General features: G+C 37.3%; 2 protein-coding genes across 4 annotated transcripts; one reads left to right on the top strand and one right to left on the bottom strand.

Annotated features, from left to right (window-relative positions):
- Positions 1–37,827: 37,827 nt before the first annotated feature.
- LOC100012925 (uricase-like) lies at positions 37,828–88,310 on the bottom strand. The gene is made up of 8 exons (XM_007480611.2): positions 88,155–88,310; positions 74,351–74,569; positions 71,076–71,192; positions 70,669–70,747; positions 46,376–46,562; positions 44,833–44,956; positions 43,859–43,942; positions 37,828–38,648 (listed from the first exon to the last, which is right to left on the bottom strand). The coding sequence occupies exons 1-8, from the start codon at positions 88,179–88,181 to the stop codon at positions 38,574–38,576; spliced, it is 912 nt and encodes a 303-aa protein (XP_007480673.1). The 5' UTR covers positions 88,182–88,310; the 3' UTR covers positions 37,828–38,573.
- Positions 88,311–89,085: 775 nt separating this feature from the next.
- DNASE2B (deoxyribonuclease 2 beta) lies at positions 89,086–110,212 on the top strand. 3 transcript variants are annotated; one of them, XM_001367221.4, is made up of 6 exons: positions 89,086–89,420; positions 94,295–94,472; positions 101,918–101,999; positions 104,011–104,172; positions 107,221–107,418; positions 108,600–110,212. In XM_001367221.4, the coding sequence occupies exons 1-6, from the start codon at positions 89,308–89,310 to the stop codon at positions 108,932–108,934; spliced, it is 1,068 nt and encodes a 355-aa protein (XP_001367258.1). In that variant the 5' UTR covers positions 89,086–89,307; the 3' UTR covers positions 108,935–110,212. The 3 variants fall into 3 exon arrangements, with proteins under 3 accessions (XP_001367258.1, XP_056671396.1, XP_007480676.1); XM_056815418.1 differs by lacking the exons at positions 89,086–89,420; positions 101,918–101,999 and having other exon boundaries at positions 94,338–94,472; XM_007480614.2 differs by lacking the exons at positions 89,086–89,420; positions 101,918–101,999; positions 104,011–104,172 and having other exon boundaries at positions 94,345–94,472.
- The last annotated feature ends 14,786 nt before the right edge of the window (positions 110,213–124,998 follow it).

The following is a 124,998-nucleotide window of genomic DNA, read 5'->3' as shown; positions in this document are numbered from 1 at the left end:
GAAGTAATGGCATTTTCTGCATAGGGTCGCTTTTAAATAGGTTCTGTTGTTTGGAAGAAAATGTTTTTACTTTATGGTTTATATTTATAATAACTTGTGTTTTGAAGAACTCTGCAGACAGCTATAAAAAAAGACTTTCTCTGCACAGAATTTTTGTTAATATATATTCTCCTATGATGTTGTGGCTCCCCCCCCCCATTGTCTGATGCTTTCCTTATTTAATTTCTGGTTTGAAAACTTGCTTTTAAGAGCTTGAAATAAATGAGCTTGCTACTCATCTCTGTCCCAAGAGACATTTGTTCAATCTGCTTATACCAATGCCATGTTGAATTGGTTCCCTTTGATCCTAATAAAGTATTGCTTTAGTTCATTCCCAGTGAATTTTTGCCCTTTCTGCTTTGTTGCTTGTTCATTTGGATTAACACGTAATTGTCTTCTAGAGACATTTACTAATGGTCAGGTTCTGATGACCAGTGCCAAATAAAGTACGGATAGAGGGGAATTAATTCAATTTACTTCAACTTGGGTATTTATTAAGCACATATACTTGGTACCAGGCACTGGTACATTGCTAGGGATATAGATACAAAAAAGGAAGAGTCTCTGTCCTCAAGGAGTTTACATACATGAGATACAGCAGGGACATTGATTAATCAATACAAACTATGGAAAAAATTTCATCAGGGAAGTTAAAAAGTGGAAGAATCCCAAAGCCCTTGTTTGAGAGATGACTCTTAAACTGAACTTTAAGCTTGGAATCCTTAGCTCCCAAGAAGTAGAGTAAGGAAAATGTATTACAGACATTGGGCTAAATTGTGCTAGGGTAAAAAAGTAGGAGTTAAATGTTGAATGGAGAACAGCAGGTAGACCACTGGAAGGCTATTAGTGTGAAATTCATTTTAAAAGATAGGCTGAAGTCAGTTTGTGAAAGACTTCAGATGGCTAAATATGTTTAAATTAATCCAGATGACCAAGTGGAAATGTCAAGTCCAAACAAAAGTCCTTTGGGATCTAAATCATCTAATGTCACTAAATACTAAATCCCTCCCAGGATATTTAAGGTCATCATCGATACCTTTCGTTTTCCTTAAGTTATCAATCTGTAGCAGTATTTTGACCAGGAAACATGGTGGCTGCAGGTTAGGAGTTACACCGTAAGCCATTTAACAAAGGAGATCAGTGATATCTGTCTTTGTGCTGTCATTCAAAAGTCATCCTTTAGATGTAGAATGGTGCAGTGAATTTGGAGCCATGAGGTTCAAATTCCAAGTTTGCCACTTGTCACAGGGCTGACCTTGGGATCATTTACCTCTCTGGGTCTTGGTTTCTCATCTTTAAAATGAAAGGGATTGAACTAAGATGAATATAAAGGTCCCTTCCAGCTCTGTCTTTCTGAGCCTATGATTAATTAGGATTTATTGAATAACTTCTATGTGCAAGGGTTCTCAAGAAAGGTGTATGCAGAAAGTGCTTGATTCCTTTCCCTAAAAAACACACAGTACAGTTGAAGAACTAAGACTAAACAAACAAACAAAAAAAAAACCTTTTTGAGTGATGTAGACAAGAACTGGAAGGGGACTCAATGGCCACAAAGTCCTTCATGCACCTAAAAAAGAAACCTCTTTAAAATATACCCATCTACACTTTACCTGAAGGCCTCCAATGAGAAGGAACCCATCTCCTTGCCTGGTAGCTCATCTCTAGTGAGGAAGCTTCTGCTGATGACAAGATGAAAGAGTTCTTTTTTTGCAGCTTCTATCCATTGCCCTTCTCCCCTCTGTAGCCACAGAGAACACCCCTAATCCTTCTAAAATTCCAAAAAAAAGCAGAGATCAGTTTGGACTAGAGTGACCAAAGAAGGTTTCATTGAGGAGGTTCTGTAATAAAGAGGGTCTAACTTTGAGGAAATAACCTCTCCAAAATAGTTTTCCATCAGCAAAAATGAAAATCATCCTGATCCCTCCTCTGATTCACCAGGGATGTTATGCGATCCAAAGAATGATTACTTGAGATCTGCTCTAATGTATCATATTTTTGGTGGTCATTCTGTTATCCAGCCATTGTACTTCCTTACCACAGTAGTTGTTGATATTGTTCAAAGGTAGTTCTACCCCATACTCACATTCAATTCCTTTGAAACTCCCAAAGTATTAGTTTAGTTTAGTGAGTCCAAACCAATCAATTGCAAGCCAAAAAGTATTGATTAAGGGATTATTATGCTCAAGGAGAAAGGCAAGATAGAGAATTAGCCTTGAAGTCAAGAATATGGGTGTCTGACACACACCAGTTCTAGGGTCTCAGGGAAAGACCTTTGAACTGTCAGGATCTGTCTAAGATGATGCCAGTCAATCAATAAACAGTATTAAATGACAGGTACTGTGCTACATACAGGGATGACCAAGAAAGGCAAAAAGACAATTCCTGCTCCCAGACAGTTCATTGGGGAAAACAACATGCATAGTAATATAAATATATAAATTTATAAATATAATATATATAAATATAATATATATAAATATATAAATATAATAATATATATAAAATATAATATATATAAATATAAATATAAATAAAATAGTAATGGATAAATAAGCTATATACAGGATACACAGGAAATAATCAACAAAGAAAAGTATGAGAATTAAGAAATGTTGGGAAAGGATTCCTATGGAATGAGACTTGGAAGAAACCAAGGAAGACCAGAGGAGGAAACGAGAAGGGTCAATAGTCCACTGTGATGTTTCAATGAGTTATTGATCTGCATTGATGGAAAGAGTTGCCAAGAGTTTCCTTCCAGGGTGAAATTCTCTGGAATATTGCTTTTTCCCTCCATATCATAAACAGCTCTGAAGCTACAAAGATAATTTTCTTAAAGTTCTTTCCCTCAAGGAACTTACAGTCTGTTGTGTAGTTAACTGAAACCCAAAAGCCATTCTGGATGCACTGGAAATGCTGTGCGTGATGTGAAATGAAGGAACAGCATTTTGGACTGACTGATTTAAAAGAAAACAGAAAAGAGATTATATAACTTCTCTGGTCTCATGAAGCCTTTCTAGCAGTCTCTTTTCTAATCAAGGCAAAAAAAACCCAAAAACCTCAGAGACAGAAGGTAGGTCCCTAAGACGTTGAAGAATGACCCACTACAGGCAGGCTCTGCAGACTCCAGGGAGCCATCAGGATGCCACATTGGACAATAATTAAAAGCCATCTTCCCTGTGACTTTACCGGGGGAAAAACACCGTGATCAGAACAGGCCACGGAGGATGGCTGATGTTTGAAATGTGTCCCATGTGGCCCCTGTAACCAGACAGCTGCAGAAATTGGCAAAGTCTGATTTCTTTTTCAACTCACGTGGAACTTTCAATAAATTTATGAAGCCTGAAGCCTGGCTGTGCACCTTGAAGAAATGAAGCCCTAAAAGGAAAGAGAGCAATGATGGAAGCAAGTTGGACATGGACTTTTGCCAAAATGTCTTCTGTGGAGAGGACTCAGTGAGGAGCCTCTTAATATTAGCGATATCTTGCAAAATGATGCAGCAAGAAAGAGGTGGTGTGGTCTACTGGAGGCATGGAAGAACTTGGCTTTAAGGAGGACCTGGGTTTGAACTCTGCCTTAAGGCATCTATTGGCTGTGTGATATGGGAAAGCACTTCACCTTCATGTTCTTATTTTTAAAAATGGGAAAAATAATTTGGTTATTTTGGGAATCCAATGAGATCAGATTTTTAAAATGTTTGGCAAATATGAAAGCAATATGTAAATATGAGTATCAGAGAAGGACCTTTTATTACATGAAAATTAGACATTATGTGATAGATATAATATAGACATTTCATGATAGGTATAATATAGACATATGATAGATATAATAAAGATATATGGTACATATTATATAGACATGATAGGTATAACATAGACATTATATGATAGATATAATATAGATGTTATATGATCGATATAATATAGATATAGGATAGATATAATATGGATATTATGATAAATATAATACAGATATTATATATTATATAGACATATGACAGGTATAATATAGACATATGATATATGATAGATATATGATAGGTATTATAGACAATATATGATAGGTATAATATAGAAATTATATGATAGATATAATATAGATATAGAATATATAATGTAGACATTATGATAAATATGATACAGATATTATATGATACATATTATATAGACATATGATTAGGTATAATATAGACATTATATGATAGATATTATATAATAGATATAGACATCATATGATAGATATAATATAGATATAGGATAGATATAATGTGGGTATTATGATAAATATAGTACAGATATATGATATATATTATATAGATATATGATGGATATAATATAGACATTATATGATAGATATAATATAGATAGATGATGGATATTATATGATAGGTATTATAAATATGATAGGTATAATATAGATGTTATATGGTAGATATATGATAGATGTTATACAATAGGTATAATATAGACATCATATTATAAATATAATATAGATATAAGATAGTTATGATATGGATATTATGATAAATATAATACAGATATTATATTATATATTATATAGACAGATGACAGGTATAATATAGACATATGATATATGATAGATATATGATAGGTATTATAGACAATATATGATAGGTATAATATAGAAATTATATGATAGATATAATATAGATATAGAATATATAATGTAGACATTATGATAAATATGATACAGATATTATATGATACATATTATATAGACATATGATTAGGTATAATATAGACATTATATGATAGATATTATATAATAGATATAGACATCATATGATAGATATAATATAGATATAGGATAGATATAATGTGGGTATTATGATAAATATAGTACAGATATATGATATATATTATATAGATATGTGATGGATATAATATAGACATTATATGATAGATATAATATAGATAGATGATGGATATTATATGATAGGTATTATAAATATGATAGGTATAATATAGATGTTATATGGTAGATATATGATAGATGTTATACAATAGGTATAATATAGACATCATATTATAAATATAATATAGATATAAGATAGTTATGATATGGATATTATGATAAATATAATACAGATATTATATTATATATTATATAGACAGATGACAGGTATAATATAGACATATGATAGATATATGATAGATATTATATGATAGGTATTATAGACAATATATGATAGGTATAATATAGAAATTATATGATAGATATAATATAGATATAGAATATATAATGTAGACATTATGATAAATATGATACAGATATTATATGATACATATTATATAGACATATGATTAGGTATAATATAGACATTATATGATAGATATTATATAATAGATATAGACATCATATGATAGATATAATATAGATATAGGATAGATATAATGTGGGTATTATGATAAATATAGTACAGATATATGATAGATATAATATAGATAGATGATGGATATTATATGATAGGTATTATAAATATGATAGGTATAATATAGATGTTATATGGTAGATATATGATAGATGTTATACAATAGGTATAATATAGACATCATATGATAAATATAATATAGATATAAGATAGTTATGATATGGATATTATGATAAATATAATACAGATATATGATAGATATTATATAGACATATGATATGTATAATATAGATATTATATGATAGATATAATATAGATATAGAATATATATTATATAGACATTATGATAAATATGATACAGATATTATATGATACATATTTAGACATGACAGATATAATATAGACATTATATGATAGTTATAATATAGCCATTATATGATATTATATCATAGCTATAATATAGACATCATATAATGGATATAATATAAATATATGATAGATATTACATGATAGGTATAATAGACATCATATGATAGATATATGATAGATATTATGTGATAGGTATAATATAAACAATAAAGTTAGAATCTGGCATAAAGATGAAGTCGCAGCTGTTAGGGAAACAAAAACTTAGATTTTTAGATTAGAATATAGAGTAAATTGGAGCACTAGATGCCTAATGAGCAAGATGGATTTAAATAATGATTGCCTAATTTGGTATAGGTTTCTGGCTTCTCTTCTCATTGGTCATCCTTAGTGAGTCAAGGTCCTTTTTATTTTGTTCTTCTTGCGCTGTTCCAGTGTATGCCATCAGGGATATAAAGCAGAATTAGGTTTCTCAATACCTTTGAAGAAACTTAATTTGCCAAAGTCCTGAGGACTTTGGAGGGTCAGACAAAGAATAGTTATTGGTGATTCATCATCAACATTAAAGGGAATGTACCAAATGGTGATCTGTAGAGGTCAATACCTGGCCCAGAACTATTTGGTATTTTTAATCATGAGTTGTATTGTAATAATAATAATAATGATACGAAGAACAACAACAATAAGGCACTCCATGAACAACATCCACATGACCTCAACAAACAATACATCAATAAAGAAGGGATGGTAGAACAAATATCTGAGTCAGAAAGATTTGTTTTTAGATATGGAGGGTTTATGATGGCAATTGAAAATCAGGTCATTCCACCAGAAATTACAAATGAATTCTACTTGGAGAGCTAGGACATAGGGATCAATGCAGGTTATATAATGAAGTGGTAGAAAAACTGTACAAAAGGTCATTCCAAGTTGCCTCAGCTAGCCAGGTACCCAGGAAGACAAAACTGAAGGGCTAGAATTAGATAACAGAAGTTCCCTCTTCTTAATATAATGGCTATATAATTCAACAAACATAACCTACTAATTCAAATCTTCAAACATTCTTGAAATATCCTTACTGTGTGTTGCCTTAGAGTCATTCACCATCTGTGGACCTGACTTAATTTCCTCATCTGTAAAATGAGGAACTGGATTAAAACATGAAGGTCCCTTCCAGCTCTGTATCTCTCATCCTGTGGTCAAGAAGAATTCATCAAACATCACCTATATGCTTAGGATTTTCTAATTAAAAAATGCTGAGAGACAGTGAGGCATGATGACCTGAAGAGCTAGCCTTGAAATCAAGAAGACTTCAAGTTCGAATCCCACTTCTGAAATAGAGTGACATTGGACAAGTCACTTTATTTCCCTAAAGGCTCTAAACTGCTCTTTAAGTCTCCATGTTGCCTATCTGCTTTGGTTGGGAGCTTTTTCTCACGCTGTATCTATGAAATGACAAGTTTGACCACTGAGCATCATGACATTTCTATGGACACATCTATGTCATTCATATGTCATTCACATGCCATTCTAATTCATATGACATGTCTAACTCCCCAAGGAGAACATTCAAACCATAAAAATTTAAGAACAAATTCTTTAAAAAGCATTTATTAGCTACTTATTCCCTACTTGTGATAAATCTTCTTGCCAAGCTCTCCTATAGGCATTGCATTAAGTACTGGGGATGCAAATATGAAAGCAAAGGCTCTCCTTACCCTTACAGACCTTAATGACACACACAAGAGAATGATGGCCAGAGAGGGATACTTTGGTTTGGAAAGTTCCTGGAATGGTAAGTGAAAATAAGGGGAATAGATTTTCAAGAAACAATGGCGGAGCCGATTGATCATAATTACAGAACTAGAGGTGGACTGGTGAGGGGAAACTCCAAGTGGGTGAGAAGGTGGTCAGAGACTGAAGCTTGACTGGGATCTGCTTGAAATATGAACAAAGTGGGACAATCATTCATTAATCAGGACAGAAGGAGGTGAAGGGCAAAAGATCAGAAAAATACAAAAGTTAAATCTTCATTGCATAAGTGATATCATTGTGCAGAATATACTCTCTAAACTATACAGAATGAAAAGACTTTTGGCAGGAGACCTTTCATGTCCTCCTAGTGCTAGCATTGTCACTGCCACTGTTTGTATAAATCTTCCCTTTAGACTGGACACTCCTTGAGGTCTACTGTTTTCACTTTATCTTTGTATCCTTGGTACTTAATTAGCACAGTGCGGGTCATGGAATAAGTGCCTAAATGTTTGTTGTTTGGTTGACTGAAGTGATTAAAACAACATGGAAACAGGATGAAGTATTTACATGTCCTCTCTGTCATCCTATGTGTTACTAGAATTGTTCCAAATTTACTTTTGATAAATCTATAGATGAGTTTCTATCTTAATATTCTTATTCAAGTACAAGAAATAAAAAACAAAAAAAATGTTCTTAATGTTCCTCTGATACAAGTAATGCTTCCCTTTGATTAAAAATACCTTTTATCACAAAAAAGATATTAACTATTTTTCCACCTGTATAAAGAGTCTAAAGAACCCTAAATATGCAAAAATAATAGCAAGATAGCCACGTCCCAGGACTGAGCTGGGTTTCTATACTTATAATGGATTAAAGATGATTGGAGAACCGAAATCAAAGAGTTAATCATTTGACATCAAAATGGCAAGAAGTCTCTAATGAAGGATGCAGGGATCTGTACTTGCCTCAGTGGTCTTTAGAATTTTTATCACTGTATCTTGTATAAATGATATAGATGGCATGCTCATCAAATTTGTAGATGACACAAATCTGGAAGAGATGGCTAACACAGTGGAAAATAATCAAGATCTCAAATGATCTTAATGGGTTAGTTTGGAACATATGGTTAAATTGAATAAGATGAAATTCATTTGGGATAAATGTAAGTCCTGCATTTGGGTACCAAAATTAAAAAAAAATAAGCTTCACCAGAACAAGATGGGAGACATGGTTATATGAGGAACAGGGATGGTAGTATTTTCAGTTTGCCTGAAAAAGATCTGGGAGTCATAGGGGACTGTATGCTACGTGGCACACACAAAAAAAATGCAACACTGCCATGCCTGAAATTAAGAAGGCACATCTTCTTGGTTCGAATCCAACCTCAGATACTTACTAGCTATGTAAACCTGAGTAAGTCACTTAATCTTGTTTGCCTCAGTTCTTTTTTAAAATGAACTAGAGAAAGGAATGACAAACTATTATAGTATTTCCTACAAGAAAACCCCAAAAAGTGTCATAAAGAGTTGGGCATGACTGAAATGACTCAACAACAAAGCTCAATTTGGGTCAGCATTGTGATATGACTGCCAGAAAATTAATGTGCTTTGGAGCTACATTAAAGGACATATTGCAATATGATCACACCACTTTACTCTGCCCTACTCAGATCTGGAAGATTGTGTTAAGTATTGAGAGCCACAGTTTAGCCTCGATAAGCCAGAGAGTATCCAGAGGAAGGCATCCAGGATGGTGAGAAAAGTCATATAAGGATCAGTTGAAGGCACAAATAATGTTTAGCTTGGAGGAGACTCAGGAGAGTTACAATCACTGTCTTAAAATATTTGAAGAACTGTCATGTGGAAGAGAAATTATTCTGTTTGGCTCAAGAAAGCAGAACCAGGAGCAATGGGAATAATCTACAGAGGGAACATTTAGACTTGATTTCAGGAAAATCTTCCTAATAAATTAGAAATGTCTCAAAGTTATACTAACTCAAGAAGTGATGGGTTTTTCCTCATGTGAGGTCGTGAAGCAGAAATTGGATAACCCCTTGCTGAGTATGTTATAGGGGGGATGCCCTTCATGGGTAGGTTGAATAGATGGTCTCAAAAATTCTGAGATTCTGCAATTATTATTATTTTTATTTCATTGAATCTTTCTTCAGGAATATCAACATGTCACGAGGATTTGCTAAATGCAAATTTCTTAACATATGTCAAAGAAATATAGAGACAAAGCTTCAAAATTGAGTCAGGAAGTGACATTGAACCAGTGGATAATGGTAATATCTCTACATGCCTTGGTCTCCTCTGTGCAAGAAACACTAAGAGAAGGTTGTGTCTGAATACATCAAGACGTGTGAATATCGTGAAATCAAACCTGAATGGGAAGAATACGGTTTAAAGCAATTAACACCTACACAATTCTAGATTAAATGTATGCCTAATGAGCTATAAAACAAACTATAACAAATTTAGAAAGTATCCTAACAAAAGCCTTTGTAACATTAACAAAACAAAACTTATTACATTAAGACAGCTAAAGAAAGATTATACTTTGTCACCACAAAGGAGGAGGAAGATTTATAGACAGTGTTAGACTATGTCTTAAAAACTTTCAGAAATACTTTCAGAATAAGCATACATTATCCCTTCATTAACTAATAGTTAAGGTTAATAATAGCTAAATGCTCTTAGATTTGTACAACAGACTAAGTGAAATAGCTAAGATCCAAGGATAGAATCAAAAGGCCCTTTATGAGAGATATATGTGAGAAATTGACTCATATAATTTTAATACAGAAGAATCAAACAAAACCGGAAGGATTCAGATTTGTAGGAAATCACGATCTAATTATTGACATAAGAAATTACAGAAGAGTTATCTTTAAGAACCCAGGAGTCAGTGATCAAAGTAGATTGGGCAAAGAAGGGGTAAAAACCATGCAAAACATCATACTGTAGGCTGTAAAAAAAAAGTCACCAGCTGAATACCTAGTACCATGATATGGTACCTAGACTTTTGTATCAGATGTTTACCATATTTCTTGGACTGACATGACAAATTCCTGTGCTATGAATAAAGACTTCAAAATATCCTAGAACAGCGGTATCAAACTCAAAAAGAAATAGTTTATATTAAGGATTCTTGTGAACAATATATATTTCCCAATTTTAAATTGTTATTACTTATGTTTTATTGTATGTTTATTTTATTAAATATTTTCCAATTGCATTTTGGTCTGGCTCCAGCAGTAGAAATGTTGCCCACGGGCCATAAGATTTGACATCTCTGTCTTAGAGAAATCAACTAATAAACTCTACTCCTATTAGATTACTATCACAGTCAAATTATTGCCTGTAATAACCTGAATATAGCATTTATCCATTGAAACTTGAGAAAAATGTTTCTAATAGATGTCACTATTCTAAATACTTGTAATCTCTGAGATAATGAAGAATAAAAAGTCTTCAGAATTTAGACCTGGTGAAAGAGATCAAATTCATTTGGGAACAGGATGAAGAATATACTATGCTTGTTGTCCATATGTAACTGGAGTTATATAAAAGATGCCTTTGGTGAACTTAAAGAGGATGAACTTACGTCCTAATGTTTTTAGTTAGTCAATAAGTATATATTCAGTTCTTGTACTGTGATAAATCCTGAGGTCAAAAAAGAATGACAAAATAGTTCCTTGCCTCAAGAATCTCACTTACCGATGGAGGAGAGAGCATGAGAATAACTATAAGATCTATCTCTTTCTACCTTATTTTTCTCCTTACCTTTCTCTGGCTATCTGTCTTGATATAGAGATCCATAGATTTGTCTGTACTGATCTAAATCTATATAGAGTTAGCTAGTTACATGGAGGGATCTTGTATATGGTTATTTTCATGCTATGTATAAATCAAGATCTATCTACCTCTATCTATCTATCTGTATCTATCTATCTATTCATCTCTCCATCCATCTATCCATCCATCCATCCATCTATCTATCCATCTATATCTATCTATTCATCCATTCATCCATCTATCTATCTATCTATCCATCTATATCAGCGGTTCTCAACCTCTCAGTTTGTAGCAATGAGAATACATAATGCATATCAGGTATTTACATTCTGAATCATAACTGTAGCAAAATTACAGTTTTGAAGTAGCCACCAAAATAATTTTTTGTTTTGGTGTCACTGCAACATGAGGAACTATACTGTGGGGCCACAGCATTAGAAAGGCTGAGAACCACTGATCTATATCTATCTATCTATCTATCTATCTATCTATCTATCTATCTATCTATCTATCCATCCATCCATCTATCTGTCTGTCCATATTTGTCTGTCTTGTCTGCCAATCTTCCTATCTATCTGTCTATATAGAAAATACATGAAAGAGAACTTTAAAAGAAAAGGCATTAGCAGTTGGGAGGAGCAGGAAAGGTAAGGAGAGTCTTGAAGGAAGCCTGGGAAAATAAGAAGCAAAGGTGAGGAAGTAGAAGTTCAGGGATATTGGATAGCCACTACAAAGATAAAGAGATGAGAGACAGTGTCATGCATAAAGAGCTGCAAGTAGCTCCATGGAGCTAGATTGTAGAGCATATGAAAAAGAAAAGAAAAGGAATAAGCATTTATATAGGACCTGAAATGTGCCTGGCACTGTGCTAAGTGCTTTTTACAAATATTGATGCTCACAACAGCCCTAGATGTAGATCTATTTCCCCTATTTTACAGATGAAGAAAAGGAGGCAGAGGTTAGTGATTTGCCCAGGGACATACAATTAGGAAGTATCTGAGACTAGATTTGAACTCAAGTTTTCCTGACTAGATTCAGCACTCTATGCACTGCCTCTATGGAAGTGAATAAACAGATGTCACAGTTGATCCTTGCAGTAATATAAAAATACCATAGGGGAATGACATGGTGAAACCAATACTTTAGAAAAATGAATTTGGCAACTGAGGAGATAGATTAGGCATCTAGATCTCTCTGTTTCTCTCAATTTTCTCAACTATAAATTGGGGGTAATAATAATACCTACAGCCTAGAATTGCAAAGATCAGTGATATATATATATATATATATATATATAATAAAAACTCTTACCTTCCATCTTGGAATCAATACTGTGTATTGGATCTAAGGCAGAAGAGTGGTAAGGGCTAGGCAATGGGAGTCAAGTGACTTGCCCAGGGTCACACAGCTGGGAACTGTCTGAGGCCAAATTTGAACCTAGGACCTCCCATCTCTAAGCATGGCTCTCAATCCACTAAGCTACCCAGCTGCCCCTCAGTGAGATATTTTTTAAAACATTTAACACAGCACCTGGCACACAGTAGGAACTTTATAAATTCAGCCTTAGACATTTACTAGCTATGTGACCCTGAGCAAGTCACTCAACCTCTGTTTGACTCAGTTTCCTCCCAAGGTTGTTTGTTGTGAAGATCAAATGAGATAACTTTAAAGCACTGAGCACAATATAGAAGTTTTTATAAGAAGATATTTTTTATCTTTTTTTATCTTTTATCTTTTTATAAGAAGATACATTAATCATATAGGACTATATGATTAATAGTTAGGTATTGTTAATTACTGTTATCTGAAAAAAAATTGGAATTTCCCAGACAGTAAAATGGAAATCTGGAAGGCGATACTTGGAGGCAAAGATAATGAGTTCTGTTTTGGATAGGTTCAGTTTCAGATGATTCTGGGTCATTCAAATCAAGATATCCAAATGGGACTATAGCTCAGGGGAGAAACTAGGATTCAGTATATAGTGGTCATTCAGAATGAGGGATCCAGGAAAATTCAAAGTCCCCAAAACTCAAAGAGGAAACAATATCCAAGAGAAGGAGGTGAACAATTGTGGTAAATAATGCAGAGGTCAAGAGGGATGAGAATTGATAAAAGGCCAGTATAGTTGGCATTTCAGAGATCACTGGTAACTTTGGAAGCCATATTGGAAAGGGTCTAGAAGAGGACAGTTAACTTGAGTTTATTTAGCTATAAAATGAGTGATTTGCTAAGCATAACATTAAATATAAGAATAATGGCAGGAGAGTGACCTTCCAGAACAGAGTCTCTCTAAACTGTATAAAAGAAATATAAATGATGATGATAATAGTAATAATAACACCAATCTGTCATGATGCCTTTTGGAAGGAATTAAAATCCTAAGAATAAGAGTAAATAAATATTATAATTTAAAATAATATTTTTATAGAGAGCTTCAAGGTTTATAAGGTGGTTTATATATTATTTTATTTGATTAATTCATGAACAAATAAAAACAAAAAAATAAAATTATTAAGCATTTACTATGTGCTAAACCTCAAAGACAAAAACATAAAAGAAAAAGAATTCATATTCTAATGGAAGAGACTATACATATAGGGGAGAGTTGCCTAAGAAGGGACACTTTGGTCCAGAAAGTTATAGGCATAATGAGGGGGCCAAAAAGAAAGCAGAGGCAGCTGTAACTCAATATTTAAGGGTTCTGGACCTGGGGTCAGGAAGACTCGAGCTCAAATCTGGCCTTGTGTGACCTTGGGAAAATTGCTTAACTTTTGATCTTCTGACAAAAGGATCCACTGGGTCCCCTAGAGAAGGAAATAACAAATCACTCTAGTATCCCTGTCAAAAATACTCCATGGATACATTCCATAGGGTCACAAAGAGTAGGACACTATTAAACAACTGAAGAACAATGTAGAGAAACAAATCGACAAACTTCATCCAGAAACAATGGCAGAGTTGATTTGATGATGGATTATGTTCCCAGAACTGGAGAGTGGATAGGATTGTAGGCAGGAGGAAAGATAATTGACACAATTGACATCCCAACACTTTCATTCACTTAGAAGAGTCAAATATGTTACCCACCTGAGCCACAGATTACCCAACAATAAACATAAAGGAATTCCAATAGAATATTGACTTAGTATCATTTCTCTCTGAGCTCCATTAAATATAAAGGTGAGAAAATAATAATAATAATAATAATAATGACATTTAAATCATACTTAAATTTGGCAAAGCATTTTATACACATTGTTTCATGATAATTAGTTAGGTAGCATAGTGGAACAAAATGATAACTTAGCTAGGAATCAGATCTGATGCCCTGGCTGTTCCAATCACTAGTTATGTGACTTTGGGCAAAGCTAGCTAGATTTCTGTTTTCTCTGCTGTAAAATGAAAATGACTAGTTAATAATGCTTTTTCCTATATAATCCCCAAACTGCCTTCCTGGCTCCTGAAATGAATTGTTCTTCTCAGCCCATTCCACCAAGAGAAGTCTTTATGTGCCATGAAGGCAGTGGAAGCAGGCTCTGTGGAGCTCTTACAGTTTGGTCAGACATCAAAGACACCAAGGTCATCCACTGCATCCCAAGCCATCACCGGTCATCCCGTTTTGTCTTGCTGTTGGATTTCTATTACTTTGGAAGAGAGAATGAGGCTGTGGACTTTGTGCAACTGGGCCTCACTTAAATCCAGTTCAAGTACAAGTAAAAATATCATCTTCATGCTGTCATTAGTCCTCTTTGAAAACAAAGAATAAACAACAATAACTCATGAAAGAAATATATCCATGTCTTTCATATCTATCTTGTATGTACATAGTTGAGTGTGTGTGTGTGTGTATATATATATATATATATATATATATATATATATATATATATGTTCAATTATTTCTCAAGTTGAGTCCAACTGATTCTCCATGATATAATTTGGGGACTTGTTGGCAAAGACACTGGCATGGTTTGCCATCTCCTGCTCCACCTCATTTTATAGATGAGGAACTAAGGAGAACGAAAGTATCAGTAGCCAGATTTAAACTTGGGAAGACTGATTCCAGATCCATCACTCTGTCCAATGAGCCACCTAACTGCCTGTGTGCATATGTATGTACATATAAATGTGTACATATAAACTATTTAACATACATATATATGAGGTTACCTCTAAATTAATTTTGTGTAGGTATATATATATATATATAACATAATACAAATATATTCAGATATGTATGTCTATATGTCTGTATGTGTTACACACACATCCAAATTAAATATAATCTCAAATGGAAGTCTTTGTTACTAGATGTTTGGCTCCATTGTGGAGGGTAGAATTTGAGCCCAATTTTAAATGGAAGCCAGAAACCAGAGACAAAGAGGAAGATCATTCTAGGAATGGGAGGATAGCCAGCAATGAAGCACCAAGTCAAAAAATATGAAGTTTCCCGTTCAAGAAAGAGAAAGAAGGCCAGTGTTGTCCCATCACAGAGTATATGGAGGAGAGTAAAGCTCTAATATTTTATAATTATGAACTTAACTTCTCCCAGAGCCAATTTCTTTGGTTCAGCAGTACCTCTCTGTAGGAGACACATCATTTCTGTTTCTGAACAGAATTAAGAGGGAAGAAGAGAAGGTGGGAACACACAATATGCCCATTCATGAAGCACCAGTTAGTGTCCCCCCTGTAGATTTTTAGGTGATTAAATATCCCAGGTTCTCTTTCTGGATTAATTTAACCTTCCTGGATGTACCAGAAGTTGAAAAATAATTTAGGAACTGCTGAGGCAGAGTAGAAATCAGGGGAAGTTTCCTTTCTGTCTTTGTATCCAGAGCACCTAGCATGGTACCTCACTCAGAATATAAGCTTAGTCAGTTCTTGCTGAACTGAATGGAAATGAAATTAATTGAAATGTACTTAATAACTACAATTATCTTGGATTGTGCTGATTCTTGGAATCCTCAGAAACTTGCCAAACCCAATAGGAAAAAGCTATAGTTGTACCCAGTAGGGGCAAGGAAAAATATACATTTACATGGTTCCTATTATGGATTGGGCATTGTGCTAAGCTCTTTGAAATTATTATCTTATTTGGTCCTCTCAACAACCCAGAAAGGTAGATGCTGTTATTATCCCCATTTCCCAGTTGAGGAAACTGAGGCAAAGAGAGGTTAAGTGATTTCTCCAGGGCTACATGAGAGTGTCTGAGGATGCATTTGAACACCACTCTTCTCAGGAATCTATCCCCTATACCACCTAGTTGCTTCTGAATAGTGAAAAGACTAACCAAGAGTAAGAGAAGGCGAAAAAAAGGAAATATTTGGCTATCCCATGGGTGAGAAGCCATGCCAAGATCTCATGAACTCTTCTGGAAAAGTCAGAAAAAGCTGAGAATGCCAAATCATCTTCAGATGGAGTAAGTGATAGATGCTCGTTCACAGCAGGAACCCTGGTTGTTCAAGCAAAGCTATCCCTTGCCCTCTACCTGTGTAATCAATCAATCACTTTATTAAGCACCTACTGTGTGTTAGACTCTGCTATTACAAAGACAAAAGAAGAAATAACTCCTTTGACATAGCTGGCATCCTATTGGAGGCCAGGGGACAACACATGAATACAGACAAAACAAAGTGATGTCTACCTATGAGGTTTGAGGAGGGAGAGAAGGACTCTAGAAGCTGCAAGTCAGTCAGTTACCATTTATTAAGTGCCAACTATGTTCCTAAGGGCTATGGGGTAGCTAGGTGGAACAGTGGATAAACAGCAGTAAGTCTGGAGTCAGGAAGACCAGAGCTTAAATCCCACTTCAGACACTCATTATTTATATGACCCTGGTCAAGTCACTTAGACCTCTTTACCTCAGTTTCCTCATCTGCAAAATGAGAAGAAGAAGGAAATGGCAAACCACTCTAGTATTTTTGCTAAGAAAACTCCAAATGAGTCACAAAAAATCTGACACAACTGAAAGCACTGAACAACAACAGCAATTTTCCAAGCACCAGGTTAAGGATTGAGCATGTAAAGAATGGCCAACCCCCACTACCCCCACCCAAATAAAACAAAACAAAATAAAACATCATTACCTTCAAGAATTTCACAGTCCAATGCAATGGGGCAGACAACATGCAAATAACTCTATACAAGCAAACTATTTGGGGACAAATCAGAGGTAATCCTAGAGAGAAGAGACAGGAATAATCTTCCTGCTAAAGGTGAGACTTTAGTGAGACTTAAAGAAAGCTAGGGAAGGCAGAAGGCAGAAATGAGAAGGGAAGGAATTCTAGGCATAGGGACAGCCAATGAAAATGCAATCTGGAGATGGAATGTCCCCTGTGAAGAATAGCAAGGAGGCTGGTGTCGGTGAATAGCAAAATATGTGGAGCCTGGAAAGTCAAGAAGGAGTCAAGTTAGGAAGGACTTTAACAACCAAAAAGAGGATTTTATATTTGACCTAAGAGGTAATATGGAGTCGTTGGAGTTTATTAAATAGGGGATAATAGGGTGATATCTGCATTTTAGGTAAGATCTATTGGGTAGCTGAGTGCAGCCACCAGGAATGAAGAGAGACTTGAGACACAAGGATCAGGAAAAAAGCTTCATGTGTGTGCTGCTGGGGTAGAATTTTGAAGAAAACAAGGAATTCTAAGAGACAAATATAAGGAGTAAGTGCATTCTGGGCATGGGGAACTCACAATGCAAAGCTGAGTTGAGAAAAAGAGTAGCCCAAAGTCTTGTCTGGTTTGGCTATTGGATAAAATGTGTGATGGGGAATAAAGTATGATAAATCAAGTCTCTCTCCACTCCAGCCTATCTCACTCAACTGCCAAAGTGATCTTAAAATGTAGGTCTGACCAGGTTATGCATTAAATTCCAGTTGGGCAAAAGGTGGATACCAAATGTGGATGAGTAGCCTTGAAAAGGGCTCAGCAAGCCCTCCTACCAGAGGTGCTAGTCCTCTCTGAACACCCCCTACACCCCTTTTCATATGGTAGGTATTGAATAAATGCTTGCTGACTTGATAAGGAAAGGAAGGCGGGCGCTCTGCTGTGAAGGGTCTTTAAAGCAAAATGGAGGAACTTAGGTTTTCTTCTAGAGGAGAAAAAGAGCCACTGGAATGTTTTTCTAGTTCCAGAGAAGATGAGGTAAGTAAATAAAGGAACCCAGGGTCCATAGTACTTAATCAATTGACTTCCAAGCCATTTGTTTTTCATTGAACATGGCTGTTGGATTTTGCTCAGAGCCCTAAGGAGAGATGGGAGACCAGGGCTTTTGAAGGTGCTGAAAACCCTTGTAGTCTTTTAGCAGCAGAGAAATAATAGAGCTTTGTTAGCAAACAGAATTAGTTAAAATAGGAAGCTACCAGATGGCCCTTTCCCTCTGCCCTGGCAGCCATATACTTTACATCCCCCCCCCCCCCATTTCAAGTTGATTTAGGGCACACTGTGTGTCATTTGCCAGAGGTATGGTTTGCGCTGCTCCCAGGGTCAACAGTTCCTAGCTATGTCTCTGAGCTTGCTTCTGATAAGATATGGAGGAATTAGAACTATATGGTCCTAAAAATGGCCCAAGTACCACCCAGGGTATATCCTTGGTCACTGGGGTGAAAGGTCTTAAGCTTTCTGGAAAATGAGACAAATCCATGAAGAAGCTCCTGCTCAAGGCTATTCAGTTCATTGTCATTATCCATGTGGAAGCATTCAAGTTAAATGTCTTCCCTCAGAGTTAATGGTAGCAAATTCATTCAGCAAATTGCATTTCATTTCCTTTTGGGAAAGCTTGCATTCTCTCTTAATATACTGGGAAATATGTAATTTGAAAATGCTTTTCCGCAACTGTTCTAATTATAAACAGATTGTGCGGCAGACCCTGTGAAACTCAGCAGGCAACCAGCAGTGCCTGCCTTTAGGAGAGCGCGTGAAGCACCCAATCCCATCTATCCTGGGAGACTGTAGGCAGAGTCTGACACCCAAAGGCCAAATGTTTGTTCCCCTTTTCAAACCCAACCAAGTCTGGGTATCAGTTAGTAACAGTGTGCCAAGTCCTCTACCAGTCACACTGACTCCTGAGGGGAAACGTATTACTAAAATAAAATATTTAAACCTTTCAGGCACCTTCTGCAGAAGAATCATTGAGTAGGAGAGTTGTATTTTATTCAGGACAAGGAAGGATGACTGCTTCAGTCAATCAATTAATCAACACATGTTTATCGAGAGTAATTCCTATGCACCAGACCCTGGGCAACACCTGGGATACAAGTAAAAAGAATGAAAATTTCAACTTGCAAGTAGCTGATAATCTATTGTGTGAGAAAACGGAGACATCTGAGTATATACAGAATAAATATAAAGAGAACAAATTCAGATAAATACGAAGTAGGTAAATGCAAGGTGGGTTGAGAGCCAGGGTCCTGGCAGCCAGGATCAAGAAAGGTTTCAAGAAGAAAATGGCCTTTAAGCTGCATTTTGAAGGAAGAAATTCTGTAAGAAGAAGGTGAAATGGGAGATCATTCCAGGCATGGGAGACAGCCAATGGAAAGGTACAAAGATGGGAGAGATGGAGCATGTAAAGAACAGAAAGACAGTTTGTCTACTTTCTAGAGTAGAGGGAGTAACATGTAACAAAGTCAGAAAGAGAGGTTTTGGGCAAGACTTTAAATTTTAAATAAAGAAATTTATACTTAATCTTAAAGAAGGAACTTTTAACCTAGGGTCTTACAGAAGCATATTTTGATAATTGTATTTCAATATACAATATTTAAAATTGGCTTCCTTATAATCTTGTATATTTTATTTTGTGCATTTAAAAACATTATTCTGAGGCACTATAAGTTTCACCATACAGCCCAAAAGGAGTCCATGAAACAAACAAGCAAAAAGGTTAAGAGTCTTTGTCCTGGAAGAAATAGAAGAACAGAATATTTTTCTTTCTTTCTTTCTTTCTTTCTTTCTTTCTTTCTTTCTTTCTTTCTTTCTTTCTTTCTTTCTTTCTTTCTTTCTTTCTTTCTTCCTTCCTTCCTTCCTTCCTTCCTTCCTTCCTTCCTTCCTTCCTTCCTTTCTTTCTTTCTTTCTTTCTTTCTTTCTTTCTTTCTTTCTTTCTTTCTTTCTTTCTTTCTTTCTTTCTTTCTTTCTTTCTTTCTTCCTTCCTTTCTTCCTTTCTTCCTCCCTCCCTTCCTTTCTTCCTTCCTTCCTTTCTTTCTTTCTTTCTTTCTTTCTTTCTTTCTTTCTTTCTTCTTTCTTTCTTTCTTTCTTTCTTTCTTTCTTTCTTTCTTTCTTTCTTTCTTTCTTTCTTTCTTTCTTTCTTTCTTTCTTTCTTTCTTTCTTTCTTATTTTGGCACCAGTGTGTATGGCAAACTGGAGCAAAGAGGTATGAGGCAAAGATATGAATTGTGAAAGCATTGCAATAATCTGTATAAGAAGGGATGAAGGCTTGACATAAGGTAGTAGTTCTGTGAGTAGAGAGAACAAGGGTTCATGTGTGAGAGATCCATGTGGAAGTGGCAAGATTTGATAACTGATTGAATATGTGGGGTGAGCAAGAGCAAGAATTCAAAAACAATGATATGGAGCCTTGGAGACTGGAAGGATGGTGGTGCCTTTGATAGGAAAAAGAAAAGGAGTTTGGGATAGGAATGGATTTGGGAGGGGGGGAGAGGTAATGAATTCTATTTTGTATGTTTTGCATCTGAAATGAAATGCCTAATAGGCAATTGGTGACAGGGACTGAAACTCAAGGGAGAGACTGAAACTGGATAGATAGATCTGGGAATCAGCTGCATAAAGATAATAATTAAACCTATGGGAACTAATGATATCATCAGAGAGAGTGCAGAAAGAACAGTAGGGTCCTTCCTAAGACAGAACCTTGGAGAGCACTCACAACTACTGGGTAGTATACATGACTGATTAACAAGCAACTAAAACTGAGAAGGAGCAGTTTTTCAAGTAAGAGGAGAAACAGGAGAAAATAGTGTCACAAAAACCCAGAGGAAAACTCTTGTCCAAGAGGAAAGGGTGATCATTAGTGTCAAATTTAGTAGAGAAGGCAGAATATATAGGACTGAAAAAAAGTCATCACATTAAGCAATGAAGAGATCACTGGAAACTGGAAAGAACTGTTTCCAAGGAAAGATAAAGCCAGAAGTCAAACTGAGGAATAAGTGAGATGAAATGAGAGAGGAAATAGGAACAGAGAGTGTAAACAGCTTTTTCTAGGAGTTTGAGAAAGGAAGGAGATGTGTAAGGTGAATAAGTTGTTAGAGTCTAGTATTTTTAATTTTTTAATTGTTTTTGAAGAGTGGAAAAGACTAAGCTATATTTTAAAGGTAGAAATGAAGAGACCAATAGGTAGGGAGAGACTGAAAATTTGAGAAGGGGGGGAGGGTTGATTAAGGTTGTAATCGGCTATATAATACAGGTGTGGATATAATCAAATGAATGGGTAGAGGGGTTGGCCTTGGCAAGAACAAAGGTCACTTCATAAGAGATAGGAGTGAAGGAAGAGAGGAGAGGAGATAATGCTAAAGGGTCTTGAGGGTGAGAGAAGGAGAGAAGCAGAAATTCACACTCAGTAAAGTAAGAGGTGAGGAACATGAAGGAACAGGGAGCTGTGGAAGGCTTGAGGAAAGCAGAAGGTTTGGAAATTTGTTGTAGGAAGTAAAATCAATTAAAGAGGAGTAAATAGATTGCCTTAATGCAGTGAGGGTCTAGTTGAAGCTGGTAAGCTTCAATTTAGAATCTCCCCATTCAACAAAGTTGTAAAACTTCCTCTTTTTCAGTTCAACAGCATATGAGTAGGAAGAGAGGAGGTGGATGGTGGGAATGGTCTAGGGTTATCAATATCCAGAGTATGTCAGTTATAATGAGGTTATCTTTTGAAGGAATGGATTGGAATAGATGGCCACTGAGATACCTTCCAACTTGAATTTCTGATTTTAGGATTTGATTCAGTGTGTAAATGTGGTGGCCTGGACCCCCTATTTCACTGCACCCCTTTATGAGCGGATTTACTTTCCCTATCAAGTTTTGCTGAAGACCATCATGTCACCAATACTAACCATGAAGATGTAGGAATCTGAATGACAAGGTACATATTGGCAATGATGATGATGATAGTAATAATAATCGCAACAAGATCTGGAAGTAAAAATATCGAAGAGAAAGAGTTCATTCAGTTGGGGACATGAAGGCTAACAGGGCATTTTTGCTATAATTGTGTCAATATCTATTAACCAAGTATTATCAAGCAGAATGTGCCAAGTGTTTTTGTCAGATGCTGGAGAGACAAAGGCATAAATGAAATAGTCTCTGATCTCAGAGGGCTTACATTTTATCAGAGGAGGCAACAAACATATATTATATTAACAAAAAACAAAATAAATACTACTTATTCATGAGAGAGGGCACAAGCACTGGGGGATGGCTCAAGCATCAAGCACTTATTAATCACCTACTTTGTGTCAAGAACTATTTTGTTAGAAAAACAAATGAAAAAGTGAAACAGTCCCCATCCTTGAGGAATTTAAAATCTAGTTTATACCAATAAATCTCAATGAGCTGCTGTTATCTCAAGGATATAGGGATACATATATATAATATGTATAAAATCTTAGAAGGTTTCCTGAGGCTCAGAGGGGTTGAGCGAGTGACAAATTTTATTGTTGTTCAATCATGTCTGAGTCTTCATAATCCCATTTGGGATTTTCTTGACAGATACCAGAGTGGTTTGCCATTTCCTCATCCAGCTCATTATAGAGATAAGGAAATTGAGGCAAGTACAGTTAAGTGACTTTGCCTGGGACACACAGCTGGTAAGTATCTGAGGCAAGATTTGAGCTCTGGTCTTCTGACTCCACACCTAGCACACTCTATCTACTGTGTCTCCTAGCTGTCCTGATTAACAAATAAATACTCCATCAATTATGCCACTTTGCCTATTAACAAATTATCAGTGTGGATTTGTTTTCATAATCATAAATCATAATATTTAATTATATCATAACTATATCATAAATATATAATAATATCATAAAATCATAATAAATCATAAATAATCATTTAAAACTTTTCTTTGTATATTTACTGTTTCTGTTGATAATTATTAAGTTTTGAATATTTTTAAACTAGTAAATATAAATATGGAATACTGGTAATAAGTGGGAAAGAAATACCATGATACAGTGGAGAGAGCCTACCTAGGAATCAAGGAGATTTGGTGATTCTGAACGAGTTACTTATCCTTCCAGCACCCATAGTTCAGTTACCTTCTCCTTTTGTCCCTGGGCTTCCCTTTCTCCCATTGGTGAATTCCTCATGAAAACTCCATTTTGAGAAAGGGCTGTGTTTCATTCTGTAGGATTCATACCATTTCCTACCCCCCTCTTCTGTGTTGTCTTCACCAATTAGAAATACAAGCTCCTTGAAAACAGGAACTGTATTTCTTTTTATTTATATTTGTATCGGCAAGGCTTAGTACAGTGCCTGGCACCTAATAAGGGCTTAATGAATGCTTATTGACATGATGACTTGGATCCTCACAGTGCCCCCAGAAAACTCTCCACCACTATAAATTGCAGATTAGATAAAGTTCATTGCATGGAGTTCCCTACACCAGAGAAATCACAGAGCTGACCAAAATATATTTATAAATACTCTGATCCTGGATGACTTTTTTTTAGCTAATATCAAATTACTTCACCTGTTTTGGATCACCACAATGAAGTAAAAGTGGAAAGGCAGCAGATGTTATCTTCCCTTCACTCCATCAATTAAGTGAAAAACATAAGCTCAAAGGGTTGTCACATCATAACCCAGGCCACAGAAGGGCCTTGTTTGCACTTCAAATGTGTCTTCCACCCCACTTGCCTTTCTAGATCAGTCAAAATGCTAAGGAAGAACACCATCTAAATGGGAAATGATGGAAGTCGAGGGGCTCTAGAAAGCAACTTAGATAAATGTAATCCTAACCAATGGCTGAATCTAAACCAAAAAATTGATGTTTCTGTTTACCAGGGAAAAAAATGTACTTAACAGAGCCCCTTTGTGAATTGTAGCACAGTTACTCATTATTTGACTTCCCTTCTATCTGGGACCAAGTATGCCTCGTATCTAATCCTCTATTCTTAGACAGTTGGACAATTCTACAAACTATACACATGCAAATAAATTAAAACCTTGTCTTTTCAAGTTCCTGGGAAATACAAAAGGTTATGATCAGTCAAGGAAAATGTGTTTAGTCAAATATATCTGGGTTTTTATTGGCCCCAAAGCCCCTGAAAAAATTGGTTTAAGAAACTTGTTGTGTTCCAATGCATCTCGTCTGCGTTCCCTATTAAGGCTCAATGACATTCAAAATGATTTGTGTGGCTACTGGTCCCTTCTCTCTGGTCCCTTTGTGAGTTTGGTGGACACAGGTCAGAAACAAACAATGAAAAATGAAAATAAAAGACGAATGCAATTTCATCCACCAAATTGGGCCAATTGAGTGGAAGCCTGGTTGTTTTAATAATATAGTCAGCTCTCAACTTGCCACTTCGTTATTTATACAGACTGAATTGTGAATGACAGGTTGGCTTCCCAAGAGACCCAGCCCCCCACATTCTCAAAAGCTCCTGTCCAACCACCAGCTATTGTCCGCCTCTAGAATGCAGGTGCATTTTAAGAGTAGCTTAATCCAGGCAGACAGAGTAGGACAGCTCTTCAAGGAAAAGGGAGTGTATTTCATTTCAAAGCCAATTACAGCCAGTGTGGTGGGAAGGGTCTTGGGATGCAATTTGATGAGAGTTACATTATAAGCCAAGCTTCACCACAACTTGTGTGGCCTTGGGCAACACGCTTCACTGGTGATGTTCTGGTGAACATTCATTTTGGTGTATGGATTAGACTAGAGAGCCTCCGAGGCTCCTTTCAACTCTCAGCTTTTGTACTCAATAAGTATTTCTTTATTTGTGGCATTGAAATCCCCAGGTAAGTCCTTCCCTCTCTTCCTGTCCTCCATTACAGAAGGCATTCTTTATATCCTAGGTGGACTATGCTAAGCATTGAGTACAAAAGATGAAATGATCCTTACTCTCACAGAGCTTGTAATCTAAGGGGGAGTCAAGTGCCTACAAAAGCATGTAAGCATAAAGTGAATAATAAATGCATCAATTCATCTACAAGTAAATACATAGATGGGGCAGCCAGGTGACTCAGTAAATAGAGTACCAGACATAGAGTCAGAAAGACTTATCTTTCTTAATTCAAATCAGACACTTACTGGCTGTGTGACCCAGAACAAGTCACTTTACCCTGTTTGCTTCAGTTTCCTCATCTGTGAAATGAGTTGGACAAGGAAATGACAAACCATTCCTGTATTTGCCAAGAAAATTCCAAATGGAGTCATGAAGAGTCAGGGATGACTGAAGGGCAATGATATACATATTCAAAGTCATTAAGGCAGTTTGAGAGGAAGGGCTCCAAGATCTGGAGGGATCAGAGGGAGAGGATTTATTCAGAAAATATCCCTTCATCTTTCTTAGGGGGAGAGGGATTCTATGAGGTGGAATTAAGGAAGGAGAACATTCCAGGTGTGGGGGACAACCAGTGAAAAGGAGATGGAATGTTTTGAAGGAAGAATAGAGACAAGGCAAATTTGGCTGTATTGCAGAGATTGGGAAAGGAACAATGTCCAATGAGGCTAGAATTGGGCCAGCTTGTGTAGGGATTTAAAAGCTAAACAGAGTAGTTTATAGTTTATTCTAGAATAAATAAGAAGTCACTATATTGATAGAATAAGGGAGTCATATGGTCAGATCTGCAGCTAAGGAACATTATTTTGACAGCAATGCATAAAATGGACTGGAGATGGGAGAGGCTTGAGACCAAAGGACCAGTTAAAGAAACTTGCAATAATCTAAACTAGAGAGAGGGATTTACCCAAGGTGAAAGTTCTATGAGTAGAGAAAAGGGATTAGATATTTCAAGGATAAAAATAGTAAAAGAAAAATGAGGAAGTTGAACTAGATGATTTATATGATGACCTCTTCTAGTTCTAACAGTCTCTGGATTTTAGATTATCCAAGATTTGGGATTATCTCTACCATGTCTCCCCTCCTAGAGCTCAGATAATTGGAAGCAATCACATTTTCCATTATGTGTTGCCTTAGAGTACCTTAGTAGCCTGGTGTCTGGTTCTATTTTGCTCTTGGCTATGGAGTGATCTGGAATCTTCCTTCAGGTGTTAAGTTTTGCTTATTAAAGAAGCAAGTGGTATAAATCCAAAAAGGAAGGGGAGAGTAGAAAAGAGAGTAAGTCCTCCAAACATAACCATTTTGGGGCACATAGAAAGGAACTGTGCATGGGTGGAAACCAAGATAGCCTAAAGATTTAAAATGTTGTTAATTGAAAAAAGGCCTCTTCTTTTAATTGTTCAAATGCCTGCGGTTGGTTGACTTAGAGATATTAAGGGGTTACCAGTTGGATAGCTCTTTATTGAACAATCAATTCAGCAGACATTTATAGACTACTTCCATGGGGCAAAGCACTGTGATGGCCTTGGAAAGGTCTAGAGAGGTGACAAAAACACAATCCACACCCTGCAGGAGTTTTCAATTCAGTAAGGGATATAAGCCAAAGGTACACATGTCTATGGCTTACATACACAATAAAACAGAATATTGACAGTGTACAAGGTATACAAAGAAAATGTTAAGAGGATTCACAGGAGGGAAGGATCATTTCTGGCTAAGAGGAATGATAAAGGTCCATGAATGAGGCTGTATTGGAACTGTGTTGTATTTGAAGGATGTTGCAGATTTCAATGAGATTTTTGGAATACAATGTGATCTTTGAGGAAAAAGTGTAAAACCTAGAATTGAGAAGCCAAAAAGCAAGCCAACAAATGTTTAGTAAGTGTTGGGTATGTACAAAGCACTGTGCTAAATACTAAGCATCCAAAGAAAGGCAAAAATGGTCCCTCCTCTCAAGAAATTCACAATCTTAGGAGGAGAATGAATATCATATGGAAATAATGTACAAAGAAGATATAGACAAGATGAACTGGAAATATTCTCAGAGGGAAAGCATTAGCATTAAGAGGGATCAGGAAAGATCTAATTTTAAATCTCAGGGCCATCATTTATAAGCTGTAGGACTAAATAAGGCAATTTATTTAATTTATCTTTGTGCCTTAGTTTTCTCATCTCTAAAATGAGAATCATATTCCTGTAGTACCTAGAGTCATTGCTTATTATGAGGTCAAATGAGATAATGTGTCTACAATACATTACATACCAAGATCCAAGATAATTTTGAAGAATTTATGATGAAAAATGTTGTCGGCCTCTAGAGAAAGAACTGCTGGAGACTGAATGCAGATCCAAGTACCACTTTTTTACTTTACTTTTTTTTTGTATTTATCTTATTTTCTTTTGCAACATAGCTAATATGGAAATATGTTTTGCATGACTGCCTTTACATAAATTATATCAAGTTACTTGTTTCCTCAAGGAGGGGGAAGGACAGGGAAGGAGGCAGGAAACTCAAAAATTTTTAAATGAATGTTTAAAATTGTTATTATTTATAATTGGGGAAAAATAAAAGATAAAACATAAAGTATATTATGAACCTTAAAATACCCTATAATTTTCCATTATCTCATTCTTATTTTTGTAAGGTTCAGATAGAAATAATCCCAGGACAAGTAACTATCCTGCTATTATTCCCTCATATTCAGTGATCTCTGATCAATTTACTCTGTCTATATCTTGACATAATTGTTTGCAAGTTGACCCTCCCATTTGAAAGGAAGCTCCTTGAGGGCAGGGACGGGAGTTTTGCCTTTCTTTGTATCCTTAGTACTTATAAAGTGGCTGGCACATAGCAATTAGTAAATGTTTGTTAACTATTGCATAAGGTGATAAAATAATTGTATTCAAGAATTAAACAAAAATAGTAGGATATAGTCTCATCACCTATAGCCATCCTTAATATGATGGTAGACCCTCATTCTAGTCCTTTGTGGTTAGATATCTGTTCTTAGGTCTTTATATTTTGAATACTTTATGTTCCATGTTGCTTGGAGATAACTATGAATTTTTGGCATAGTGGCATCTGTTAAAAAGATACTCTTCCTAATTTCCAATGTTGTTGTTCTGCTGCTGCTGTTGTTCCAGGGGTAAAAATATGGAAGAAGGCTTTCCCAGGCATAGGGTATCATTTAAGCAAAGATGTGGGATAGAAAAAGCAAGAGATATGTGCAGTAACAGTGAGAAGAACAGTTGGACCAGAATATAGGACATGCCAAAGGAAGTATCAGAACATGAGCCTGGAATGGTTGCTGAGATTGGGAAGACCCTTAAATGTAAAGCTAAGGAATTTAGGCTTCATTCATTAGATAAAAAGGAGCTAGTGAAGATTTTTGAGGTGAATAGAATGAGCAAACCAGCGTGTTTGGGAGGTTAATTTGGTAGCATGCAGAGTTTAGATTAGAGTAAAAAGAGTCTGAAAGCTGGAATACTGGTCAGAGAGTGTTGAAATGGCCTACATGAGAGATAATAAAGCATGGTGGTAGTTGGAATGGAAAGGAGAGAGGATGTGAGAGATATTTTGGAGTTAGGATTGATGATACAAATATTCAACCAATGAATGTTTAGTGCGTTACTCACTTCTGTTGAAGAACGAAAAAGAAGAAATGAGTTTAAAATGTATTGAGATTAGATTTAAAGAATGGTGGGTGTTTTGGTTTGTTTTGACCCTTCCCCCCCCAAGAGATTTAAACAAAAGACATTTCTTGAATAAAACAGAAAGTTTCCAACAAATGAAAATATATATCCATTATTGCTCACAACCTGGCAGGGAAAAAACCTGCCAGACAATGATACAAGCCCCATAACCAAGCAATGATGAGTCTTCAGACATTTTGGAGATTTGTCCATCTACTCACTATCCATCTGTCCATCTACTACCAGCTTGTTACAGAGCTTGTCATGGCTTTTGGAGGCAAAGCTCAGCTAAAGGTGAAGTTGAAGACAAGAGAATGAATTACTGAGTGGGGAGAGGAATTTTCCTCCCTGGAGGTCTTTAAAAAGAAAATTAAATCTCAGCACAGTGTAATGGTAAGTCTGCTGAGAATAGAGGTTAGAGGAATTTGCTTTAAATCCTAGCTCTGCAATTTACCTTCTTTGTGACCTTGAGGAAGTCATTTACGCTTCTTTTGGCCTCAGTTCCCCTTATAAAATGCAAGCTCTTCTACCCATACCGGTTAGTGCCTTTCCTCCCAAAGAGTCTTGTATTTAATGACTTTGTATACACATATATGCATGTTTACCTATATGTACACATAAATAATATATAACTACAAACTTCATATTCATGCTATATGTATTTTATGAGTTTTTTTTGCCAAATTACAAAGTAAGGCTCATTTCTGTAAGACTTATTTAATTCTTTGTATTTGTATCCCCAGAGCCCATCCAGCATAGTTTGTGACACATAGTAGGTATTTATAGATACTCTGATCATAGTAGGTATTTATAGATACTCTGATGCATAGTAGGTATTTATAATAGATACTGGCACATAGTAAGTATTTATGGATACTCTGATGCATAGTAGGTTTTTGTAATACATACAGGCACATAGTAGGTATTTATAGATACTAATGCATAGTAGGTGCTTATAATAGATACTGACACATAGATATTTATAGATATTGTGGCACATAGTAAGTATTTATGGATACTTTGGTGCATAGTAAGTGTTTCTAAATACTCTGACACATAGAAAGTGTTTATAGATACCTGTTGATTAAAAATTGGATTGAATGATGGTCAGAATTGTTTCATTTCTTTCTTCGTATCTTGAATGCTTGGCATAAGTATTTAATATGTACTTGTTAATTGATAGATCAGTAAAAGCAGTCCATTTTGATTTGATTTACTTCTGAGGTCTCTTCTAGATGACCTTATGATCAAACATGTTTTGTGTTCCTGCCTAAAGACAAAACAAAGGACCTTTTCAACATCCTTTCTTCTTTTTGCAGGGTCCTAGTTCTGCAGCTAGGTAGTGCAGTAGATAGAGTGCTCTCATCTTCCTGGGTTCAAATGTGACTTCAGGCACTTGCGAGCTATGTGACCCTGCATAAATCATCTAAAGCTTTTTGCTTCTATTTCCTCATCTGTAAAATGAGCTAGAGAGGGAAACAGCAAACCACTCTAGTAATTTTGCCAAGAAAGCTCCAAATGGGATCATGTAGAGTTATACAGGACTGAAAGAATTGAATAACAAAGTTCTAAACATATAATAAGGTATTAGACTATACTGTGTGTGGATCGTCCTTTATCCCTCAGGGTTCATGATAATTGAATGATGTCTACCAATTAGAGGTTACCTTTATCAATAGGAGAGCTGCTGTCACCCCCAAATGAATTTAGTTGGAGGCGGAGTCAAGATGGCGGTTTAGCAAGCAGCAGAAGTTCAGACCTTAGAAAACCCTTCCTTACCAATCTCAAACTGAATGCTCCTAGGGCACCGAAATTCAAACTGAACAACAGGACAGAGGTGGGGAACCCTCCTTCTGGACTCAAATCAAAAGGTATGCCCCCCCAAAAGCCAGAATCCGAGAATACTCAGGTCTAAGGGGAAGGCAGAGGGATGGTCCCAGGACTCCTCCCCCCCAACCCAGAGGGCTGAGCCCCCAGCAGCAGCGGGAACCTCTGAGCAGGCAAAGGTGCTGGTTTGGAGGGTCTACCTTGTGAGCAGCAGGGCGCCGGGCTCAGAGTATCCAGCGTGGACAGCGGGGAGGAAGCCAGGGAGAGACTGGGCCGTGGCTGGGTCCCTCCATCTGGCTCCAGTTTCACCGTTGCCTCGGGGCACATCCAGACCAATCCAGTTGAACATAATCCCATCAGAACTCCTCAGAGCTAAGGGAGGCGAGCAAAGGCACCGGGGAACCTTATGGGCAGCAGAGATGCAGCTGGAGAGAACTGGAAAGAGCCTGGGCATCCCAGCCTTCCAGGAGTCTTCTGCCTGGCCGCAGAGCACATACAGCCCAACCCAGTTATACTTAATTCAATCAAAAGCCTCCAGAGGACAGGGAAGCTAGCATTCCTCCCCTAGAGACTATACTAAGAGATCTGACAAAGCTCCAAAAGGGGAGACTGACAGCTCCAAAACCAAAACAAAATGAGAGGAGCAAGAGCACAGACAAATACGGGGAGCAAAGAAGGGGTAAACTCGACCAAATGAATTTAATTGAACTTGACAAGTATTTCATTGTCTACTCTTTCCAGAGCATTGTGCTATTTGATAGGCCATATAGAAAGTATGAATTAGACCCAGTTCCTGTCCTTCTGGTGCTTACAGCCTAGCAGAGGGTAGATCACATAAAATAATAACTATAATCCAACAAATAACATAAGTATATTAAAGCAGTCTAAAGTGTTTTGTAAATTCTGTTGGAGGAAATATTGTAATCAATGGAAGGTCAAAGAAAAGTTTCTTGGAGGAAGAAGGGTTGGCACTTGGATTGGGCTCCTTAAAATTGAAGCAAGAGCATAGGAAAAATAGGAACTAATAGGGTTTATAGAGAGCATTGATAGTTCGGGCTAGTGGAAGTGTGGCAGAGAGTTCTCTGGAAAGGGAAGATGACATCAGATTGGAAAAGTCTTGAACACCAAACAAATGAGTTTGAACTTTACTCAAATTCCAACATACTTCCCATTCCATCCAGCTGTCTTCCTTAGCTATCTTATAATCTTCTCTGTTTTCTGCTCTCCTTTCCCCTAACTAGGACCATATCTTCAGACCTGCCTGCCAGTTTCCCGGGCTCATGGGGTGGTTAGAAATAGACCTACTCAGAGCTGGAACTTGTACTTGAGAAGATCTATCTTGACTGGTGAATGACTGAGAGACAACTCAGCTAGCCCATCATAAGTCCTTGGGAAAATCACATCAAGCATGGAATGACCTCAAAGACCTTCTAATTCAACCCCATTGATTTTATAGATGAAGAAACTGGTCCAGGAGGCATGATAGATAGGACTTGAACACATGTCTTCTGATTTCTGTTCCAGTATGCTTTCTATTCTGCTTTCCCTATTGGCTCCAGTTTCCACATCTTTAACTAGAGGATGTTAGATTAGATGATCTCTAAGGGTCCTCCCTACTCTAAAATCTATGACCCTGGAGCAGCTAGATTGCCAGGCCTGGAAGCGGGAGATCTTGAGTTCAAATCCAGTTTAAGACACTTCCTAACTGTGTGACTCTGGGAAAAACACTTAACCCCAATTCCCTAGCCCTTACTGGTCCTCCTTCTTAGAATCTCTACTAAATATTGATTCTAAGACAGATGGTAAGGGCTTTAAAAAAATCTATGATCCTGTGATCCTGGTGCTAATCATTTTCATTGTAAAGATTGGATGGAACCTAGGGTTTACACAGAGGAAGTGGTGAGAATAAGAGAGTAGTAGAACTGTTTATGGCTATCTGCAGCTGAGATGAAACAGAAAGAAGCCCTTAGACAACAGAACCACAAAGAGATTAGGGTTGCAATAAGGCAATTTTGAAAGGGTCAAGGAACCCAGTGGAAGTTGAGGGAAATGATGAAATTCATTTGTTTGAAAGGAGGCCTGATGATTCTCCAGGGGCATTATTATGGGAGCAGATGCAGCAATGGCTTCCTAAAAGAGAGTGCAAAGAGAAAGTCTTGTCAGAGAGCAGCTGTGAACTCTCCCCATGGCTCAGAATCCTAAGGAAAAAAAAAACTGGGAAAATAGAGGGGGTCGGAGGAAAGTTCACATCCCTTCAATTAAGACACATGGGGAGGTGGGGTAGGAGCCAGTATTGTTTCAAGACTGAGCCAGCAAATCCTGGCAAAGAAACTGGAAAAAAAATGTCCTAAAACAGGGGCAAAGAATTGACTCTAGAAAGACAAAGAAGCTAAACATTTTCTTTTTCTTATAGAAAGGTTTGTTCATATCTTTTGTTATCTCAACACCTCCCTACTGTTCTTTAATAATAATAGCTAGTGTTTATAGACTGCTTAAAGATTTATAAAGCCCTTTACAAATATTATTGCATCGGATCCTCACAACAATCCTTAGGAGGCAGGTGCTATTATTATCCCCATTTAACAGATGAAAATGAAGCAGACAGAGGTTTGGTAACTTGCTCAGGGACATCCTGTTAGCTATCAAATATCTGAGGCTGGATTCTAATTAAGGTCTTCCTGACTCTGCATCCAGCACTCAATCCACTGTGCCACCCAATTGCCAATGTAACTGACTCTAAGCTTGATCATTATATTTACAGAGTTGTGTTTGTGTTTTATGTTTTGCTTTCTATGTACATTTTAGTCACTTGTATGTATTGGAGTTCCAGCTCCTTATTTCAGTTTGTATCAGTTTATAAATCTTCCCATGTTTCTCTTTTCTTAATTTTCTCATTTCTTATAATACATTAATATTCCATTACATTCTATATCATAACTGACTTTTTAACTCTTCTCTAACTGATGGAGTCGTACTTCATTTTCAGTCCTTTGCTATCCCCCCAAAAGGGATGGCTATAACATTTTGGAAAATATGGAATGTTTCTGTCTATGATCTATTTCCTTGTGTTACATGCCCAGCAATGGGTTCTCTGGGTCCAAGTATATGGATACTTTAGTCATTGCTTTTTAAATGATTCCAACTTCCTTTCCAGAATGGTCAATTAAATTCAATGCTCCAGCAACAATGCATTACTGGTCCTGTCATTCCTCTGTCCCACCAAAACCATTTCCAACTTTGATCATATTTATCAATTTACTTATTGTGAAATAAAAAAAACCCCTCAAATCTCTCTTTTATTGCATTTCTCTTATGATGAGTAATTCAGAAAAATCCTTCATATGGTTGTTTATGGGTTGCAATCCTTCTTTAAGAACTCTTCACATCCTATGACTACTTATGGAAATTATTTTTTTAGGGGGGAAAAGGATGACAAAAAGAAGCTTAGAGAATTTCGAAGAACTGGGTCAATTCTTGGCCAAACCCTAGCTACTGAAATCAGGTGTATTAGGTCATACTCTTCACTTCTCTTTTGGGGCCCATGCCAGCCATTGGCTAAGAATCAAATTATACTACAGGATCTTATTAGTAAAGAAATAGGGTGCTCATAAATTGAAGAACAGATGAATAAATAATTTTTATGAAATTAAAATATTTTTAAATATTGGTAAGAGATGATAAATATGAAGAATTTGGAGAAACTTAGAAGACTTCTGTGAGCTAACAGCAAATTAACAGAGTAGGAAAGTGATTTATAGAATGACAGTAATGTCAAGGGAAATAACTTTGAAAGCCTTCAAAACATGATAATTCTTTTTCTCTCCCTCCTCTTTCTCCTCTTTTTATTCCTCCTCTTCTTCCTTCTCCTTCCATTCCTCTTCTTTCTCTTCCTCTTCCTCCTTTTCTTCCTCCTCCTTTGCTTTTTTATCTTCTTCCTCCTTTTCCTTCTCCTCCTCCTCCTTCTCTTCCTTCTCCTCCTATTATTTTTCCCTTCCCCCCCACTCCTCTTTCTCATTCCCTTCATCTTCCTCCATGATGACATTAGAAAACCAGTGATGAAGCTTACCTGCCTCACTTCTCTAGGCAGAGATGGACTATATGCATAGAACAAGACAGAGTTCATGTGGTCAATGCCTGGATTTGTTTTGCTTGGCTATACTCATTTGTTTTAAAGGACTTCTGTGTGGGCAGTAAAAAGGTAGAGTTGGGAGGGAGGGAGGGAGAAAGGGAGGGAGTGGGAAGTAATAGACATGTGAAAAAAAAGAAAAAATATATCAATAAACCATCTTAAAGTATAGAAGGAAACAAAAAGATGTCCTTAAGTGAATATGAACAAAGCAACTTTGAGATTAGTATGTTAAATTTAATATACACTCTTAAAAACACTGTACAAAAAGGGGTGGAGGAAAAGGAAAATGATTTAAAAATTTAAAAAAATGAAGAATCAACCAATCCTTTTGGAAAATCCCACTTTGGGGTGTTAGGAAAGAAAGAACCAGTTTGAAAGGACTAAAGGTGGGGGCAGGGAGCTCCCTTGCTCAACAAAGGTAATTTTCCCTGTTTCTTCTTGATCTAGATGCCGAAGCGTTTCTACAGCAGCCCCTACATGGGATCAGCTTACAGATTGATTATAATTGATTATAATTTTTTGCCCATCTGCCAGTGCAATGCTGCCACCACTGGTGTGATAGGAACAGGTGAAACATGAAACCTGTTTTTCAGCACATGATTTAAACCCTAACTGGGAAAAAATCAAAACAACAACAACAACAACAACAACAACAACAACAACAACAACAAAGCCCAAATTCAACTCCATCTATGAAATGGGAAAAATGGAACACATCCTTTGGAAATTTCATAGACCATAGGACAAGCTGCTGTTACACATGAGATAACAAATCAATTAGCTAATTGGAAACCAATTGCAATTATTTTTTTAGAGCTCAAGAGAACCAGAATGATGCATGTCAAAAATGGGGCAATAGATTCTGGTCTAGTTAGTCTATCATATACTTGTTTGTTTTTTTTTTGGGGGGGGGGGATAAATATAAAGGATTCCTGCAAACTTACAAGAATTTTGGACCTAGGTTCAATTCTGCCAGCTCTTCCAATAACTGTCTTAGTGCTGTTAGGTAAGTCATTTAAACTCAGCTTTCTCCTCTGTCAAATGAAGGAGTTAGATTAGATGATCTTTAAAGATCCTTCTAGATCTAAATTCATAATCTTAGTACTAGTGAAATACAGATGATAGAGGTTATAAGTATGGATTCATTTATAAGAAACCAGTTATACTAGTCAAAATTTAACTCACAGAGAATTGGAATTAGGCTCTTAGATGCCATCTAACCCACCTTGTATCTGAATAAGGACCCTAGCTACAACATCTCAGAGAAGTTGGCATTCAACTTCAGCTTGAAGACTTTTTGAAATTGTAAACTAACTGCCTCTTGAGTCAGGCCATTCCACTCTCAGACAGCTTGAATTGCTAATTTTTTCCTTCTATTGCATTTCAATCTGTCTCTGCAATTTTTTACCCATTGTTTTCTCCATCCCACATATCCATTGGGTGCTTGCTTTGGTAACACATATACCAAATGTTTATATGGGTTATTTGTGCCTGACCTCTGGTAGGACCTTCTGAGCTCACATTGGTCTGATCAACCATAGTTGGACCTAGTATATATTGATCCCAACATGGTGATGTAATTTTGGTCCTCTTCAAGTACAAAGGACAACCACCACTACCAGTTCTGCTCTCTGGTGCTAAACAGAGTCTAATCCTTCTTAGAAGTCTGTTAGATAGCACAATGGATAAAGTCCAGGACTTGGAGTTCAAATCCAATCTCAGGTGCTTACTGATAAGATAATTCTGAGCAAGTCCCTTAATCTCTCTCAGCCTCAGTTTCCTCACATTCAAAATGGCAATAATAAATAGTACTTGCCGCATGGGGTTATTGTGAGGATGCAGTGAGTTAACATTTGTAAAAGGCTTTATAAACCTTAAAGTACTATGTAAATGCTAATAATAAAACATTATTATTATCATCCCCTAGGATATTCTTTTAAATACTCAAAGTCAGTTATTATATCCCACTTTCAAGTCATTCAAACATTTGAGTTGAATGAAGTGACAAAACTAGTAATAAATGAAATGGAGCTGAGTATGTGAATGAATGAAAAGGCATTAATAAAGGCTTCTAAGTGTCAAGGAGTGTGCTAAACACTAGGGATTCAGATACAAAAATGAGACAGCCATAGGATCAGAGATTTAGAGCTGGAAGGAACCTTTCTTAGAGCTCAGAGCATCCAGCTCTCTTTATTTTTGCAAGCGAAGAAAGAAAATGAAGAGAGGTTGAGAAACAAGCTATCAGCTCCCATCTTCCTGGCTTCCAGGTCCAGTATTCCATCAGCATCATCAGGCAGTGTCTCAAAGCAATTCTTTCTCTTAAGGATGGAGACAGTATATACAGGGCAATGGTTATCCTTAGTAAATTGATTCCATATAATGCTGAATTTCACTTTAAAATTATCTTCCCCCTTTGTATAATATCCCTTTTTCAAGAAGATTTTGGCCAAGACAGGCTCCTTTTTCTTGCTGCTAGATAAGGGAGTTGCCATTCTCATTTCGTAAAATTTCCCTGGAGTCTTACCTCCTTAAAATAAAGTTTGGTGATAGCCTCTGTTCCTTGGGTATAAGGACATGTGGGGCTAGAAAGGGGTGGTATTTGGGGCAAGGAATGAAGGAGCCATGAAGTTTTCTGGAATCAAACAGGGAAATTCACCATCAAGCACATCACATAATTTCCTGAACAAAGAAAGATTCTTTAAGCAATTTATTATGACACACTTCTCACAATTCATTTTCTACAATGACAAGAATAATATAGAAACTATAGTCATTTGTGCTCCTTGGTCATTAAAAAGACAAGAACAAAACCCCCAATAGGTCTCGAAATAATCAGTGTTTATTAAGTATGGCTCTTTTGTACATAGTGATTCAATGATTAAAAGAGAAACAATCTGACTATTCCCTCCTGACCCTTTATGTGATCATCATTATTTATAGAGTGCAAAAAATTAAAACCCAACATATTGTCAAGGCATAGAATCACAAATATGTCATTAAAATAGGCATATGAGCTCCCAGGACTCCATGGACTCCATTGTGCTTACAGATTTGCAGTATTCAGATACTAATTGAAGTTACCCTGGTAATGAATTTTTGCTGCGATTCTATCATTAAATTATCTGCATCATCCATAAGAGGAATTCACAATCACATGCGCAAAACATTATTAGATATTTTCCTCCCCAACCCAGAGCCTAATTAATTGATTTTTGCATCTTTATAATTTATTATTAGTTTTTAATGATTTGATTTGAATGCTCTAGGAATCTGGGAAAGCACAAGCTGACCCAAAGGGAAAGTTGATCTATGGTTAATTATCATTGCTTTCCTAGAACATTCTGTTTTTGTTAAGCATGTCACAGCCACTGATGAGTTCATCCATAGAACATCTCAGTGAGGTAGGTCCAGTACAGAAATGATTGAATCAGGAAATAAAATACACCCTATAAATTAACCTGGCACTTAGCAAGCAGGGATAGCTTTTTACTGTGACACCCAATACTGCTACCACAATCTGACATCTCTTCGGCAGAAGGATGGCTTTTGATGACTGGCAAAAATGAATTACAACTTTGAAGACAGCTTCCTTTTGACCGTGCCAGTAATTTTGCCATATGGGTTGTCAGTAGGGAGCAGAACCTATGGATAGAACCAACATTAGCTTGAAGGAAATAGACATTTAGCCATCCAGTTGTGTATTATTAATTCATGTCATACAGTAATAAAACACATGTATATAAATTATATGTTTAAAAAATTAACATGTATGCATATAGTGTGCCCCTAATTATATGTGCATGTATATACATATATAAATATATATATATATATACATATATATATGGCATTGTGGGTGGGAATGAGATATTCCAAATAAACTAATTTTCTATGTACTTCAAGCTGACTTCCCTCACTCTGCTCCCTTTAGCACAATTTAAAAATATATATATTTTAACATTTAATAAACATTTCCCCCAAATTACATAGAATCATAGATCTAGAGCTAGAAGGAACTTCAGGGACCAACCCCTTTAGTTTACTTTTGAGGAAACTGAAGCCCTCACTTGGCTAAGTGATTTGGTCAAGATTGTGTAGCCACTAAGCATCAGAGGAAGGATTTGAACTCAGATCTTTCCACTGTGCCACAATTCCTCATCCCTGGTTTAAAAAACAAAATATTCTATATATATATATACCTTTTTAAAAAATTTTCCCACCTCCCTCTTATGACAAAGAAAAACAATTTAATAAAAACATCTGAGTCAGAAACCTTGTGTGACAGCCTCTCCACTATTCTGTTCTAATAGTCCCCCGGTTCTTTGATAGGAGAGAGAAGATATGTTTTATTATCTCTTTTCCAGGACGTTCACTGGTTTTTCCATTACTTGAAGTTTAACTTCCTTTTTTAAGTTTCTCTGTCTTTCACAGAGAGTAATTCAGTGCCATGGTGGGCTCAGTTTGGCAGAGCTGGAGATTTCATGAAAGAGAAGAATATGCAATAAACCTGAAGAGAGAGGGAAGCCTGGAACCACACTGCTGAGGGCTTTTCAATCAAGGAGTTTGTATTTTTTCTTAGAGGGAAAAGGGAGCCAAGACAGCTTCTTGAGCTTGGGGTCAGCACCTGCTTTAATGATCTTCCCTTGGAGGCGTGGGTGGAGAGTGGAGTTGGTTATTGAATTCACTGAGGTGACTATTCCCTCCATGATTGCACCCAATTTTCAGCTTCTCATTCTAAGGTAAGGTAAGGTTTAAAAAATTGCCTAGAAAATACCCCCGACACACTTGAAGATTTCTATTCGGGCTTTTGTTACTGTTATTGTTATTTTAGTCATTTCCCCCCATCTGACTCTTTGTAACTCTATTTTAGGGCTTTCTTGGCAAAGATACTGTTTGCCATTTTCTTCTCCAGTTCATTTTATAAATGAGCCAACTGAAGCAAAAAGGGATAAATGACTTGCCCAGGGTCATAGCTAGGAAGCCTCTGAGGCTGGATTTGAACTTGGCTCTTCCTGATTGCTGGCCCAGAACTCTATCTATTGTGTCACCTAGCTTCCCATTTGTACTTTTAATTTGATCCAAATCAATCAGTCAAGATTAAGCCAGGCACCTTGCTAAATCCTGAGGATAAAAAAAAAAAGGCAAAAGACAATCCCTGTCCCCAAAGAGCTCACCATCTAATGGTGTTTATCAAGCCTGTCTTCTGTGTGTAAGACCTTGGGGATACAAAGTCAAAAATTAAACAGCCTCAGCCCTAACAATCTATCACATTTTAAATTCTGCGAGTATCAGTACAGTCTTCACATCACCCATCTGGTATCTTGAAGATAATTTAACATTTTATTAAAGACTTAAGGCCATCATTATGATAATTAGCATACTTTATCACAAAGAATGACACTCTCAAGGGTTGCTTGCCCCTGCGCTAAAGACTCCAGAGGGCTACGCTTTTGGAATTCTGTTTTTTAAGATTTTTTTCCCATTTTCCTCAGAATCAGCTGCCAATGCAGAGAACCTTCTCCTTCTTCTAAGTCTCTGCTTCTGACCAAATGTGAGCAGAAAACCCAGATAACTGAGTTTGTTACAAAAGCCTCCAAAGTAAGAATGACTAGATCCTGACACACTAGTATGAAGAGCATGGACTTGTTGCCCTGTTTTGACACTGCTGGGGACCCATTTTGCTCTGCTGCAGAGAATGAAGTTGGAAGATGAGGGACCTCTGGATAAATGAGAGGTTACAGGAAGTGAGATATTTGCAGAACCCCACATGTGGGGCTATTTCACTTTCCATTCCTCATCTTGTCCCTTTTGCTTTTTCTTTTCAGAATCACCCTCTCCCTTCCTCTTTTCATCTCCCTCATTTGCTGTGCTCTCCTCAGCTCTAGAGTCAAAGTGGAAAAGCCCAGTAGAAGAGACAAAACCACCAGAGAGGGCAGAGAATCAGCTTCATTTGGGTCACAGAGAAAAGTGCCATGGATTCGAATCTGGTTCAGTGAACTGAAAGGCTCCATCCTAAGGAACGCCGGGCATTGATGGAAGTGCCAAGTGTTGGGAATTTAGGCCATTGAATCGAATCCCCTTCCTTTGCAGATGAGGGAACTGAGAGTTAGAATGTTGAAATTCCTCACTCAAAGTTACCCAGATATTTAGAGACAAATCTTGGACTAAGAACTTGGGTCTTCTGCCTCTCAGTGTTCTTTCAACTCTATAGCACAGCCAAAGGGATGGAGGGTGAAGGGAGGTATGCTTCATCTATATTATTAGAGATATCTATATTAGATTACCAACATAGCTCTTTGGGAACTCATAGGTGGTGCAAAGTTTGGTACTTTTCATGACAGATTATTGTAGGATTGATATATGATGCTCTTGGAGCTCTCCCCTACTGTGGACCTCCCAGAATGGGAATCATGAGGATGTAAACAGGTCTACTTGGCCCACCTTTTAGAAGCCATTACTAGTCTGGGCTCTTAAGAGTCTAGATAGTCTCATTTACTTCTCTTGGTAAATATTTAGCTATTTTCCTCTTGAGTGACACCTTCTACATGAGACCTTTTCTGATTCCTACAGCTGTCAGTGTCTTTTCCCAGCAGATTATCTTCTATTTATTTTGTATATAACCTGAATATGTTTATATGTGGTGAAACTGTGGTTAGAATGAGGGATTTGGAGTCAGGAAGCACCAAATTTTGAACTAGAAACTAGATACATATCAGTTTTATGATCCTCGGTAAGACATTTGACTTCTCACCTTAGTTTCCCCATCTGTAAAATGGGGATAATAGAAGTACCTACCTGTCAGATCTATTGTGAAGATTAAATGATAGATGTTAATATCATTAATTAATTAATAATGTTAATATTAAGTGGGTATAAAAACTGTAAATCTAAAGTACTTTATAGATGCTAGTTATTATGATATAGTTTTTTTTTCCTCTGATAAAATATAAGCTCTTTGAGGGACAAGGACCATTTCCTTTTTGTTTTTGTATCCTCCATAGCCTACCACAGTGCCTGGCACATAGTAGAGGCTAAATAAAAGTTTATTGACTCATCAATTGATACTACCTTACTTTTTAGCCCTGGGTTCCATGAAAGGGACCTGGAAGGGAAAATGACATTCATGTACACTGTAGACCAGCTTCCCTCTTTGGTCCCAGAGCCCCACTCATATTCTAGACTAGGCACTGGGCTTTTTTATGCTACTTGAGTAAATGTTTTTGCTTTGAGCTATTTTGTCCTCTGACTGATTGTGAAAGCTAAGCACACTGGAGGGGGCTCATGGGCTATATTTTTAGGAAGGTGGGCACACAAAGTTTTTATCCTAAGATGGCCATCCTTTGGGGACCTGTTCTGTGAGCTGGCAGATAAAGGGGAGACTAATTCTCAGGAAGAGAGAATATGGATAAATGGGTACATATACAAAGGAGACCATGGTACTCACATGCCTGAAGCTTGTACCCTAGAGAGTCAAAGTGTAGCATTTAAGCAGGTTTCCAATGTTTGATCAAAAGTATGTGTGCTTCCAGGCCATTGTGGGCGCTGGATTCAATTAGCGGAGTAGAGTCTGGACTCAGATCTCAGTTCTGCCACTAACTTGTTAGGCTACTTTGGACAAATTGTTTAACCTCCATAAGCTTCAGTTTGTTAACTTCTCAAATGAGGGCTTTGAAGGGTCCCTTTTTACTTTAAATCCTAGAAATCTAGGGAACTTCAAAACATACTTTAGCCTAAATAGGCATAAGTATAAATGTATAATATATATATATACATATATATATATTATACATAGACACAAATAAGAGGCAACATGGCATAGAGTAGTGTTGGCCAGCCTTAAAGGAAACCAGACTTGAGTTCAAGTCCTAATTGGGATATACATTGAATGTGTGACCAGAGTTAAGTAACTTCTCAGTACTTGAGACAACTCTCTTAAAACTCTAAGTTACAGATGAGTTTCCAGTTTGTTTTGGTAGAGGGATTTCCTACACAAGGAACTTCCCTACATGCATAAAGTTAATAGTTCAATCCAAAAAAAGTGCATACAAGTACATATATGTATAAATAACATGCAATTAATCAAACCTATCACATTAATAGAAAAAATCCAAAGTTTAAAATCCATCCCAAAAATTAGGATGAGAACAATTTAAAAACCATGCTGCCAATGAAATGCTGATGATAAGAAACTGCTGATAGATTTACATGATCAGAAGTGCCTTTCCCCTTTTGGTATCCTCCTCCCACCATTCCGGTATTTTAGCAACAGGGAATAACTGCTCATAATTGCAGTGCCATTAAAAATTGCAGATAAGCTATTTAATTTTTTTCTTCTTCAAAATAAAAATGAAAACAAACAAGAAACCTTCTCACAGTTTAGTTTTCTAAAACTAGATATCTTGATTAGAAGGGAGTTTCTTCATCCTGTCTATAATTTTACTTAGAAACTAGAATCTCCTTTTATCCCTCTGAAAACCTTCCTTGCTACTAGACTTGTTGCTTCATAATCTTTGGCTGGTAGAGGAAGAATAATGCATTGACATGAGGGAATGTAACACTTCTCAGGAAAGTCTCCCTGAGAGCTTTGTACTTTGAACACTTTCTGTTCTCTTTGTCCCTCTCCATCTCTATCTCCACCTTTCCTTAGCACTGATTCATCTGTCCACTCCTGGACTATCCAATCCTTGAGGTCTTGGAGTGCCCTGAGTGTGAAATTTTTAATTAGCTGTCAGCTAGGAAGACTCAAGACCTGCTAAGATGGTAGACACCTCTCTGCTCTGAAAAATTTGAGGCTGGAAATATAACTGACTATTGAGAGTGGCCACATGCTGGGTATTTCAAAGTTCTCTTACCTCGTCTTTATTGATCAGCCCCATTTTGGACATGTCGATGGTGAAGTAATGGATATTGGGGAGGCTGATTTCCATATCTTCTATCTGAAATCAATTCCATAATACAGATCATGAAGTGTGATTGTTTTGAACCTCCATCCATCCACCCACTTTTCACCCCTAAATTTCCCCTCTCTATTACTTCTAGTATTTATAAAGTCTTCTCTTCCTCTCATTCTTCCTCTTTGCTTGCTCCCATCTTATATTATCCAAGTCAGCCCTCTTCAGCTTTTTCTATCAGTCTATACTAAACATATTCAGTTCTTTTCTTCAGTTCAGTTTCTTCATAAGTACTCAGCCAGCCCTTCTTGTCAACCACCCTTTGCCCATAGCCTCCTTGTTCTTCTCTATACCCCTCTTCACATCTTTCGGTTCATTACAAGCATAGATATGTTCAGGGGTGTTCTATTATAGGCCAATGAGAACAAATTGTTCAATTTTTGGCATGAGAATTTACATCTCAGAAATAGGCAAATGCTACATATCGGTGTTTGGTTGGTTGTCTAGACTTAAGAGAGTGATCAAGAAAATATTAATAATGCAGATTATACTGAAAAGTATGTCCTTGGTGCATACTTTTTTTTTCTCCCAGAGAGCTAGTGGTGAAATATTTATCAGATTATCCTTGGATCCACTCCCAGATCATGATGTAGTGTCACAGAAGAGCTATGGGTCACAGTTTCTCTAAATCAATATCAAACGAAAAAGACCCAGAGTTTTCCACAAGAGTTAAGAATGATGGCATTGACCCATATTGCCAACTTGAGTTATTGCCACTGTTGCTTTTTTTAATTTGCTGCACAAAATTATTAAACCATGTTTTTATTCTAGTATTCCATTTCCAGTTTTGTTTTCAAGAGCTTCCTTAAGATAAAAGGATCCTCTGCGAATTCTATCAACCTAAACTCTCCAAAGAGTTTAATAAAGAAACATACCTCTGGAATCTGGCTCAGGGAGAGCACTTGAATGTCATAGAGGGTCTTCTGAACTGAAGGGGAATATTCTCCTTTGTCAAATGGCCCAGCAAATTTCTCCAGGATAATACTCCGAACACCATTCCTTAAATATAGTAGGGGAAAATAATAGATTCGAGAGATAGCAATGCTGTGACCTTTTTTTAAAATTAAGATTTCATTAATAATGCCACTTCCTTTTAGTATGACTTCACCTGTCCCCTCTTGCCCTTCTCCACTCCCCACCCAACTCCACCAGGGATCCAAAAATCATGTGTGCTTATGCTTCTCATTTCCCCATGCAGTAAAGGCAAACAATACTTCTAGTCTGATAGATGATCAAATATGAGTCACTGGAAAGAAAGAACTTTTAAGAATATTAGAACATTCTGATATTTGGTTTTGCTTCAAAATCTCATTAGCACTACCTCTGCACATCTCTTCTCCAAATACCCGCTCCCCAGTGCACATGTACACACACACACACACACACACACACACACACACACACACACACACACACCTTCCTTAGGGCCCCTGACATCAATCTACCAGGCAACTTTTGGCACCAATATGATACAGACTCTTCCTCTCCCTCATCCTTGTCAGGTGTTTAAAGAAAATAGGAAAAAGGCATTTGAGAACTTTGATCCTCCCATCCCTTACTTTGGTTTGTCCCCAAATTGATAACAAAACTATTTTCTACTTGCAATGACTGATTTCCAATGCAGACTTTGGTTTCCTTGAAAACCACAACAAACTGAAAAGCTAGTATACTTGCAAGGTACCATTCATAAACATATATATGGGTATGTGTGTATGCATATGTATGTATATATACATACACACATACGTATTTGATATACATTAAAAAAAGAATGAAGATAGATATTGGTCATGGCATGGAATCATAGAGCAGGATTCAGTAGTGGACAGAACACTTCTGGGACATTGAGTTCAGCTCTGGATGATGACTTTTTAAATTTAAAGTTTAATTTAAAAACCTTATCTTCTGTCTTTGAATTGATACTCGTAGTAGTTCTAAGGCAGATGAGTGGTAAAGGCTAGGCAATTGGGCCTAAATGACTTGCTCAGGGTCACACAGCTAGGAAGTAACTGAGGCCATATTTGAATCCAGGACCTCCCATCTCTAGACCTAGATCTCAATCCACTCAGCTACCCATCTGCCCTAGATGATGATATTGGAAAAGGCATTCCTTAATAAAGGAGCAACTGGGTGGCACAGTGAATAAAATGCCAGGCTGAAGTCAAGAAGGCTCATCTTCCCTGAGAAAGTTGCTTACCCCTTTTGCCTCAGTTTCCTCATTTGTAAAATGAGCTGGAGAAAGAAATAGCAAACCATTCCTGTGTCTTTGCCAAGAAAATCCCAAATAGGGTCACAAAGAATCAGACATGACTGAAACAACTGAACAACATACTTATGAATGTGGGGTTGGACTATTGGACCTTCTGGTGCTATGAACAACCTAGAGCAGGGGGTCACTGCATGCTACTATTTCCTCACCATACTGTTTGGAAGTTCACATTCCGGAACTGGTTGTAACGCCATTTGCAGTAAACCTGGGTTGCAAAGCACCGATCCTTCACTTCAGGAAGGGTTGTGAACTGGTCCTTGATAAAGCCTTCAAATCCAGACTGTGTTGTTTTCAAAACCTTCATGTCTTTGATTCCAGCGTGAACAGTTGGCGGTCCTGTTCAAGGGAAAATAAGTAGAGAGGAGAAATTATACCAGTAAAAGCCTGAGCACTACCTTGATCCCAGTGGAGAAGAAAAGTAGAAATTCTGGGGGTGTTGTGATTTTTACAAAACAACACAGCTTTCTCCCTAAACACTACTTTCTCCTAGACCCATCACATTGTGCATCTCCCAGGAGGCTTTGAAGTTCTTAAATTCAAAAACTCAGTAAAACTTTTCCAAAGAAAATGTTTCCTCTTCTATGAACTTGCTTTTTATCAGCTCCAGTATGTACAATGTATTTCTCACTCTTTCAAGACTCTAACTACCCCAATCTAGGACTCTGTAGAATGAAGACAGGGAAGAAAAAATGAGTTTAAGCCACCTGTTTTAGCTCCCTGAAATGTATATACTCTTGTTCCTCCAAGTTGCCATAGCCAAAAGCAGGCATTCTTTATGGTCATTAGCTTTCTGCATCTTTAATGAAAAGTCTGAGGCTGGAGAAGTAGCCTTGCAAAGTGGATCAGGAGTCAACACTGGAATCAGGAAGACCTGGTTTCAAATCCCTCTTTTGACAAAGTCTGGCTATTTGACTCTGGGTAAGTCTCTGAAACCTTCAGGATCTACACAACTGTCTAAAATGATTAATTGTAGAGCAGAGGCTAAGCTACATCGGAAGAAGGGCTTGGGGGAAGGCTGGGGTTCCATACTGGCAATTCCCTAAACCAGTGGAATCTAAAGGTTTGGAAAAAACAAAAGAAACCTCCAACTCAAGGGCATCTAACATGTCTCCTATTGTCCTTGTGACTCCTTGTATTATAATGCTGGATGCTCAATATTAAGGGCTGACTATTAAGATCATTCCTTCAATAAGTATTTATTAAGGATCTACTAAGTCTCAGGCATTGTGCTGGAAGCGAAGGACACAAAACCATACAGAATCTGGCTGATTAAGCATGTGTATTGCATTTCAGACAAAGCAACCCACTTATCACCTGTTCATTTTTGTTTGGAGCAAGGCTTGCCCTCAAAAAGCTTACATTCTACTGAGATAAGTAGGGGGAAATGATACAAATGCTGAAAAGCAAATGCAAAATACATACCAAAGTAAGTCACCAACAATCAGGATGTCAGGAAAAGTACTGTGTAAGGGGTGCCACTTTGTACTGACTGTCCTTTATGAAAGGATGCTCTCCACCTCTTGGAATCCCTGGCTTCCTTCAAGAGTTGGCTCAAGCATCACCTTCTCCATGAAGGTTTGCTCAGTCTCCTAGTTGCAAAAGCTTTCCATCTTCCTGTGTTACCTTAGAGCTTCGTTGTATGTGTCTATATAGGTAGATGTGGCTTCCTCGTTAGAAAGTAAGTTCTTTGAGGGGAGGGACTATTTCCCTTTGGAAATTGTATCTCCAGAGGCTAATACAGTGTCTAGAAAACAATAGGCACTAAAGAGATGCTTGTTGATTGATGGAACTAAGCCTAGAAAGAAGCACAGGAATTCTAAGAGGCAGAGATAAGGAAAGACTGGCAGAGTGCACAGGAGATAGACTGCATAAGGTCAGGGAGGTGAGATAATAGGATGTCATGAAAAAAAAGCACATAGACCAATTTTAAACGTAGCATGTAGGATGTAGATAGATGGATATAGGTATAACCATCTATATCTATATATTATATATCTATATCTATCTATCTATATCTATATCTATCTTTCTATCTATCTATCTACATATATATAGCTAAAGTAATATTTAATCAGCTTGAAAAGATAGAATGAAGCCAGATCCTAGAGACCTTTCAATAGCATATAAAGGTATCTTATCCTAGAGACATTGAAGGTATATATATACCAACTTCCTATAACCTTTTTTTAAATTATTTTTTTATTTTTGTTTTATTTTCAGATCTGCCTTCTTTCCCTCTCACATCCTCTCACCTCCCAGTTTTAAGAAAGCAAGATAGATGACTGCTTAGAAGGAGCAAAAGTCTTGATTTCTGTGAAAACCCTTCCACACCAATCAAAAACAAAGTGCTTTGAGGGGATAGAAAACCAAATACAACAATAAGACAGAGTGGAGGGGACCCTCCTACATGATTCAACTTAAAAGGTACACAGAGAAGGCTGAATTCTCAGGTTTAAGGAAAAGGAAGAAAGACAGTCCCAGGAACCCTCCCCCAACTACTGTGCTGAATCTCCCACAGTCCCTGGAATCTCAGGGTGAGGGCTCCAGCCAAAGGGAGAGCCTTGCTGCCACAGATGTGCCAGGCTGAAGTCTCTAACTCCAGTCAGCAGGGAGGCAGCTTGAGGAGAGGCACCAAGGGGAGGGCAGCCACCACTCTCAATCCTGGGCCTCTGCTTCTTAAGGTTTTGGTCTCAGGGCATATCCAGCTCCGCAGATCAGTTCTTCCCTGGCTTAATTTAGTCTATTAATAGGGCAGATAAGAAGCCTTCAGAGGGCAGGGAAATTCAATTTCCAACACCCCTCCCCCACTTACTGCACTGAGAGCCTCCATAAGAATCCTATTGACTGAGATCCCAGGGTGAAGGCTGGAACAGCAACAGAATACCTTGATAACAGGGAAGGAAGCACAGCTCCTTACAGTCTCCACAATTTCACCTACATTTTTAGATTCTGCTGCCAGCTGGGAAAGACCTGACCTCAGGGCTTATTAATACTTCATTAGCCTAAACTAGTCAATCAGTAAAGCAGAGAAGCCCCTTCAAGGACAGAATAGCCCAAATCCACAGAATTAGCAAATAATTGGAGGAGAAAGATTATAGCCAATGACAGGGGAAAAGAAAGAAAAAAATATGAGTAAACAACAGAAAAAGAAAAAAAGAAATTACAATCAACAGCTTCTATCCAGGGAATGAACAAAAAGCAAACAGAACAGAGGAAGACCAAGGAATACAAAGCAAAACCACAGAAATTCCAGCAATTGGACTCAGGCTTTGGAAGAATTCAAAACACAATTAAAAAAACAATTAAGAGAGGCTGAAGATAATTAGGAAAAAAACTTAAAAAGAAAAATAAGTCATCTGGAAGCAGAGGCACGTGAACTAAAACAAAGAAACAGTGTCTTAAAAGCCAGAATTGACCAACTTGAAAATGAGGCAAAGAAAATGAAAGATGACCTATAAAGAAAAACAGACCAGAAGGAAAAGGATGACCAAAAATCCAGGAATGAAATTCAGTCTTTAAAAATTAGAATCCAACAACTAGAAGCAAATGACTTTATAAGACAGAAAGAGTTTATAAAACAAAATCAAAAGAATGAAAAAATTGAGGAAAATAGGAAACACCTCACTGATAAAACTAAGGACATGGAAAATAGATCCAGAAGAGACAATTTAAGAATTATTGGACTACCGGAAAATCATGACAAAAGAAAAAGCCTGGACATCATTCTATAGGAAAAAATCCAAGAAAACTGCTCTGACATTCTTCAACAAGAGGATAAAGTGGAGATCAAAGGAATCAATAGATCAACTCATGTATTTAATCCCCAATTGACAATGCCCAGGAATATTACAACCAAATTCAAGAACTAACAGACCAAGGAAAAGATACTATAAACTGCTAAGAATAAACCATTCAGATATCATGGAACCATAGTTAGGATAACAGAGGACCTGGCTGCATCCACACTTTAGGACCAGAAGTCATGGAATATGGTATCCCAGAAAGCAAAGGAACTGAGTCTACAACTAGGAATCAACTACCCAGCAAAACTGACTATATTCTTGCAGGGGAAAGTATGGCCATTTAATAAAATAGAAGAATTCCAAGCATTCATAAAGAAAAGACCTGACTTAAACAGAAAATCTGATGCCCAAACACAGAACTAAAGAGTATCACCAAAAGGTAATTAATAAAGGGAAACAAACAAACAAATACACAAAGAAAAAACTTTTTAAGTGACCCAATAAGTTCAAATGATTTGTATTCCTATAAGAAAATATTATATTGGTAACTCTCAAAAATTGTTATTATCATCAGGGTAGCTAGAAGAAGTATACTTAGAAGGAACAGTGACAAACTCTAGAGGATGAAATGTCCAAAGATATATATGTGTGTGTGTGTGTGTGTGTGTGTGTGTGTGTGTGTGTATACACATATATAATATAAATATATGAACTAGGGGTAAAAAAGAGGATAATACTAAGAGAAATGGGAAAAGAAATAAAATGGGGTAGTTTTATATTTCATAAAGAAGTGCATGGGGGGAGGGGGAAGAGAAAACCAATACAACGGAAGGATTAAAGAGGTTGGAGAGAGTCTCCAAGAAAATTGTAATCATTACAATGAGAAGGCTCAGAAAGGTTCTGACCAAATTCAGTCATCATCATCATCAACAACATCAACAACATCAACAACAATATCATCAAATATAACGACAACAACAACATCATCAACATCATCACCTACATCTACATCAACATTATCATCATCAATGGCATCAACGTCATCAACATCTAATTATCCATCTTTTCCTGACCCAGGAAAGATTTTTGCTGTATGGTCTAACCTAATAGCATATTATACAGAATAGTGAATGAAAGCCAAAAGATCTAAACTCTAGGCTTGAGTGCCACTATGTGTCCTTTGGGTATAAAAAGAAAGTCTTCTTTTTCCTGGTCTCAGTTTCTTCATTCATATATGAGTGGAGTTAACCTGGACTCTGCATTAAGTTAATCAATTAAATCAAAGAATAAACCAGGTGTAAACAAGAAAAAAAAGAAAAAACTTTTGAATTCCAAATTCTCTCCCTCTTTCTCACCATCCTTCTTTCATTCCTTTCCATCTCAACCCATCTCCTAGATGTTTCCTTCTCATTGTTTCTTATAGTAAAATAGTAAAACCAGTGTTTTTAAGATATGTTCAAAGGCAATTTACTTACAGACTGGCTACATAGTTAATTAGTTTCCTTTACTGGCCTTATTTACCTCATCTTTAAAGGAACTGATACTCATTAGTCTTTTTGAGTACAAATCTTCTAAGATTTCATAAATCCTCAAAAATAATACAAAAAGATATATTAGTAAAGACCAGTACTAGTGGAGTACAAATGTCTCCATATATCTTACTTTTTTTTTTTAAACCTTTACCTTCCGTCTTGGAGTCAATACTGTGTATTGGCTCCAAGGCAGAAGAGTGGTAAGGGCTAGGCAATGGGGGTCAAGTGACTTGTGTAAACCTCAAAATTCCTTAGACTTATAAATGTTGGAAATTTCACCATTGGGATATTTCATACTTGGAAAATTTCCTACTGATAGTCTATTGGAATGTGAACCCCCTTGGCATGGGAGGGTCCTCCTCCTCCCTTATTAAGATTACTTTAGGACAGAAACCCTTTGCTGAACAATGGAAAGGACTTTGACCTATGCTTGAGCATAGAACAGGAATTTCTTTGAGTCTTGATTGATTTTAGAATTGATACAATGGAGATACTCCACCCTATTCAGTCCTAATAGGATTGAGTAAGGGCTGCAGCCTAGATCAAAATTTAATTATTCCAATCTCTACCATACTCAAGTTAACAGGATTTAGAAAGGGCTGGAACAAAGGAGTAAAGATTTAATCATTTGAAAAATATGACCTTCAACAGACATGTGCAAAAGCCAGAAACCTCTGGGCGGTCCTGGGTTAAGCGAGAGCCTCCATTGACAAGGAAATTGATGAAGAGTGATTGGTAGATGTGAGGACTGAGGGGAGGCAACTTGGATGGTGTCCTTAAAGATAGGAGGGTCTGGAGACTCGGGGGAGAGGATTGAGTTTTTGGTCGGTGTGGTTCCTGGGCTCTGGGAAGCTTGCTCGGAAGGAAGCTGAAGGTGGGGGCCTCTGAGACTGTTTCTCCATTTTGGACACGTGAGTAATAGGGACTGATCTCTTTTCTTTGCCCCAGCTATCTAAGGGCTTGGGCCTTTTGGCCCAGCCTAAACAGAAGGGGTATTTAAGCCCTATTCCCTTCTCTCCCCTTTCTCTCTCTCTCTATATCTCTAATTCCTTTCTTACTCCTATTGTAATTAAACTCCAAAAAAAGCTGACGGCTGACTTGAGTTTTTCATTTAGGAATTACATAGCTGATTCCTTGGCGACCTTAAATTAATATATATCAGTCTTTTAAAGTGATTCCCTTGTAACACTTGCCCAGGGTCACACAGCTGGGAAGTGTCTGAGGCCAGATTTGAACCTAGGACCTCCCGTCTCTAAGCCTAGCTCTCAATCCATTGAGCTACCCAGCTGCTCCCCATATATCTTACTTTTTTGAGATTAGTATTTAAAAATGGTAATATACCTAGTCACCGAAGTGTTTTTTCATTATTTTTATAATTTATATGCAATTTAATTCAACAAATAGTTATAGAGTATTTCCTTTGTTCAAAGTCATGTCATATCAATGATGTTACTATCACTGGAAAGAAGAGAAATCTAATTTCTTTCTGTGCCCCATAGAAATAAAAAGGAAAGAAAGAAAGAAAGAAAGAAAGAAAGAAAGAAAGAAAGAAAGAAAGAAAGAAAGAAAGAAAGAAAGAAAGAAAGAAAGAAAGAAAGAAAGAAAGAAAGAAAGAAAGAAAGAAAGAAGGAAAGAAGGAAAGAAGGAAAGAAGGAAAGAAGGAAAGAAGGAAAGAAAGAAGGAAAGAAGGAAAGAAAGAAAGGAAAGAAAGGAAGGAAGGAAGGAAGGAAGGAAGGAAGGAAGGAAGGAAGGAAGGAAGGAAGGAAGGAAGGAAGGAAGGAAGGAAGGAAAATAAAACCCATTTATAAGCACATATAGTCAAGAAAAACAAATTCCTGAATTGGTTATATTAAAAAAAAAACATACCACTTTATGTTTCATTCCATCCTCTGAGTCCATCACTTTTTTTAAATCCTGTATAGTGTTTTTTAAAACTCTTACCTTCCTTCTTAGAATCAACACTGTGTGTTTATTCCAAGGAAGAAGGGGGGTAAAGGGTTAGACAATGTCACTTGCCCAGGGTCACACAGCTAGGAATTATCTGAGACGTAATTTGAACCCAGGACCTCCCATCTCTAGGCATGGCTCTAAATCTGCTAAGCCACCTCGCTGTCCCCATGCAGAGTCAATCAAGTGATTCCAATGTAGGTAAATGGAAAGACAACTGCAGTAGAAATCAGAAGACATGGATTTTGAAATTATTAGGTGTCCTGGGTTTGGGAGAGTTACTGAAAATTCTTTAAACAGGGAAGTGACATTGTCACACTCAGGTTTTAGGGCTACTCAAATGGGGGAGTGGAGCCAAGATGGCGACATGACAGAAAGTACTATCAAATGACCTCTTATGAATATAACTTCACCTAAAGGATCTTTACTATATTCCCACCTTCACTCAGTGCCCACGAGTCTCATTCACTCTTAATTCTGTCTCTCGAAAAAGCCTAGCTGGCCCAGGCAACTTTGATTCTTGGAAATAAGCCACGTATTTCCAAATTGCTATTGGGATTCCAGAAGGAAGTAATTCAAAAAGTGGCTCTCTTCAGGTTAAGTAGGTCCTTGACTAAATTCCCTCCATAGGCAAAGGTGACTGGATTGGGTTACAGAATGAAGGGTTCCATCACTTTAGCTCCATTGAATGATAAGTAGTCTTTTCTGAAGACCATCAGCAAACATTTACTTAAGTACTCACTAGGTGCAAAACATAAAAAGCTCGTGGACCCTGACTAAATTCTAGCTCCAGATTTTAATAGCATAGTGATTTATACTCCCTACACAGTTTTAATTGAAGTGGTTCAATAGACATTGCTCTGCACTCAGAAGTAGCTGAATTTAAGTAAAAGTGGAATAATTACTATTTCATATTCCTCTCTGTTATATCCTATGGAGAACAATGACCAGGAAAATGTTGGTTCATTAAATATGTATTAGTATCTGTAGTGTTCAGTGTAGTGTTCTGGTCTAAACGAGTCTGGAAAAATAATTTTTTAATCCCAAATATCAATTGCAATCCACAATTAAGAGGATAAAGCTGTCAAGGAACACACGGCTCTGTCCTGGGCCCCTTCAGGTTCAACCTTTTTTATCAGTTGCTTGGATGAAGGCAAAGTCACCATGTTCATCAAATTTGTAGGCAACACAATTCTCAAAGCAATAACTAAGACACTGAGTTCAAGTACCAGGATGAATCAATATTTCCATGGGCTGCAAGGATTATGCCATCATTTAAAGTGAAATTACTAAAATTATGTCAATTTATTCACTTAGATTTAAAATTTTAAGTGTAGCATGGCAGACTAAGAGACTTATGGCCAGATAAGAAATCATTTAATAAAATATTTTAAGAAGGAAAAGCTTGGAAAGACTTAAGATCTTGGATGCACTCATTGACCAATAATGATTCCAGGAGACCAGCAATGAAAAATGTTATCTATCTCCTGACAGAGAGATCATGAACTCAGAGAGCAGAAAGAAATATATATTTTTAGTCATGGTCAATGTAGGTATTTCTTTTACTCAATTACAGATAGCTGTTATAAGTGCTTTTTTTCTTTGTTTCTCTAATGGAAGGTAGGGAGGTAGGAAGGAAAGAAAATAAATACTTGGTTGAAAAAAAGTGAATTTTTTAAAATACAGAAAGACCTTAGGATTTTAGCAGATTGCAAATTCAATGTGTGTCAATAGGGTCATGCTGTGATTTCAAAAAAATTGAGGTGATTTTAGATCATGTTACTAGAGGAAACATCTGGAACAAAGTGGGGAAAATAGTCTTGCTCTACTCTGTCCTGGTGAGACAAGATCTGGAGGTTACTTCTAGGTTTCACACTTTAGGAAAATATCCTAATAATCTGAGTTATCCCAAAATGGTTCCCTTTGCAAGTAGTGCGTTCCCTCTCAGTATATCTTCAAATAAATGCTAGAAAGCTATTTGACTATTATGTTGAAGTGACGATTCCTTTTGGGGGGTGAATTTGATTTACTGGCTGCTCATGTCTCTTCTAACTTCAATATTCTGTGATTCTGTAACTCCATGAAGAGCACTGGTGAGCTAGAGTTATGGCCAAAGGAGGGTTGCTGGGATGGTTGAAGGACTTCAAACCATATCATACAAGTCTTGGTTTCAGGGACTAGGAATATTTATCCTTGGGGAGGAAGGAAATGATGCTACCTCTAAATAGTTGACGCTTTGTCCTGTGGAAGGCAGATTGAAATAGTTTTTCTTAGACCTAGAAGGCAGAACTAGGATGGAATTTGAGATGAGAAGAAAAGAATAGTACCATCTGCCAATATCTTATTTATAACAGAATATACAGTATTCCATAATTCCTTAGAAAGGAATCTTATAAACACTATTGTAACTAATTATCCTTGTCATTAATTGCTTCTATACAACAACTCAATCAGCTTATTCTCTCTAAATGATACCAAGAACCTCTACATAGAAGTCCATCAAGGGAGCTTTTCTCTCACCTGAATTCCACTCTTTCCTTAACTCAGTATGAATTAGGCTAATTCTCACCCAGTAAATGATCTTTGATCTATCTATCCCTACCAGAATATTTCATAAGTTCCCCCTGCCTTGGAAGATCTTCACTAGAATGGTTTAATATATAGTCTTTAAAAATACCCCACTCCCTGCTATTTTTACCCTCTTCAGGGGTGCTAAATGTGGTAGCAATTATATTCCTCATGGCAAGGCTTTTTTATGGCTCAGGGAAAGCTTTGTGCTTTGTGACACCTGATGTACAGGTAAGGAAATGGGTTTGTTTTCTATTAATTCTCCATTCCTTTCCCTAAGAGAACTAAAGGGTAGAGTATATGGTTCTTTGGGAAAGAAATTGCAATCTGGTAGGTTAATGAGTGTGTAGGAGGAATGCTAAAAGCTAAGGAAAATTATGTTGCAGGAAAACTGAAGTACTAAAAATTCTTTCTCCTCTTCCCTTTCCTCCCTTTTTGCCCCATGCATTACTCCACAGTCACTGAGGGAAACCCGAAAAGCTGATTAAGTGGTTTCATGGAAATGTAACCCAGAAAAGGACAGTCTTTTTTGGGGGGTGAGTTGCTTCTTGTTTGCATAAATTTGAATATTCTTTGAGTGTGTGAAGCATAATATTTTCATTGGTGGATCTGCAGACTAAAAATGCTCCAACTCAGCCATTGTGCAGAGAATTGGGTTCCTGCCAATAGAGAAGATAAAATAAACTCCCTGATTTTATCTGGAGTTCTTAATGTTCCCCAAGACAAGTTAAAACACATACACACACATACATGCATGCACGCATGCACACATGTGCTTTTTTTCCATAGGAAGATGAGAGTGCCAGTTATGAGGGCTCATCTGCCAAAAATGTGGTAATAGTTAATTGTCTCTGGGAACATAAGCCATTTCTTACTGTGCAAAACTGAAGCCAAAATACATTCAAAAACACAACTACTTTCTCCATTTTCATAATGTATCAGTAAAGGGAAGGCTCCAAAAGAACTGAGGAAGACAAGTACCCTCAAGTGTATTGTCAATTCTATGCCGATATTGGAGGCAGGCCTGGACTATACATTGGGGACCTTTGGCAGAACCAAGAGAACCCATGTGATCAGCTCATTCTACTTACAGTTGGATAACATGAAGAAAATAGTACATCACATCAAGTGAAAATTACCCAATCACAGAGCCTAGAGTTGGAAGAATACTCAGCACAGTGGAGAAGACCTTTGTATTTCAGATCAAGAGGACCAAAACCTGACTCTCCTGCTTACTATTTGTGTGACCTTCAGCAAGTAATTTCCTCTTGATGGGTCTCAATTTCCTCTTCCATAAAATGAGAAGGTCGACCTTGAAACTCCATTCTGACTTGAAATAGATGACTTTGTAGTTCATCTTGGCTGGCCCATACCTAAATAGGAATCCCTTCTCCTGGACAAATAGTCATCCAACCTTTATTTGATGTTCACTAATGATGGTGAGAGGCATCTAGATGGCACAGTGGATAGAGTTCTAGGTCTAGAGTCAGAAAGGCTTATCTTCATGAGTTCAAATCTGGCCTTAGACACTTACTAGTTATGTGACCCTGGGCAAGTCACTTAACCCTGTTTGCCTTAGTTTCCTCACCTGTAAAATGAGCTAGAGAAGGAAATGACAATCTACACCAGTATCTTTGCCAAGAAAAACCCACCAGTTCAGAAAGAGTCAGGCATAACTGATCAGCAACAATGATGGTAAGCCTGCAACCCCTGAGGCAGTTTTTGGTGATTAAATAGATTAAATGGACACATGCAATACTAGCTCTCTATATAGAGAAAACAGTGAGGTTTTGTTGCTAGTCAATATGTGTAATTAAAGCAGCAACATAGATGGACTTGAGAGGCTGAAGACAGTAGACATGTCTTCTTTACTAGGTTTTTGTTCATCTCTGGTGGCCATTCCATCTTCTCTGTTGGGTATACTGCATCTTTTTCCATCACCTTTTTTTGTTGTTGTTGTTTCCCGAGGAGCACCTTCTAAGCAGAAGGGCAAGGGCTAGGCAAACAGTTAAGTGACTTGCCCAAGTTAAGTGACTTGACAGTGTCAGGAACCAGATTTGAACCAAGAATATAAGTTTTCTTGACTCTTGCTATGAAACTATGTACTGCACAACCTAGCTGCCCCGACTCACATTTCTACTTTGTTCTAAAAGAGTATTAGTTTGACTTTTTCAGGGTGAAGCTTTCTAGCTTCTGTACTAGAGTAGCAGATAGTTCTGAAGAGATGAAGGCTAGTATACACTCAGCCATGAAGCCCAAAAAAGGGCTCATCTGGGAACAAAAAAGAAAAAATGGTGGAAATAGAAGTATTGTCCTCAGTAGAGAAGATGGGATGGCCACCAGATAAGATTCAGCACCTAGGGGAGTGTCCTGGACACTTAAGAGAAAGCAGCAAGAGCAATGAATGAAGTCACTGTATATCACTAGAGGTCTAGAACATCAGAATGGTGAGTTGCTCTGGCCCTGTATGCTTCCTGGCTACAGATATTCTTAGTGTCTGCCTTTTCCTATATGTTTCCTGCTCAGTTGTGCTCCTTAACATCTGGGCACTATTGGTGTGTTTTCTGATCTTGTGTCTGTCTCTGTCAAACTCCTTTGGAAGAAAAGCTATCTTTACTTCCTACCTCTAGTTCTCTCATAGATTCCTCGTATCTTTACAATCTGGCCTCTAAACTCGTTACTCAACTGAAACTACTATCTCCAAAAGCATCAATAACCACTTAATTGTCAGAACTGATGACTCTTTCTCAGTCTCTGTCCTTTTCCACTGTGGCTACCTATTACCTCTGGAATCAAATATAAACTCCTCTTTTCAATACTTTTATAGCCCTGCCCTAGCTTCTCTTTCCAGTCTTATTGTCCGTTATTTCTCTTCTTGCACTCTTTGATTCAGGCTCACTGGTCTTCTCTCTGTTCCTCTTACACATAATTCCATTTTTCTTCTCCATACCTTTGCCTTGGCAGTGCCTTATACCTAGACTCTACTCCCCTCTTCATTTCTGCTCTGCAAAATCCCAGTCTTCCTTCAAGCTGTAGCAAAAGCATCATCCTCTACACAAAATCTTTCTTGATGACATCAATTGCCAGTCCCTTACAAACTACATTTTATTCTACCTTTATCTTTATTCTATATATACTTGCAGAGAGACTTGTTGTCATCATCATAAGAATCAAAACTCCTCAAGAGTAGGAATTGTTTCATTCCTTGTATTTGTAACCCCAGATCCAAAAATAATGCTTGCCACATTGTAGGTCCTTAATAGGTTTTTGTTAATTGATTTAAAATAAGCCATAAATTGCAAAATAAATGCAATATATAAATTTAAAATAAACCACAAATTGCAAAATCAATGAAATATAAATATAAATAAAAACTGTTATTTTCCAAATCCTAAAATCTAAAAGAAAGAACTATGACTGGAGCACTATGGAGGAAAGATCAGAAGCAGTCAATGACACCAAGGTCCAAAGAAGTCTTAGAGAAACAGGATTGCATGGAGCCATGAGGGAATCCCATGAGGGAATTCAAGAAGAGATACCAGTAGAAGTGGAATCCATCAGTAGGAGCGGAATTTAAATGCCCCAAACCCATAATTGATGTTCATTGTGCCTGTAGGCATGTTTTCAGGGTAAACATTTCTATTCTTTGCCTCACCAATCAAGATGTGGCAACCAAGTTCCTCTGCAGGCCATTGGGAAAATGCCCAGTTGGTCTGTGGCTTAGTCATAGGCATGCATGGAGTGCGAGTTCCCTAGCCTGATGAAACCACAATCCTTCCTAGGTTCTGTGTGCCAGCACACACCCTGCCCACACTCTCTACATGCCTATGGGCAGAACACTGGGTGGCACCATTGTTAGTAGTTTCTCCATGGATAGCAGAGATTAAAACTGCCTTTGGTACTGAAGTTAGGCTACCTTGATAGAAGTAGTAGTCAGAGTTTCAAGATGTCTATAGAGTAAGCAAATGGCTTAGCACCATTAAAACAAAGATAACAGAAAGATCTATGGTTTCATTAAGGTCTGGAATTCCAAGTGTGGGAACTTCTTCCCATAAAAGAAATTGCAATCCACCTATAACTTTCCCTCTAGTATCTTTGCCAAGAAAATCCCAAATGGGGCCATGAAGAGTTGGACATGACTGAAATGTGACTACACAACAACAAGATGACTTAATAATAAATCCTAGGGATTTTCCTTAAATATGTGGAGTTTAAGGGACTGTCCCAAGTACACATAGAGCTAATATTAGAGGAGAAAAATATTATAACTACCGGTTTCCCTTCTACATTGCAACTTTCCCAATCATGCTTCATCCCTATCATGAGTCATGACAAGAAATTAAATGGGTGGGGCATCTAGAGAGGGTCAAATCTGGAGACCGGAAGTCCTGGGATCTAATCTGGCCACAGATACTTCTTAGCTATGTGACCCTGGGCAAGTCACTTAACCCCAAATGCCTACCGCTTACTACTCTCCTGCCTTGGAATCCATCTTAGTATCAATTCTAAGACAGAAGGCAAGGATTAAAAAAAAAAAGAAATTAAATGGGAATTTTGGAGGAGTTTTGCAGAAGTCACAGATGACAGAAAATGAATAAAATATAGGTATAATATTGTATAATGTCAACATATTTTATCTTATTATACCATAAATATACACAATTTCTTTTTTAAAGTTAAGGAAAAAATTAGAGTTTGCCCCCAATGAGGTGTAAAGGATACCTATGCTTAACCCAAAATTTACAATAAGATACTGTCAATAGCCCAAAAAAGAAAAAAAAAATTCAGACTTCTTTTCTGGTACAAAGGGAAAGCCAAAAAATTTTACACAGATTTTCCAGATCATGGGGGTACTGTGCCCCTAAAACCTTGTGCTATGGAAGGGATATCTGTACTATAATGGCCATAACAAATAGAATGGCTATATTAATATAGTTGAACAAAATCACTAAATGAAAGTTAGACTGAGAAATTAAAAAAAAATAAGTTCCCAGAAAAGTGATCATGAAATGTACCTCATTTCAGAGAAAAAGAGGTAGTAGGTGTTCACTAAAGTCTTCAATCCATTCTCCATGTAGCTTTTAGAAGTTATTTTCTTGAAACATGATTCTGACTATGTTATTCCCCTGCTCAAGAAATCCCAGTGGCTCCATATTGCCTCTATAATCAAATGCACTCTTCTCTTTGGCTTTCCAAGCCCTTCACAAAATGGCCCCAGGTTACCTTTCCAACTTTATTATATGTTATTTCTCTTTCTATATTCTCCAGTAACTGCTAAAGTGGCTTTCTTATTATTCCTTACATGTGACACTCCATCCCCTATCTCTATTCCTTTACATTGGGAGTCCCATATTCCTGGTATTCACTCCCCCTTTCATCTCCACCTCTTTGAATCTCTTAGTTCCTTAAAATTTCAGCTCATGGGTCACCATCTACATAAGGCTTTTCTTGATTCCCCAGCCCTAATCACCTCCCCCTTTACCCTGTTCAACCATGTCTCATTTTATAGTGCTTCACAGATGGTGGGTTGTGACAGCAACCCTGTTGGTGCCATTTTTCTCACAGCATGTGTCCACATTGTGCCCATGTCAAAAGTTGGTAATTCCCACAATATTTCAAACTTTTCCATTATTATTGTATCTCTCACAGTGATCTTTGATTACTATTGTAATTATTTGGTGACTCCACAAACCATGCCCATATAAGACCAGTGAACTTAATAAATAAATTTTGTGTGTTTTCCAACTGCTCTGCGACTGACCATTCTACCATCTCTCTCCCTCTCATCAGGTCTCCCTATTCCCTGAGACACTACAAAATTAAAATTAGGTCAATTAATAACCCTACAATGGACTTTGAGTGTTCTAGTGAAAGGAAAAGTCAACTGATATGACAAACTTAATTATTGTCTTATATTAAGCAACTGCCACAGTCTTCCCAACCTTCAGCAACCTGGCCACAGTCAGCAGTCATCAACATTGAGGCAAGACCCTCCACCAGAAAAAGATTACATTAGGCTGAAGGCTCAAATGTTGGTTAGAATTTCTTAGCAATAAAGTATTTTTAAATAAAGGTGTGTGCTTTTTTTAACCCATACATTCCAGCTTAGAATCAATACTGTGTATTGATTCCAAGATTGAGGAGCAGTAAGGGGTAGGCAATGGGGGTTAAGTGATTTACCCAGGGTCACACAGCTAGGAAATTTCTGAAGCCAAATTTGAACTAGGACCTCCCTTCTTTAGGCTTGACTCTCAATCCACTGAGCCTCCTTGCTTTTAGACACAATAATATTATACACTTACTATGCTCCAGTATGATTGGGAAACCAGAAAATTCTCGAGACTCACCTTATTGTGATACATGCTTTATTGCAATGGTCTTGAACCAAATCCACAATGTCTACTAAGAATGTTTCTATTTATTTTGAATATACTTTGTATTTTTTGGTTCATCCCTTACCATGGTCAAAAAAATTTTTTATTGCAAATTAATGAGTTGTTCTGGTCTTTGGAAAGCACACTCAGTCTGTTGCTGCGGCTAGAGTAGAGGTAGTCCGCATAGTAGAACTTGGGAGCTCTTACACTCCTCCAGCATTACCTTAGAGTATCCAGACCACTACCATACCACAATGAGACCCCAAAGTAGAATGTCAGTAGACCATTTGCTGCAAAATTATGGGATGGTCTCTCATGGATGGGTTACAGTCTACATTGTTGGAGAAACTGCCAAAGCCATGGGATCAGAGATTTATTTGAATATAATTTGTGTATATTTAGATACACACATGTTGCCTATTAAAAGATTGCAAGGTCTCTGAGGGCAAGGAGTATTTGATTTGGGGAGTGGAAGGTATCTTTTTATTGCCATCAGTTAATACAGTGTAATGGATACTCAATAAATGTTTATAGATTGGCAAATTACTATAGATATTGTCAAACACAGTCTCTATATTGGAAGATTTTGTTGAATTTTTTCTCTGACCAAGGAAGCATTTAATTCGAAGGGGGCAGAAGTAACTGGTATAAAAGCAAAAGGCATCAACATGAATTTTTAAAAAGAAAGAAGCATGGATAACTTCGTAGCGTTGGAGGCACAAGTTATTTCTCTTCATGAGTGTCAGTCATTCAGGATAGCTTATGGATTTTCCTTAACCAGTATTACTCTTTCCAGAGTGTGTGAGAATACTTGGGGGAGAGAGCTCAAAAATTATAAGGGGACTGCATTGTTATTTTTATAACCTTTTATTAAGCCTCTTTGCTGTGATTTAAGTATAAGTCTTGGCTGACTGATAACTCATGACCCATAGTTGGGAGATCATTCTGACCCACAAAGAACCTAGAACCTGGGGAAGCTCCATGAAGGAGACCCAGTTGGAGAGGCACTCTAGGTGACTTCCTTCCCTGTGAAGATGGTTCCCAAATGTCTCTTTTCAGTCCCAATCTTGCAGTTTTCCCACTGCACTGGACCCCAAGCTCAACCATGAACTGCAAAATGCGCTTATTTCTTACTTGTGCTCCACTTTACTTCTCTGTTAGACTTATTTCTAACAGCATCATCCACAGTCACTTCTACACAAAGTTTTAGGATTATTTTTGCCTGTTTTATTTCAAATCCAATTCATTGCCAAGTCCTGCCAATTTGACCTCAGCAATGTCCCTTGTATCTACCCCATCCTTTTTCTTTTTGCTCCTAACCTAGTCCAGACATTACCTTCTGCCCAGATCTTTGCTGCAGACTAATAACTCATCTCTTTGGTTCTGGTTTCTCCATCCACTCTTTCCCCACAGTTCTCTTCCCTATGTTCAGATATAATCATAGACATGCATAAAGTGTGGGTTGGATAGACCCAGGGGTTTCAGTACATCGTGCCCACACTCTATTCATACCTATGGATTAGGTACATTTCACTCCTTTGTTCAAAACTTTTCAGTGGTTCCCTCCTATCTGTTGAAGAAAGTCTGGCCTTAAAGAATATTAATGTATATGTCATAATGACCACCAAAAGTTCTGATATTTTGAAATGCTTGATGATAAAAAATATATTTTTCTCTCTTGGATCTCACATAATACTTGCTTATCTCTTCTCCGGGATTGAAAGCTTCTTAAGGATGGTGATCCAATTTTGTACATCTTTGTGTTTCCCCTAACATAGCATTGTACCCATACAGGCATGTGATTAATGTCACTGATGCTTATCAATCTATCAAAAAGCAATATTGCTTAGTGGATGGTGAGCTGGTCTTGGAATCGGGAAGATTTAAGTTCAAATCTTACTTCAGGTGTTTATTAGCTATTTAACCCTGGGCAAATCACTTAATTTTTCTTTGCCTCATTTTCCCCTCTTGTAAAATGGAGATAATAAAAGTACCTGCCTCCCAGAAGTACTGTGAAGATCAAAATGGATAACATACATAAAATGCTTAACAAGTCTAAAAACTCAATAAACTATAATGGCTCACTATTGCCTTCAGGAACACATGCAAAATTTCCCATTTCATCTTCAAAGCTCTTCCTACTTTTCCAGTTTTCTTACACCTTCCTCTGTGCCTTGTACTCTTCAGTCTAATGGCATTGGCTTCCTGGCTGTTCCATAAATAAGATACTCCATCTCTCAGTTACAGGCATTTTCTCTGACTATCCCCCATGTCTGAAATGTTCTCCTGCCTCATCTCTGCCTCTAGGCTTCCTTCAAGTCTCAGACAAAATCCCAGCATCTACTGGAAGCTTTTCCAATCCCTCTTAATTCTTTTGCCTTCCTTCTTAATTATTTCTAACTTATCCTGAATATAGCTTATTTGTACATATTTATTTTCTTGGGCTGCTAGGTTGTATAGTGGATATAGCACTGGGCTTGGAGTCAGAGAAACTCATCTTCCTGAGTTCAAATCTGGCCTTACCCATTTACTGGCTGAGTGACTCTAGGCAAGTTACTTAACCTTGTTTGCCTTAGTTTCATCATTTGTAAAGTGAACCCAAAGGAAATGGTAAATCAATTTAGTATCTTTGCCAATAAAATGCATAATGGGGTCACCAAAAGTCAGAAATGATGGAACAACAACATGTGCTTGTTGTCTCCCCATTGGACTGCAAACTTCATGGGGACTTCTTTTTGTATACCCAGCACTTAGCTCAGTTTCTGGCATACAGTAGGCACTTAATACATGTTTACTGACTGACTGAAAGCACTTATTAAATATTACGTAACATTATTCATTTGAGTATTTAATCAGATTTTTCTTTATATTAATATTTGTACATAATGTCCTCTCAATGTGATTTTTGAGAAAGATAATTTTCAGTTTGGGGATAACAGATGGTTTGGAATCAGAGAATCCCAAGCTGGAAGGAATCCCAGAGATCACCTTTTACAACTTCTATTTGAAAGATGAATTTCCTCCACAATATGCCAGACATGTGGTCTATCTAAGTTCACTTGGGGAACTCCATTAAGAACTCCTTATCTTTCCTCCTAAACCAGCCCCTTTCAAACTTCCCATCTATCTAGTTACTCACATTTGTAACCTTGAAGTCATCCTCAACAACACAGTCACCCTCACATCATATACTTAGTCAAGTCAGTTACTAAGTCTTGCTGAGTCTGTCTCCAAAATATCTTTTGCATGTGTCCTTTCCTGTCCACTGTAAAAACGGAGATTTGAACCCTAGACTTCAATCCTCAGAAGTCCTTGGTACTTCCCAGAATTCCCTATAATCTCACCTGAGATTCCCACCTGGGTGAGATCATAATTTGTATTTAAACTGGCTGTAATGCCTACTTGCCTCTCTTCTTCCGCTTCTAAGCACATGGGTCTCTACCTGGCAGGCAAGATGTAGTGAGTAGGTTGTGAATGGGCTAATGTGCCCTAGGCACGTGCTTTTCTTATTTTGTATTTTATTATTTCCTTGATTTCGAATAATCTTAATAAACCTCATAAAAATATAATACTTTTAGTAGAGAAACTAATTTAATTTTTATACCACTCACTTGGCCGCCGTCCTAGTTCAGACATGTTTCCTGAGCTACTGCAGTAGTCTTCTGGTTGGTCTCCCTGCTTGGTTTCTCTCCAGTCCACCCTCCACACAACTACCAAAGGGATATTCTATATGCATGTGCATATGCATGTGCATGTTCCTCTGGTCAAGAAACTCTAGTGCCTCCATTTACTTCTAGGATAAAATAGAAAGTACTCTTCCTGACATTTAAAGCCCTTTAGAAACTGACTTCATCTTACCTTTCCAGCATTAGTATACATGAATCCCTTTATTCATTCTAAAGTCCAGCCTAATTAGTTTTCTTGTTTCTCACATTCCATCTCCCATCACCTCACCTGGAATATTCCATCCTCACTTCCACATCACAGAATCCTTAGCTTCAATAATAATATCAACAGTTACAATAATAATTATTGGGGGGAAATACTTAGTATTATAATTAAATTTATATAGATAGTGCTTTTAAAGTTTGCAAAGCACTTAACAAATATTAAACCATTTTATCCTTCAAAATTTAGTTCAAATGTCACCTCCTATAAGTGGTCTTTTCTCATCCCTACTACCTGTTGGTTCCCCCCCCCAATCATCTTTTATTCTATTTTCACTATAAATTTTGCACATGTTTATGGGTGTCTATATTGCCTCTTTGCTTTGACTATAAGGTCCTTGAGAGCTGGCATTTCTTTATTTTGTCTTTCAATCCCCAATACCTAGTCCACTCCTTGGCATATAGTAGACATTTAATAAATGCTTATTGATTCATTGATGCTAATCCTGCTCTTCACTATCATCTTTCCTTCAGGCCAAACAACCCCAGTTCTTTCTCCCAATCTTTATAGAGATGAGAATGATTTCAGTTCTCTACACTATCCCAGATAAATTCCAGCTTGTCTAATGTTCAGAACTGAACATAATACACCAGATTTGGTTTGATCCAGAGCAGAGGGCAACTCTCTCTCTCCTCTCCTTCCCTCCCCCCCCCCTCCTCCTCCTCCTCCTCCTCCTCCTCCTCCTCCTCCTCCTCCTCCTCCTCCTCCTCCTCCTCCTCCTCCTCCTCCTCCTCCTCCTCCTCCCCCTCCTCCTCCTCCTCCTCCTCCTCCTTCTTCTTCTTCTTCTTCTTCTTCTTCTTCTTCTTCTTCTTCTTCTTCTTCTTCTTCTTCTTCTTCTTCTTCTTCTTCTTCTTCTTCTTCTTCTTCTTCTTCTTCTTCTTCTTCTTCTTCTTCTTCTTCTTCTTCTTCTTCTTCTTCTTCTTCTTCTTCTTCTTCTTCTTCTTCTTCTTCTTCTTCTTCTTCTTCTTCTTTCTCTCTCCTCTCCCTGCCTCCCTCCCTTCCTCCTTCTTTCTCTCTCTATCTCTCTCTTTCACACACACACACACACACACACACACACACAAATATACACACCTCTCCTTCTTTTTTGCACTATGCCTCCCTTACAGAAATCTAAGATGATTTCTGTTTCATGCTATTCACTTTTTTGAAGTATAAGGCCACCCAAATCCTCAGGTCTTAATGTTCCTTCTTAACTGCTTTCCAGAGGAGTACAGGGGGGAAATTATGCCTTTCCATGTCCAGTGAGCACAACCAAGGGAACAAGATTGTCATATTAGTAGACACTAGGCTTTGTTACCTCTGCCCTCCTCCCAGCCCCACCTGAGCTCTGACTGTCACTTCAATGATTTCTCAGTCTTATAGGATGAAGTGAGGACTTGTTAAGCATCCCTTCAATTGCTGGAATTCAATTTCCAAATGAGCATAATTCTGATAATGAAGGACTTTCTTCTTCCACTAAGGCTGATGCTTCAAGCCAATAAGTAAATAAAGAGGTTTTAAAATCATCAGAAATTCTCAAATTTCTTTAACAAATGTTCTTAGCAGAGTGTTATGTTATTGTGTGACCACAAACCCTGGAGAGGTCTTTTTAACCCAACTCAACTAATAATTATTGAGTAGCTCTTGGATACCTGAGCTTCTCCAACTGTTGGCCATATCTAAAGAAGACATTAGCTGTATTCTATCACTTAGCATAGCAAGTGAGTAATGTAAATGGGTGGCTGAGGTACTAGAGATTTTCAAGGACACGTAGCCTGCTAACATGAAAGACTAATCATTTGGAGAAATTATTTACTAATATTTGCTTTCCTTTTTTACCCATTTATAATGAGGTCTGGGTTGTTGTAATTAATCATTTTCTGTATTTAACTAGCAAATTTTTGCATAAACAGCAGGAAATATTCAATTATCCTTGTTGCTGTTTAACCAAATTTAATTTAACATCAAGGATTGGGTGGCAAGGTGTGTGGAGAGAGTTAAGAAGGGAACAGGTTGTAAATGCTCCAAAGAGGAATTGATATTTGATTCTACAAGTAATAGGGAGCCATTGGGGTTTATTGAGTGGTGTTATAACATGGTTAACTACATATTTTGGCAGCTGTTTGGAGGATATATTGGAGAGGAGAGAGGTGATAAGGCAGGAAAAACTATAAGGGAATATGGAAATAAATCAGGTGAGTGAGAAGTAATGAAGATCTAGAGTGGGGTCTGGTGGAACTGTATAAGAAGAGAGAAGAGGTCATATATAAGAGCTGGTAGAGAAATAGAAATGACATTTATTAGTATCTATCTAGGGCAGCTAGGTGATACCATGGTGCACAGAGCACCAGACCTGTAGTCAGGAAGACATCTTTCTGGGTGCAAATCTGGCCTCAGACAATTACCAACTGGGTTTCCCTGGACAAGTCACTTAATTTTCTTTGCCTCCATTTTCTCATCTATAAAATGAGCTGGAGAAGGAGATGGCTTTCTACTGTCTTCGCCAAGAAAACCTCAAGTGGAATTGTGAAAAGTTAGACATGACTGAACAACAACAAAATGGGTATATTTAGTGAGAGTCTGTGTGGTGTTGTGTATAGAGAGCTGACATCAGAGCAGGAAGACCAAGGTTTAAGTCTCACTTCTGATACATCCTGGCCATGTGGCATTGGCCAAGTCTCTCAACCTCTTAGTTTTTTAGGTGACTCACTAAAGAATATAAATTGTAGAGAAAAGTGCCAGCCTGAACTGATAGTTTCCTAATCTGAGAGATGCTTATATCAGTGACATCATAAACCCAATCCCCTATCTCTATACCCAATATGCACACATATATATAAACTATAGATCTTTCAAATATATAGCTTATGTTTAGATTTCTTTATATTCCATATTCAAGAAGAAGAATTCCATATCCCAAGACTCAACACACAGAACCACAGAAGGCAATGGAGCCTTTCTGTGGCTTCTTGTCTTTACAGTTTATTACCCAAATAGTTCTAGATTTCTGAAAGCCTTAACTACAATGAAGATTGTTCAAAAGAGAGAGCTTTAAAAGCCTTCCATTCTTTTCTCAGCTATTGGCTTCATAGAGCCAAAGCTATCCTTGTAGAGGATAGAGGTTCATCCTATCCAGTGCAGAGAGGAAGGACTAGGAGCAATGCTCAGAAGTAGCAAAAAGGCAAATTTAGGATTAATATAAATGACTAGAATTCCTAACCATTAGAACTATCCAAAAGTAGAATGGTGGCTTCTTGTTCACCAGAGATCTATCATAAAAGGCCAGAAGACTATTTACTGGATATGTCTTAATGGGGATTCTGCTTTATATTTAGGTTGGCCCAAATGGTCTCTAGAGTCCCTTCCAACCCTAAGTTTCTGAGATTCCATAAAGATTCCTTTAAAAGAACCCCAAACACTAATACACTCCTAGTGGAGTTATGAATTGATCCAACCATTCTGGAGAGCAGTTTGGAACTATGCTTAAAGGACTTTAAAAGACTGCCTGCCCTTTGATCCAGCCATAGCACTGCTAGGTTTGCACCTCAAAGAGATAATAATGAAAAAGGCTTGTACAAAAATATTTATAGCTGTGCTCTTTGTGGTGGCAAAAAATTGGAAAATAGGGGGTGTCCATTGATTGGGGAATGGCTGAACAAACTGTGGTATATGTTGGTGATGGAATACTATTGTGCTGAAAGGAATAATAAAGTGGAGGAATTCCATGGGGACTGGAACAACCCCCAGGAAGTGATGTAGAGTGAAAGGAGCAGAATCAGGAGAACATTGTACACAGAGACTGATACACTGTGGTACAATAGAATGTAATAGACTTTCCTATTAGCAGCAATGCAATGATACAGGACAATTCTAAGGAACTTATGAGAAAGAACACTACCCACATCCAGAGAAAGAACTGTGGGAGTAGAAATGCTGAAAAACAAACATAAAATTGATCACATGGTTCAATGTGGATATGATGGAGGTTTTGATGTTAAAAGATTGCTTCACTCCAAATATGAATAACATGGAAATATATTTTGAACAATGATACATGTATAACCCAGTGGAGCTGCTTGTCAGCTCTGGGAGTGGGTAGGTAAGAGGGGGAGGCAGAATCATGAATCATGTAACCATGAAAAAATATTCTAAAGAAAAAAGAAAAACCGAAAAATAAAATAAAGTAAAAGAACTCCAAGCTAGATTGTAAACTTCCATCTTAGGTGAAGGTAGCCTTTTGTACTCTCCATGCTTGGTCTCAATGTTAAGAAACAGAAGGGTCTAGGGAGAAAAAAAAAAAGAAATAATGCCCCATACCAAAGAGATGAATGGAAAAGCCCTTTCTTACCATTTCGATACTGTTCGACTTCACAGAAATGAGTTCCAGTGGGAGTGTTGATAAATGCATGGACATGTTCCACTCCATTCTGAAAATGAGAAAAATACCCAGTTAATTTTCAGCATTGATCCACATTTATTTTCTAAGTGTCAGACACTGTGCTAGGCACTGGGGATATAGAGACAAAAGTGAAATAGTCCCCATCTTCAAGGAGTTCACATTCTATCAAGCAAGACCATACAGATAGCATTCACATAAATATGCGCAAAATAAATACCAAAAAATACAAAGAAGTAATCACCAAAAGCCGAGAGGACCAAGAACAGCCTCAGGGAGCAGGTGATGAATGAGCTGAGCTTGAATAACATGGGTACTTTTAGGTATATAAATTGGGAAATACAACTTATTGAGCTGACCTTTTCCAGACGTTTCCAGGGAGCCTCTTCAATATAGACTTTGGCTCGATTAACGTGGTTAAATGAAGAAAGGAAATGTTCGCAAATATCCATAGCAAAGGTCTCTATGGTTCTGATCTGCAAAGAAAAGCAAAGCACCAGATGATATGAACACTTTGCCCCAGGTACACAACCACAACCACTGCTACTAAAGGGCTGCCACCATTTGCAGTTTACATTAATGATCTACAGTTTTCTTAGTGTCCTGAAACAGAGGCTAGAAAGGAATTTTGGAAGGAGAGTGAATTCATTGTCATAATAACCCATAGGAGCTGTGAAACAATGGAGTCAGAGATCATGGGTTCAAATTCTACCTCTGACACTTTCTACATTGTAATTGGGTGAACAAGTTAATCTCCCCGAGCCTTAGGTTCTTTATAAAATAAAGGGAAGCTCATTCTAAAGGAAAAAAATGAAAATGAGGTGGGAGGGGACTAGATGATCTCTTATATTCTTTTAGCTCTAAATTTATGACTAATAAAACATTTTCTTGACATAGTCTTGAGTCACATAGTTTATAATCTACTTCAGTTTTTAGGATCATAGATTTAGACTCAGTAAACATTGAGTTTGATTCTATTTTATAGAAGAGGAAACTGCAGCTAAGAGATGCAGCTAAATGATTTGCCTAAGATCAGAAGTACCTAAAGTGGAACTTGAACCCATGCTTTCCCAGCTCCACTGTCATCACCAATCTCTTCAAGAATTTGAGTATTGAATAGTATTTCCTGACTGGTCCTATAAGGTATACTCATTCTATACAAGGAGAAACTGAGGCTCAGTAAGTTCAAGTGAATGGCCCCCATGAACACAAAGCTAATAAATAAAACTGCTAAGTCTATCCCTGGTGTTTTGCCTCAAGCTCCAGGGCTCCTTTGACTATCCTCTAATTGGGCTTCATCCTTCTCCACTGAAGCCCCGAGTCTTTGGAGCTGCCAAGAATGGTTAATAAAACATCCTTAACAGATGAGAATCTGTCTCCTTTTTAAAAAGAACTCTCCCTTGAGCTTCTATAACATCCCCTCAGAACCTCATTCTGAGAGAGAAAGCATGGAGATGGATGGGAAGAAAAACAACTCAAAATACATGTCCTTCTGATGGCAAGCAGACAAGTGTGCTCTTCAAGTACAAATAGCTCGTGTTTTGTAGGATGATTTGCAGCTTAGATACAGAACACTTTTCACCAAACGACCCTATGAGGTACACAGGAGACCTGACTGTGGTATTGCTGCTAAGTGGCGTGGGCTGGGTTTCAACACCTGGTTTTCCAATTCCAAATTCAGGTTTCTTTCCATCATACCCCCATTTCATCTAGTATTGAGCATGGTTGCTTGCAGTGTATGGGTAATTAATGGCAAGAATAGATGGGAAGGCAGAAGAGTTTAACAACTGAAGCAAAGAATTAGAAGACTAAAGAAGAGTACCTTAGCATTCTTTTAGTCTGAAGAAAATACAAAATGTCAGAAATCATAAGAGGATTTGAAGGGATTCTTGACAGAATGCTTGAAGTGCTTTCTTTCAGAAAAACAAAATGAAAATATGAAAGGATTAGAAGAGATTCTGGAAAGAATAGCACTTTTACCTCCCCCAAAACATCACCTAGAAAAACCAGAATAGAAGAGTTGGAAGGGATCTCAGAGTTCAGCTAGGCAAACCTTTGAGTGATTCCCTCCATGATATCCCTAGCAAGTAGTCATCTCATCCCTTTAGGTTAACACAATGGAAAGGAAAGGAAGTTGGATTTGGAGTTGGAGGATCTTGTTTCAAATTCCAGCCTAGTAATATGTTGCCAGCTTGAATTTTGGAAGGGTCCATCTCTCTAGGCCTCAGTTTTTGACCCATAAAATGAGAGAGTTGGGTTAAATAATCTCTGGAGTTTCTTTCAGATCTAAATTTATGATCTCCGGTAATAACAAACCCATTAGCTCCTAAAGCAATCCGTGTCACTTTTATCCCTACAGCATTTTGATCTGTAAGTGACTTTTGGGAAGGAAAGAAGGAAGGAAGGAAGGAAGGAAGGAAGGAAGGAAGGAAGGAAGGAAGGAAGGAAGGAAGGAAGGAAGGAAGGAAGGATGAAAGGATGGAAGGAAGAAAAGAAGGAAGGAAGGAAGGATGGAAGGAAAGATGGAAGGATGGAAGGAAGAAAAGAAGGAAGGAAGGAAGGATGGAAGGATGGAAGGAAGGATGGAAGGAAGGAAGGAAGGATGGAAAGAAGGATGGAAGGATGGAAGGAAAGAAGAAAGGATAAAAAGGAGGAAGGGAAGGAGGAAAGAAGTAAATATTTAAGTGCCTACTAAGAGCTAGGAACTGTGCTAAGCTCTTTACAAATATTATCTCACTTGATCCTTCACAACCATACAAGATAGTGAAATTATTATACTTATTTTACAGTATGGAAACTAAGTCAGACAGAGGTAAAGTGACCTGCTCAAGATCATACAGATAATAACTATCTGAGGCTATATTTATACTCAGGTCTTCCAGACTCCAGGCCCAATTCTGGTCATCAGTTCCAACTCCCTCAATTTACAGATGAGGTAACTAAAAACTAGAGAGGATTTAAAAAATAACTAGAGAGGTTACACTGGTCATAATGAGAAGAGTCAAGAATCCAACTCAACTTCTTTGATTTTACTTCATAATTCTTTCCCTTACTCCATGATGTAGTACTCACTGTTAGAAGCTTTTTCTTTACCAATTCCAAGCTCCCAAACCTTAGATATAAGTAGTATTCTAATAGAAACCCTATATAAAGTTGTTAGATGAGCTTTGCTGCCCAAAAGGAGACTATTAATAATAATGATGATGATTATGATAAAGGTCTAGAGGGATGGAGACTACTAATATAAGGAATTCCTGGAATATGAAACTCTCTACCAGTGAAGGTTCACACTTTTGCTATAAGATACAGTCATGGAAAGTTGTCTAGAGTAAGGAGAGATGAAGTAGCTTTCTAAGGCCCATTGGCCAATATATGTCAGAATTGGGATACATATTAAGAAGGTAGAGTCAAAAGAGAGAACTTGTTAAAGGTGTTCAGCATCCTTCTTGAATGTATCTTTTGCCAAAAGATATTCTAGAGTCCAGAGGATTTTAGTCCAGATCAGGGAAATAGAGAAATCTTTTGAGATTTATTCAAGACACCAAACACTAGGAAGTCATGGAAGCCCCAAATGAACACTCAAACAAACCAAACCAAAATGGAATATCATACATTTCCAAGATGACTTACTTACCCCTTTGAATTTTGCCAGAACATGGACGGTGTTCTTGATGGTGTCTGTGGGGATGATGTCAGAGTTGTCTCCATAGAGGTAATCTTTCTTGGTACTCAAAGTGAGCTGGACTGATGCTGCCACTTCCTTAATGGTGTGGTAGTTGCCATCTCGTTGGATGTGGAGAACTCTGACCATATCCTTTCCATACCCAGTACATACAAATTCCACATCTCTCTTCTACAATGAAAACAAATTCATTGAAATTCATTAGATGACCAACATCTCAGGATTTCAGACAATCCCTAAATTAGATGAGGCTTTAGTTCCTAATCGAGTTTTGCTTTTGTATTGTCAGTCTTTGGAATGGAGACAGGAACATAGTAGGTCTTTATACAATGCTTGTTAGTGATGGATGATAGTTTGTTCAAGCCAGATTCTCATACAATGAATAACAAAGGGTAAAATTCAGGATGTCTATGAAAATGTTATGCATAGACAATAGTTAGGAATGGGGCCAGGTATTCTGACTTCCCTGCCATAGGAAACTCCTTGATAAGAAAACTCCCTCTACCAATGAAGGGTAAAAGCAACTCTGCAATTTATAATTTTAGAAAGTTACCTAGAACCTGTTTGTGCAAAAACATTTATTGTAGCTCTTTTTGTGGTGGCAAAGAATTAGAGACTGAGGGGATGTCCATCAACTGGAGAATGGCTAAACAAGTTGTGGTATATCATTGTAATGGAATTCTGTGCTATATGAAATGATGTGGATGATTTGAGAAAGACCTAGAAAGACCTACATGAACTAATGCAGAGAAGTGAGCAGAACCGGGAGAACATTGTACACAGTAACATTGTGGATAAACATTTATGAATAACTTGGCTATTTCTAACAATACAGTGATCCAAGAAAATCCTCAAGGACTCATGATGGAAAATGCCATTTGCCTCCAGAGGAAGATCTGATGGAGTATGAATACAAACCAAGATGTACTATATTTCACATTATCTCGTCACTTTTGTTTGTTTGAGATCTCTTTGACAAAAGGACTAATATGGAAAAATGTTTTACACTATTACACATATAAAGTCTATATCAGATTACTTGTCATTTTGAGTAGGGGGAAAGGAAAGAGGGAGGGAGAGGGAGAATTTTACTCAAACTTAAAGAAAATGAAAGTTAATTGTTTTTCATGTAAATGAGTTAAAAATAAAATATTAGTAAAAAAATTGAAGAGAGTTGTCTAGAGCACTAGTTGCCCAGGGTCACATAGCTATTATGTGTTAGAGGCAGAATCCAGGCTTTTCTTGACCCCAAGTCTGTTTCTCTAACTACTATGCCATTCGATGAGAAAAAGTCTCCAAAACTTGATTTATGTTTACCAGCCTTCATGCAAAGAGAAATTTTTCTTTTTTAAAATTTCTGTTTTTCAGAATGTAATATTGGATAATAATTAGATAAGATGAACAAATACCCCTACAGAGGAAGTTTCCATTGTTATCTAATGCAGTTGTGACCAAGTCATTCCCCAAATCAATATATTGCATTGGCTCCCTATTATTCTAGAATCCAATATTTACTCTTCTGTTTGGTTTTTAAACCTCTTCACAACTCCCTTCCATCTATCTTTGTAGACCCACTGTATCTTACTTTCCTTGCCATGTTCTGTGGTCCTGCCCAACTAGCCTCTTCCTCACACTTTGCATTGGCCATCATTCTGTGAATTTTAAAACTATTCCACCCTAATCAAACCATTCTTCAGAAGATATGATTTAGCTATTTCCTGATCAGTAACAATGGATATACTTGGAATAACAGAATCAGGTCTTGGAAACTCCATTTCTCCTCCCTTCTTAGTTTAACAAGATTTGGAAAATCTGCATCAAACTCAAGATTTAATTATCAGAGGAGATGGCCTTCAACAGACATGTGCAGAAAAAAGGACAGACCTCTGGGCTGTCCTAAGTCAAGCTAAATCATCATTGGTACAAATGAGATGCAGGAAAATGATGTAAAACTGTCTATATAAGGCACGTCACTTCCTCTCTCCTCCTCTTTCTCTGGAGAGGCGACTCTGGCTGAGAGTGTGCTAGGTGTTTCGACATCTTGGAGGGTTGGGTGGTGAGTTTTGCCCTTGAGCTGATTCAGGTTCGGACATCTTAGCTGAGTCCCTTTGGAGGTCAGGCTGATTCTTTCCTCCTTCACACTCAAAACCTTACTTTCTAGATCTCCTAATCTTCCCGCCAGATACTAGCCCCTTCCTTCTTTCTTCTTAAATCTCCTCCACTATATCAATTAAATCACCATAAAATTTCCAGCTGAGTTTGGGTGTTTCATTAGGATTTTACAAATAAAATCCTTGGTGACCAAATATAATTATTAAATTCAGTCTCAACCATAATTTTAACTCTGACAGTTTATTTCAGGTAGGCGTTCTTACCTCTTTTCTGAGTTGGAGGATCACTTACTTCCTTTGTTTGAGCTCAAGTACTGCCTTCTACTTCCCAATTCTTCTATTTCTACTTCTATTTCCCATTAGGCACTATGGTACAGCACATAAAATACTAGCCCTTGAGCATAGAAAAATTGAATTCAAATCCAATCCTATCTTCTGCATGCCTCAGTTTCCTTACCTACAAAATTAAAATAATAACATTTTCCTCACAGAGTTGTGAAGAACAAATGAGATAATATTTTTAAAGTGCTTAGCATAGTGCCTGGAACATAGTAGGTGTTACATGAGTGTTTCCTTTTCCACTCTAAATGACCATGTATTTTATTTTGTCATTAACCTCCATATACTTATATTTCTCTTTATTTCTCAATAGACTGCTCTCCTGGACTTCATCATTGTCCCCAAAACTCATCTTTCTTCATGATTACATGAACTCTGAAACTTAAACCTCCTCAGTTCCTTCTTTCTCCTAGTGACCCTCCCTCTTTTTCATTGGAGAGAATGAAAGTCAGCTAGTGGAGAGCTCCTTCTGTATCCTCTGTTTAAGAAAGGGCCCCAGGACTACCATTTCATAATATCCCATCTGGCTGAGGGACTTTTTTTAATATGCTGTCTTCCCTCATCAGATGGTAAGCTCCTTGAGGGTAGAGAATGTCTTTTGCCTTTTTGGTATATTGGGAAAATTGGGAAAGCAAGATGACAGGAATATGATAGTGTACTTGGAGTGGGTAAGTTGGGATAAAAGAGAATGAGTTGTTTTAGACTCTTACAGTTTAATATGTCCTTGGGACATTACATTGGAAATGTCTAATAGTAGAGGACTGGAACTTAGGAGAGAGACATGACCTACATTTGTAGATCTAGGAGTCATCAAAACGGGGTCATCCCTGGTGTTTTGCCTCATGAAGACTTAAACATGACTAAACTGACTCAACAGCAATGGCTCATCACCATAGAAATGATCATCAAACCCATGTGAACTGATGCAAATGGACAAGAAACTGGGCCTAAAATGGAATGGAGAGAGAGCAATACTTTGGGAAATTTCAAGGTACTTCTTGAGAAAAAGATCCATTTTTTTAAACATAAATACTATTCTAGTGGTGTATGACAATATCACTATGTCCAAAGAATTGAATACCAGGATCACACAAAGGGCAATGGAGAATTGGTTGATGAGTGTGAGTGGGCTGCAAACCATTAAGATGAGGAATGAAGAAGGAAGGAGGAAACCACCAGAGAAATGTATGGTCAGAAAATGAAGATGGGCTAATCATGCAGCAAAAGCCAGAGATGACCAGTGGACGAAGTTTGCTAGCTCCACTGGCATCCACATCCTGTAAGGATAACTACATTGGTGCCCTGGTATGGAGGGGATTTGGGAAGGATATGGACAAGTGTTGCCCAAGGATAAGCAGGCATGGGCAGATAACAATCTAACAGCATCACAAGAGACAATACCTATAGGGATAAAATCAGAGATCCATCAAAGTGACAGTCTAAAATCTGCATTGCTTGCTTAGGTAGATGGTCTAACTGCCCACATAGCCCAAACAAAAAGAATACTGGATCTGGAGTCAGGAGAGATTTGAGTTCAAATTCCAACTCTACAAATTATTTTAACATCTCCAAACCTCATCATTTTCATCTGTATAATAAAGCTAAATTAGTACAACTGGCCACATGAGGTTGTCTTAAGGAAAACATGTCATCAAAATGTGCAGTCACTTTCCCCCTTTCTCTCCAAACCATTTCCCCCCTCCCTTTCCCTCAGGCTTTCAGCAAAACAAACCCCAACTAAGTTCTATTTATTAATAGTAATATAAAAAATGAAAGACTGAATATTGACTGAAGTATTTCCTCTTGTGGTATGTGTTTGTGGGGAAAGAGTGAGGGAGTGGATAGAGAACGAGTCTTGAAGTAAGCAAGACCTGAGATCCAGCTCTGCCTCTGATTCATAGCTAGATGACCTTGGACAAATCATCAAGTCTTGATGTCCTGGGTAAGGCAATCAGACTATAAGTTGTCAAGGAGGCTCCAGCCTGTATTGGCTAGGGAAATTCCTCATCTAGGCATTCCTACCAAGGAAATCATAGAGCTAGTCTCCATTCCTATTCCCCAAACATAGTTGAGAATTAGCATTATTATTGTTCAGCCTCAAAGAAATAGATTGCAGAATAAGAATGCATGATTGACTTAGTCCCAGGCTTATGATACTTATGAAAAAATAAACCTCACAAATGCCTCAATTTGTCTTCATTATCCCCAACTTCATTCTAATAGGGAAACAACCAGGTTATATGTCACTCAGGTGCTCAAAAATATTCTGATCAAATTAAAAACTCCTTTAGGATTCTCTACCAGAAGATGCAACATATATGAAGCTGTTTGAAGAAGATTTAAATTGTTGAAACACCCTTGTGGTACCCAGGTAGGATACCTGCTTCTTCTTTCTGGTTGGCCTCCCTTCACTAAGGAACCAATGGGTTTGTTTGGTTGTTTGTTCCCCTTGCTATTCTAGATGCTTCCAATGTCTACTCAACCATCAGCTACTGGCGAAAATGCCTCAATCTTAATATTCCATTTTGTATTTTTCTAATATTAATAAATGTGGTGTGTGTAGGATTTGTTTTTCTAAAAGCCTGAGTCAAATTGGAGGGAAATTGTTTGGGGAGAGAAGGGAAAACTACCACATATTTTGATGAAATAGTAGGAATAGAATTTCAGCTCAACCTAAGAAGACAGGTTCTTTCCCTTCATTTATCCCCACCTCTCAACAACAATATGGAAAAACGCACTTACAAAGCTGGCTTAAAAAAAAAAAACCTTTGGGAGCATTCTGGGCTGTGTCTTTAGAGCACTTCACACCTGTGCAAATAGCCACACAATGAAGACTGAATGTGTCCAAAAGCAAATTGCAGAAAACCAGTTTCCTCTCTCTTGCTCTCTCATTAATTTTGGAAGAGTCTCCTGAGTTCCTGCCTCAGAGTTCTCATCTCTAAAATGGAGATAATCAGAGTAGCTAATATTTAAGGTTTGCTCAATGCTTTCCAAATACTATCTCATGATATCTTTTTCAAATAATAGTTTTCCCTAATTATATGTAAAAACAATTTTAACATTATCTCATCATAGTTTTACAACCACCCTACATAACCTTATCTCCCTTTTAGAGTTGAGAAAACTGAAATAGAAAGAGGTTAAGTGACTTATCCAAAGCCACACAGCTAGGAAGAGTCTGGGGTTCCATGGGAACATTGGTTTTTCCTGCCTCCAGACCCAATGCTGTAGCTACTGTGCCACCTAGATGCCTCAAGAGTAGGGATAAGAATACATTCTAGCTGTAGAGAACATTGGCAGTGCACAGAACAAAAAAAAAAAAAATAGCAAAAATGAGCATCAAGAAGCCATGGAAAGAATGCTAAACCCAGAGCTAATGGTCCTTGATTCAGATTCCATACCCACTCCTTATTATCTGCATATACCAGTCCTTTCAATTTGCTAAGCCTCAATTTCCTTGTCTGCAAAAGAACAAGCTTGGATTGTATAAGTACTGAGGTCTTAGCTCTAAACCGCACCCCAAGTTACTGTTTCAATAAATCTAAATATAAGTAGTAATCACATTCATGAAACCAAGAACAACAGTGATGAGTCAAAAAGTTGACAACACCAAAGGATTCATGGTGAAAATGGCTATCCACCACCATGGAAGGATTGACAGAGTCTGGATACAGATTGACGTATATTATTTTTTACTTTATTTCCTCCATGAATTTTTCTCTAATGGAAGTGATATGTGTCTTCTTTGATAACATGACAAACATGTACAGTCTATACCACATTACCTGCCATCTTAGGAAGGGAGGAGAGTTGAGTGGGAAGGAGAGAACATGAATAACAAAATGTCAGAAAATGATTATTAGAAATTATATTGACATGCAATCTGGAAAAAATATATTTGAAAAAATTTAATAGATTAAAAAGTTATGACTGAGCAGGTAGCTGTATTTCTTGATTTGCCCAAATTGATTACATTGGTAAATGAGAACATGAACACCCCAAAATGATACAATATGGAACATTGCCTTAACATTCCGGGGAAAGGGGAAGTGCCCTGAGTTATTGTACTTGCCGACATGAGGCCATAAAGGGATTTTGTCTAACAAATGTTTCATGCAGGATAACAGCACATCTGCATTAATTACAGCAGGGAAAAAGAATGGCCTGTTACATATTGAATAGTGAACTTTAAAAATAGCTAGAGCTACAGGTACTCAATTATTGCCATTTCTCTGCACGTGTTACCCAGGGAGAGAGAATCATAAAGAAACATGGATTGGAATGCTGATTTGCCTTCTAGTCCTTGCCACACTGGTATAATAGCATCAGGAAATTGGGACTCAGAAAAAAAACAAAAACCTGAATTCTCAGAGGCAATCTCTGGTATCACAGGATCAATCCCATCATGATAAATTCCATAGGGCATCCTTGGACAAGTCACTGGACCTCCATGAGCTTTTGGTCAGGATGGAGGCATAAAAGCAAGGTTGGAGTAAGGAGAAAGTGCAATTCAAATCTCAGCTGTGACATTTACTTGCTGTGGGACCACAGACAAAATATTTTATTTCTCTAAGTCTCAGTTTATCTATCTGTAAAATGAAGGTGATAATAATGCCAATATGATATATCAATCAACTTCACAGTATTGTTCTGGGTATCAAATGAAAATATTTGTAAAGAACTTTGGAAATGTCCAGTACTAGATAAATGTGAACTATTATCTTTAATAATAGAGGACTAAAGACTTCACCTTCATAGTGCTATGGACTCCTTTTGGCAGTCTGATTCAGTTGATGAACCCCTTCTTTGAATAATGTTTTTTCAGTGCATAAGATCAAATAGAAAGGATTTCGAAGGAAGCCAATTATATTGAAATACAGTACCAAAATATTTAAAAACCAAGTTCACAAACCCAAGGTTAAGAACCCTGACACTATATGAATTTAAAATTTCTTGGCAGCTTAACTCAATTCTAGGATCTCTATTGTTTTCTTCAGATGGAATTTGATTAAAATCAATTCCAGACACTTCATTCCCAATTAATCTACAGATGAAACATAACTGCAGTAAATTAATAGAGTGAAAAGAAGCACTCTGAACCCAGTAGTGGAAGGAGGGAAATAATTACCAGCACTCATATAAGCACTTTAGGGTTTGCAAAGCCCTTTACAAATATCATATCAATTAGATCCGTACAACAACTCAAAAGATAGGTGCTATTATTATTCCTGTTTTACAGATGAAGAAACTGAGGCAAACTGAGGTGAAGTGATTTGCCCAGGGTCACCTGATTAGGAAGTATCTGAGTCTGAATTTGAACTGGGAACTATGGCAAATCTCTAGTGGTCTCTTGGGAAATGCCCTTCATACTCCCACTCTTGCCTGGGTCTTCCCCCTCATAAGAGCATCTCTCATTTCGATATTGCTTTAAAGTTTACTAAGCATTTTTCTCACAACTCTGTGAGATAGTACGAGTATTGTTACCCCTGTATGATTGTCATGTATGAGATAGAAATAGTTTGCATTTTGCAGAATGAATGGATCACTGCCCAAATGTTCTTGTAAGGGAACAACACCTTGGACTCAGAGCACAGTGATTCCTTGGGAATGAGGCTTTGGAGGTTGGTAGATAATAGCAATAAGATGGAAAATGAATGGATATCCCTGAAAGTGGTAATTGTGATTGTGAGTGGTGAATAGTGACACACGCAATCTACCTAGGAGTTATGTGGAGACCATGACCAAAAGGGATAAGCTACAGAAATCTGAACAGTTTGTAAAGTTGGGGTGTCAAGGCTGTCTAAACTGCTCTCTCTAAACCAATTCACTCCTTATTCCGAAAGACAAGGAGAGACAGAGATAGAGATAAGGAAATAGGGAGACAGAGATAAAGAGACAGACAATGAAGGACGGAGAAAGAAAAATACAGAGACAGAAAAGGAGGCAGAAAGTGAGAAAGAAACAGAAAGTAGAGATAGACAGACAGACAAACAGACAGAGACGGACAGAGATAGAGATACAGAGAAAAAGAGACACACAGAGAGAGTGAACTTTGCTTACATTTTTCCTAAATTATCATTAGGCTTAGAGTTAGGGGGGAAGTGGAGGGTAGTGAAGATGAGATTGTACTCATTCATAAATGTAGACTATTATCACTTTTTGTGGCTTTACTATTTATTTCTGTCCCAATTACATTTTTTAAGCAAAGAAACCCATTTGCCATTTTCAATACTGATGTTTTCTTGGGTCTATTAGCATGGTAAATAACCAAATTCAGGAATTTGGGTTCATTCCAAATATACCGAGGGATTTAACTGGATTGGGACAAAATAAACCAGATCGAGGATTTAACATTGAAATTCTCCTTATTTGAACTTGATTCTGAAAGGGTCCAAAGATGGTTAAATAAAAAGCAACATACATTAAACAAATAAAAAAATTTAAGTTGAAGGAAGTTAGGTCACTTTACCAAGGTCACCTAGCTTCCTGGATTCTCCTGCCTTCACTTCCAATGGTCTTTCCCCTATGCAATATTACCTCTCCTTGCTCCGGGTGTCTTTAAAATGTTTTCGTAAGTGGTTCAGGCTGTTAGGTGGGTTCTCTTTAAGTGTCAGGGTTGTCTAAATGGAGAGGAGTTGATTATATTTGAAGGATAACTTTATTCACCCATCTACATTTCCCTGCTGCTTCGTGACAGAACAAAAGTTTAGCTCTACTGCTTCCCTAAAATGCAGGGAACACTCCTTTAACTTGAAGAGTAACTTCCTCATGTACAAAGACAAGAGAAAGCATGTTATGCAGGACAAGTCAATGCGTAGAATTCATTATAATCAGATCATCAAAACTCCACTTCTGAAGACAGTACTTCAGAAATGTTTGTTGAATTTGAATTTTGAATTTGGGACAGAATTATAAGCTATTAGAAATCTAAGTTGGGCAGCTAGGTGGCACAGTAAATAGATCACTGTGTCTCAAGTCAGGAAGACTCATCTTTGTGAGTTCAAATTTGCCTAAGACATTTACTAGCTGTGTGAACCTGAGCAACTCTCTAAACCCTATTGGCCTCAGTTTTTCCATCTATAAAATGAGCTGGAGAAGGAAATGGAAAACCAAGCCAGTATCTTTGCCAAGAAAATCCCAAATGGGGTCATAAAATGTCAGATATAACTGAAAAATGACTGAAAAGAAATGTAAGTAGTATAAGCTAGTTTAATCTCTTCACTTTAAAGAAACTGAGTCACTTAAGTGACTTAATCAATTATAATAATAATTAATAATTGACTTAATAAATTTGGAAAATAGCAAATTTGGGATATCTACCCAACAACCTAGACTGGTTTTGTTACTGATATGGTCAATTATATTGATAGTTTTCCTAATATCTAACAATCCCTGAATTACAAGTGTTATCATTGTATGTAAGATTATAAACAGTTCAACCTTATTTAATCCCTTATGGTTTCTCTTTCCTGTTTCCCATCTTATGCTTCTCTTAAACCTTCTGAGAAATTTCACATTTTTTTCTATTTTTTCAATCTTTTCATTTTGTTTCTTGCTGTCTCATGGAATCATTAGTTTCCATTTACCCAATTCTAATTTTAAGGATTTATTTTCTTCTGTACTTCCTTTTCCTTTAAAGTTGGACACTGTTCCTGGGTTGGAGAAATCATTATGCCAAACTTCTGCTTGTGGGGCTCAGGGTTTTGCTTCTAGGATGTGTTTGATTTCAGTCCTACATTGCAGAAAGCAGCAACTCAGAATCACAGAATTTCAGAGTTGGAAGGGACCTCCATGTCAATCTAATCCACCTCATATGAAAAAGAATCATCCTCTCTCCCTATTTCCAATAGCATATCCAACAAATGGCCATTATCACAGTCCTTCAGCAGGAGGGAATACATTTTAAGGCAATCCCTTCTACTTTGGGATAGCACTAATCATTATAAAATTCTTCTATTCATCAAGGTGGAAGTAGCTTCTTTGCAACTTCTACCCATTTGTCACTCCTAGTTTTACCTACTAGAGTTGAAAAGAATGTCTTTTCTCTCTTCCCCATGACAGTCCTTTCTATCTTACAGACAACTATTATTTTCTCCCTAAGTCTTTTCTCCAAGCATAACAATACCACCTAGTTCAACTGATCCTCCTGACGTGAGCTCAAGGTCCTTTATAATCCTGGTTGCCCTCTTTTATGAAATCTTACTTATATCCTCATTTCACTTACATAATTTGATCCAGTTTCATTTGGAATTCTCCTCTCAAAATATTTTCTAATAATATCTTCAATATACAAATGAACTTTGTAGGATTTCTTTTTTCACTGATCACCCTGATTGTTTCCCCTCCTATTTTTCCTGGTCCTCGCCAATTTTAACAGCTCTTTCCTTTGGCCTCTTATAGCCTTCCTTTTACTTGTCAATCAGTATACTTATATTTTTTTGGTCTTCTGTTCTCCTTGTAGCAACAGCAGAGGAGTCCTCAGACACTAAGCAGAGAAACAATATTCTAGGACTTATGGGGACCAAATAAAAACATGTCCTACATATTTAAACCAAACAACTAAAGCTAATGTTGAAGAAATGAAACAAGCAGACACATAACTTCAAACAAACTAGAAAGTCCAAGAGTTTCCTATGATAAATGTAACCATGATCCAGGTCTCTGATGTCATGATGGAGAGGTTTCATTGGCTTGCTTGTCTTCTCAGACTGATGTGGATGAAGGACAGAAAGAGTTGATTTTATATGCATGAGAGACCCCATAGTATTATCACGTTGATATCCCTGTCACTATGGGTGCTAGATTTTGTGATGGTCAGGTGGCACTATTTGGATAGGAGTTTGTCTCTGGAGCATTAAAGCTCCTAATCTCTGTGATGACCTTTCAAGGACAGAGAGAAGCATGAGCAGAGAAACAGACTCCATCCTAAAAGAGGTTTGTGCCTTAGGAGAGTCTGGATCTGGAAATTAAATGGAATGTATAATCTCTATTGCATGCAATTAATACTCCTTCTTTGATTATATATTTACCAATCTAATTAAACTGTATTTAAATTATGACCTTAAGTGAAAGTAGATAAAGGAAACAACATGAAAAGGATGCAACAGCAGTGTGGCCAAGTAGTAGGGTCTGAGCAATAGAATGACTGTTATACTCCTAGATCAAAATCTACAAAATCAAAGTAGCATAGAAGTGTGGGCAGTGCTGGGTGACCTGAAGTCATATGCCCTAGTTCCTTCTTGTTAACATAAGAATTTTTCCTAGTTCAACATGGCAAACACATTATTTATTTTTCTGGAATAAATTAGGCTGATCAGGAAAACATAGTATTTTGACAAAATAGCATGTTTCTTAGGTTTGAAAAGAAATGCAGAATTGGGGGAAGTAGGATATTCTTGTCATGTGAACTTGTCTATACCATTCCATCTAGAGACTGAACATTTTAAATTCACTTATGAAACCTCTGTTCACCCCAAAACACTCTGTTGTTAATTGTAAAATCTAAGGCAAATATGAATGTATGGTTGATTTCTTTAATCACAGAATCCCTCCCCTGCCCCACTATTACAATACCATAGTTGCTTAATTAGTTTGTTGATTGACAGATTAAATTCTGCTCATCCACAGAAGACAGAACTAGAAGGAATTAATGCAAGTTGCAGAGATTCAGGTTTGGGGTTGAAAGGAAGGGAAAATATCCAATAATTAGTTAGCCAAAAGTACAATAGGCTATTTTTGGAATCATAAATTCTGCATCACAGTTTTCAAGAGAAGGACAACTGACTATTTACCAGTGATAATAAAGAAAGAGCTCCTGATTAGATATAGGTTTGACCAGATGGCTATTGAGATCCTTGTTTTAGATAATGACAGCAGGAGACAGGATGTTCATGGAAACACTTCACATTTAAATGTTCCAGAGATCTATAATTTCGAAAGTGTGAGTACAACCTCAACTGATATAGCTCATGAGCCCTCTAGGCTTTAGTAACTCATTTCCCAACCCTTTGCAATGTGGCTTGCCATCTCACTACTCAACTGAAACAGTTCTTCAGGATTAACAATAATCTCTCCAATGCTAAAACAGATGGTCTTTTTCTAAATTCTTACTGTTCTTCACCTCATTGAAGCATGTGACATCCTTAATGCCCCTTCTCTTGGATAATCCCTTCTACTTTGGATTTTGTGACCTTGCTTGTCTAACTGCTCCTTCACAATCTTCTTTGCTGGACCTTCATACATGCCTTTTCCTCTAAATGTAAATGTTCCCCCAAGGTTCCAGTTTGAATCGGATTGAATAGATTTTTGATTGAATTTCAAGAATTGCTCTGCCCCCCAAAATTTTTCCATGTGGCACTTGACCCAATATTAACATTTTGGCTAACCTTGAAATAATATATAACTAGATATAAAAAGGAACAAAATGCCTAGTAAATATGTCATAAAAGAATTAGGATCATGTTTATACTCCACCTAAAAAACCAAATATTTATCCGAGTCCCAGAGAATATGGTAGACATATTTACTAAATACACCTGTGTTTCCCAATTCTATCAATTTTCAATGACCTCAGGAGGCATCCATAAATGTACAAAAAATTTTTATACTGAAATAAATTTTAAGTAACTTTAATTTTTAAAAATAAGCATAAATAATAATGTTGCTCCTTTAAAAAATACTGAGATACTGTGAAATGAATCAAACCATAAAACATGGCAATTTCAAAAAGGTTAAGAGTCATTGAAATTTTGGAATGTGTCCAAACCATATAAGACCTATACCTGTGGGGTCACATGGAAGACTGATGGGCTCCATGGGTTTGGAAAATGTGACAACTGGGAAAGAAACTACTGACTACTGTTCATAGGTCCTAGTTGAGTCAAACCCATATGTGTTTGCTTGACTAGGGTAGATATGAATTTATCTTTTGCAACAGTCTTCAAAGGGAATGAGAGTTGAGCTCATACTTTGTCCTGCAAAACCCTGGGAAGCTAAGGCTACTCCTGAATTCTCTAGGTCAGTGTGGATTCACTCATATTGATGCCAAGAGTCCTCTTTGGTCTATGCTCAAGAAAGGTCCCTAATCTTGAGTGATTCCATCTTAACCCACATCCCCAATACTGGCTCTGAACCAAACCCAACTTCTGAGTGGGATATGAGACTGTGAGACTACTCACTACATTCTTTTCCTAGACTTCTGGTGGAAAATCACTCTTTCAAATACAATACATTCAAGGCAATGGTTTCTATGTTCCCCTATTTTTTTCTCTCCTTCCAACCCTTCAAAGTAATAAGGTAATTCTCACCTCTTCACACCCATGGTAATGGGACATTTTCCCTCAGTCTTCAGATTCTGTTTCAGAAATGATAAGAATGAATATCTGGAACAAAACTTGTGTTGGTGAAGGTTTGGATTTTTTTATTTTCAGGGAAGGGTGGAAGGTCAGCATTGTTTGTTTGTACCCTATCATGACCGATTGGATATCTGGAGATATTTAAGCTAAAGCTTCCCTTTGAATGGCTAAGTCTGGGAGGTGGAGAGGACATGTCAATACTACCCATGAGCCACAGTTTAATGGAGTCTTACTTTGATTTTAACCCTTTTCTTTACCATCAGAAAATAGTTACTTTCTTCAAATAAATGACCATTTTCTTCCAGAAGTGTAAAAGACAGGTAGTCTTCCTTACACAAGACAAGATCCATTTTTAAATTATCTTTATTACCATTTTTGAAAGCTGGTGTTACATAGCATATAGCGAGTTAGTCATAGAATCAGACAGAATAGGGTTCATGTCTCACATTTGACCCATAACCTGGACAAAGCATTTAACCTCTCAAGATCCTGTGCAATTTTGTAAGAAAATGAGTTTCGGAGAATTTGCTGACTGCATCGATACAGGGAGTTTCTTCATTAAGAATTTTTCATCTTGGTGAAATCACAGGTCCCATTCCCTACCTCCTTGAAATTATCATTTTAAATCTGGTGAGGCATCTGTGTGCCAATATGTGTATATATTACAAAGTCCATATAGTCCAAAAATCATGTTTGGACTAGATTGGGGATGAGGAGTAGGAGTGGAAGAAGAAATAGGAAACAAATATTGAGCGCAATGGATATTTCTTGGCTTGAAAGGCTCACTCCAATCCTCCTCACTACAGAAAGTTTGCCCTCAAGGGTTAACTATATTTCCCCTCCTGTCCAAGCTTTTTGATGACTTTTCAAGGCAGGCAAACAACCCAGCACAATTGCATCCTAAGTCACTTTGACTGCACTTGTGGTGGGACCACATAATTCTCCAAGATCTAGCCCATTCTGAAAGGGCAGGGATCCTGGACTGCGTGACAAAACTGAATCAAACAGCAGAGCCGACGGGTCTCAGAAGAAATACATTTTAGACACCCAGTCATCTTTTTAAAGGTTGTCCTTTCTGGCATTTCCTAGAGGAGGCAGACAGAAAATGACAGCAAGATTATTAAGCGTGGGCTTCACTGTGCTCTTTCTGAGCTCCTGTGTGCCCCCAGGGGCAGCTCGAATTTCTTGCAGAAATGAAGATGGTGATGCTGTAGATTGGTAGGTAAAGAAAATTCATAGGCTGGCTTTGGCAAATAAAATTCACTGGGCTGACAGGCAGATGAAGTGAATGACTGTGGAATTCTTGGGATTCATTCTCTCCTCTTACTCCCATCCTCCACTCCACCCAGAGGACAGAGTCCACCTGCCTTAATATTTTTATACCCTGAAAAGGAATAGATGAGGATAGGACAGAAATGCTTCCCTTGGGCACAAACAGAGAACATCATGTAGAACTCACTCTACAACAACTTATGATCCTACTCTATATCTTGGAGGTGGCAGAGAAGTATAATGAGATGACCAAATAGTTTTGTTAAGGCTTTTACTTGTTTCCTCACTAAGATCTTTCCGGTATCCCATTCAAGTACTCCAAGAAGATAGAGAAAGGTAGTTTTCCTCCAAACATGGAAAATGGGCTTTCTCCCCCCCCCCAAAAATGGGGGGGAAATCAACATTATGGCCTTGTTCCTAGGGCACTATTTGAATAACCTTGATCTATAGGGGTGACCACTGCAGGTCATTGACATTGGATGATGTTCTAAGGTGATAAGATATAATGTTGCTTAGTTCAAATTGCAAAATCACCAGGAATTCTCTGATCTCTGATCACTCTTTGACATTCTAATTGGGAGTAAACAGGCTTATGGTTCAAAGGATAATAGACTGAGAGATGGAAGAGACTTTAGAAAGCATCAAGGCTATTCTTTACACTTTTTACAGATGAAAAATTGAGATTAAGAAAGATTATGTGCCTTGCTCAAGGTAAAATTTGAACCCAGATGTTCATATCAAATAATGTATGTAAAGCACATAAAAACCTAATATAAATACTAGCTATTGTTGTTCAAAAGTCATTTATTAAGTATCTACCACATGCCAGGTACTGCATTAGTGGCTATAATGAGACTAAAACAAGGGTTCTAAATCTGGTGTCCACAAATGTTTTTAATTGTTAATGATTTGATGTATTCCAATATAATTGATTTCCTTTGCTATCTTATGTATTTTATTTTGTGCATTTAAAACCATGATTCTGAAGAATCCATAGGCTTCCTCAGACTGCCAAAAGGATCCAGGAAACAAAAAGTTTAGAACCTCTGGTCTACCCTTCTAGCTCTGTATCCATGATCTTGACTCTTGTTCAAGTCACTTTTAACTATATTCTTCCTGTGATTGATGCAAAGTGTCATTAATTAAAAATCCACCCTCTTCATTCCTACTGCCCCCCCCCCCCATATCGAAGATGTCAGAAGTTACTCCTTTGCTCTTAGTTAAGTGCCCAATAGACAAATGTTCAAGGATAAGATCTCCATGGACTAAGAAAGATCCTGATGGGGCAGAAATCTGCTTTCCAGTATTTTTCCTTTTAGCAGAAGGTCTGATTAGACAATATATGTGCCTACTGAAGGCCTTTATTTATTAGACAAATGGAATCAACCAGCATCAGAATTGAGGGGAAAATACTTAATTTCTCCTCCTCCTTCTCTCTCAGCACCCAGTAGTTCTGATCTCAATTGGTCCCAGTTCCAGTACAACATGAGAGTGACCAGATTTTCAATTTTCTAGATTATTGGTCACAAGACCATGTATTTAGAGCAGGAAAGAACCTTAGGTACCATCATTTCCATCCTATTTATTTTACATTTGAGAAAACAGAACCCCAAGAAAGTTAGATATGTTCATAGTCACACCGATTAAAAGTAACAGATGCAGGATTTGAACTTGGAGCAAGTGTCCTGACTCCAAATTTCATATTCCCTCCACTGCACTGAAGTCCCAGCAGAGCTCCATTTTAGGAGAGTAGACAGGAGGAGTTTCATAAATATTCTCCAAAATTTTCACCTTTTTGCATTTACAATGTCTTCTGGTAACCTCATTCTATGGGCAAAGGAATTGAGGGCACAAAGAAGACCTTGAAATAGTTGAATTATCTTTGAACATTTGGATGTTCTGTGCTGCTCTGAGTAACTTTACAAGGTATAGAGAGACAAATTTACCTCATATAGTTTCTTAACCTTTGTATGTCCAAGATCACTTTGGAAGTTTGGAGAAGCCTATAGACTCCTTCGCAGAATAATGTTTTTCAATGCACAAAATAAAATGCATAGGATTACAAAGGAAACAAATTATATTCAATAATTATGAAAAAAATTTAAAGTTCAGGGAACCAGGAGCAGGTAGATGGTTCAGTAGATAGAATGCCAGAACTAGAGATGGAAGGTCAAATTTGACTTCAGATATTTGGTGACCCTGGACAAATCACTCAACCCAAATTGCCTAGTCTTTACTGCTCATCTGCCTTGGAACCAATACTTAGTATTGATTCTAAGATGGAAGGTAAGGGTTTAAAAAATAAAAGTTTATGGAAGCCATGTCAGAAACTCTTAATCCTAGATCAATTCAGAGAGTATTCTCAGTTGTGAAGGCACACATAGGCACAGTGACATTGGAATTAGGCCAGAAGACTGTTTCTATCAAGTCCAATAGACCTCCCTGTCTCCAAGAAGGAGGAGATGATAAGTTTATAAAATAAGGAAGAAGCTATATCCCCAAAGTTCTGTTCTTTTATTGATTTTCAATGACAAAGTAATAAAGAATCCTCACTTCCTGACAGAGGGATAATAGACTCAAGATGCAGAATGAGATGCATTTGGAGACATGGTCAGTCAAGGAATGCTTGACTATGTGTGCATTTGTTGCAAGAGCTTAATTGTGAGTTTTTTCAATTAAAGAAATAATAAATTTTAATTTTTTAAAAGTTGCATACCAAAGTGTTCCCCCCTTAAGAGAGAACAGATCAGTGGCTATCATTCTTGAGCATATCAGGCTCAAGATAGATAGTCCTCATGAGGGACAGCTGCTCTCCAATGTATGGAGGAGGGAGGCTGTGGTGATAGCCTCTTTCTGCCTATCCTCCTTGCTTTTTATCATCCAGGATCTTAAACTTAAGATCAAATAGTAGTATCTGGAAGACACAGGGAGGGTATGTTGGACTCCTGGACATATCATACACTCCAGTTAAATTCAGAATGGCTAATGGGAAGGGGCTGAGTGGTAGTGAATACTACTATGAGTTAGAGATTGGGGTTGGGGCAAAACAGAATATTATTGCCTATGTGAAAGAAGTTCTAAAAAAGAACAGGAAATGAAAGAAAATTGGGTAATATGGGTGTGGAGGAGAGTAAAATAGATTATAGGCAAAGGGTAGGGAAACCACTAAATTTTATATTTTCCAATGAAGCAACTATAGAGAAACCCTGAGGGTCCTGCTCTCCCTTTGACTAGAAGAGACCGTAGCATCTAGAGGGGACATTACCTGTTTCTATCCCTTTTGTCAGAAGGCTTGAAATAATTGATGTTCCATTTGTCATTAATGGCCATAGGTTGATCAAATGAGATCAAAAGTGATATATAAACATATATACACTATAGAGAGATAGAGAGAAGGAGAAAGAGAGATAGAGAGCAGAGAGAGAGGAGGAGAGAGGAGAGGAGAGAGACTGAGAGAGGGAGATAGATAGATAAATAGATAGATAGAAAAGACAGATAGATATAGATATATATGTTATATAAACCTTAAAATATTTTAGAATTATTGGCTATTATCATATTCTGTTAAACTCAGCAAATGAACTGTACCAAAATGGGAGCACCATTTACAGATCAAATTATTATCCATAATCACTTGCATGACATTGATTCATAAAAAACAAGAATATTTTAATAGATATCACTATAGCAAATATTGATGACATCCAAACTTCATGGAATGAAGAGATATAAAAATATAGAGGCCTAAAAAAAGATATCAAAATCATGTTGAAATAGGATGAGAATCTTTTTAATGCTGTTGATTTGTTTGCTACTAGAGATACCAAGGACATTTTTTCAATGAACCTATAGAAGATAAGCTTATCTCCTCATGTTTTTATTCAACTGCAAAAATTGGGTATTTTCAGGTTCTGGTTCTGGTAAATGTCTAACAATTTGCTCCATGGAAATATGTTACATATTTGGGTTTAATAGCAATTATTAGCATTTTCTCCATCACTTTCTAAAGTCTAATCAGTCAAGAAAACAATATTTATAACATTTGCTGATTTCTGAGATATAAATGCTCACCCTAAAAGTTTAACAATCAGTTCTTACTAAGTAGGTTCCAGAACAACTCTATCTGTATTTTGTTCACTTATGTAATAGAGTTATATAAACAGATTTCTGGGCTTGGAGTCAGAAAGACCTAAGTTCAAATCTGGTTTCAAATATTTCCTAGCTGGTTGATACTAGACAAATTGCTTAACCTCTATTTGCCTCAGCATCCTCAACTATCAAATGGAAATAATAGTATCTATTTCTCAGGGTTTCTATGAGGATCAAATAAGAAAATATTAGTAAAGTGCTTGGCACAGTGCCTGGCACCTAGTAGGTCCTTAAAAATGCTTATTGATGAACTGAACTGACACATAATGAGATAAGTATGATATGTGATCATTATAATAAGAGCTAGCACATGTATCTTTAAGGTTTATGGAGTGTTTTACCTAAAGAATTGAATTTTACTCTCAAAACAACCCTGTGGAATGGATACTGATATCACCTCCATTTTACAGAAGTTGAAACTGGGTCTGAAAGAGGCTGTTATTTGCCCCTGAGCCATCCAGTTGGTATCTACAGCAAGATTTGAACTCTTGTTCTCTTGGCTCCCACTCCAAGACTCTGCCTATTATTCCATTCTGCCTCTTTCACCAATGAGAGTACAATGAAAGTACTCTAGGAAAATTTGAGGGTGGTAGAATATTTTTGATTGTGGGAAGATAGGGGTTGCAGAGAAGGGCCATCAGATTTGACTCTTGGATCCTTTCCTTTTGCAGGTTTGCCTTTTATAAGTTACCCCAGAACAGAGAACAGAAAAACCCAAGCACTGGATTAGAGTACATGTACCTGGATCCTATGACTCACAGATGGCGGAGGAGCCAGGGACTAGTCAATATGACCCAGAGCATCTTAGGAAGGACATTACAGCAGCTTTATGAAGCACATGAAGCTAAGGTAAGCCAAGCTTGAACATACCCTTGTAAGATAATGATGTTGAAATATAAAACAAGACAAATACCTCCTAGGACTTGAGATCATTCATTTATTTACATTTATTCAATTATTTAGCTTTTTTGTGTGCCAGGCATTGCATTATATGGTGGGGATAGAAAATGAAGGCATAACAAGTCTTCAGAAAGCTTATAATCTATCTTTTGGAAGTAAGGGGGCAGGGTGTGAGTTCTATAGCACACTGTAGTGGATGGAGTGCTAGATTTGGAGTCACAGGTTCATTGATTAAGAGCTTGAATGGGCTTTAGAGATTGCCTCATCCAATCTTCTCATTTTACAGATGAGGAAAGAGTTTCAGGGATGTTGGGTGATCTTCCCAAGGTACATAGGGAGAGTTATTTTAGTGGATGGAAAACCAACCTTAGAGGAAAGAAGGAAAGAGGAAAGAAATAAATCCTCTGGCTTTGTTTCTAGGGGCAAGTCTCAACCTCTCAGTTCCCTGAGTAACTCTCTAAGACTATATCTTTCAGAGAAGGTGCTGATGAGCCTTGATGGAGGGAATCATATTTAGGGAAGGGATCAATCATCAGGAACAAGTTTTCTAGTCAAGGTGGGAACTGAGGTGGGATAAAGGAAGAGAATGATTTCAGTCAGGTAGAGATGAGGGAGGAGCACATTCTAAGCCTAGGGAGGAGTAGCAGCAGAGGCACAAACATAGGAGAGAGCAATGGAAGACAGTAAGCAGTCCAGTTTAACTAGAATGCCAAGTACACAAAGGGGAATAGTGTGAGACAAGCCTGACTTTTGTAAGCATCAAAATCAATTTAACTCAGAGCTACAAAAGAGGCAGACCTCTGAAAACCAGAGAGAAGACTAGAAGGGACAGGAAACAACTCTTGGGGCCACACTGATTCAAGACCTTAAGACTGAGTTGTCATACTGCATAGCAAGGCTAAGTTTTGTCAGACTCAATATCCTGTCAGTGGCATCCCTAGATATGAGTTGAGAAAATTCTCTAAATAAACTAGGCTGCCAGGAAAGCTATCACTACTTGCTTTGTATTTGCTATATGATAGACTTTTTTTTTCTAGTAGAAAGAGAACAAATACTCCTTGGACACAAACATAAATCTACAACCCTGAGCCTCCATGATTAAGACATGGACCATGGGTTGTTTTTTCCTTAGTGGTGATGAATATGGTCATGACTCATTCAGTGACCTCTCTGGGTCACTCTTCTATATAGATGCTAGTTGGCACAGTGGACAGAGTACAGGACTTAGAGTCAAGGTAACCCAAGTTTGTAGTCTGCCTTAGACACCTACTAGTTGTATGAATCTGAACAAGTCACTTAATCTCTATCAGCCTCAGATTCCCTATCTATAAAATGGAGATAATAATAGCACTTACCTCCCAGAGTTGTTTTAAGGATAAAATAAATGAAAATATGCGAAGGTGGGTAGAATAATGGATAGAGTAATGGGTCTGGAGTCAGAAAGATCTGAGTTCAAAGCCAACCTCAGACACTAACTGTGTAACTGTGGGCAAGTCATTTAACATTTGTTTGTAAAGTTTCTTCATCTGTAAAATGAGGATAATAATAGCACCTAAGTCCCAGAGTTTTTATGAAGACCAAATGAGATAATAATTGTAAAGTGCTTTAGCACAGTACCTGGCACATAGTAAACACTTCTATAGTTATTATATTCCATTACTGGTTATTATTATGGCACTTTGCAAAACATTTATAAATGCTAGTTATTATTATCATATTGTGAATTTACATAAATACTACTAATAACTATGTTAACTCATTATTAACTTATATAAGTGCTAGTTATTAACTATGTTAACTAGCTATCACTAACATATAAATGCTAATTATTATTTACTAAGATAACTAGTTATTGTTAATTTTATATAAATGCTAGTTATTATGAGTTAATATGGCAAGACATTTTAGTATGGCAAGACAGGGAGTTTATGAACTGGAGAAATGAATGGAATGAATTCTCCAGAATTGAGAATGAATTTACCCCCTCAGGTCTATAACCATCACACTAGAACTGCTTTGTGTTAGCACCACATATCAGACAGGGCAGCAGCTTCTCTTTCATACCCTGATGACCTGCACTAGGACAAAAGGGCAAAGACAAGCAGGATACTAAATGACAGTGTTTGAGTCTCAACTTTGTGATTCTGCTTTTGTAGAAGTTTTGGAAGATGGGAGAAAGGAGACTGTGAGGATTTTGTTGCCCTCAAAGCAGCCTTGCTGCTGCATTCAGATGCTTCTGAGCCTCATTTTATCCATGTCTCAAATTGATATCTCAAATGGATCTCCTACTTTGTATGTGTTCCCCAGGAGTGTATTAGGGCAGTATGTTATCTTGGAAAGAGTTAATTAGCTTTAGTCTTGGCTCTGACACTCACAAGCAAAAACAAAACAAAACAAAACAAAAACCAAGATGAATCAGAAGTCACATCATCACTCAACTTCCTCATTTTTAAAATGGGACTAATCATATTTAAAGTTCCTACTTTATAAGATTTTGAGGAATGTACTCTGTAAATCTTAAAGCGTTCTATATGGGGGTAAATGTGATTTAACTGGCTTCAGTCTGGAAGATCCAGATTTTGATATATCAAGAATGCCTTTTGTGCATAGGTTGAAAATAGATAGTTACTCAAGTCACTTTCAATGCTCAAATTCTCTCTTTCTTCTCCTTGCCCCCTGCCCCAGTCAGTGCCACCCTAGTGGCAACTCAGAGGTCCTGGGACTCTGACATCAACCTAACAAATTCTATTTGATTCCATGCAACAAATGTTTTTTTGAGCACCACCAAGACAGAAATAAATATTTTTTGCCCTCAAGAGGCTTACACTCAACTGAATTGATACTATCTATCCACCAGAAGTTCTTCACCTTGGGTCAATATGTTTTTACAAACATTTTAATATATTTATTTCAATGTAATTGATTTCTCTTGTAATCCTAGGTATTTTGTTTTTAGCATTTAATATTATTATTCTTAGACCGGGTCAATAGCTTTTGCCAGAGGGGTCCATGGCATTAAAAAAAAAAAGATTAAAATCCTAAGCTCTAAACACTTGTATCCAAACTCTTTGGACATAGGTGGTTGATTCTTAAATCAGACTGCTGCCCCAGGGTGGCCTGCCTCCAAATGTTCATGTTCACCATCTGCTGCTCAGTGACTAAAGCCTGGCCTCTAACCAGCTATGAGAAGGCTGACCACAAGTGAACTGCTGTCCAGTGGCACACAATCATATGTCCTGGTATTAGGAACCTGGAACTCTGCCTCAATGTCCTACTGCCAATGCAGAGAAAAATGCTATTAAAACAAAAAACTCAAAGGAAAAATCCATTTCCACCTTGGAGATTGTGTATTGTGAATTTGAACAATTCATGTGAGGCTCACCTATCACCAGGACAGTCCTTTGGATATAGGATACCAAATCTGAGTCCTTATTTATGAAGTTGTTCATATTAGAGTAATATAATCATAAGAAGAAAGATCCTTCATTCCAAGCCCCTTGACTTTACATATCACAAGTAACTTCCTGGCTCTTTTGAATATCATGGAAACACCTTGATGATAGAGATAGCCTCCATTTATGTTTTTATAGCTCCCAGCAGTTATCATACCACTTGCCATGCCATGAACACTTGAAATCATAGAATATTATATCTAGAAAAGTAAATAATGATGATGATGATGATGAAAATTCTAGTGCCTAGCATATCTTAGGTCTTTATACTCATAAAATTATACCTAGAAGGTACTTAGAGATCATCAATTCCTTCATTCTACAGATAAAGAAGTAAGGCTTAAAGAGAAAAAGTGGCTTGCCCAAGATCATACAGGCAATGCATTTAAGATGGGATTTGAATTCAGTCTTTCTGACCTAGTCCAACCATTTCACAATATTGCCTCCACTTAAAAATTTGTTTGTTGAATTTAATTATATTAGAGATAACTGTGGGGGAAACAACTTAGCTAATGGTTCAATTGATCAATAAACCTTTGTTAAGCATCTATTATGTGCTAGGCACTGTGCTAGATGTTGGGGATACAAAGACAAAGATGAAATCATCCCCATCTTCAAAGAGCTCACATTCTATCATAAAGACCCTTAAACTTCTATTATAGTCTACTTTGTCAAAATGGATATTCCCTAAAACAAAGATCCTTGACCTGTGGCCTATGACCTTTAAAAATATTTTGATAACTATTTTAATAGAATTGCTTTCCTTTATAATCCTTTGTGTTTTATTTTTGTACTTAAAAATATGATTCTGAAAAGGGATCCAGAGGCTTCATCAAAAGAGTTCCAAAGGGATCCATGACACAAAAGAGGTTAAGAACCTCTTCCCAAATGAAAGAGAGAAGTTGATTTTCTAAGGAAATTAAACTGTTCTAGTAGAATTGGATGACAATTGCATCCTTCCTGACTCCCTACTTCACAAGATGGAAGCAGGGTTCTTAGTCATTGTTCCATTGACTCATTAAGTAGAGAGCTGCCCCTAAGAAAGATTTATGGAAATCATCTTTGTTAGTCATATTTAAAAGCTCATCTTTGGTGCCTACCTGAAAGTTGATGCTGTTTAAAACAGAATAAAAAAGTACAAGATAAAAATCCCTGAAACATAGCATGGAACAGTCCTCAGATCACGGACTCACGAACTTGACCTTAGAGACTCCAATGGATGTTTTGAGAATGCAGTGGTATTTATTTAATGGGGAGTTTCACACAAGGAAATGAAATGTTATGCATATAATTTCACTGTTTTTCCAGGCAGGAAAATATCAAGCTAAAAAAGGTGATAAACCATTGAAAAATGAACTGAAAAGAGAGTCTAGGAGAAATGTTCCCATCTCAATGGGAAATGCTCTGTGGGATAGTATTCCATCCAGTGTCCATACTGACAGCCATCATCCTAAGGACAGGTCCTCATTACCATTCCCTGGATGATTGCTCTAGCCTCCTAATAAAATACAAAAGCATCTTCTCTTCTCTGTTTTGCCAGTTGAATTTTATACCCATCTTTTAAAGTTCAATTTGGATGCAACCTATTCCCTGAAGACATTCATCCATCTTCCTAAAACAACCCTTGAAGCCCATTTAGGAAGGCTATCTTATGGAGAATCTATGGGGTCCCAAGCAAGGCCATTCCAAGGAGCATGTGTAGATATGGGCTGTAGACTGACAATCTCAGGCTCTTCCCCACTCATCCTCCCTGGGATGACCCCACTATACTGACAAAGTCCTTTATATTGTACTTCTCTAATGCATTAATCATATAGTTTAGTTATCTAGTTATTCTACTAGTCATCCTGTTATTAAATTGTAATCTTCAGGAAGGCAGGGACTATTTCCCTCCCCACCGACTTGGCCCCTAATACAGTGCTTTGAACACTTCAACATCCTACTGGAAATGGAAAAAGCAATGGCTTTCTCAATCAGGGATCATGGACTTGAATCTTATGGAAGTGGAAAATCCACTATAGGAGCAGCTAGATGGTATAGTGGAGAGAGCACTGGGTTTGAAGACCTCAGTTCAAATCCCACTTCAGATACTTCCTAGCTATGTAACCCCAGGCAAGTTATTTAACTTCTGTCTGCCTCATTTTCTTCATCTGTAAAATAAGATTGACTTGATAAATTTTAAGGCCACTTCCAGTTCTATTGCTATGATCCTTTCCTTTTCTCCCAAGCTATTGTAAGTGCCTTTTCCCTTCTCATATATAAACTTATCTATTTATATGTTGCAAATATTACATCTCTCAGTAGAATGCAAGGTCCTTGAAGGCAAGAATTATGTTTTGCTTTGACTTTGTATCTTGAGCATTTAGTACAGTGCCTGGCACATTATAGATACTTGATAAATGCTTGTAGGATTCAGGCTGGATTGAATTGGACTAGGCTGGACCATAGATATTCTGACAGATGTTTGCTAAACTAATTTGGTTGAAAGGAATGCCTAATGAGGATTCTCCATTCAGAAGGGAGTAAGGACTAATACTCTCCCTAAGGCGACATAAGAGAGAGGACAAGAGCCAATATGCCTGGATATTATAGCCCAGACCAGTCTGTTGTCAAGAAATAATCATATTGATGATTAGCTTTATCTCCAAACTCTATCCAGAGCACACCAATGTTATTAGTGGAAAAAATCCCAGGCATTATTCTGGCTGATTCTTTTTGCTTCATTTCCTGAACAAATATTTAGCCACTATTTTGTTGTATGTTCTAGTTGTTCAAAGATGAACCCAAGTCTCAAATAGGAAAAACAAAGCAAAAACAAAAGGAGAAAGGATGAGTGAGAGGAAGAATACCTCCCTCATCTATCAAGGTGGAAAGCAAAGTGCTTAATAATTTTATTATAGAATATAGAAATTATGATATATAAATGTTATGTGTGTGAACATATAATTATAATTATGATTATCTTAATAAGGGCTAACATTTATATAGCATGTAAAGGTTTGCACAGTGCTTTACCTATATTATCTAATTTTATCCTTAGAATAACCTGAGGCAGGTGCTATTATTAGTTACATTAGTACTAATTATTGTTAGTAATAGTACCATTAGTACTATTATTAGTATTTTTACAAATGAGGAAATTGACATTGAAAAATGTAAAGTGACTCACCCATGGTCACACAACTCCAGATCTGAATATTTTGATAATGGACTATTTCTGTTCACTATATAAAAAGCTCTATTCCTGCCTTTGTGCCTTTGCTCTAGCTGTTGCCTAGAATGCTCTCCTTTCTCATTTTGGCTCATTAAAATCCCTGACTTTCTTCAACAACAATAATAATAACGGATTTCTGGACCTGGAGTCAGAAAGATTTGAGTTCATATAATTGCTTATTAGCAGCATAATCATGGGCAAATTACTGTCTGCCTCAGTTTCCTCAACTGTAAAATGGATATCATAATAATGGATTGTTGAAAGTATCAAACAATATAGTATTTGTAAAGCCTTTAGTACAGTGCCTGGCACATAGTAGGCACTTAATAAAAGTTGATTGATTGATTGATTATTGATTTATTGAAGGTATAGATTACTTTTGTTTTTTTCTTTCTCTCCCTGGCACATAGCACAGCACTGACCTGTAGTAAGTGCTTAGTAAATGCCTGTTGACCAACTGGTTCCAAGAGCATCACTGCATCCACTTCCCCAATCTGCCACTCTCAATTATAGCAAGATCATGCAAGGGCAAAAGCAGGATGGCTCCCTTTGGATTTATCCAGATGACTTTAAATAGCTCTTATTGCTCCATGAGCTGCTTCCTAAGGGCATGGACGAGAGCTCTTGTGTTCAGGAAAACTTCACATTCCACACCATGTAGGTAGCAAAGTTGTCTGCTGTGCCATGGGAGATTGACTGTCTTTAAAAACCATAATGTGTTTCTGCAGAACAACAGAACTGCCTACCTGATATATAATGACAATGCCCCTCGGTCTGTGGATTACAGCTGGAAGCAAGGGCATGCAAAAGGTATGGCAATAGCCCCAAGTCTGTGTCTTCTGTCAGAGATGAAATTCACCCACAAATATATTTATTTATCCCTGGAGATTCATGGAACACCTTTCCCCTGAGAACTAAAGCTCTGTGCCAACAATTTGAAAACAAGCAACCTTCTGGGGAATAAAGCAACATGTGCCTTACTAAGGGCAGGCAAGCAGGGAAGAGAGACAGGTGGTCAGATAGAGAGACTCTACACCCAGGGACAATGACATGTGTGCTAAGAGGTGATGATACCTGGGCAGGGCAGCACATTCCATCTAGGGGGAGGTTCCTATTGGGAGACAGCCAGCTTCATTATGCAATATTAATTTGGGCGTCTGGCCAAGCATTTTCCATTTCAACACAAACCATAAGAGAGATTTAGAGCTACAAGGAACCTCAGAGGCTGTACAGTCCCAACCCTTTATTTTATAAATGAGGAAACTAAGGCCCAAGAAGGAAAAGAGAGGTAGCACATGGCAGAACCTACCAGGATTGGAACTGAGATTCTTCATCTCCAAATCCACCCTTTTCCCACTGCTTTATTTGGTCTTTCATATCTAGTCTATTTCCATCCAGATTCTGCAGTCACAGAATTAAGAGTTGGAAGGGTCCTTAGTAGTCCTCTAATCCAAATGATGCATCAAAGGAATCCCTGCTATATTATACCCAATGAGAAGCCATCTAATCTCTATTTGAAGACTCCCAAAGAGGGAGAACCCACTCTTCTTCTGAAGCAGCCCATTCAGTTTCTGAGCAGCTCTAAGATTTTTTTTTATCTAACACAAATTTTCTTCTTTGTAACTTCCATCCATGACTCCTCATTCTGCCTTCTGGGACCAAGCAAGACATGTCTTATCTCTTTTCCATATGGCAGTTTTCCATATTTGAAGATAGCAATTACATCTCCCCTGAATCTTCTCCAGGCTAAACATCTCTAGTGTCTTCCACCTATCCTTATGTGCCTTGGCCTCAAGACTCATCACCATCCAGCTTGCTTTCTTGCTTCATTTTTTTCCCTTTTGCAAATGTGGAACCTCTGATATTAAGGCATTGGTATACAAATACACCAGTTTCCATTATTCTATTAAAGCAGTCATGAATGCATTATAATTGTTTGTACATTTAGTTGTAATAGTAATAGTTCAACTAATAGAAAAGAAACCACTGGATGTGTTTATCAACACAGAAGGGTTCTTCTACACTTTTCTTTAAAGCCTTATGTTTCATAAGATTATGAAAATCATTGCATAGTCTTCTTTCCTGGGTTTTTCTTATTTTCTTTCTACAAATTTTATATAGATAATTCACTTGGATGGAGCACTTAGCCCTGCTCCCCATTTGCCTGCTGTGCCTCTTTTTGTGTCTTGGCAGCATTGGGCAACTCCCCCTACCACACACATGGGCTTAATTATCTTTAGGTACAATTTGCTGAGGACCTTTTTCTGCCCATAATTTTCCTTTGGAAACTCATTTCCCTTTGGCTTTTGGAAGCAGTTGGGCAGGGAAGACACTTGCTTAAGCTTCCTTTCCTTCTTTAACAAGGTCAGATTCCAAGTTAGCAAACTGCATTCTGCCAAAACAAACCCTCCCTGTGGTTTCAACATGGGAATCCTTTTAACTCTTCTGAGGGAGGCTGGCTGGCTTCCTTCTCTGGGGTGGCTAGCTGTCTAAGCCATAGGCAAAGTAACTCAAGCACGAATTGTTTTTGAAAACAGCAAACGTGTCATGTGCTCTTTTTTGACAGACACTACTAAAGGAGCTGAAGGAATATTTATTATCCCAATGAACCATTAGCCTAAAGCTGATACAAAGCTTGTCCATGATCAGCTTAGTTTGAATTTTACAGCTTTGGGGTGTTTTATTTATTTTTTTTAAAGAAAGAGACAGAAACCAAGAGATGGAGACGTAGAGACAGAGGCAGACAGTCAAAGGCAGAAGAAGCAGAGACATAGAGAACTTGGGTTTTCTAATCTATCTTTATTAACTTTATCTTTGGCAGGTTTCTTACTTTGGGATAAATCTCAGGGATTCTGGCTGATTCACACAATTCCCCGGTTTCCTCCTTTTCCTGAAGAAGGCTATAGCTATCCATCTACTGGGAAGAAATATGGACAAATTGGTATCTGCATAACTTACAACTACAGCCAGTTTGTAGAAATAGGTAATATAGCTCACCTTGGTTCTGATGTGGCTAAGGTACTTCTTTGTGATAAGTTTCCACCCAGCTGGTTCAGGTGTTCTGTTCTTTGGGGGAAATTAACTTGGCAATCTTATACCAGTTGGGCTCTAAATAAAGGAGGAAGAAAATATGACCTACCTAAGAACCTCACGCCTTAAGTTCCTTTTGAAGGAATTTGAAGGAATATAACTGAGAAGTGTAGCTTCCTTTGAATAAGGGATCTTGAAATGAAAATAGAATCTACTATTGATCTGCTCAGAAAAACAACATCTTGAAGAAATAATAAGGGGAAAATAGAGAAATTTAAAGAAGAAAAATAAGTTGGATATATGACTTTTTAAAAGATGTAAAATAAAGTGGATATTTTAAAAATGTGTACCTACACACAAGCCTACATAACTAATATAGTACCCCTAATATCTTATAAAGGGAACTAGACTTGGAAGAAATTTGAAATCCTTAGAGTAATGAACTTGGAGACAGAGAAACCTGGGTTCAAATTCCATCTCAGTTAGTGAGTCAGTTAATAAATATTTACTAAGCATTACACGCCAAGCAATGGGAATATAAATACTAGCAGAAAGAAATGTAATCCCTACCTTCAAGAAGTTTATACTCCAATTGGGGAAGATAACACCCAAAAGGAAGCTGAAAAGGGGGTGAGGGAGTTAGAGCAGAGTCAGGGTAGAAGTCCAGAGTGTCTCTGATGCTTATTAACTGTATGACCATAGGGAAGTCACTTCAGTTGTCTAAATTTCAGTTTCTTCATCTGTAAAGTGGGGAGAATAAAACCTGAATATATAAATAAAATATTTAGTGGGATTGTTTTTGAAGATCAAATGACCTAATGTATGTAAAATGCTCTATGTACCTCAAAGCATTCACATGGGTAATTGCCATTGGAATATTGAATACACAACCCAACTTACAGGTTTTTGCCTCTTTACCTTTCAAATGGAAGCAGTTGAGTATGGTGGATCGTGTGCTGGGTTGGAGATAGGCATTGACCTGAGTTCAAATCCTGCCTTTTATGCTAATGGTGAGGATTTGAACAAGTCATTTAACAACTGGATGCATAGCCCTGCTGAACTTCCAGGTATTTGGAATGCATTCCTTCTGGTCCTGCTCAGGGAAAGAAGTAGTGTACACTGTTGGCTTCTGTTTCTCTTAGAGAAAGGGGATATGGCGATGGGAATGTTCTGCCACAGTGTGCTGATTGGTGTGCCTCCAGACTCACCTACAGGTGGTGATCTGTATTGGTGTAAAGCATTTTCATAACAGGGATATCTCACAAAAATCATAAATTATTCTGTGTCTTTACATATCCATAAAATAAGGGCATTGGGCTATGTTATTTCTAGGGTTGTTTTCACTTTTAAAATATGCATGATGTTCCAGCATTCTTCTTTACAGATGTCCCAGATGTCTCCTTAGATACATCTAAGAAAAACTATTCTATAAAAAACCATCTATGTATATCTATCCATCCACCATCTTTCTCTATTGCTATCATCTCTTATTATTCATCTATCTCTTTCTGTCTCTGTTTCTCTTTGCTTGTCTCTCCCTCTCTTCCTGTCTTCCCCCCTTCCCTGTTCCTTTCCTATCCCTCCCTCCTTCCCTCTCTCTCTCTCTCTCTCTCTCTCCTTCCATCTCTCTGTTTGTCTCCATCTCGACCCTTCTACCCCCCCACCCCAGGGAACTTAGCAGAACAATGCAGTGTGTTGGATGGGAGAGGCATCAAGGTGCTATAGACAGACTGCTGGATTGAGATTCAAAGAAATGGGTTCAAATCCCAGCAGTTCCATTTACTTAACTATAACCTTGGACAAATAACTTAACCTCTTTATCATCTGTTCTCTCATTTGTAAGAAGAGAGGAATCTCTAAGAACATTTGCAGCTCTGATTTTTGGGGGGCCCATAATATTGGGATTTTACTCCCTTAGAATTCCTTCAGTTTTTTTTTTTAATTTCTGTTGCTAATGCTGTTTAGTTTCTGCAGTAATACAGTACAATCATGTTGAAGGCTGGTTATTCCCTTGTCTCCTACTGTTAATTAATGTAACAAAAACAGAAGGTGAGAAGAGACTTATCCTGAGTGGTTAGATGTATAAATAGGATTAGAATCCCTCTCCTATAATAATAATAACTAGCATTTATATCTTACTTTAATGGGCAGAAAAGAATTTACATCCATTATCTCATTTGAACCTCACATGGAAATTACCCTGGGAGGTCAGTATTATGACAATTTTACAGATAAGGAAACAAGTCTGCTTTCCATTGTCATCTAAACAGAAGTTTTATTGTTGTTCAGTAGTGTTCTATTCTTCATGACCCCATATGAGTTTTTTTCTTGGCAAAGATACTGGAGGTTTGCCATTTCCTTCTTACACGCATTATGCAAATGGGGAAACTGAGGCAAACAGCGTTAAGTGTCTTGCCCCAGGTTACATAGTAAGGGTCTGAGGCGAGATTTGAACTCATAAAGATGAATCTTCCTTACTCCAGGACCAGTGCTCTCTCCACTGCACCACTTACTATCCACTCAGAAATGTCTGAGGCAGAATATAAACCCTGAACTTTCTGACTCCAAGTCCCCTATTCTAATATGCTGCTTCAAGTGTTATAATGAAAACAGCACTGGATTTGGAGAAACCCTAAATTTAAATTCCAGCTTTGCCTTTTGAACAAGTGAATTAGCCTCTGTGGACATCAGTTTTCTCAACTGTAAAAGGAGAGAGTGAGAGAAGATGATCTCTGAGTTTCCTTCTAGATCTAAATCTTACATTCTTAATTTTCCCTCACTGACAATGGCTTCCAATCAATCTCCCTTCTGTGTCAGTTAGGCTCAATTAGTCTCACCAAAACTAATCAATTCTTTAATTAGATTAGATAAGGAATTAAATTCTGATGGCTACTAAGAAGAGCAGAGTAGAGAAGAGAACTCAAGCCAAAATAAGTTGTCCTTTTTAAATTTTTGACAAGATTTGTGCCTCAATACAGTTTTTATCTATTACTCTATCCAGATTCCCAGCTATTAAGCTGCATGCCAAATATTTATAGCTGCTCCATACCTGCCACCTTTCACCCAGAACTCACCTATCTGCCTAAACTGTGTGCCCGCTCCCGGATCCCCAGGATTCCTCACCGGCGCCTCTCCAGACTTCAATCCATCAAAGGCCAAAACTTCCTGCATTTTGCAAAATCACCTTACTTTGTGGATGGTAAGAAAATTTATCACCTAAAGATATACGCTAGCTTTGGTGTGGTAGACTTATTTGTATAAAGTCAGAGAAGATTTTCTACTGTCATTTAGGTGAGAGAGTTAGTTGATGGGTAAGGAGAAGAGATGCCAAGAGGGACCAAGGAAATGTACTTTGGAGGATCTCAACTAAATCCCTTCACTAGAAGAGTTTTATCCAAAGAGCAAAATATTTCAGTTACATTTTGAGCTACTTTTAAGTCATTTCATTTCTATTACAACATCAATCCATGTCCCAAATTCGCATTATGTTTGCCAGAGGAATACAATGAATTCAACAAGGATTGATGATGTTTCTGCTGTGTGGAAAGCATGGTAATATGCACTAGAGAGATAAAGACTGAAAATAAAGCAGTCCCTGTCTTCAAAGAGCTTCCATTCTATTAGGGAGCATCAACAAGTACACAGACAAAATATAAACAAGAGAAATACAAAGTAATTTTAGCAGAAAGAAAGAATTTGAATACTCGAAGGAATGTAGAAATATGGAATGCCTTGTACCTGGCACATAGTAGATATTTAAAACATGCCAGCTGAGTGAGTGACTGACTGACTGACAGGAGATGGCACCTGATCTGAGAACTGAAAGGAGCTAGTGATTTTAAGAGCCCAAAGTATTTTATCTTAACAAAATATTTGTTCTCTCCCCCAGTCATAAGTGACTACTCTTAAGGTGCCACAGAGGAAACTAAGTGCCAAAATAGAGCACTAGAACTAGAATGAGGAAGACCTGAATCAAATCCAGTCTCAGACATTTACTGGCTATAAGACCCTAGGCAAGTCATTTAAGCTCTTTCTGCCTCAGTTTCCTCATCTTTAAGTAGGAATAATAACAGCACCTACTTCCCTGGGTTGTTAATGAGAATAAAATGGAAAAATATGTGTAAAGATTTTTTTTTGCAAATCTTTGCAAACCCTAAAGTACTTTGTAAATGCTAGCTATTATTACTTCCAAAGATCTCTCCTCTCTATTTTTATGACAATGAACATATTTTCAACCATATTATGTGAACTGCATCCTAGGGAGAGGAGTGATGGGGAAATGTATCTTTCCTTATTTTCAGAGGTTATGAAATAATTCTTTAGGCTATTATCTAAGGTTGGAAATACCAATTTAATTTTCTTTCTTTTCCTAATGCATAGATATCTATGTGACTTGGATGGCTCAACAGTTGCAGACCAATTTGCTCGTAGAAACTTGGCAACCAAAGCTTCCATCTAATTGTTCTCTTCCGTACTATGTTTATAATATCAAACAAATCAGGATGTCAGGACAGTTTGCTTTTAGCTCTTACTATGACCATGCCAAATGGTGTGTTTCCCAAAGATACAAGAGGCACTGGACATGCATTGGCGACCTGAACCGGAGCCCATTCCAGACTCGGAGGGGAGGAGGATTTATTTGTACCCAAAATAAGCACATCTATCTTGCATTTAGAGGTTTGATTCTGCACTACCAGAATTGCAATCAGTCTTAATCAGAGAGAACTGTTAGAGCATTGTGGACCTATGGGAATTCCTACTGTCCTTAAGATTTATCTATGCCTTACATTATAAGAATCTAGGAGGTTGCCTCTTTCCTATAAAACCATCAAATAAAATATTATTTTTTTCAAAACCTCCAACATCTAACTTTCCAAGAAAAGGGCTAATTTTTCTATTTTCTATTATTATTACATGCAATTTAAAATATAGGGAAAAGTACTAATTAGCTAAGGGAAGAAGTCAACTCAACAATTATTCAGTGTTCTAACTGACCAGGTCCTTTGATTGCTTTGGGGGATAACTCGCTTCTTATTAATTCCTCTACCAGAGGATGGACAAGTAAAAGGAAGAAGATAATCCAATGATCATGTTCTCAAAAAAACCTATATGCTCCATTTCTAACCAAACTCTCAAAAGAAAATACCCATTTTGATGTGAGTCCCCAGATTTCAGTTCTCAGTACTATTCTGAATTTATCCAGTGGGCTCCATGTTCTGGCCTCACTGGTACCCACTTGTATGACCAGATCTAAGAGGTCCTGAACCAGATTGTATGAGTTTGGTCATAGTTCATCCATCCACCAATAGTCACTTGCTTCATCTACACAATGCAGAATTCAGTCATGTGGTCCAGGATAACAAGCTGCTCTTAGATTTGACTCTTCTCATCTTTACTCTTTGGCTATTTACCACCATCTAAGAATATTGTTTAATGGAAAATGTAATGGTGAGTGGGTAGAGTATTGGGCCTGGAGATGAGAAAATCTTAGTTCTGCTCCAGCCTCAGATACTTTCTGGCTGCCTGGTGATCCTGGGCACATCACTTAACCTCTGTCTGCTTCCATTTCTTCATCTGTAAAATGGGAATAACAACACCCATTTGTTTTCCTGGACTGTTGTGAGAATAAAATATAATGCCATAAAGCACTTTTCAAACCTTGAAGGGCTATATAAATGATAGCTTTTATAAATAAAAGTTTGGGTCAGTGTGGCTTTTAGCAAACTATTATCCTTTCATTTGTAAAAATGGTGGGGTTGTATTAGATGACAGCTCTAAATATCTAGTTGTAAGGACTTATCCTGTAGTTATAAATATTTGCCATTCCATCTGAACTCATATTAAAGGCTAAATTAGGTTGACAAATAAATTCTGGCCAATGGAAACCAATGGAAACTGGACTCTTTTTCTTTGTCCATAGTGAGGCTACTTAGTTGTTGAGGTGATTTCTTTCATAATTACAAATTAAAAGTCATGAGTATTTTTAAACAGCAGTTTGTTTCCATCTTCTTTGCTCTTGAGGTTCAGTCATTTCAGTTGTGTCTTTTTTACCCCATTTGGAGTTTTCTTGGCAAGATACTGGAGTAGTTTGCCATTTCCACCTCCATCTCAAACAACATCAAATGCCTTACACAGGGTCACACCGCTAGAAAATGTCTGATCCAGATGTGAACTCAGGAAGATGAGTTCCTAACTCCAAGTCTGGCACTCTATCCACTATGCCACCTAGTTGCCTGATAACTTCTTTACCATACTCCAGTAATTTGGTAAGGACTTACCATCACTGAAAGCTACTATGAACACAAATGAGTTAACAAGTGGAAAATATTTTGAAATGTTAAAGTACTAAGCAATGCTAACGTCAGACTATAACTAGGAGTTTGAGCACTTAGGGAAAATTCAGTAATTTAGATCTGAGACATAACCATTTCTTTGTATGGTTGAGTTACACTGGAGGCAGAAGTCAGGGTTGTTGAGGAGAATGAGGAAATGGGAGATCTGGTGCTTAGAGGATCGGAATATAGAAAAAGACTATAAAACTTCAAAATATCAGGAAGGAAAGACAATGTCCTGGAAGTCCAAGATTATAGCAACAAGGATTTGGCCAGGATGAAATGAACTTAATTATTATTCGACAACTTTCTTCCATCCCCTTCTTGCCATCTTCCCTCCCTCCTATATATCTTTTCTCCATTTCTCTTTTTACTTCCCCTTCCCCTTTCTGTCCTCTCCCTTCTAGACTTTACTTCTCCTCTTCCTTTATTCCTCAATCCTACCCATTTCTTTCTCCCTCACTTTTACATTTTTCCTCTTCTAACTTCGACACAGAATTTCCCTCCACCCCACTCACCACTCTTTCAATGGAATCACATACTGCTGTGGATTCTAGTTGATTATGTAGCAATGGCAATGAGATGCTAAAGAAGATTGTAAAGTCTCTTTCCCTGGAGGCTGATAAAACTAAAAGACATACCTTTCTGAATGGGATAGTTTAAATTAAGTCCTGCTTTGAGATTTAATGAATTCTATAGGTCCTACATACCCCAGGGATTTTAGAATGTTCAATCAGACAGTTCCTTTCATTATTACTTTGCCCATACTTGAAACACATCCAACTCAGTGGGACTTGGTAGACCTTGCACTCTGCCAGCAAAGGCTTTGAGAGCTCATGCTCACCTTCACACGGCAATGGTCCTTTCCATTAGATGCTCTATCACAATGGGTAATTAGGACTAGATACTTCTCTTGCCAACTTCAATTTCTTTCCTCCTAATAGATGAAATTCTTTATTGTAGATTCTTTTCAGACCCTGTAAGAAATAACCATCTGCCTACACAATACTTGATCATTCAGCAAACAAATATTTAATGCATGTCTACTATGTTCAAGGCCCTGCTCCTGCTTATAATTCAGACACAAAAACAACCATAGACAAGGCGGCCTTCAACAGTTGTTTCACAAGGACATTTGTTTGGGGCCAGGATCATTGAAAGTGACAGAGCCAAAATTAGAATTCAGTTGTCCCAAACTTTAGACCAGAGCTAGCAGTATAACATTGGGCAGGCCAAATCACAACTCTGTGCCACAGTTTCTCCATTTCTCTAATAAATTTATTAGATAAGATTACTTAAAACCTTCAAGGTCCATTCATAACCTACAAGGACATTGGCTGTCACTGATAAAATTGAGTATCCCCTTTTTAGTAAACCACATAGTGTACCTCTTTGTTACCCATCTTTCCAGCAGAATTAGAGAAGGGTATTGGGCACCACTAAGGGCAAGCTACTTTAAGCTTATATTGAAAAAGCACCTACTTCCCAAATTGCCTCTTAGGTGGTTAATGCAATGCAAAAATTTTTAAGCCACATTTTACAATGAGTGCATGTATTTGGGGGGTAGGGTGTCAGGGAGTATTGAGGGCCCTATATCTTTTTATTCCTCTCTCCCTCCCATACTATTCCAAGTGCCAAAGTCAAGTGGCACATTATGACTCCAGAAGGCATCTTCAATAGCAGAGCATGAAGACTATAGACCCTGGTGAGGTTGGGTTGGCTAAAGAAGGTGGGAAACACTAGGATGATTGAGGGGAATCTGGCAGGCATCTCTGCAGATGCTCCATAAGGGAGATGAAATAGGACCCTCTCACATCACCTAGCCCCAGCTGTCCTGTGCTAGTTAATTTGTTACCCTGTCTAGTAAGAAAGCTATTTCCGAAATGTTTTCCACAGAAAGCAATAATAAAGAAAAGTTTTATTAACTTTAGAGATTTTACTAAGTTGTCTGGACACCTTGATTCAAGAGAATCTAGAGAATTAAGACATTATTCCTAGTCAACTCAATTTTTATAAACAAAAATTGAGCTACTTATGACTAGACCTCAGTTCTGCCCCTGACTTGTTGCATGACCTTGGGAAAATCACATTTCATCTTTCATTTTTCAACTTTTTTATATATACAATTATGTGCTAGTTCTGGTCCTAGAGCTTTTTTGAATTATTGTGAAGATAAAATGAAGTAAAATTGTTAATGCACTTTGAGTTCTTTTTTTAATGGCCAAAAACAATAGGTAATAACCACAGCAGGGTAGAACAATTAGCAAATTCACAAATTGGGGTTTAGTTTAAGCTTCTGCTATGAAACAATACTTTGTTGGCTCATCAGTTAATTACAGGTACCAGTACAATAAAGTAATAGGTGAGCCTGCCTTTCTGCTGTGAATGGTATTAAATCTAAACATATTGGTAAAAATTCAAATACATATCCACTTACACCTCACCACTAAAATATTTAACCAAAATAGACTATCTGAGTTGACTCCAACCAGTATTACTCAGATTTCTCAGTCATTGGATTCAACAGAATTGATTCCAAATGACTTTGTACTATTTCCAAAAGTCAAATCCATCCTCAAAAGATGATTTGCTATCACTGAGGTTATCTGAAAAGAGGTGCCATAGACTCTGAAGGCGATTGCAAAAGAAAAGTTAGAAAAATATCTTGAATTATAGCATCACCAATATGAAAAGTTTGTAGCCTCCTTAGAGGACTGCTTTGAAAGGGATAGCATTCACTTGGATATTTAAATTCTAATATATAGTTTTTGAAAAATTTAATCATATTACTTTTCTATTTAACTTTCTGTTTGTTTTGATGAAGCATGTGTATTCAAAATATCTTTTATTTTCAAAGATGATGTTACTGATCATCATTTGTTTACGTTAACCAATTAACAAGCATTTATTAAGGACTATGTGCCAGACATCATGCTAGACTTTACAGTTAAAAAGACAAAAAATTGAAACTATTCTTGTCATAAAATAACATTTTTTTGGAAGAGACAACATGTACATCTTATCAGTTTATAGAGAATAAATACAAGGTATTTGGGATGGGGGATATATTTAGGGGTTATGAAACAGAAAAAGGCCCATGTAGGAGAGCTTTGAAAGAAACAAGATTCTAAGGATTCTAAGAGGAAGAGATGAGATGAAAAAACATTCTAGGCATGGAGGACAACTGATAGATGTGTACAATACACATACTGTCCTGTGGTTATGTAGCTATGGCAATGATCAATGGATACTTTTAGCAGCACTCTTTTGGGAAGTGATTTTGGGGCATGACTGGCTTCCTCATGGGGCCTTTTATAAGCAAGTGAACAATTTGTTGTTGGCTTGAACCCCATTTAATAAGCAGACAACTTGGCAAGAGAGGGGGAAGGAGAGGGGAGGAAGATAGAGAGAGAGAAGCATTTTAAAAGGACTTGAAAGTACACAGACTTTGGGGAAAATGCACTTTTGCAAATCTGCATGCCCATCAAAAATGATTCACATAAATGAAGACTATAATTCTTCCTGCTAATCTTAAAAATACGGATGCATAAGCATCAGATTGTTAACAACATGGTTCTTTTAAAAAACTCAACACCATCTCCCCCTCTCCCTAGAATGATTAGCCACTCACATACACATATACATAAACTTATTCCTAGGTCCTGGTGGATACCCTTTGGAATTAGGCCACCCAACCTTCCGTGGGGGGGGGGGGAAGATTTTTATTACTTTTTCTTCTTTGGCAGTCTGAGCAACATAGTTGCTTCTCCTAAGATGGATACAATAAAAAAGTAGGAAAAGATTCTTCCTCTCACACAACCACCAGAGACTAAAGAGAAAATAAGGTTAGAGCAGAAGATCACTGCTTACTGCTCTTCCACTTTCCAGAAAAGAAAGTAATGAGCTGAGAGGCAAAGTCCATTCTCAGAATTTCACTTTCCATCACTTTTTTTTTTAACAGAATTTCTACAGTTTGTTCCTTAGTTCCCCTGAGGACTGAGGGGAGGCTAGGGAGAGTTTGTTCATGAAATTGTATATTCAACATTCAAACAACATTCAAAATGCCATGTCAAATCTGAGGATCACTGGGTGCTGCCCCTTCTCATTTTTTAGGGATGTAATTTTTTTAATTGTGAAGGTCCAATCTTGTTAACGACAGAAAGCTGCCCCCTCATTACAGTCACGTGATCCATTGCTGACTGCCTTTCCAAGGCCTATTGTTTTGGTTGGCACTAAATAGTGAAGGAACATATTATTATGTGTCCTTATTCCAAATAGCTAAAGGTAATGAGATGTCAATCAAAAATTATGATATTGCCAAGGACAGCTAAGCAGTCAGGCTCCTAACAACAGTGGAAGGAGTTTTGTCTGTTTCTGCTCTGTTAGACTTAATTCCCTAATTCCTTGGTGAGCCAAATAGGAGGCATTTGTAAACACTTTCAAGAAACGATCTTCTCTACTTATTCATTCAATCTCCCCCAGCCCTCTAATCAAAATCCAATTGCATGTAAGTATGTCTATACCAAAGCAAATAAAGGAAAAATTGAAGTCAGGAGCAGATTGTGCACTTGGTATCTGGGACAAGGCCAATGCAAGGTTAATCTAGAGGGAGTGATTCATGCCATATAGCTCTCCCCTCCCTTCCCTTTTAAAGTACTAGCATAATTAATTCCCTTGTCTTAAGTAGAAAGAGTATGACATCTAAGCACAATACAACTTCCCTTTCTCCTCTGTCTATTATCTTCTCTTCTCTTCCGACTTGCTTCCTCTGCCTCTCAAAATCTTCAGTAACCCCTAATTTGGGGTGCATATAATAAATATACTTTTCTAACTTTTTCATGTCTCACATGAAAGAATATTTTATTTGTTCTATATGTTTCCACAGAACTCTCTAAAGGAGGGATTCTTAAACATGTTTTGTGTGTTATGGACTCCCTTAATAATCTGATCAAATCTATGGATTCCTCAATATATTTTTAAGTGCATAAAATACATAAAATTACAAGAGAAACCAATTACATTGACATCAAATATGTATTTTTAAAAAGATATTTATATATGAGAATATTTATAAAAGCAAGGTCATGGACCCTGTTTTAGAGCAAATATTATAGGGGAAACGATGTAAGTGCCATATGAACTAGTTTTGAATGCTTTGTTTTTAGGGCTGGAGAATGAATATGTTTTTGCTGTTTCTGCTTCATCATTTTCTTTCTGTTTTTATAACTTCATGGGTATAGGAAGTTCTTGGTTGAAGAATCTCTAGTGATTGATATAGGTCGTCTGGGGGTAGCTCAGTGGATTGAGAGTCAGGCCTAGAGATGGGAGGTCCTAAGTTCAAATCTGGCCTCAGACACTTCCCAGCTGTGTGACCCTGGGCAAGTCACTTAACCCCCATTGCCTAGCCCTTACCATCTTCTGCCTTGGAGTCAATCCAAGGCGGAAGGTGAGGGTTTAAAAAAATATATAGGTCAGCTACTATTCAGTAATTGATAGTCTTAGAAAGTTGCCTAGTGTACTAATCACACATTAGGTATGTGTCAGATATGGGACTCCCAAACCAGCTCACTATCTACTATGTAGGGTTTCTAATCATTAAGCATTGGCTAGAGTGCTGGACCTGGAGTCAGGAAGACTCATTTTTCTGAGTTCAAATCCAGTCTCAGACACTAGATGTGTGACCCTGGGCAAGTCACTTAACCTCATTTAACTCAGTTTCTTCATTCGTAAAATGAGCAGGAGGAGGAAATGGTAAACCACTCTAGAATCATTACCAAAAAAAATGACTCCAAAAAGGGATCATAAGGCACTTGATACAACTAAAAAATGACTAAATAATGGCAAGAAGAAATATTAAGGACATGTCTACATAAAATTTAAACAACTGGTCCTTTCGGCAAAGAAATGTGTCATACTAAAAAACACAACTGAAATGTCTTCTTTTCAGTTAATGCTGGTGCAGTGTAGACATGCTTGCAGTCTTATATATATGATATGATAGGCAGGAAGTGAATATTTGTTGAATTGAACAAAACTTCCTGACATAGCCCGGTATAATGACTTGATCAAGCTTAGCTTTGCTGAATAATAAATTAGAGGAATCTGGAGAAGAATACTAAGGAAGGAACTAGTGCTCTAAGAAAAAGAGGAAGCTACCAACATATACTTCACTAGAAACCTAGATAAGCTCTTTGCAAATGTTTTCATTATGAAAGTGCCTGACATGACTTTAACTGTGGCCAGGGTAGAGGGCATTGGGACAGTTATTAATAGAGTGAACACAGAGTGATGGCTCTGTAGGGTGTGGTTAGGGCTGTGTTAGCTAAAAATTTACTGTGGCGAGCAGAATAACAGAATAACAAGTAGCAAAGCCCCTTTCTCTCTGTGGGAAGATGGATGGCTACATCTAAGAAATATCTAACAGAACCTAGGAATGTGTCTATGTTTATGTGTACATCTCTGGTGCAATGAATAGACCTGGAATCAAATAGCCCATGTTCAAATCTCAACTTTGCTATTTCCTACTTCTGTAAACTTGGCCAACTTGCTTAACCTTCTCTGGATCTTAGTTTCCTCAATTAAAAGAATATATTAATCTATATGGCTTCCAACATCCTTTTCGCTCACAAGCCTCCAGGATCCTGTGGATTTTAAGCAAATTAGAACTTAAATACCCTAAATCTCAATCTGTAGAATCTGAAATGTATTTGCGTACTTCTGTTCTAGGGAGTATTTGATATCTGAAATTTGAGCAGGCATCCATTAAATAGTTGTTTATTTGATTTTCACCTCTGACTCTTTTTTGTGTTGGAATATCTAGCAGCATCTCTGCCTTCAAATTTTACAAAGTCTCATAAGGCAGAGCTTTCTTTCTAGCCAACTGTGTCAGTATCATCCTTATCCTACGACTTGGTCTATTTCATTAACCAGTTTTTCTTCACTTCTGCTATATTCAAGAAATACTTCTCTGGTTGGTCACTCAATAAAGACACAGAGCAAGAGGCATTGAGTGAGGCTGTGTTCTTTGGGACTTGCAACATCTGGAGATATTATTTTGTAACTAAAAAGTCTTTTAAAGTGGTACCAAGATGAAGACTGAATTTAAACCATTTCCCAGGGCTATGTCACTTAAAAGCAGTATGTGTGTTAGAGGTAGACCATTTTTAGGAGTTTGCCAATGTTCTGGTCTCTTTCCACTTTGTATGAGTATGTATGAGGAGGTATGGCACAAGATGATAGTTTATTATTGTTTCTCATAGGAAAAACAGTACAATGATAGGTGCTAACTTTCAAGACAAAGGAAGATGAGTTCTCAAGTACAATCTTAAACAAACTGCTAGCTCTCTCTATATAATGAGACTTGTGCAAGGAAGTCCCTGGTCATTTTGATGGGCTTACTGGGCAAAAGCCGGGGTCAAGAATCATGGAGAGCATGGGCATGACCAATGACACCTTCATTAGCAAACACAGACAACTTGTGATTGTTTTTCAGTAACTGAGGCTGCCTCCAAGACCTTAATTGGCTGATCTGTACAGAAAATGGGATCCTGTCTTCACATTTGAATAAGTCTATACCCAGGACCTTTTCATCTTTAAACTGCTCCTTAAAAAATAATAAAAACAAGTTATAAAGGAATATTTTACTTTCTACTATACAGTATTTGGAGATTTCCTAAAATGAACTTTAAGGAGGGAAGGGTTGGGGGAGAACACACAGAATAAGCCAAAAGGAAGATAATGTCCCCTTTGTGATCAGATTCTGGGGTTGTATTCTATTCATGGGAGTCCACATGGTTTTGGGGAGCTCTGGACCAGGAGATAAACCTGGAAGTCAAAGAAGGGGATTATGTTAGTGGCAATACCTGACCTCTCTCCCAAATTTATGAGTGAGTAAAAAAATAAACCTTATTTGGAAACCTTTTCACTTGAGTGTTTAGTATTTCTCTTCCTTATTCTTTTACATGAAAGAATATTCCCTGTAGAATTTCAATTTTGTGTTTCAAGTCTTGCTCCACCCCAACCTGAAAGCAATTTTTGTCATCAACTCAAATGTCATTGCAAAGTTCTTAATCTAATGAGACAGAGAGAAATAATTTCATAGGAAAAAGAAAGAGGAAGACTATTTGTACTCATAAAAACCTACATTTTTTTTCTTTCTTTGCAAATAGTTTGGAAATAAAGGGGAGAAATACACAAATACTCTGAAAACAATGATATGCTTTGATGTGGTACCCTAAAATATAAGGAGTTTTGCATACAGTAATGTCTGAAAAATGGCAGAAGAAAGGAAAAGAGGGAAGAGAAGAAGGAAGGGAAAGAGGAAAGGAAGGAGGAGAAGGGGAGAAAGGAAGGAAGAAAAAGTATGATAATATATAATATATAATGTTACATAGGAAAGACTTAACAAATAGATCTATCTAAAATTTTTTGATTACTGCTTCAAGAAGTAATGGAGATGTAGTGATGATCTGACTAGAGACTGTAGGGAAAAGGCTGGATGTCCACTTATTCAGAACTCTGTAGAAAGAATTTTCAAAGACCATGAGCTTCTTGAGAGCAGGCAATATAGGGCTTAGCCCAATGCCTGGCACAAAGACACCTATGAAGTGCTTATTAGCTGACTTAATGGGTTGACCTTGAAAATCACCAAGGTTCCTTCCAGATTGGAAATTTTGTGGTTTAGGGCACAAATGTCTAAGAATCAGAACTATCCTTGGTCATAGTATTTATTTTAAATGATATTATTGCAGCTTTAGTAACTAGAGAATAGTTTTTAATTTTGTTTGTTTTCAACCTTTGATTTTCAACCTGGTTTGAGATATAAAGATAAAAAATTAATAGTTAGATTCCTATGTGCATGAAATCTAACTAAAGGAATGTTCCATATATCAGGAATTCTGTTCTGAAAGGAACTTCTAGGCCTCTTATTGTAACCTCATCTGTGATTGTATAGGAATTGACTGAATATTGATAGAGCTATAGTGTGAGTCAAATTTACTCCTCTGATGATGGAGAATGGGAAGAAGGAGCTTTTTGATGTCACCAAAGAAATCATCAAAAGGAAATGTAAGAATTCTATCAGACTTAACTATAGAGTAGAGATGACAATAATCCCTATCTTTCAGGGGCATAAATTAAAGATTAGGCATTAGAGTGATTCTTATGAAGAATGAAGAAAGTGAAACCAAAAGAATAATGTATAGGGGGCAGCTGGGTAGCTCAGTGGATTGAGAACCAGGCCTAGAGACGGGAAGTCCTAGGTTCAAATCTGGCCTCAGACACTTCCTAGCTGTGTGACCCTGGGCAAGTCACTTGACCCCCATTGCCTAGCCCTTACCACTCTTCTGCCTTGGAGCCAAGACGAAAGGTAAGGGTTAAAAAAAAAAAAGAATAATGTATATATACATTGACCACAACAATACAAATGGTGATGATCCTCAAAAACAACAACATTATGGAATTCAAATGGAATTGAGCATGTAGGTACCATATTCTTAAAGTTCAAGCAGTGTGGTTTAGTGACTAGAGCTAGCTGATTTCAGAGTCACTAAGATCTGGATTCATGTCCTGCCTATGCTGATTCAAGCAATGTGACCCTGAGCCAGTCATTTACTATGTGCCTCAGGGAGTTCTAAGGATAAAGTGACAATCTGCTTTGTGACAGAGAGAGAGAGAGAGAGAGAGAGAAAGAGAGAGAGAGAGAGAGAGAGAGATCCTACCCTCTTTGATATCCCAAAATTTTTTATTTTTTGAGATAAAGAAATTCTACTTTCTTTAGTAAGTAAGTAAACTACAAAAATGGAAAGTGACATCAGATGCTAAACTATTTTCAAGGGATGTGTTTTGGTAGATGGATTCTGGGCTATTTATGTGTTTATCAGGATTTATTTACTGTGCCAGGCAAATCAATGAGCATAGATTAAATGCTTACTAGGTGCCAGGAACTATGCTAAATTCTGAGGATTTATAAAAAAGTAAAAAAACATTACTTTCTTCCCTCCAGAAGCTTACTTTCTAATGGGGGGGACAACAGGGTAAACAACAACAATGAAGATATGTTACCTACAGAATAGAAGGGAGAACAAAATGCATCAATAAACATTTTAAATTATATCTGTTGCATTATATTGTGATCTAAATCAATCACTGAATATAAAGTCAGTCTGATTATGAATAGTGTTGGGTAGATAATATTACTAATAATAAGATGGAAATCAGTCAACAAGCATGGTATACTCAACCTGGATTCTCAACCTGGGATCTATAAAATTTTTTTTAATAGTTTATAATGTACTTCAACATAATTGACTTCCTTTGTAATCCTATGCATTTTCTTTTGTTATTTTAAAAATATTATTCTGTGAAAGGGTCCCCAGATTTCATCAGACTGACAAAAGAATTCAAGATGCAAAAAAAAAGTTAGAAATCACAGGTAATGGACAGAGAGCTGACTTCAGAGAACTCCAGCATTTACTACCTATGTCACAACTTCTCTTGGCCTTAGTTTCCTCATTTGTAAAATGAGGACTTTGGACTAGAAATAAGGAGCATACTCAGATATATATTATGCCACTGAACTACCTTTACATAGACTCCTATCTCCAAAATGGTCCCCCAAAATATTTTGATCAGAAAAAAAATCTATATAATTTTTATATAGTCTTATCTATAGACAAATGAAGTCAATTATATTGAAATACAATTAGAAAATTTTAAAAGAAAAAACACAGTCCTTGACCCCAGATTAAGAACTCCCTAGACTAGAAGGTCTCTAAGGTCCCTTCCAGATCTAAATCTACAATTCTATAAAAATGGTCCTTAAAATGGGAAGGGCGAAGAGAAAAATGGATAATGGAATTGAAATCAAATTTAAGAGATAAAATGTAAAGAAAGTATCTAGATGATCCCAGTTCATTCATTTCATTAGAGTCTGATGGCCAGTATCCCAAGATGCTAAAAGAATTGATAGATGTGGTTGTGGAGACACTTTCAGTGACCTCTGAATTATCTTGGAGGAAAGGGCAGGATAGGTGCCATAGGAATGGAAATTAGAAAATGCTGCCCCATTTTTAAGCCCTTATCTTTTGTCTTAGAATCAATACTGTGTATTGGTTCCAGGGCAGGAAGGGCTAGGCAATTGAAATTAAGTCTCTTGCATGGATTCACATAGCTAAAAAGTGTCTGAGGGCAAATTTGAACCCAGGACCTCTCATCTCTAGGCCTAACTCTCAATTCACCAACTAGGTGTACCTGTCCCATTTTTTTTTTTCAAAGAAAGGAAGAGGGTAGAATCTTTAAACCATAGATCAGTGATATCGACTTGATGCCTAGAACAATTTTATTCCAATTGATTTGTGATCTCATTGGTGAAGAAATAGAAGGTACATGGTCAAATGAAAGTTCCTGTGAAAAATACCTGGGAGTTTTTAGTGAACTGCAAGTTCAATAGGGAGTAGTTAGATGGTACAGTAGAAGAAATACTGGACTTGGAATCAATAAGAATCATCTTCTTGAGTTCAAATCTAACCTTAGACAGTTACTAGCTATGAAACCCTGAGCAAATTACTTAACCTTATTTGCCTCAGTTTCCTCATATGCAAAATGAGCTGGAGAAAGATATGGCAAACCACTGTAGTGTCTTTGTCAAGAAAACCCAAATATGGGGTCATGAAGAGTCAGACTGAACTGAATCAACTCAACAACAGATTTTAGTAGGAGTGAGTAGTATGACATGGCAACTGAAAAACTCACTGCAATCTTAGGTCATTTTAAGAGAAGAATAATGTTCAGAATGAAGATAACCTTACTATGTCATGCCCTGGTTCATAGCATTTGTTGAATAATGTGTTCAGTTCTGGACCCCATATTTGAAGAGGAATATTGAAAAAAGTAGCACAGATTCTGAAGAAGCTAATTAGGATAGTGAAAGGATTAGGAACTCCAGATGTTTCAAAATATTCTCGTTACTTCTTTTGAAAATTCTAAGTATTAGAAAGATTTTCCTTAAATCTGGTTGAAATTGTTGGTGGAGTTATGAACTGATCCAACCATTCTGGAGGTCAGTTTGGAACTATGCCCAAAGGTCTATAAAATCATGCATACTCATTGGTCCTGTAATACCACTACTAGATCTATATCCCAAACAGATTTTAAAAAAAACACAGGGGAACAGATATAAAAATATCTATAGCAACTCTTTTTGTGGTGGCAAAGAATTGGAAATTCAGGGGATGTCCATCCATTGAGGAATGGCTGAACACATTCTATTACATGTTGGTGATGGAATACTGTTGTGTTATAAGTAAAAGTGATATTGGATGATGATCAACTGTGAAAGCTTGGCTACTGTCAGCAATGCAATAATCTAGGACAATCCAGAAAGACTTATGATGGGCAATACTATCCATCTTCAGAGAAAGAACTATTGGAATTGGATGGATACAGATCAAAGCATACTATCTTTCACATCAATGTATGAAGGGTTTTATTTTGGCCTTTTGTTTTTTTTTTTGTTTTTTTGAGTGGACTCTTACCATAATGACCAATACGAAAGTATGTCTTGTAAGAGTATAAAAATTAAATTAAATTAAATTAAAATAAATAAATAAATCTTGCTGAAATTTGCCCTTGTAACTACTATCCATTACTCTCAGTTTGAAATTTGGAAGAAATGGAAGTGTTTTTCTTGGAGAAGAAAGAAGTCTTAGGATTGATATGGATAATGAGTAGAGGTGAGAGAGAAGGTAATTTCAATTCAATATAAGGGAAATTGTCTTAACAATTTTACAACTCTCCAAAAGTGAAATGGCCTTCCTTGGGAAGCAGTATCATTGACCAATCTCTGGAGTTTTTCAGAGAAGGCTCAATGACCACTTTTCAGGGATATTGTAGAGGATTTTGTTGTCCAAGTGTGGGCTGGATTTGGTGGCCTCTGACGTCCTTTCTAAATCTTTGATTCTATAAAATATTAATTAAGTACTTATTCTCCAGCTCACATTGTTCTAAGCACTATGGGGGATATGAAAGAAAATTAGAAATAGTTCTTACCTTTAAGGAGTCAACAATTCAGTTGGAAAGACATGACTCATTAAACAATTAGAGACTAATTAAGTGCTTAATTGCATTCTATTGACTATAAATGCCATTGGACTCCAAAGAAAAGAGAGCCCAGTGTGGGCTAAAATAGTTTGGAGACAATTCAAGAACAGGTGGGACTTTCCCCAGCCTTGAAGGTTGAGTAAGATTTGGAGAGGTTTAGAGGAGTTGGAATAATATCTTAGGCAAGAGGAACAATGTACAAGCACAGGAAACATGGAAATTATGGGGGACAGTCAGGAGCCCAGTATGTTGGGAATAGAGAAAGTATATTGAGTAGCAGTGGAAAATAAGTTTGGGTGGATAGGGAAGGGTGGCATTGCAATTCAGAGGGAGAATATTTGGTATTATTAGATGAGGCAGTCACATCAGATGTGGGATTGAACCAAAGTCTTCCTGGATTCAAGACCAACTCTATCCATTATACCATATTGCCTTTGTCCATCATACTAGCTACTTAAAGAAAAATAAAAAGGATTGAGGCCTTTCAAGAGTGACATAAATTTTTCTGTCACTCTTGAAATAATTCCCTGTTAGCAAAAAGGTCCTCTTGACTGTCCAAATCTTCTCAGCAATGTCATTAACAATAGGGACCTCCAATCTTGGTTCAAAAACTTCCCAGCACAGGGACATCACTACTTTTTCAAATAGCCACATTCCATTCTGTAGACAGCTCCACTTGTTAGAAAGACATTGTTCCTATTAATTAACAAGTTGTCTTCCTAACATTTCTACCTTTAGCTCCTTTATCTGCCACCCAGGGCCAACTAACACAATCTTAATCATTCTTTCGCACAAGAACTCTCAACCTTTGTTGTGTCCCGCCTCTTGGCAATGTGAAGCCAATGAACCAATTCTCAGAATATTGTTAAGTGCATCAAATAAAATATATAATATTGAAATGAAATAAATTATATTGAAAGATACCTATTAAAATAAAAAAAGACCCCCATTAAGAAATCCTGCTTCCACATGACAAACTTTTAAATACTTGAATACAGCTACAAGGTGCCAAGTTCTCTTTCCTAGATTCAACATCCACACTCCCTTATATGATTTTTGTTTCCAGATCCAGCAAAATGCTAGTCATTCCTTGATGCTCTAGAGTTATGCAGTGTCCCTCTTAGAATGTAGTAACCCAAACAGAGTACTACTATAGAACTAGTTTGCAGTAGGATTATCTTCTTTCTTGATCTGAACATTCTACTGCTTTTTTCCAAAACCTCCTAATCCACTGATCCCCTCACCCCCACTGAATGGAAAAATGGATATTTGACCAATGGGAGAATCAAAAAAGTAAGAGGAAATGACCTTATGTATCAGAAGAGAAGTCCTGCAAACTTAAGATCTCA

Source organism: Monodelphis domestica, chromosome 2, assembly GCF_027887165.1.
Source record: "Monodelphis domestica isolate mMonDom1 chromosome 2, mMonDom1.pri, whole genome shotgun sequence".
NCBI lineage: Eukaryota > Metazoa > Chordata > Mammalia > Didelphimorphia > Didelphidae > Monodelphis > Monodelphis domestica.
The sequence above is the reverse complement of the archived record's forward strand: the minus strand, read 5'-3'. Positions and strand labels throughout refer to the sequence as shown.

Bases quoted from the DNA above. Each gene is read 5' to 3' on its own strand.
- LOC100012925 (XM_007480611.2), bottom strand. From the start codon at position 88,181: ATGTCCCATTACCATGGGTGTGAAGAG. The intron at 74,570-88,154 runs GTGAGAATTACC...TTTTCATTGTAG, and splicing joins ATTACCATGGGTGTGAAGAG to AAGAGAGATGTGGAATTTGT. The intron at 44,957-46,375 runs GTGAGGAAATAG...ACTATATTTAAG, and splicing joins GTGAACTTCCAAACAGTATG to GAATGGTGTTCGGAGTATTA.
- DNASE2B (XM_001367221.4), top strand. From the start codon at position 89,308: ATGACAGCAAGATTATTAAGCGTGGGCTTCACTGTGCTCTTTCTGAGC. The intron at 102,000-104,010 runs GTATGGCAATAG...TATCTTTGGCAG, and splicing joins GAAGCAAGGGCATGCAAAAG to GTTTCTTACTTTGGGATAAA. The intron at 104,173-107,220 runs GTAATATAGCTC...TACTCTATCCAG, and splicing joins CAGCCAGTTTGTAGAAATAG to ATTCCCAGCTATTAAGCTGC.